Source organism: Phytophthora cinnamomi, assembly GCF_018691715.1.
Source record: "Phytophthora cinnamomi strain GKB4 chromosome Unknown Contig37, whole genome shotgun sequence".
NCBI lineage: Eukaryota > Oomycota > Peronosporomycetes > Peronosporales > Peronosporaceae > Phytophthora > Phytophthora cinnamomi.
In genome coordinates, this window is record NW_027150970.1 from 37161 (window position 1) to 170673 (window position 133513).

General features: G+C 54.3%; 3 protein-coding genes across 3 annotated transcripts; 1 reads left to right on the forward strand and 2 right to left on the reverse strand.

Moving 5' to 3' along the window:
- Positions 1 to 2170: 2170 nt before the first annotated feature.
- Positions 2171 to 2476, forward strand: IUM83_11774 (uncharacterized protein; the record flags this gene model as incomplete). The annotated part of the gene is made up of 1 exon (XM_067936354.1): positions 2171 to 2476. The coding sequence occupies one exon, from the start codon at positions 2171 to 2173 to the stop codon at positions 2474 to 2476; it is 306 nt and encodes a 101-aa protein (XP_067792230.1).
- Positions 2477 to 39328: 36852 nt separating this feature from the next.
- IUM83_11775 (Zinc finger FYVE domain-containing protein 16) lies at positions 39329 to 89925 on the reverse strand (the record flags this gene model as incomplete). The annotated part of the gene is made up of 4 exons (XM_067936355.1): positions 39329 to 39598; positions 76891 to 77058; positions 89682 to 89849; positions 89914 to 89925. The coding sequence occupies 4 exons, from the start codon at positions 89923 to 89925 to the stop codon at positions 39329 to 39331; spliced, it is 618 nt and encodes a 205-aa protein (XP_067792231.1).
- A 10196-nt stretch (positions 89926 to 100121) lies between these two features.
- On the reverse strand, positions 100122 to 100514 carry IUM83_11776 (Phospholipid-transporting ATPase 2; the record flags this gene model as incomplete). The annotated part of the gene is made up of 2 exons (XM_067936356.1): positions 100122 to 100259; positions 100326 to 100514. The coding sequence occupies 2 exons, from the start codon at positions 100512 to 100514 to the stop codon at positions 100122 to 100124; spliced, it is 327 nt and encodes a 108-aa protein (XP_067792115.1).
- Between the last annotated feature and the right edge of the window lie 32999 nt (positions 100515 to 133513).

Here is a 133513-nt window from a genome sequence, read left to right on the forward strand (position 1 = left end):
GTCGTCGGTACCCGAGAGGCATAGCTTGTAGGGTATTCGACTGGCAGCGCCAAAAGATTAGGTCGACCCGGGTTGGACGTTGGGTGCTCGCCAAGTGTGAAGGAAAAGTCTCGCTAACTCAGCGAGCCGGTACGCTGGACAGCCCGGGTGCCGTTACTCATCAAGTCGGGTTGCTTCTGCCCCGGCGACCTGTAAACGCGCTCGCGCGCCGCCGTCCATCCTTTGGTGGAGGGCACAGGAGTTTGTGAACGGGGTCCGCTAGCTCGGCGGATCTCCGGAAGAGTGGACCTTGGTTGGCAGGTGTCGGCGAGAGGCGAGACACCCGCTGTCCCAATTGGGCCGAACCGCGAGGGGACAACCCCTGCGCAGGCCAACAAGCGCCGACCTAACTCGTCGATTGTTGTGGTTTGTGCTGGAGGTCCACATCTGACGATATTTTGTGTTCTGCAACACCACAACTGCTGGTGCGACCCGGGAACAGGGGTGTGCTTGTGTTTCGTAGGTACCAGCTAACCAAAGTTTGAGAAGGGCAAGGAGAGTGAAGATGGTTAAGGGAATTGTAACGCCGAGCCTGGCGACGGCCAGAGCGAACTCGGCGGAGCTAACCAACTCGGCGGACCCGACGACGGCGGCGATGATTATGGACGCGACGGCAGAAGTGACGTGCTCCGTCGCGTTTGACGATGAGGAGGCCCGAGACTATGAAAGTGAGGATGAGGAAGAGTTGGAGATGAAGACCGAGTATGACGCGGTGAAGTCGATGGCGGAGCTACTCGACGAAGTCGAGGAGTTGTCGCTACAAGTTGGGCGCATTGGAAACCCGCGCCCAGTTCAGCGAAACTTAACCGCCGAGCTCGGCGATGATGCGGACGATGACGACGTTGCTCCAGGGGACCGTCCGCCCCTAATACCGCGATCCACGAAGAATGCAGATACACCGAGTGCGAACAAGGTTTTGACTCGACTTGGCGAAGAGATGAAGATGCAGAGTGATTGGATGATTATGTTTGGGCCGATGACGATGGCCCAAGCGAAGTGGCATGACCTGGGGCCGGAGTTGGCCCAGCCAGTGAACAGCACCGACGTCAACCAGTTGGCGGAGGACATCATGCTGCTCCTGACGGTGATGGGGTACGGTGCACGAGTCGACGTAGCAGCTTGACGCTGGACGGATGGACTCCAAGTCGAGCCTCGCTGGAGTTGATGCGGTGGAAACGGCGACTGAGATGGGCGTTCGGGATCGAACACCCGACGGGACCTCGGAAATCGATCGCAAAACGAACCGCCGAGCCCCTGCAACTCGGCGAAGACCCCAGCAGGATTCCGTTGCCGAAGACGCCGGAGACGAAGAAAGGTCGGCGTGAGGTGTTCCGGGTGACGGAAGGGACCCCGTACTTTGAAGACCCCCACATGAAGATCCCTGTGTGAGAGAGGTCGAGTGGGGCACGGTACACCGAGTTCTACGACGCGGCGGACGAAGCAGAACTCGGCGGAGACGACGACGATGAAGAAAGTGACTACCAAGACTCGGCGGAAGACTCGGCGAAGGCGGTAATCAAGCGGCTGAGCTTCGACGACACCGACAGTGACAGGACCCAGTACCTGGAAGTGCGTACCCACGCTTCGCTAGACAAGATCGCCGAGTTCGAGGGGAAGTGTTACCGCTCTGAAGACTCGCTCCAGTGGTTGTAGCGATTCATCTACGATGTGAAAGGCACGAGGATAGCCCAATATGCTTGGTGCGAGCCGTTCTCGTTGAGTTTGGGGCGAGCGGCTAAGGGATGGTACCGCCAGCTGCCGAAGAAGACTCATCGGAAGTAGAATCTTCTCAGTGAGGCATTCCTGGACTATTACTGCTCACAGTTCGACCCGTCAGCGCGTACGCGCTACTACTCAGCTCGACACAAGGAGAACGAACCTGTGTGCGACTTCATGATACGCTTGAACCGATACGGGAAGTCGGTCAAGATCCAGTATGAGTCTAAAGGACCCGACGCCGCTGATCACGTCGAGAACTTCGTTTTGAATTGTGGAGACGACTACATCATGGACCTGCTCTATCCACAGCAACTCGACGACGTCAAGAAAGTAGAGACGATTATCAGCCAGAAGCTCCTGGGGGGAAAGTGTATGAAGCATCGGGACCGGTTCGTGGGAGCATACAGTCGAGATGGGATACGGTCTGAGTCGACTCGGCGGAGGTCACTCTGCCGAGATGACCGGCGTGACGAACGCCGAGTTGACCGAAGTGGAGATCGACATGACGACCGACGTGGAGATCGCCGAGATGATCGGCAACCGCCCCGAGATGATGGCCGGGACCGCCGACTTGCAGCAGCTGCGGCACCGGAGGATGATACGTACGAAGTGGCGGACCGGCGACGCATGGATCGGTACGATTTCGAGAGTGATCGCAGCGAAGACAGCTATTATAGCTACTCGGACTCGGCGGACGACTCGGAAGAAGACTTCCTAGACGCTGGGAACGTGAGCGACCGCGGTCGTTGGTCTGGCGATCGCGGCAACTCGGCGAAGACACCGAGCGGTGATGTTCGCCGAGTTCCGCCCGGGGCAACTGATCGAACTGGGAGCCCGCCGAGCGCCGAGACTGTGATGGGCGTCGTGCCTCCCGTTAGCGCCCACCGTACGGCTCCTGTGCCGCCTGTGGTGGAGCCAACAACTCCGTCCACTTCTGCCGTCGGCGATGCAAGTTCTGCAAGCAAGTCCATGATGCAGGGCAATGCGAACTGTTCCAATGCTACGAGAAGCTGGCCTCATTTGCCAAATCAAATGTCGACAAGTCCAAGGTGCCGGATGATCTACAAGACCTCTATACGCCGGGTGGTTTAAACTCGGCGGCCCGCCAACACTGACTGGGTTGGATACCACCGGGCTGCCACAGTCAGCCGAGTCGGCAGTAGAAGTGAACGTTGTGTTTGCTTTTGTCGGCGAAGCAAAATGGCCCGAGGAAGTGAGGACGGTGATGGTGCAAGTGAAAACGATGGTAATGGCAGTGAGCTCGACGAATCGGACAAAGAACGCCGAGCGATAGTGAATAGTGCAGTGGTGACTCGGCGGACGAGAGAGTCGGTGACGACCACGGAGGTGATGAAGTTGCTCCCTGGAGAAAAATTGGGGTGGCGGTCGTCCCAGAAGTTCGGCCGCCGAATCCGAATGAGAGCACGACTTGTGGATATGGCGCACACGAGACTGGGTTCCCACCGTGATTGTCAACCGGAGTGGCAAAGCCGTGCGCGTGGTGCTCACAAATGTGGGGGCAGTGGCCGTCTGGTGCCCGGCCCACTTCTCCGTGGTTGCGTGGGCCCCGCATGGGGTACTTCCCCCCGAGGGATATGTCCGGTTGGGCTCGGCGAAGTACAGGGACTGGCAGGTCCTGGCCTATGAAGCAGCTATCGACAAAGTTCTATTGATCAAAGAACAGGAGCTGTATGAAGGGTGGCTGGCACGACAGCCGCCAGCTGTGGAACGTAGGCCGTACAAGGAGCCTGAGGCGGTGGTCGCTCGACCCCCCGAATAAGGGGGCGAACCGGGACTCACGTGCTCCCAGCAGTGAGAATTGCTGGCCCGGCGAGAAGAGGAGTCGAGTTCGCTGGACGGACTGACCCGTACAATCTATCAGACGCGAACGGAGGCCACGTTATCAACTCGGCTAACAGCGAATGGGGCCCACTGGATGACTCCGCCGAGTCGGGAGGCGATGAGAGCGACGTCGTAGAAGAAAAAAGCCTCCTCACCCTGACTCATGGCCAGGATACGGCCACGTGCTCGACCAGCCAGAGCGGCCCCTCCTCGCCGAGCGACTTAGCTGAGCCAAGAGTGCAAGGACAACAGTCGACGCACCTTTCGAAGTCAGTCGAGTTGCTCCCGGGGGAGACCGGACCGGGCCCATCCTACGGTCGTCTCAAAAGCGAAGAAGTCGATGCCAGTGATGAATTCCTGCATGAGGACCCGGAAGAGAACCTCCGGCTACGCTACCTCCTCGCTGCACGACTCGGCGAAGAGCGGGAAGCCATGGAAGACCGGCAGTCCGCCGAGTTCAAGCATTCTGCAGCAGATCTGACGTTAGAGGACTACGTTCACGAGTTGGCTTTCCTGCCTGATTTGACAGAAGTCGTCCCGACGCAGCTCGACTACACGGCGAATAACTTGACGTGTGAGGCCCACTCGGCGGAGCAGTCGAAGCGGTTGGTGGACGTATTGAAGTCGCACGAACAATTATGATTTCTAGCGGGAACGCGTTGCCCCCGCCGGCGTATGGGGTGATGTGCGACATCGACATCCAGGGGCATGAGCCCATCCGGCAACGCGCCCGTCGAGTTCCGTTGAAACATCTGGGCAAGTTATATGAGCTGCTCAAGGCGCTGTTGAAATCACGACTCATTGCGTTCTCTGACAGCCCGTGGGCCTCCCCGATAGTGATCGTCCTGAAGAAGAATGGGGTCGACATACGTCTGTGCATCGACTGCAAGACGGTCCATGCCGCCAAGCTGCTTATGGAATACGCCATGCCACTGGTAGATGATTTGCTCACCGAGCTTGAGAGTTATCTGTGGTTCTGCTCGCTCGACGCAGCGAGTGCCTTCTGGGCGGTGATGACGACTCGGCGAGCTCGGTGGATCTCGGCGTTCTTCTGCGCACAGGGTCATTTTGAATGGTTACGAATGCCATTCGGCCTTAAGAACGCACCCATGATATATCAGCGATTGATCGACAACGCACTGTGGGGCTACGTGCAGCCGAAGGGTGGATGGGCCGCCTTCGCCAAGCGCATCCGCGGAGCTGAAGCCGAGTCGGAGGCCCAGCGGAAGACCCACTCGGTCGAGGTCAGACCCGAGTCGAGTCCGATGTTGAAGTTCGAAGCAGATCGCAGAGCTCAAGTTAAGTCCGATCCGCTTGAAGACTTTATCAACAACCGGGATGCAGATATGTTCTCGACTGGAGAACCGGATGAGTCCCAGGTGGCCCCCGTGTTTGAGCGCAGGTTGTTTGTGGACGACATTTGCTTTGGTGGAAGATGTTTCGACGACTGCCTGAATACTTTGGACAGACGGTTGACCCGGTTCGCCGAGTGTCGAATCAGTGTGAGCTTCCCGAAGAGTATTTTCGTCCAGGCCAGGGTCGACTTCCTGTCCCATGGGGTGCCGTCGGAGGGGATTCAAGCCGATCCGAAGAAGGTGTTGGCCATCGCCGAGCTCCCGTTCCCAAAGACGAAGAAAGGAATGCAGGCGTTCCTGGGAGCGTTGAACTATTACGCCCGGTTCATCCAGAACTTGGCAGTGTATGGGGCCGTACTGTACCAACTTAAGGACACCGACTTCGAGCCAGGGGGTGACCTATCCGCAGCCAAGACAGCGTTCGCCGAGTTGAAAAGGAAGGTAGCAGACGCCCCAATACTGCGGCATTTCGACTCGGCGGAAGACGTCCATATTATGCTGTTCGCGAACGACTGGGCGTTGAGTAGCACATTGCTGCGGATGCATGATGGTAAGCTACACCCCGTCCGGTTCTGTGACTGAGTGCTCAAGGACGACGAACTCGGCTATCACGCCGAGAAGGAAGTATTAGCCCTCCTCCAGCTCATCAAAGTGTGCCACACACTCCTCGCTGGGAAGACGATCAATGTTTACACGCGGTTCTCGACGCTCGAATGGGTTTTTAACTCGACGTCTTTCTATGGCCGAGCGGTCAGCTTTGTGATGATCCTGAGAACAAGACGCAGCTTCCGCTCCGTTGCTGCAGGCGTCGATAACCCTGGTAGTAGGACTCGACGAACTCCTCGCCCACGTGGCCCCACCGTCGAAGAACTCGGCGACAATCCGGATGGATCCAGAACTCCTCAAAGCTCGTGTACCAACAGCCTTCAAGGGGCATTTACTGTCATTTGACGGCTCGACGAAGACCGAGAAACACGGCTGCTATGGCAGCTGCACATGGATCTAGTGGCGGTTGCCTGAATGGCACATTGAGATCGCTGCGAGTGCGCAGCTCGAGTTGACCACGGTGAATATAGCCGAATATACCGGCATCAACAATGGGGTGACCGCAGCTTTGGAACAAGGGGTCACCGACCTGGTAATCGTGGGTGACTCTCGGCTTGTAATCCAGCAATCCATGGGGGTGATCGCGTGTGGAAGGAAACACTCCAAGGCGAGTTGGCACGTCACAAGGAGCTAGTCGAACAGCTGGATTCTGTCCGATACCTCCACGTGGTGCGCCGCTACAACTCGGCGGCTGACTCCCTCGCGACAGAAGCGTTAGAAGCCAAGGCTGGGAAGGTGGCGTTGAACGCCGAGCGGAAAGCCGAGTTAAACACGCTGAATCGCATCCAAGAGATGTTGTACCGAGCTGAAGACCCGACGGATGAAGCCGAGTTAGAACCCAAAGTCACAGTAGTGACGCGGAGCCAAGCACGCCGAGTCCGATTCGAGGAAAACCCGGAACCAGTGGAACAAGAAAGGGGTCCACCAGATGAATTCGAGCGAGACAGCAGGCCTCCAGGCGAGAGACAGGCGGTGGAAGGAGAAGCCGAGTTCGGAGGAGGACGTGGAATTCCGGTAAGCCCAGCCGAGCTCCCGGCGGAACTCGGGGAAGCCCGGTAACCAACCGCTACGGATATGGACTCAGTGCTCGTACAAGCAGAACGCCGCCAAAGAATCGCCAAAACACAAGATGAAGAATTGCGGTGGTCCGACCTCAAGGCTTATCTGCGGGGCGACTATGCCCAGTTAACACTCCGCCGAGCTCACAATACCGGAAAGGTCGCCGAAGAGTTCGTACTCAGTGAAGACGGCTTTTTGTATCGACAAGACAAGGCGAGAAGACCGAACGAACTCGGCGAACTGGGCTTGTCACTAAGGTTGGTGGTTCCGACGACTATGATTGCAAAATTACCACAACTCCGTCGAAGAAGGACATCAAGGGATCGTCAGGACTTACCATAGAGTGCGAGCGGATTATTACTGGATCGGGCTATACGCAGATGTGGTCAAGGATGTTCAGGCCTGCGAAGACTGCAGCAACAGCAAGAGCAAGCCTCACCTGAAAGGATACTCGCGGGGTAACGTGGTCTCAGATAGACCGTTCCACGTCGTGTCCATGGATTTCGTGATCCCACTGCCGAAGACTCGGTGGGGAAATACCGCTCTACTACTATTCCAAGACCATTTCACGGAGTTCGTGATCGCGAAGGCTGTGAGCGAGACAGGGGCACTCGAAGTCGCCAAGGCGTTCGAGGAATGCGTGTTCCGGAGGTTCGGAGCTCCGTCACTGATTCGACACGACCGAGACCCAAGGTTCATGAGTGAAGTCTTCTAGAAGTTGTCGGATATGATGCAGTCGAGCTCAAGATCAACGCGGAGCTACAGACTGCAGGCGAACGGCCAGCACGAGCGGTCTGTGAAGCCCATGATACAGACGGTCCGCGACTACGTGGAAGGTCCACTCCAATCCGACTGGGACGACGTAGCTGAGAAGCTGGTCCATGCTATCAACAACTCAAGAGATTCGACTCGGCGAGAAACACCGTTCTACTTGGTACACGGTTGGGACGCTAGGTCTACACTCAAGGCCATGACTGAGTCCGTCCGCCAGAGTGGAGGCAACTCGGCGAACTCGGCGGGAGCTGTGGAGTGGCGCCGAGAAGCCAACCGACAGAGAAAAATAGCATTGCGACTGGCCGCCGAATTCCAACTAAGGGAGAAAGCCCGGCGAGCGAGGGAACACAACGAAGCACTCAGCCGAGTCGAAAGGAGAGCTGTCCCTACTAGTGCTTGAGGCGAAACCCAGCGGTGCGATCCAGAAACCGAATCAGAACAACTCGGCACAGAAGACAACCCAGCCGGGCGGATATAAATAGATGGAGGCATCGAATCCGCCGAGTCAACCGAGTCTGTGGAGAAGCGAGTTCCGGGAAGGGGTGATTGGGAGCGATCGGCAAAAGATGGATTCTGACGGAGTTACAATACCGCGGAAGTGACACCAGAGAAGCCAGATCGAGTGGATCTGGCCGGTACGAGTGTATCCAGGCTATCCGAGGTGTGTGGTGTCAAATGGAGACTACTGGAAATACTAAACGATGCCACAAAAGACGTCTACATACGGCAGAAGGCCAGATCAGCACTATCCGAGGGGGTTGGATCCAGATCACATGTACCCACGTGGATCCAGACCCAGCTTAACTGTACCCAAGAGGATCTGAGCTTCTGAGGGATGACTAGGATACGCAAAGCGGTGGATGGAGCTGACGCCAGCCGAAGGACCCCAGATCAAGACAAATTAACCCAGATCAGGGACGGTGGGGTCCGGATCACATGTACCCATGTGGATCCAGATCCAGACTATATGCACCCATGCGGATCTGGGCCTCTGAGAGGTGGCAATGACAAGTGAAGTTGAGAAAGGAGTTTGCGACGACCGAAGGACTCAAGATCAGCGAGGATCAGCGTGGATCAAGCGGATTTGGGAGAGGTGGATCCAGATCACATGTGCCCATGTGGATCTGGATCCGGAACCTGTACGCCAGGGCGGAACCAAGCCTCGGGGAGACGGCTAAGACGCGGGAAGTGAGGAAAGGCGGTCGCAACAGCACAGGGACCCCAGATCAACGCAGGCCGACCCAGATCAAGGCACTTCGGAGATCAGCGGATCTGGATCTGGGAATCAGGCGGATCCGGATCTGGCGGATCTGGGACTCAGTGGGTGATCTGGCGACTACAGCTCAACGGAGGGAACAAGTGACTGTGCAATGAAGGTAGAGGTGGTCTGTGGAGCCGGTCGGTACGGATGGGAAGATAGTTCGGATTGGGTGATAAGAGTTTGGGATAGGATTGGACATAACCATAAATCAGACTCAAATTTGCCTTGGACAACGCAAGTGCCTTCGCCTTCGCCTGGAATCGGGATCGACATTGGCCCACCATGAAGCAGCAAGGTACTGGGTAGCAGATCTAGTGTCGGTTGAATAATCTGGAAAATATATTGGCCAGATCAATCTTCCTAGTGAACTCCCTACAAGTGCAGATCCCAGATCACCCGGAGTTAACTACTTGGCCGGGTGATCCTTGATTCTCAACTACCCTGATGCCGCTATAGGAAGTGGCAAGTACGACAATGGGCGACCTGCCAAGTCGCAAGAAGGGCCTACAACACACCACAAGGCAACCACTCGGCCGGATCCAAGTCCGGAATCACTTGATCTGGACCGAGAACCGCGAGCAGAGTGAAGATTTCCGCGCTGCTCCACCGGATCCCCGCGTCTCGCCAAGACGTTCCGACTTCAACACTTGAACTCTCCAGAAGTTACCAGAGGCGCAAGATCCAGCCCTACCGACGGGTACACAAGGTGGGGAGTTCAGCACTGATCACGGATCATCGGAGTACCCCCTCTGTTAGTCGGTGTCCGGGCGCTGTTGGGAAGTTGGAGCTAGCAATCTCGCACATTTATCTGATCCCGCTGCACCACAATGGTGCGCGTGCCCGGATCTTCTGGTGACTCGGGATTTCACCGTGAGTCCCAAGAAGAAGTCCAAGTGAAGATGGTACAAGGGGACCAGGTGTCATCGGAGTTGGGATCGACGACGACGCCGCTGAATGAAGCAAGATCCACGGATCGACAGAGTGCTGGGAGGACCTCTGTCGACGGAAGAGAGGCAGATCCGGATCCGGAAGACAAACCTCAACCTCCTCCCCAGGTCCCTTCGGGCACCCCGGTGGATCTAGACGTGAGTGTAGATCCACCAACAATACAAATCAAGGCTGGCACAATTCGGTATATATTTGCTGATTCAGTGGTTAAGCGCAAGCGTGAGCAACTTCCCTACACTCCCCCACTGCCCAAGCCGCTGGATCAAGACCGGCCGAAGACATCGGCGGCGCGGAGGAAGATGAAGGCCCCGGATTTGGACGAAGAATACCCCAAGGATCCCTGATCGTGATGGTCGGAAGCCGCTCTGGAGATCGCGTTCCGCTGTGCGGAGCTGCGTGACTTCATCGTCCTAGATCCGGTGATGCGGATCCTGGATCCGAAGCAGATCGGACACCATCAAGGTCCCATCACAGCTCCTGCGACGGCGGAAAGCAAGCTGGTCGCGGCGAAGAACCTGATGCATCTGCTGAAGGAGACCGGACTTGTGGCGGGACAGTTTGATCCGAACGATCTCTACGATCTGAATCTTGACCAGATCCAAGCCTCGACTCACCTCTTCGACGAGTTGAGGGTCTTGGTGGGTGAGATCCCGGCGACATCGTTGACGATGGTCCCAGATCCCGGATCAGCATCCACCAAGGCCGACTCGACAAGCTACCGGACGTCATCGCCCTTCGAGTCTGCTGGGGAAGCTGGATCCGACACTTCATCGGAACCACGACGTATGTCGCTCGGACCGCCTGGCGCATCGATGCTCCAAGCTCGATCCAAGACCCAGCGCCCAGATCACCCCTGATCTGGATCCAGGAAGCAGACGGCCATTCAGGCAGATCAAGCCACCACGGCGACCGGATCCGGCTCCGACGAAACGACTGGGAGGCTGGAGTCCTGCTTTCAAGCCGCGATGAGCCGCTTCCTGAGGGAGCAACAGACCCTCGCACCGACGCCGGCACCCCAAACGAACCAAAACCCTGGATCACAAGACGTCGACATGGAGTCCACCGAGTCGCCGGATCCAGATCACTCTCATTGGGAGTATGATCCCGATGAACTCGACTTCCTGCCACCGAGCCGCGCCGCTGTCGCGACAACCACAGCCGGATCCACCATGATCCAACGCGTCCGGATCTCGGCGATCTCGGATCTCAAGGAGTTCTCTGGTAAAGACCAAGACGAAGATCGCGCGAGAGCTCGGGTCGGCAAGGTGAAGTCGGCATTCCTACGCGATCAAGCATCCGAGGAAGGAAAGTGCTTGACCTTCGCGGATTTGCTGTCCGGATCAGCGAGGAACTGGTACCGACAGCTACCCCGATCCACACGCAACAAGTGGTCGGAGCTGCTCCGCAGCTTCCAGATCCAGTACTGTGGGTTCGGGATCTCGGTTGCCCGCCAGTATTATCATGCTCGCTAGCGCTCCGATGAGTCTGCGCTGGAGTACCTGCATCGGCTGAATGCCGCTGGATTACGTGCAAGACGCGGGTGCGGGGAGCTCCACGACATGGGCAAGTGCCCAATGGAGGAGTTCTACAACTGGATCCGCCAGTAGTACAACCCGACCAAGCACGCGGGGATGCTACCAGAGAAAGCCGAGAAGATGTTAAACTAGGACGCTCGCCGGGTTGGAATCCGGTACGAGCCGAGCGTTCTAGGTATTGCTTCTATGCATTTGTGAACAAGACATCGGTAGATCAAGTTAGCAAGCGATCAGATATACAAGGCAATACACGTGATCTACATGGGAAACGTACTGCTGTGGTCTCAAGTCTCTATCAAGTCGACGACTTTGCCACATCCGACGCGACGGTGACCGCGGATCTGGATCCGGAGGTGCCGCAGGGGTACTGGAAGCAACAGGATCCGGATCTGTGGTTCCGGCCCGCGGATGGCGAGGATACCACACCCCAGACGCCCAGATCCGGCCGCGTCGAGGCCTATCGACGATCCGGTGATCCGGAGTCGCCAGATCTCCTTCCAGGAGAGTCTCGGGGCTACCGGAAGCAACATTCACCGGGTAAGTGGCTCCGACAAGCCAAGATCACCGGCAAGATCAACAATGAGAAAGCGATCTTACTCCTGGATACAGGTGCCGAGGTGTCCATCGTGGACACCGCCTTTGCTCATAAGGTTGGGTGCTACATCGACAGGAGCCAGAGTCAAGAATGCGTTGGAATCGGTGACAATGTCTACACAACGGAAGGAAGAACTCGGATCAAGATTACCTTAGCAGGATCATTGGTGTATTTCTTCGACATCTGGGTAGGTGATCTATCTGGCCAAGAAGCTATCCTGGGCATGGACTTCATGGTCCCGGCCGGGATCCGGCTGGATCTGGCCGACGGATCGCTCTGCCTGCCCGACGAGATCGGGATCCAGCTCAGCGGAAGGCGGCAGCTCTACAATGACAAGGCTCAGCTCGTGAGGCTGGATCAGCACCTGCAGCTGGGTACCGGAGAGTCCGTCGAGCTGCCGCTGCGCCTGCAGACATCGGATCAAGACAAACGGTGGGTTACAAGCGGAAATCTGTGGGTGCCGACCGTGACCAGAGGACAAGGCAAGACACAGTAACTTCAGATCACCAACATCGGTTAGAAGAAGTTGGTGCTGTGTCGCGACGAGCGGATCGGCATGTGGCTTGCGGGTGACCGGATCCCGCGGCTGCAGGGCTTCGTGACCATCGGATCCCGCCGCTAGTTGGAGTTGCAGAACCTCGCCCTGCAGGCTACCACTGAAGCCGGGTCCCAGAAGGCAGATCCCCCAAGGACCCCGCCGCCGCTGGTGGTTAGCGTCCGAGTACCCTGTGCCGCGCGCGACACTGCGGAGGAAGGATCTGCCACGGGCGCAGCCCGTGGAAGCTAGATCACAGGGCCCGGAGAGCTGTCGTAACAACCCACGGCCAGATCCACATGCGCAGGCGGTCCAGTGTAACGGGGTTACACGCACAAGTGGCTACAAGCCACTTGTGATTTTAACAGATAAAATATCTGACAAAAGTTTTAGATACTTCCTCACCTTGGTGTAAGTCACACCAATCGATACATTGAAGTGGGCCCCCACAATGAGTGGTCCACACCTACCCAAGCAGCGTCTTTCTACCAATCAGAGACATGCATATTAGCGGGGCTCTGACAGCCGGCCGCTGTCAACCCTTTCATAGATGATAAACAGTTTTTAGCAGATATTAGAGGAAGATCAACTTACAAACAATACAGTTCTCATTTTACCTCAAACTAGCTACTTGGAGTCTTGTCTAAAGTTAACTTATATTTGTGTATTCAAATATAATAAACTCAAGTAATTACTAAGTACTTACGCTTCCTCATACACGTAGCGCAACGTGTAAGATAAAGTAGTGAGCCAAGTTAGACCCATTATACCTGGTAGCACTTTGTAGTCCGTCCAACGACCGACTGCTTGACGTTCGTACGAGGTGTACGAACGCGGAGCCGAGAACCACATGAGCACGGAGGTGCCCATGGAGAGCTCCAACACGCCTGCAACGCATGTTGCACGCGCTGACTGCCCCCACCTGTCTGACCCAGAGTGGGAAGCCCTCCAACGACTGTCAACAGTCATTGGAGAAGCGGCGATAGCTACGATGCTGCGTACGCTATCGCCGACGGAGCAACATGGTGTTGCTCTAGGATTCATCATGAAGGAGCAGCGTGACGCTGCTTCCTCAGTGACGGCGTCGTCAGGGACGACACCGCGTGCTCAATCATTAAAATTGAGCGTAAGCAATTACGTGGGAAGAGAGGGCGAGCCTCTCCTCCGATGGCTTGTCGAACTCGACACAGCCATAGCGGCTCGACGCATCGTCGACCCGCTGTCGAAGGTCGCATTCGCCATCTCCTGTCTTGGCCGACGCGCAAGGAGTGGGCACATGGGCGCCGGCTCTATGATCCTACGTGCTTCAGCACGTACGAAGTATTCAAGGAGGAGCTCAAACAAGCGTTTGAGCCCCCGCAAAACGAATTCCGGTCGAGGGCGGAGTTCCTCGACCTTCAGCAGGGTAAGCATGATGTCCATGCTTACGCGCAGCGCGCACGATATTTGGTATCAAATATCGTGACTAACCCGATTGACGAGGCGACCAAGGTCGTCACGTTCATGAAAGGACTTAGAGATGGGCCTGTGAAGACCTATCTCTTTCGAGAGTACCCGAGTACTCTCGAAGCTGCGATCACTCTTGCCATGCAAGAAGAGTTTAGCCTGCGGCAGGCTAAACTGCATGTGAACGTGCCGAGGCCGCAACCACGCCCGGTAGCGAGGACGGGAGGTCCGGAACCAATGGACCTTTCGAACGCAACAACTGCTGGTTACCAGCAGCAGGGAGGTAACGTGCGATGCTTCCGTTGCGGAAGGATCGGTCACTTTGCACGGGAGTGCACAACTCCCATGCCCCCTGGAGGTGGCCGTCGTGGCGACGCTAGGCATCGCCGCGGACCAACAAAAAACGCGAACATCCAGTAGGCGCGGGGCGCCCTACTGGTAATGCAGTCGCGCGTGCCGACATCGGGCACGCGACACTGAGGACTGCAGCCCCCAGTGAGACCAGCTCTCACTGCAAGAAACAAGATGACAGGCCGAACCTAGTCATCTTGAAGATTTACTCGAAGAGAGCGAGTGACTCTCTTCGAGCTTTGGTAGACTCAGGCGCGTCGAACAACTTTGTTCGACTACGAAGCCTGTCGAGACTTGACTTCGAGGAGGTAAATGTACCTCGAAGTCTTCTGGAGGTACGACTGGCAACAGGTGCCATCGTGAAGACCGAGAAACGCGTCGTAAACGTGCGCTTCTCGTACAAACAACGAGTGTTTGTCGAACACTTTATCGTCCTGGACCTGGACGATAAGTTCGACGTGGTAATGGGCATGCCGTGGCTTGCACGGCATGATCCGGTGATAGACTGGAAGAAGCGCATGCTCGAGCGCTTCGGCCGCAACAGCGTAACAGAGAGCGATGGCCCTGTTACCGCAGCGCACGCACTAGCAGGTGCGCGCGGCTCACCGGTCGAGACAGCGCTTAATGCTGCTGTCCCGGAGTGCCCAGGAAGTGCGCGAGGGTGCGCACAAGTGAGATCAACGTCGGCAATGCTGCCGACGTCAGAAGAAAAAGATGTACCGGTTCCGAGATCCAGTACCCACGTTCAAGCGTGTAAGGGACAGTCCCTGACCCGAAGCGGTCAGGTCGACGACGATACGTCGGCTCCCGAGCCGACGCACCCTCGGTCATGAGGGGCTCCGCCAATGATTGGCGTCGAGGTGACGAAGGCGTGTCAACTCCGGGAGTTGACGCTGCAAACAGTGCGGACGGTTGCAAACGTACCGCACTGACGCAATTTGCATGCTGTCGTGCAGCCGGGCTGCACGACGAAGCGCCATGCGATCAAGCCGGGCTTGATATCGCGCGCCCGCAGACAGGGTCTGCCGGCGAAGGGACACATTACCGTGCAGCCGGGCTGCACGAAGGAAAATGCGGTCAAGCCGGGCTTGATACCGCGCACGCGGACAGGGTCCGCCGGCGAACGACTGTCCACGGCCGGGCCTGGACAAGAAGAACAACTGTGCGGAGCCGGGCTCCGCACAACAAGAAGACGGCGCAAGCGGAAAACGCTGCGCAAGTCTCGGTCCGGGACCGAGACGCAACAAGAGCAGTATGCTGGGCAGACTGCGGCGGTGACGCCGAATGTCAAGACGCTAAGCGTCTTGACGCGCACCGATACTGGATTCCAGTATCGTGACATGGAACTCGCTAGTCCTCCGACGACGGCGTCGGAGTTGACTTCACTTCCAGCTCATGGCTGGAAGCGCTTCACGCGCGACTTGCACGATGGACGCATCGAGCAAGTCTGCGTTCTTTCGGACAGCGAAAGAACGGCGAGCGAGAGCGAAGAACTGAGGCAGCTCTTCATGGGAAGCACCACTGAGAGTGAAGACATTCTCAGTGCGAAGACGAAGCGAGAGCGCTTCGAGGAACAAGGTTGGGACTCGCTGAAGTCGAGTCCCTATTACGAATTGCTGAGGGAGTACAAAGACGTACTCCCGGAAGACATTCCTGCGGAGCTTCCGCAGGATAAGGGCATTCAGCACGAGATTGATCTCGTGCCGGGCACGAAGTACTGTGTCACGCGGCAGTGGCCACTGCCGCGAGAGCAAGTGAAAGCGATCGACGACTTCTTTGAAAGTCGTCGTAAAGCAGGACAAGTGCGGGAATCAAAGTCTCCGCACAGTGCTCCGACGTGCTGTGTCAAAAAGCCACAGGGCGGATGGCGCATCGTTCATGCCTACAACAAGCTGAACGATGCGACGGTACCGGCGCAGACGCCGATACCACGAAAAGATGTTATCATCGATTCGATGGCCGGGGGCACCGTTTACAGTGCTCTCGACTTGCGAGATGGATTTTATCAAATCCTAATGCGTGAGAGCGATATCCCTCTCACGGCAGTGAGCACGCCAAGCGGCATGCTCTGGGAATGGCTAGTAATGCCATAGGGGCTTAAGAACGCCCCTGCGACTTTCAACAGGTGCGTGACGCACTTGTTGCGCTCGGTGCGCGACTTCGCACCGAGCTACTTCGATGATGTATTCATCCACAGCCGGGCTGTGGACGGGAAGACCGACGTAGAGATGCACAGGGTGCATCTCCGGCAGCTACTTGAGCTTATGCGAAAGCATAAGCTCTACGCGAACCTGAAGAAGTGTATCTTCAGGGCGAGCGAGATACCCGTCCTCGGGTGTCTCGTAGGGAAGAATGGTGTCCGCCCTGACCCAGAAAAGGTCAGAGTGATTAACGAATGGCCAACGCCTTCAAGTGTCGAGGAACTGAGGCAGTTCCTTGGCTTGGCCACGTACTTGTGCAAGTACGTGGAGGACTATGCGGGCAAGATCCGCCCGCTGTCACAGCTTCTTAAGAAAGAAGCTGTGTGGAATTGGACACCCGATTGCCAAAAGGCTTTCGATGCAGTCAAGCGGGGCTTGACTGAGGCGCCGATCTTGGCAGTGGCTGACCAAGATCGCCCATTTCACGTAGTGTGTGACGCATCCGACTTCGCGATCGGATGCGCGTTGATGCAGCACGATCACGAGGGCCGTGATCGTGTCGTCTACTACCAATCGCGTCAGCTGAAGCCAGCTGAGCGCAACTATCCGGTGCATGACAAGGAACTCCTTGCCATGAAGTATGCACTCGCAAAGTTCCGAGTGTATTTGCTTGGGAGTAGACCATTAGTGGTCTACACCGACCATGCATCACTGCGTACCGCAGTGAAGTCACCACACATATCACAAAGAATGGCGAGATGGCTGTCATGCTTTGCGGAGTATAACTTCCGGGTCGAATACAAACCCGGAAGATTGAATGTAGTGGCCGACGCGTAATTACGTCGGCCGGACTACGCAGAAGCTGCAGACGTCAATGCCATTGACGCCATGCGATCGAGCAAACCCACATCGTCTCTGTTGGACGATGTAAAGGTCGCGTACGCGCACGACGCGGACACGAAGCTCTTGCTGGCCTATGGCACAGCGCCTTCTGACAAGTCCCGTCAGAAGCTGCCCAAGCACCTTCGAGCGCGTGCACACCGCTTTCGAGTGCATGACGGACCACTGCTTTATAATGCAGCCGACGACAACGCGATCCTCGTTGTCGTGCCAAATGACCATGACCTGCGACTCAGGATCATGTACGGATATCATGATGCCCCGACTGCGGGACATCTCGGACGTGAGAAGACATACGTCCTTCTCACGCGCGACTTCTACTGGCACCATCAGTATAAGTGGGTGCGCAACTACATCCGTGCTTGCGAGGTATGCCAACGCGTAAAGTCTGCGCCATTCGCGCAGGCTCCTTTACAATCACTACCGACCCCGTTGGAGTGTTGGAAGTCCATGTCTTTGGACTTCATCTTTGGTCTTCCCCCGGACAACGGAGGGAATACCGGTGTTGTGGTCTTCGTCGACCGCTTCAGCAAGATGGTCCATCTTGCTGCGGTGCCAGCAGAGGTGACCGCGAAGCAGACGGCCCGTCTGCTCGTCGACATGGTATTTGAACACCATGGCATGCCGACCGACATCGTGTCGGACCGAGACCCGCGATTCACAGCGCACCTGTGGCAAGAAGTGTTTACACTTCTTGGGAGCCAGCTTTCCATGTCGACTGCGGATCATCCGCAGACGGACGGTCAAACCGAGCGCGTGAATCGCGTGCTCGTCGATATGTTGAAGAGCTACGCTCACTCGTTCCAATACTGGAGCGAGTGCTTATCGATGGCAGAGTTTGCCATCAATAACTCAGTGCATGCCTCGACCGGGCATACACCGTTCTACGTGAATGTCATGCGACATCCACGCCTACCGAGTTTACTCGGAGTGATGGCTCCCACTTTAAGTGGGGGAGGATCTACGACTGCGATACAGCAGCCGCAGAAAACCGCTGACACTTGCACAGTGTCAGCTGCAACAATGGACAAACCACATGATTCTGCGCAGGACGCAGACTCCTCCACCAACAAGGACAAAGATCACGGGTCTGCGCAGGGCGCAGACGCCGCGACGAACCACGCAGAGGCCGGGCCTCTAGCGGAGAGCGAGCTGAATGACTTCAGCTCGGATGCAACCAACTTCATTACCAAAAGACAAGCCGTAATCCGGTTTGTCCAGGATGCAATAGCGACTTCTGTTGATCAACAGAAGCTGAACGCAGACAATGTGGGCAGAGGCAACACCAATGAATTCAAAGTTAGTTTATTGGTTTTGTCAGCTACTCAAAACCTGCCTAGACATGCCGTTTCGGATTTCGGAGCAAGTAAGCTTGCTCAGCGCTTCATCGGGCCGTTCACTGTGTTGGCACGGCACGGCAACGCTTACACGCTAGACATACCGTCTAGCATGCGCCTCCATCCAACCTTTTACGTCGCACGGCTGAAGCCATACCTGCAGCACGAGCCATCTAGCTCGGCTGACCCGAAGCCTCGGCAGGAGCCGAGGCAGAAGCGGAGGACTTGGCCTCGGCGACGAGCAGCCTCTCCCCCAGCGCGCGGACGCGCTGGAGTAACCCCTTCATCTGGGTCCCCAACTCGACCTGGATATTCGAGGCGGTCTGCGAGACCGTCGCGACTTGGGCCTTCTGGTTCGCCAGCTCCTGCTTCAAGGCGGCGAACTCAGCGCCCTGCAGACGCTCCACGGCGATCACCCCGTCGTGGAGAGACGCATACTATTCAGCCCGGGGCTGATCATACCCGGGGCGTGTTCCCACCCCCGCCACCACCAATCCGTGACGCCCGCGGCTCAACCCGCTGGGTGGTTGAGCGGATTGTTGACCATAGTATCCCGAAAACGAACCCTCAAGGGGCTCGTTTTCGTATTAGTTGGAGAGGATTTCCTCCCCATCGAGATACATGGGAGCCGCGGAACGTCTTGCTGGAGGACGTTCCGGAAATGGCGAGGGCGTACGAGGAGCAGTACGCGCTGGTGCCGCGGAAGTAATACGAGCGCTGCGATCATCGCTAGCGCCCGAACCCTCACGTGCTAAGAACTTAGCACGGAGCTCTTTGAGACTTTCGGGCACACGGAACGACGTGTACCCGTTCAGGTCGCGGTCGCTCAAGCGGACCGCGCCTGGGAAGCACTTCGCGCACTGAAAGCCCTCGGGCACAGCGCACGGCACATTGGCCTCCTCCGCAGCAACGTGGAGTTGCTCCAACTTTCCACGCTTCGAGTACGTCTCGAAGCGATCACGCGCTTGCTTAATCCGATCACGGTAAGCACTCGGCCTCTTGTTGAAGTTTTCAGCAAAGGCATTCCAACTTTGACAAAGTGCCTGCCATTCGGGAACTTTGCTGCGAGAAGAGGTCTTCTTGCTTTGAAACCATCGAAGTTCATAGAAGCGTCCTATGAAATAATCGCGCCTTTGATGCGTCTCCGCATCAAAGTGCAGCTCGGCAGCCACGGCGTCATCTTTGATGGCGCTGCACACATACAGCTGCACCTCATTCGGAGGTACCGAGTTCCCGTACCGGCCCGTGATCTCGGACGCGGACGCCATCAACGGATCGCGCGCTGCAGGCGCAGCGCGCGGAGAGCCCTGAGCTTTGACATCACGCGCTGCAGCAGCAGCGCGCGGAGTACTAAGCGCCCCAGCGGAAGCGAGTGGGGTATCGCTCTCAGTACGCGAACGCTTCGAACTCGAAGCGTCAGATTCGTCCCCTTCACGCGGGCGAACGTTCTTGGCGTGAGGGTCGAGCGATTCGCTCGACACTGAGTCTTTACGCTTTGAGGGTGAGTCCTCCTCGCCCTCCATGTCTTCATCGTCGTCGTCGAAGTCGACGACGTCACCGTACTTCGCCTTCTGGCGTTCGAAGTAGTCGTCGATGGAGGGATGACTCCCCATCGACTTAGAACACTTCTTCTGAGGCGCGCTCATCGTTGAATGAGCGCGGATTTCTTCTCCAAACGCGGAGAATTGACGAATGGTCAATTCCAAAGATTGACGTGCGGAGACCCCGCGCGTCTAACCTTAAGGGGGGGATGGTGTAACGGGGTTACACGTACAAGTGGCTGCAAGCCACTTGTGAATTTAACAGATAGGTTATCTGTTAAACGTTTTGGATACTTCCTCACATTGGTGTAAGACACACCGATGGATACATTGAAGTGGACCACCACAGTGAGTGGTCCACACATACCCAAAAGATCCTATTGGTAGAAAGCAGCATCTTTCTACCAATCAGAGACATGCATATTAGCGGGGCTCTGACAGCCAGCCGCTGCCAACCCTTTCATAGATGATAAACAGTTTTTAGCAGATTTTAGAGGAAGATCAATTTACAAACAATACAGTTCTCATTTTACCTCAAACTAGCTACTTGGAGTCTTGTCTAAAGTTAACTTATATTTGTGTATTCAAATATAATTAACCTAAGTAATTACTAAGTACTTACGCTTCCTCATACACGTTGCGCAACGTGTAAGCTAAAGTAGTGAGTCAAGTTAGACCCACTACAATAGGCCCGTGAAGACCTATCTCTTCCGAGAGTACCCGAGTACTCTCGAAGCTGCGATCATCCTTGCCATGCAAGAAGGGTTTAGCCTGCAGCAGGCTAAACTCCATGTAAATGTACCGAGGCCGCAACTGCGCCTGGTAGCGAGGACGGGAGGTCCAGAACCAATGGGCCTCTCGAACGCAACAACTGTTGGTTACCAGCAGCAGGGAAGTAACGTGCGATGCTTCCGTTGCGGAAGGATCGGTCACTTTGCACGGGAGTGTACAGCTCCCATGCCCCCTGGAGGTGGCCGTCGTGGCGATGCTAGGCATCGCCGCAGACCAACAAAAAACGCGAACATCCAGTAGGCGCGGGGCACCCTACTGGTAATGCAGTCGCGCGTGCCGACATCGGGCACGCGACACTGAGGACTGCAGCCCCCAGTGAGACCAGCTCTCACTGCAAGAAACAAGATGACAGGCCGAACCTAGTCATCTTGAAGGTTTACTCGAAGAGAGTCTCTCGCTCTCTTCGAGCTTTGGTAGATTCAGGCGCGTCGAACAACTTTGTTCGACTGCACAGCCTGCCGAGACTTGACTTCGAGGAGGTAAATGTACCTCGAAGTCTTCTGGAGGTACGACTGGCAACAGGTGCCATCGTGAAGACCGAGAAACGCGTCGTAAACGTGCGCTTCTCGTGCAAACAACGAGTTTTTGTCGAACACTTTATCGTCCTGGACCTGGACGACAAGTTCGACGTGGTAATGGGCATGCAGCGGCTTGCACGGCATGATCCGGTGATAGACTGGAAGAAGCGCATGCTCGAGCGCTTCGGCCGCAACAGCGTAACAGAGAGCGATGGCCCTGTTACCGCAGCGCACGCACTAGCAGGTGCGCGCGGCTCACCGGTCGAGACAGCGCTTAATGCTGCTGTCCCGGAGTGCCCAGGAAGTGCGCGAGGGCGCGCACAAGTGAGATCAACGTCGGCAATGCTGCCGACGTCAGAAGAAAAAGATGTACCGGTTCCGAGATCCAGTACCCACGTTCAAGCGTGTACGGGACAGTCCCTGACTCGAAGAGGTCAGGTCGACGACGATGCGTCGGCTCGGGAGCCGACGCACCCTCGGTCATGAGAGGCTCCGCCAATGAATGGCGTCGAGGTGACGAAGCCGTATCAACTCCGGGAGTTGACGCTGCAATCAGTGCGGACGGTTGCAAACGTACCGCACTGACGCAATTTGCATGCTGTCGTGCAGCCGGGCTGCACGAAGGAAAATGCGGTCAAGCCGGGCTTGATACCGCGCACGCGGACAGGGTCCGCCGGCGAACGACTGTACACGGCCGGGCCTGGACCAGAAGAACAACTGTGCGGAGCCAGGCTCCGCACAACAAGAAGACGGCGCAAGCGGAGAACGCTGCGCAAGTCTCGGTCCGGGACCGAGACGCAACAAGAACTGTCTGCTGGGCAGACTGAGACGGTGACGCCGGATGTCGAGACGCTAAGCGTCTTGAAGCGCACCGATACTGGATTCCAGTATCGCGAAATGGGACTCGCTAATCCTCCGACGACGGCGTCGGAGTTGACTTCACTTCCAGCCATGAGTTGGAAGCGCTTCACACACGACTTGCACGATGGACGCATCGAGCAGGTCTGCGTTCTTTCGGACAGCGAAAGAACGGCGAGCGAGAGCTAAGAGCTGAGGCAGCTCTTCATGGGAAGTACCACTGAGAATGAAGACACTCTCAGTGCGAAGACGAAGCGAGAGCGCTTCGAGGAACAAGGTTGGGACTCGTTGAAGTCGAGTCCCTATTACGAATTGTTGAAGGAGTACAAAGCCGTACTCCCGGAAGACATTCCTGCGGAGCTTCCGCATGATAAGGGCATTCAGCACGAGATTGATCTCGTGCCGGGCACGAAGTACTGTGTCACGCGGCAGTGGTCACTGCCGCGAGAGCAAGTGAAAGCGATCGACGACTTCTTTGAAAGTCGTCGCAAAGCAGGACAAGTGCGGGAATCAAAGTCCGCACACAGTGCTCCGACGTGCTGTGTGAAAAAGCCACAGGGCGGATGGCGCATCGTTCATGCCTACAACAAGCTGAACGATGCGACGGTACCGGCGCAGACGCTGATACCGCGAAAAGATGTTATCATCGATTCGATGGCCGGAGCACCGTGTACAGTGCTCTCGACTTGCGAGATGGATTGTATCAGATCCTAATGAGTGAGAGCGATATCCCTCTCACGGCAGTGTGCACACCAAGCGGCGTGTTATGGGAATGGCTAGTAATGCCATAGGGGCTTAAGAACGCCCCCTGCGACTTTCAACAGGTGCGTGACGCACTTGTTGCGCTCGGTGCGCGACTTCGCACTGAGCTACTTCGATGATGTATTCATCCACAGCCGGGCTGTGGACGGGAAGACCGACGTAGAGATGCACCGGGCGCAACTCCGGAAGCTACTTGAGCTTATGCGAAAACATAAGCTCTACGCGAACCTAAAGAAGTGTATCCTCGGATACCCGTCCTCGGGTGTCTTGTAGGGAAAAATGGTGTTCGCCCTGATCCGGAAAAGGTCAGAGTGATCAATGAATGGCCTACGCCTTCAAGTGTCATGGATTGGCCACGTACTTGTGCAAGTACGTGGAGGATTACGCGGGCAAGATCCGCCCGCTGTCACAACTTCTTAAGAAAGAAGCTGTGTGGAATTGGACAACCGATTGCCAAAAGGCTTTCGATGCAGTCAAGCGGGGCTTGACTGAGGCGCCGATCTTGGCAGTGGCTGACCACGATCGCCCATTTCACGTAGTGTGTGACGCATCCGACTTCGCGATCGGATGCGCGTTGATGCAGCACGATCACGAGGGCTGTGATCGTGTCGTCTACTACCAGTCGCGTCAGCTGAAGCCAGCTGAGCGCAACTATCCGGTGCATGACAAGGAACTCCTCGCCATGAAATACGCACTCGCAAAGTTCCGAGTGTATTTGCTTGGAAGTTGGCCGATTGTGGTCTACACCGACCATGCATCACTGCGCACTGCAGTGAAGTCACCACACATATCACAAAGAATGGCGAGATGGCTGTCATGCTTTGCGGAGTATAACTTCCGGGTCGAATACAAACCCGGAAGATTGAATGTAGTGGCCGACGCGTAATTACGTCGGCCGGACTACGCAGAAGCTGCAGACGTCAATGCCATTGACGCCATGCGATCGAGCAAACCCACATCGTCTCTGTTGGACGATGTAAAGGTCGCGTACGCGCACGACGCGGACACGAAGCTCTTGCTGGCCTATGGCACAGCGCCTTCTGACAAGTCCCGTCAGAAGCTGCCCAAGCACCTTCGAGCGCGTGCACACCGCTTTCGAGTGCATGACGGACCACTGCTTTATAATGCAGCCGACGACAACGCGATCCTCGTTGTCGTGCCAAATGACCATGACCTGCGACTCAGGATCATGTACGGATATCATGATGCCCCGACTGCGGGACATCTCGGACGTGAGAAGACATACGTCCTTCTCACGCGCGACTTCTACTGGCACCATCAGTATAAGTGGGTGCGCAACTACATCCGTGCTTGCGAGGTATGCCAACGCGTAAAGTCTGCGCCATTCGCGCAGGCTCCTTTACAATCACTACCGACCCCGTTGGAGTGTTGGAAGTCCATGTCTTTGGACTTCATCTTTGGTCTTCCCCCGGACAACGGAGGGAATACCGGTGTTGTGGTCTTCGTCGACCGCTTCAGCAAGATGGTCCATCTTGCTGCGGTGCCAGCAGAGGTGACCGCGAAGCAGACGGCCCGTCTGCTCGTCGACATGGTATTTGAACACCATGGCATGCCGACCGACATCGTGTCGGACAGAGACCCGCGATTCACAGCGCACCTGTGGTAAGAAGTGTCTACACTTCTTGGGAGCCAAGTTTCTATGTCGACTGCGGATCATCAACAGACGGACGGTCAAACCGAGCGCGTGAATCGCGTGCTCGTCGATATGTTGAAGAGCTACGCTCACTCGTTCCAATACTGGAGCGAGTGCTTATCGATGGCAGAGTTTGCCATCAATAACTCAGTGCATGCCTCGACCGGGTATACACCGTTCTACGTGAATGCCATGCGGCATCCACGTCAACCGATTATACTCGGAGTGATGGCTCCCACTTTAAGTGGGGGAGGATCTACGACTGCAATACAGCAGCCGCAGAAAACCGCTGACACTTGCACAGTGTCAGCTGCAACAACGAACAAAACGCATGATTCTGCGCAGGACGCAGACTCCTCCACCAACAAGGACAAAGATCACGGGTCTGCGCAGGGCGCAGACGCCGCGACGAACCACGCAGAGGCCGGGCCTCTAGCGGAGAGCGAGCTGAATGACTTCAGCTCGGATGCAACCAACTTCATTACCAAAAGACAAGCCGTAATCCGGTTTGTCCAGGATGCAATAGCGACTTCTGTTGATCAACAGAAGCTGAACGCAGACAATGTGGGCAGAGGCAACACCAATGAATTCAAAGTTAGTTTATTGGTTTTGTCAGCTACTCAAAACCTGCCTAGACATGCCGTTTCGGATTTCGGAGCAAGTAAGCTTGCTCAGCGCTTCATCGGGCCGTTCACTGTGTTGGCACGGCACGGCAACGCTTACACGCTAGACATACCGTCTAGCATGCGCCTCCATCCAACCTTTTACGTCGCACGGCTGAAGCCATACCTGCAGCACGAGCCATCTAGCTCGGCTGACCCGAAGCCTCGGCAGGAGCCGAGGCAGAAGCGGAGGACTTGGCCTCGGCGACGAGCAGCCTCTCCCCCAGCGCGCGGACGCGCTGGAGTAACCCCTTCATCTGGGTCCCCAACTCGACCTGGATATTCGAGGCGGTCTGCGAGACCGTCGCGACTTGGGCCTTCTGGTTCGCCAGCTCCTGCTTCAAGGCGGCGAACTCAGCGCCCTGCAGACGCTCCACGGCGATCACCCCGTCGTGGAGAGACGCATACTATTCAGCCCGGGGCTGATCATACCCGGGGCGTGTTCCCACCCCCGCCACCACCAATCCGTGACGCCCGCGGCTCAACCCGCTGGGTGGTTGAGCGGATTGTTGACCATAGTATCCCGAAAACGAACCCTCAAGGGGCTCGTTTTCGTATTCGTTGGAGAGGATTTCCTCCCCATCGAGATACATGGGAGCCGCGGAACGTCTTGCTGGAGGACGTTCCGGAAATGGCGAGGGCGTACGAGGAGCAGTACGCGCTGGTGCCGCGGAAGTAATACGAGCGCTGCGATCATCGCTAGCGCCCGAACCCTCACGTGCTAAGAACTTAGCACGGAGCTCTTTGAGACTTTCGGGCACACGGAACGACGTGTACCCGTTCAGGTCGCGGTCGCTCAAGCGGACCGCACCTGGGAAGCACTTCGTGCACTGAAAGCCCTCGGGCACAGCGCACGGCACATTGGCCTCCTCAGCAGCAACATGAAGTTGCTCCAGCTTTCCACGCTTCGAGTACGTCTCGAAGCGATCACGCGCTTGCTTAATCCGATCACGGTAAGCACTCGGCCTCTTGTTGAAGTTTTCAGCAAAGGCATTCCAACTTTGACAAAGTGCCTGCCATTCGGGAACTTTGCTGCGAGAAGAGGTCTTCTTGCTTTGAAACCATCGAAGTTCATAGAAGCGTCCTATGAAATAATCGCGCCTTTGATGCGTCTCCGCATCAAAGTGCAGCTCGGCAGCCACGGCGTCATCTTTGATGGCGCTGCACACATACAGCTGCACCTCATTCGGAGGTACCGAGTTCCCGTACCGGCCCGTGATCTCGGACGCGGACGCCATCAACGGATCGCGCGCTGCAGGCGCAGCGCGCGGAGAGCCCTGAGCTTTGACATCACGCGCTGCAGCAGCAGCGCGCGGAGTACTAAGCGCCCCAGCGGAAGCGAGTGGGGTATCGCTCTCAGTACGCGAACGCTTCGAGCTCGAAGCGTCCGATTCGTCCCCTTCACGCGGGCGAATGTTCTTAGCATGAGGGTCCAGCGATTCGCTCGACACTGAGTCCTTGCACTTTGAGGACGAGCCCTTCTCGTCCTCCATATCGTCGTCGTCGTCGAAGTCGACGACGTCGCCATACTTCGCCTTCTGGCGCTCGAAGTAGTCATCGATGGAGAGATGACTCTCCACCGCCTTCAGGCTCTCCTTCTCTTGGGGCGCGCTCATTGTTGAATAAGCGCGGGTTTCTTCTCCAAACACGGAGAATTGACGAATGGTCAATTCAGAGATTGACGTGCGGGGACCCGCGCGTCTAACATTAAGGGGGGGATGGTGTAACGGGGTTACACGCGCAAGTGGCTTCAAGCCACTTGTGATTTTTAACAGATAAAATATCTCTTAAAAGTTTTAGATACTTCCTCACCTTGGTGTAAGTTACACTAATGGATACATTGAAATGGGCCACCATAATGAGTGGTCCACACCTACCCAAAGATCTTGTTGGTAGAAAGCAGCATCTTTCTACCAATTAGAGACGTGCATGTTGGCGGGGCTCTGACAGCCAGCCGCTGTCAACCCCTTTCATAGATGATAAACAGTTTTAGCAGATTTAGGAGGAAGATCAATTTACAAACAATACAGTTCTCATTTTACCTAATCTAAGTCACTTGGAGTCTTATCTGATTTAAATTATATTTATGTACTCAAATATAATTAACCTAATTAATTACTAAGTACTTACGCTTCCTCATACACGTAACGCAACGTGTAAGTAAAAGTAGTGAGTCAAGTTAGACCCACTACATCCAGGGTGATGTGTCCCAGGTGACTGCTGAGACACTGTACCTCCTAGCCTTACAGTCCGTGAAACCTTCAGATCCACAGCCGGCGAGTCTGCCCAATACATGCAAGAGCGCGGATCTCGACACCGAGGACGCGACAGGACCAGACCAGGGTGATCCAAGCCTCGCCATAGGTGGTATTGCACAAGGAGGCCCAACCGCAGCGGCGCCCGGGTGCTCGACGCGCGTCATGCAGTGGGAGGCGGTTCCCGAAACGTCGCAAGCTCAGATCACCCCAGTTGAAGCCAAATCACCCGGTGGTGGGTGTGGCCGGGGCGGTCTGGCAACAAGACGGCCAGATCCGAAGGTGGTGCCAGACAGTGTGTGCGAACCCCGTAGGATTTGGGCGCTGAACGCGACAACGACGTTAGATGACCAAGACCATACGCTAGCGGACATGCCCAGGCCAGATCCGGACCCGCAGCAAGCCACCGAGGACCTGCCATTCCCAGATCCATCGATGGGACCAGGCGAGGTGCCCACCGATCAAGATCCGACGATGGACGCGCAAGGTGCTGAAGATCCAGCTGGCGTGGGACAGGCGGATCAACCCGTTTTCCTATCGGAGATTAATCATGGTGGTAATCACCCAGAGACAGGGGGCGGAACTGCTAATCTGACATATGGTGATAAGGGACAGGACGCGGATCCAGCTGGCCCACACGCAACAAGTGATGTCCAAGCGGGAAAGGGCATGGATCTACGCGGCGGAATGAGACAGGAGGCAAACCAAGCACCGGGCTCGACGGCCGCTACAAACCCGCTTAATGCAGATCACGCTGGTTCGGATCCGGTCGAGGACGAGCAAGTCTGCATAAATGAAAGTGGTGATCTGCATGCAGAAGACGTCGAAGCCGAGATGGCGGTGCTGGCTGAAGTCACGGTGGGGACTGCAGACGTGACGACCGAGGACATAAAAGTGGGCGATCCGGAGATCAATTCACCGGAGGAGATCGAGCGCCTATGCAGATTGATCTGGAAGCCCCGACACCTGCTGATCGGCAAAGGCAATGCGTTGCCCACCGCGGCCCGTGGCGTAGTTTGTGATATTGACGTGGGCGACGCGAGGCCCATTGCCCAGCGTGTGCGTAAGGTTGCGCCTCAGTTTCGCGGGAAGCTGTCAGATCTGATCAAGGGGTTGCTCGGAGCCCAGATCATCAAGGCCTCGATCTCGCCATGGGCCACCCCAATTGTGGTGATCATCAAGAAAAACGGCGTAGATATTCGTTTTGCATTGATTATCGGCTGGTTAACAGTCTAACTAGACTGATGATCTACTCAATGCCCCTGATCAACGATCTGCTCGAAGATCTGGACAAGGTACTTTGGTATTGCTCTCTCGACATGGCAAGCGGATTTTGGGTGGTGACCGTAACAGATCGGGCTCGTGCGATCTCTGCCTTCATTACCCCGTTGGTCTGATCGAGTGGAATCGTATGCCAATTGGCTTGAAGAACGCCCCCCCCCCCCCCCCCCCCCCCCAGATCTACCAGCGGATGCTTGATAGTGCGCTATATGGGTTCACCCGGATCCCGCGATCTGACAAAAGCGGATCCGGATCCCACGACGATCGAGCAGATCGGAGCCTGGTGCATGGTGATCTGGACACGTCTAGTGATCATTCGCCTAGATCAACTGGAGCTGGCTTGGACGGAAGCGAAGTCGACAAGCCCGGATCGGGCGGATCTGGAGCTGTTCGACCTGGTCGACCCGTATCTGACGAACTTCGAGCTTGTCGACGCTGAAAGAGTGGTGATCTCGAGAGTACGATCCCGCATTCCCCCAGATCAAGTGGATTTGGGTCCGACGGACTTGGATCTGGTAAGCCCGGATCCGGCCGATTCGGATCGGGCGATCCCAGATTAGGCCGGTCCGGATCTGATATGAGTAGATCCAGATCTAGCGAATATCGAGCTGATCTGCACCCAGCAAGTAGTGATCGGGAGAGTTCGATCAAGCCTTCGGTGTTGGGACGTAGATCTTATATTAACGACATCTTGGTGACCGCCAGATCGTGGGATCACTTGTGTGAACGGGTGGACGATCTGCTGGAGGCGTGTAACAAATATGGAATATCTCGATTAGCGTGGTGAAGTGCTTCCGGGGCAAAGCCAAAGTGGAATATCTAGGCCATAAGGTATCCAACTCAGGCCTGGAGGCGAATCCCAAGGATCTATCTGCCTTGGTGGACTTGCTGTTCCCAGGATCACTCAGATCAATGCAGTCGTTCCTCGGAAGCTTAAATTATTACATTCGGTTTATCGAGGATTACGCGATTTACGCTGCGATCTTGTATGAACTACGAGGGGTGGACTTCGTCGCGATGTTAATGGCGGAAGCTCGGGCCCAGATCAAGGCACAGCTGAATCAGCCCACCCCAGATCACATCGGATCACCGAGTCAGGATCTGGTGATCTTGGATCCACGATTGGTGAGGCCTCACAACCGAGCGATCTGTACCCCAGCGGCGTTGCGTCGACTCCACATGGAGGCAAAGCCCCCAGATCAGCGCTGGAACACCTAGCACCGGGATATCCGGATCTGGTGATACCGGATCTGAAAGCACGTAATCCGGAAGTACCAGATTTGAGCTCTCACGGTCCGAAAACAGGTGATCTGGGCTTGGGTGACCTGGGCAAGATCGATTCCCGCTGGATCCGAGCACACCGGGCGTTTGCTAAGCTGAAGAGCAAGATTGCTTCGACTCCGATCCTGCGTCATTTCAACTCCGATCTACAACCAGTAGTGGTGGTGTATTCGAATGATTGGCCAATCTCGGCTGCCCTGATGCAGGAATCTACCATCCGGTTACTTTCGTAAGCCGAACGCTGAAGTCCAATGAACTCAATTATGGGATAGTCGATAAGGAGGTGTTAGCGTTGCTGCGGATCGTGGATCTGGGTTATAATATGTTGGTGGGCGGCCCGATCAGGGTCTTGACCAGGTACTCCACACTGGCGTGACTCTTCAGATCACCGGGGTTGCTAGGACGCCTAGGACAGTGGGCCGCCTTGCTCTCTCCGTGGACGCTCGAGATCGTCAAGTGTACGACGGGCGAAGACGAGATCCTGGGGGCGATCGCTGCCAGCATGACACCCAGATCACAAGTGTATCAGGCCCTGATAGCGATTGCGCAGAAGAAGGAACGCAGGCGCCAGACCCAAGCACCGATCCCGACTGTGCGGCTTGATGAGGAGCTTTTTGTGGTCAGCTTCGACGGATCCGCCCACGTCAACCGTGGTGGAGGCGCTTACAGCGCGATGTTATGGAAGCTGCCCGAGTGGAGTGTGGTAAAAGCTAGATCCGGCTATGCTGAAGGGCTGACTGTCAATGAAGCCGCGTACCACGGCCTCCTGCTGTGTATGGACCTACTCGAGGGATAAGATCATGTGATCGTGATCTGTCGCGACTCACACCTGGAGATCCGCCAGGTGAGAGGTGAGATCGACTGCAAAGCACCAGGGCTCACACTGCTAAAGCAAAAGGCCCTGGATCGGCTTCGGATCTGGCCCGATCACATGCTGGTACACGTCAAGCGCGACGGGAACGGTAGCGCTGATAGTCTAGCGAGCGCCGCGCTCCAACGACAAGGCGGGATCCTGGTCGACGACGAGACGGATCTGCAGGATCTGGTCACACTGAATCGACTACACGAAATACTGATGGTTAGGAAGGAGGAGGCCGACTAGGTCGCTTGAGTTTCGCCAATAATCACCAGATCGAAGGCTAGATCCAGATCCACACCTAGCGTCCTACAACAAGAGGTAGTGAGAAAACTGAGGATCGATCGGATCCGGCAAGCCCAGGACGAGGAGGCGTGGATCTCCGGGCTGAAGAAGTATTAGGCCGGGGAGGCGCAAGATCTGACGCAGGATGAGGCCAGATCCTATGGCGGCATTAGCATGGATTACGAAGTGGATCTCAGTGATCTGCTGTTCTACTGCCCTCCTACGAAAAAATCGGCGGTATGCTCGAGATGGACGGATGCGATTGGTGATTCCGGAGACACTCCAACAGGATGTTCTGCATCACTATCACGCGTGTGTCTGGAAGGTGGCCATCAAGGGATCAGACGCACGTATCATAACATCCGAGATCACTTCCACTGGAAAGGTCTCTATCGGAGCGTGCAGCAATATGTCGGAGAGTGCGTGGACTGCTAGACGGGCAAGGGGCGACCCCGGATCCAGGGTGAGTCACCCGGTAACATCCAGGCAACTTACCCGTTCCAGGTCATAGACACCGTCGTTGCCCAAGTCCTACAAAGGTAACACGGAGCTGCTGATGTGGGTGGATCTGTTCACAGGGTATGTAATCGCCAAGGCTAGCGCCTCGAGAACGGCACAAACGATCGCGGAGTCATACGAGTGCGTGTTCAGGTGATTCGGCGCCAGCGAAGTGATCAGCCACGACCGTGAGCCAGGGTTATGTCCGACTTCTTCAGACGTTCAATCGGATCTTAGGACAACGACAGCGCGCCACTATGGCTTACCGCCCCCAGGCCAACGGCACGGCCGAACACATGGTGCAAACAGCGACCAGGGCACTTAAGATGTACGTACAGGATCTGGATCAGCGTGATTGGGATGATTACGCGGAACGGCTTACCTTCGCGATCAACAATGCTCAGGGTCGGACCCGGGGGGAAACCCCGCTCTACCTGGTACATGGGTGGGATCCTAGATCCACATTGGAGGCGACGATCCCGTTAGGCAGCACTCGACGACAGGATCGACATCCTCGGAGGTGGCGATACCAGATCCAGTGCTATTACCAACAGGCACGAGAGCAGGTCGATGAGAGGTTGCGAGAGGCGATCTCGGATCGAGCAGATCATCATAACGAAGGAGTACACCCGCACCAGATCGAGGTCGGATCCCGCGTCTGGTTATACCTGGATCGCGTCAAATAAGGATATGCTCGGAAGTTGGCGCATCTATGGCACGGCCCATTCCGTGTTGTGGAGAAGATCGGCGAGTATGCAGCTCGGATCGAGCTATCGGGCACAGAGTACCGCCGCTTCCCGGTGGTGAATGTCTCCAAGCTCAAGCTGGTGAAGACATTCCCAGATCGTCCCCAGATCCGGCTAACAGTCGAAGACACCGATCGTCTCGATTTCGATGAAGCCCTGCTGCCTGAAGATAGTTGGATCCAAGATCTGGACGAGGACGAATACGAGGTGGAGAAGATTACAGACATGATAACAGGAAAATGAACGCGTTACGGCCGGATCTACAGGGAATTCTTGGTGCATTGGAGAGGGTACGACGAACCGACATGGACCGATGAGGCAGACCTCAATTGCGGTGCGATACTCCACAATTTCTTGCGGGATCGGGCGAATCGGAACCGGTTTGGCGTGATGCAGTCTCATGAGGAGTAGTGAGACAGGGACCCACTGGAGTGAGTTGGTCACTCTAGCGGTGTGTTGGAAGAAGGATCTGCAGGGTGGCTGCAGATTAATGGGATGGGTGATGTATATTGCATGTGAAGATCTGGTGTTGTGTGCGTCAGATATTGGCAAATTGAAGCCTGGTACGGTGGTAATTTCTCGCCTAAGGTCCCAGATCACTCAAGACAACTCAGAGCCGAGACGCCGAAGATCAGGTGGATCTGGCGCATATGGATCTGGGATGAGTGAATCCGGATCAAGCTGATTCAGGTCTTTCGCTACCCGCACTACGTGGATCCGATGCAAGGAGGGACAGATCACGTGACCCCGGATCTGACGTGGAGCTGGATCAGGTGGATCCGGATCAGAAGCAAAATGGAATATGTCTGAATGAGGTGGATCTGGTTCTGAGGTGAGGACAATGGGAAGCAATGCGAGCTAGGAGACCAAGTCGGCGGATGACAGATCTAAGATTGTTAGACGAGGGTGGAACATGTCGATATGGCAAAAGTGATATTGGTGAAAGAGATAAGACATACAAGCTGCATCTGGCCTAGACAAGGAAGACTTCAACAGTTGGGCAGCGGATCTGGCCAAAATCCAGGGCGACTTGGAAGGATCCAGCCTCTACTCAGCGTCGGCAGTGTGGACACCGAAGAACTTGTCGGTGAGGAGCGCGATCTGGCGCGCCGGGTGATCCTGAGGACTGTCGCGGTAGTGGTTGCGCCACGGATCAGCACCGTTGCACTCGTCCAGAGCCTCCAGCAGATCTGTGGGCTCGGGTCGGTTGAGACGACGGTTCTTGATATTGGCCTGACGAGATCCCGGATACCAGATCACGGACTCGTGGCGGCGGGGAAAGTGGAGGGAGAAGGAATTTAACAGGATGTCCAGATCACACCACCCCTCATGCATGGCCACTACCAAGACTTGCAGAAACCCTTTCCAGCGTTTCCCGGCGTGCGATCTGCGATTGCTGCGCTCCATGTGATACACTGTCAACCAGGTATGAGCCTTCGCCGATGCCGAGAAGATCGGGAAAGAGTGCGTGGATTCCCAGTAGGCTTGACGATTGGCCTTTCGTAGCTCTGGTATTACCGGATTGCGAGCCCAAGCCGGCCGCCAACGTCCGTCTCAAACGAGATCGCGCCATCTGAGTTCTCAAGAACCTCCAGGGACGAGTGGCTAGTAGAGCTCGTACGCTGTTCTCCGTGATCAGCTCCCAGCAGAAGTCGGTGTCGGCGACTTGAGGCCGATCTTCTGTCAACTCGAAATAAGGAAAGATCCAACCCAGCTGAATCGGCAAGACAGGGAACAGTGCCCAGATCCGCATTGCAGAGAGGGACTTGTTGTCGAGCTCGTCTGAGATCCAGGGATCTACGTCCGCCTGGATCAAGATCCGAGGTTGCGCTCGTCCAGGGATACATCGCGCCTCAGGTCCGAACGGAGCGACGGGTGCTAGTGGATTACGGGTGGGGCGACGCCGATTAGCCGGTGCTGGGTTTGGCCCACGCCTATCCGGATCCGGGTTAGCACCAGCAGCTTTGTCATCGTCGGGATCATCATCCGGGGGTCCACCGGGTCCACCGATCACAGATCCACGTCGGGGAGACGCGTGCTGACGACGACGTTCTGCGGGTCGGGATTGAGCCATCGCCTTTCAGAGGCTGGGCTTCGAGCAACTCGTTGGTGATCTGGGCGGTTTATTCGTCCTCCTCTTCGTCATTGTTGGTGCCACCAGGGCCGCTGGTATCCTCGCCTTCCTCGTCCTCTTTCTCGTCGTCAGCATCTTCGGCCGCCTGGTTGCCGTGATCTTCTCCGGGTTCGTCCTCGTCGTCATCTACGAAGCCCCCGTCATCGTCGATATCGCCTTCTTCAGCCAGATCGTCCTGATCCGGGTGGTGTGTTGGTTCCGATCCTGCTTGATCTTTAGCCATCTCGACGTCGGAACGCTTGGCCCCCTTGTTAGGCACGGACCGGGGGAGGCGCTCGCTTGGACGTGCTGAATCGCGATTCCCCGCAGTTGAGTCACGGCGAGCACGTTTCGATGGCTCCGGATCCGCGATCTCGCCACTTCGCGTGTGACGCTTCTCTTCTTGATCTGGGTGCTAGGCTGCTTCAGCGGGCAAATGCTCTTGGTCAGGCTGATCTGGGACCTCACCAGCGCTCTGGCGATCTCGTTGAGGCTGAGGCAGCTCGCGAAGTGTACGGAGCAAAGCCGCCGGATCCCCCAACTTGTCGGAGGGGAAAGGCCGTGCACCTACTGCAGTAACCGCGATCACCAGACGCTGGCGAGCGACGTCGTGCTCCAAGTGGAGAGCATCGCGATTCCGTTGTAAAGTGTCATGATCCAGCTGGAGGCGTTCATGTTGCTCCCGGATTTGATGGATCTGGCTCTCGTGCAGACCCACAGTCCGCTCAGCAGTGTCCAAACTCGCTCCAGCGCGGCAGATATGCGTCAGTTCACGGCCAAGTAGTTTCAAGCCAAGACGGAGGAACGTACGGAGATCCCCGAGCTCAGATCGTGCGGTATCCGCGTCCAGTATAGCGTTGTCCCGATCCCCCACGGTGCTTATCAGATCCGCAGTGGCTGCGGCTTGGGTGGATCGAGCGGTGTCGAGATCGGCCTGTGTCTGCCGGAGAAGCCCCCGGATGCCATGTAGCTCGTCGCGGGTGATCCCGAAGCGACGGTCAGCCTCGGTGTACGCAGCTTGGACCCGATCCTGCTCTTGGATGAGGCGATCTCGCTCCTGCACCAGTTGATCTGGGGAGGAAGCAGCGCGGGCCGCCTGATCTCGCTCATGTAAGGCGTCCTCAGCGTGGTAGAGGGTCTCTTGCGCTCGGATTATGACACTCTCGGCTAATCCACGCGCATCTTGGGCGTAGTCGATCTGCCCTCCAAGAACCTCTGCTCATCGTGGAGATTATGGATCTCGGCGCCAGCCAGCTCTACTTCACTCTCGAGGTGGTCATTGTTGTCGCGAAGTCGATCTCGCTCCTGCGTGAGCCTAGCGACCCGACGTCCCAGCTCTTGGATCTCTGCGGTTTGCTGCGTGATCTGCCTTTGCAGGCCCGCGACCTGCTGGGCATGGTCCCCACTCGCGTCGCTGCTGGCGGAACGGAGGCCTGAGACATCAGAGCGGAGACGTTGGAGTTCCTTGCCTTGATTCTTGTAAAGGCGTTCCAACTCGCGCAGTTCGTGAGTCTGCTGAAGCAGCGTTCGGGAGATCTGGGTTCGCTGACGCTCGGCCGTGTCGCGGGCCGCCGTAGCTGCGCGGAGATCCGTGACGAGCTGGACCGAGCGAGTAGAGAGGGCCCTATTCAAGCATCGGAGTTCTTCAGGCGTGGCGCCGGTCGGAGCAGTCAGATCGGGTGGAACTAGATCCGGGCGGTAACGCGGAGTACGATCCGGGCGTTGGTCAGATGACTTACGGTCCGGGCCGGACGTAGGGAATACTTGCGCGCCAATGGACGCAAATCAAATGTGCCCGCAGTGATGCTGTTGTGCGGCAACAACTACGCGCAGGAGGCGATTGTGGAGAAGCGAGTTCCGGGATGGGGTGATTGGGAGCGATCGGCAAAAGATGGATTCTGACGGAGTCACAATACCGCGGAAGTGACACCAGAGAAGCCAGATCGAGTGGATCTGGCCGGTACGAGTGTATCCAGGCTATCCGAGGTGTGTGGTGTCAAATGGAGACTACTGAAAATACTACAAGATGCCACAAAAGACGTCTACATACGGCAGAAGGTCAGATCAGCACTATCCGAGGGGGTTGGATCCAGATCACATGTACCCACGTGGATCCAGACCCAGCTTAACTGTACCCAAGAGGATCTGAGCTTCTGAGGGATGACTAGGATACGCAAAGCGGTGGATGGAGCTGACGCCAGCCGAAGGACCCCAGATCAAGACATATTAACCCAGATCAGGGACGGTGGGGTCCGGATCACATGTACCCATGTGGATCCAGATCCAGACTATATGCACCCATGCGAATCTGGGCCTCTGAGAGGTGGCAATGACAAGTGAAGTTGAGAAAGGGGTTTGCGACGACCGAAGGACTCAAGATCAGCGAGGATCAGCGTGGATCAAGCGGATTTGGGAGAGGTGGATCCAGATCACATGTGCCCATGTGGATCTGGATCCGGAACCTGTACGCCAGGGCGGAACCAAGCCTCGGGGAGACGGCTAAGACGCGGGAAGTGAGGAAAGGCGGTCGCAACAGCACAGGGACCCCAGATCAACGCAGGCCGACCCAGATCAAGGCACTTCGGAGATCAGCGGATCTGGATCTGGGAATCAGGCGGATCCGGATCTGGCGGATCTGGGACTCAGTGGGTGATCAGGCGACTACAGCTCAACGGAGGGAACAAGTGACTGTGCAATGAAGGTAGAGGTGGTCTGTGGAGCCGGTCGGTACGGATGGGAAGATAGTTCGGATTGGGTGATAAGAGTTTGGGATAGGATTGGACATAACCATAAATCAGACTCAAATTTGCCTTGGACAACGCAAGTGCCTTCGCCTTCGCCTGGAATCGGGATCGACATTGGCCCACCATGAAGCAGCAAGGTACTGGGTAGCAGATCTAGTGTCGGTTGAATAATCTGGAAAATATATTGGCCAGATCAATCTTCCTAGTGAACTCCCTACAAGTGCAGATCCCAGATCACCCGGAGTTAACTACTTGGCCGGGTGATCCTTGATTCTCAACTACCCTGATGCCGCTATAGGAAGTGGCAAGTACGACAATGTGCGACCTGCCAAGTCGCAAGAAGGGCCTACAACACACCACAAGGCAACCACTCGGCCGGATCCAAGTCCGGAATCACTCGATCTGGACCGAGAACCGCGAGCAGAGTGAAGATTTCCGCGCTGCTCCACCGGATCCCCGCGTCTCGCCAAGACGTTCCGACTTCAACACTTGGACTCTTCAGAAGTTACCAGAGGAGCAAGATCCAGCCCTACCGACGGGTACACAAGGTGAGGAGTTCAGCACTGATCACGGATCATCAGAGTACCCCCTCCGTTAGTCGGTGTCCGGGCGCTGTTGGGAAGTTGGAGCTAGCCATCTCGCGAATATTGCTGATCCCGCTGCACCACAAGTCCCAGAAAGTCCTTGTTCAAAGAAGGTGACCAAGTGTGGTTGTTCATGGAAAGAGGCAAGCCGGGTCTGACCAAGAAGCTCACCCACCGATGGCATGGGCCGTTCAGAGTAAAGAAGAAGGTTGAAGAGTTCGCTTACGAGCTAGAACCTCCTGACAAAAGCGGATACCGGCTCTATCTTGTCGTCCACGTCTCCAGGCTAAACGCCGTTACTGGACCCGGCGAGAGACCGTCAACTCGGCTGGTAGCCGAGCTCGCCGAGTCAGACCGACTCGACTTCGATGAGGAACTGCTCCCGGAAGACAGCTGGGAGCCGGATGAGGACGCTGGCAAGTACGAAGTCGAGGCCATTTCAGAAGACGAGTTACCGCTATCCACAAGTACGGCCCGGACGCAGAGGATGTTTAGAGTGAAGTGGGTCGGCTACGACGAGCCAACTTGGGAACCACTGTCAAACCTCTCGTGCGGAGGACTTCTCTTTGACTACCTGCAGCAAAAGAAACGTGAAAACCGTCTGCAAACGGTGCATGTTGCAGGTGAGGTTTAAAAGCTATTGCACCAAAAATGATGATCCACTGGCTCGGCGAAGACCAGCAGGCCGAGACGAGTTGAAGAAAGCTACTGCGTCAAACTACATGTACTACATGAATTACGAAATGGAAGTTGTGGAGAAAAGGAAATCACAAGGAGCCGAGCTGGCACATCAAACCTGAATATCACGGTGTGCTGACGAAGTAGTCGAGCCCGCAAGTGAAGCAGCCACGGCCAACAAATTCATGGAACCACTCGCCGAGCTTGCTACGGTAGCCGAGCTAGCAGGAACAGCCCCATCGCCGAGTTCGCTACCCTTGCCGAGCTCGTCGCCATCACTGAACTTGCTGCCGCAGCCGAGCTTGCCGCTGTAGTCGAGCTCACTGGGCCGTCAGAATCGGGAGCGACCGACGCGGAGACACCAGCCGAGCCGGGAGGCAGCACCAACTGACTCGTCGAGTCGAGAGGCCCTTCGGGCGACGCTGGCCCGAAGATGGAATACACCGGTGACGGCCGACACAGGTTGTCTGAACTGAGCAGGGACCCAGAAGGCGGATCGAGGTCCTCCGCCGACCAGCCGAGTTCTCCGGTTTCACACCCTTGCAAAATATGAATGCCTGATCGATTGGATGGAACCCGGGGACTCGACAACATCTGGGGCGGGTCCGCCTCATCCAAGTCCACGTCTTCGCCAACCGAGTCCTCCACCAGACGAGGGTCCACACCCTTCGACGTCAACACCAAGAACTCGACGTTCCGCGATCTGAAGCACGTGTTGAAAGGGTGGACCGCCGGGTCCGTCAACCACCAAGCTCGCCAAGGCTCGCTGCAATCAACTCATTTTGCTGCCAGACACCAACCCTTGTCCGAGTCCACCCAAGAGAGATTCACCAGTGGGTTTAACAGAACGGAAGGCTCAAAGAAAAGCTTGGCGTCCACCTCCGGAGCTGCAAGTCTGCCGAGTTCCTTCATCACCGCCGAGTGTAGCTCGTCGGGCAGGATCGTCATCCAGCTCCGAAGGGCGTCGCTACGGCGCTTCCGAGGAGCCTTGTACAAGATCCAGAGCCCGTACGACTCGGCGATCTCTTCGTAGGTCGAGCCGACATTCTGAGAGGGGTGAAGACCCATCAGGACACTCGACTCGACGATCCAGTGATTCCGCTCATACATCACCACGAATTACCGGGTTGGATTGTCGACCACCGAACGCTTGCTGCCAACCGGAGCCGGAATCTCGCCGCGAATCTTCACCCAAAGGTCACCCAGTCGCTCCATCAAGTTGCTCGGCCTAGCCGAGCTAGCGAGCCGAGACCGCGCCTCCTCAATCACCCGCGGAGAGAAGTGAAAAGGGGTGTCAGGAAGGAGGTGGCATTGCGCCGGGTGGCCCGGATGTCCACGAAAGCTCGGATGCCAGCTAGAAAGCACTTGGTGGGAGGCACCCGGGGTTTGCAGGTCGAAGTATCCACGGCAATCTGCCCAGTTTGGTGACCGAGGATCGCGTTCCGACACCGGGCAGATCCAAAGTGCAGGAACCGCAGCTCTATGAGTTTAGCCAATTGCGGAGAGATCCGAGAGTCCCGCGAGACCGCCTGTGCGGCACGAGTCCGCGACACAGCATACGAAATCCGCAGAGCCAGGGACAACACCAGGTTGGGGTGCACACCAGTGTCCCCCGCTGTGATCCGGGTCCCTGCTGAGCGAACTGGAGACAGCCGGGGACGACTAGCCGAGCTAGCAGACCCAGGAGAACTCGGCGGAGCTGGACGGGAATGACTAGCCGGGCTAGCCGACCCAGGGGAACTCGGCGGAGCCGATTTTTTGCTCCGCTTAGCCGACCGAGAGTCATCCGCCGAGTCGAGAGAAGCTCGGCGTTTTGATTTCTTGGACTTGGATCGGTGCTTCGACTCGTGCTTGTGCCGGTGCCGGTGCCTGTGAGTGCGCTTCTCCTTAGGCCGTTTGCCTTTTCCTTGGGGTGAGCCGAGTCCGAGTCATCCGACTCGGCGGAGGAGCCCCGTAGGGTCGGACGGGCTGCGCGATACGACTGAGCTTGGCGGTAGGAGGAGGCAGGGTCTTGGAAACGAGGGAACGGGGCGGGATGTCGTCGGAGTCCGGTGAATCCTGACTAGGCGCTTCCTTCTATTCTGCATCAGCTTCAGCTTTGTCCCCCCACTCGTCGCCAGCGGCCGAGCTCGACCTAGGAACGGCTCCGCCGAGTCCATCGCTCTCATCTCCACCATCATCTGAATCCGAAGACCCGTCCAAGGTACTCAGCGGGTGAGCCGATGTGCCAGTGGGGTCGACGGAGCCACCGCTGGACGAGTCCTGGGAGTGCAGTCGACCGAGGACGACGTCATCGGGAGTGTCCAGCTCGTGTAGGAGGTGCGCACTGAGGGCCCGAGCTGTGGCCGCCTTAGCTCGGGCTGGCCGACCGGAGGGCGAAGTCAGCGCGGCGGAGCCAGAAGGCACGGCAGACCGATTAGAACTCGACGGAGTACTTGGAGCTTGAGTCAGTACGGTTGACGAAATCGAACTGGATCGGTCGGCCCCACCCACCCGAAGCCGCTACGACGACCGAGGAATCGAACAAGATAATAGCCGACGTGTTGCCGAAGCCGAAGCAGCAGCCGAGCGACCCGTGCTACCAACCACGGAAGAACTCGCCGAGCTGGAAGCTGTCATAGGGAACACCGGTGCCGAGGTGCCGACGCGTGTTGAATTCGCCGAGCTCAGAACTGGAGCGGAGCTCGCCGACGAGGCAGCCGCCATTCCAGGTGGAGCCACCTGTCCAGCCGACGGAGTACCAGCATCGGAACCAACTGCCGGTGAAGGTGATGGAGAACCCGAGTATGGAACGAGAGGAACCACTGGCTCGGCGAGATCCGGCGCGTCGAAGTCGATAGCCGAGTCGTTGGCTGAACCAGTTTCACCAAGGTCGCCGACCCGGACGTCCGCTGAGTTCGAGGAGGAGACATTCGGCAGACCAAGCTCTTGGGTAACTTCGTCGAACAAGGCAACAGCCTCCTCGTACCCACACTCGCGGGGAAGGTGACAGACATAAGGCTGAGGAGGCGGTACGTGCTCTTTCCGCCGGGGCCCCGCAGCAGTCGGCGGCTTGGGATTCGCGAGTCGGCGAAGCCGCTCAGCTGGCGTCAACGTGTCCAGCCGAGCTCGATGAAGGTGATCCACCGATTTACTCCGCCGGAGCCTCGACGAGCGGGTCGGCTGAACTGACCCTGAGGTCGATGTAGATGCAGGCGCCACGGAGGAACTAGGCGGACACACTGGAGAAGACGGACGAGTCGAGACGCCGAGAAACGACGAGCTCGACGAAACCACCGAAGTTGGCGGAGTCGCTGACGACCCATCTTGGCGAGGATGAATGATCAACTCGACCGATCGAGTCTCTCCAGCAGGGATGTCCGTCACCTCCGGGAACCTCGTCGCTAACACCCTACACAAGCGCGCATTCAGCTGCTGCTCGGCGGGGTGGAGCCCTGGCACATCCAAACCGGCACCAGCAGCTGCAGCCATGTGAGGTTCGTACATGGGCAGAAACCCCTGGCGGGCGATGATCCTCTTCTGGTTCAGGATGACATAGCGATGGTCGGCGATGGTGGCCAGAGCGTGGCGGAGAGGCTGAGAGATCCCGGACGAGAGGAGCCGAGCTGACTCGGTGAGCTGCTCGAAGTGCTTGGCCGCCACCCCTTGCAATGCGGCGTAATCAGCGTCCTGCGCCGAGATGGCGTTAACGAGACGCGCGATCTCGGCGTCGCGCTCCCTGACTTGCACCCGGAAGGCCTCGGTGTGATCAAAAGCAGCAGCCACCTACTTTGACTGGTCCTCGCGGGCGGTCTTGGGGGGGGGGCCTCGGTTGCAGCCAGAGACTTCCGGAGGGAAGTAATAAATGGAGCCAGCATCTTGGCTTTCCGCTCCCAAAGAGCACGCTCGCGCTCGGCGACCTCCATCTTGTCCCGGAGCCCGGCGTTCTCCACAGCCAGTGAGTCAAAACGCCGAGACTGTAGTGGGTCTAACTTGACTCACTACTTTTTCTTACACGTTGCGCTACGTGTATGAGGAAGCGTAAGTACTTAGTAATTACTTAGGTTAATTATATTTGAATACACAAATATAATTTAAATCAAATAAAGACTCCAAGTAGCTAGTTTAAGGTAAAATGAGAACTGTATTGTTTGTAAATTGATCTTCCTCCTAAATCTGCTAAAACTGTTTATCATCTATGAAAGGGGTTGACAGCGGCTGGCTGTCAGAGCCCCGCCAACATGCACGTCTCTAATTGGTAGAAAGATGCTGCTTTCTACCAACAAGATCTTTGGGTAGGTGTGGACCACTCATTATGGTGGCCCATTTCAATGTATCCATTAGTGTAACTTACACCAAGGTGAGGAAGTATCTAAAACTTTTAAGATATATTTTATCTGTTAAAAATCACAAGTGGCTTGTAGCCACTTGTGCGTGTAACCCCGTTACACCATCCCCCCCTTAAGGTTATACACGCGGGATCTCCGCACGTCAATCTTCGGAATTGACCATTCGTCAATTCTCCGCGTTTGGAGAAGAAATCCGCGCTCATTCAAGGATGAACGCGCCTCAGAAGGGGAGCCTGAAGGCGGTGGAGAGTCATCTCTCCATCGATGACTACTTCGAGCGCCAGACGGCGAAGTATGGCGACATCGTCGACCTCGACGACGACGACGACATGGAGGACGAGAAGGGTTCGTCCTCAAAGCGCAAGGACTCAGTGTCGAGCGAATCGCTCGACCCTCATGCCAAGAACATTCGCCCGCGTGAAGGGGACGAATCGGACGTTTCGAGTTCGAAGCGTTCGCGAACTGAGAGCGATACCCCACTTGCTTCCGCTGGGGCTCTCAGTACTCCGTGCGCTGCAGCTGCAGCGCGCGATCCGTGGATGCCGTTTGCGTCCGAGATCACGGACCGGTATGGGAACTCGGTACCTCCGAATGAGGTGCCGCTGTACGTATGCAGCGCCATCAAAGATGACGCCGTGGCTGCCGAGCTGCACTTTGATGCGGAGACGCATCAATGGCGCGATTATTTCATAGGACGCTTCTATGAACTTCGATGGTTTCAAAGCAAGAAGACCTCTTCTCGCAGCAAATTACCCGAGTGGCAGGCACTTTGTCAAAGCTGGGACGCTTTTGTTGAGAACTTCAACAAGAAGCCGAGTGCTTACCGTGATCGGATTAAGCAAGCGCGTGATCGCTTCGAGACGTACTCGAAGCGTGGAAAGTTGGAGCAACTCCACGTTGCTGCGGAGGAGGCCAATGTGCCGTGCGCTGTGCCCGAGGGCTTTCAGTGCGCGAAGTGCTTCCCAGGCGCGGTCCGCTTGAGCGACCGCGACCTGAACGGGTACACGTCGTTCCGTGTGCCTGAGAGTCTCAAAGAGCTCCGTGCTAAGTTCTTAGCACGTGAGGGTTCGGGCGCTAGCGATGATCGCAGCGCTCGTATTACTTCCGCGGCACCAGCGCGTACTGCTCCTCGTACGCCCTCGCCATTTCCGGAACGTCCTCCAGCAAGACGTTCCGCGGCTCCCATGTATCTCGATGGGGAGGAAATCCTCTCCAACTAATACGAAAACGAGCCCCTTGAGGGTTCGTTTTCGAGATACTATGGTCAACAATCCGCTCAACCATCCAGCGGGTTGAGCCGCGGGCGTCACGGATTGGTGGTGGCGGGGGTGGGAACACGCCCCGGGTATGATCAGCCCCGGGCTGAATAGTATGCGTCTCTCCACGACGGGGTGACCGCCGTGGAGCGTCTGCAGGGCGCTGAGTTCGCCGCCCTGAAGCAGAAGCTGGTGAACCAGAAGGCCCAAGTCGCGGCGGTCTCGCAGACCGCCTCGAATATCCAGGTCGAGTTGGGGACCCAGATGAAGGGGTTACTCCAGCGCGTCCGCGCGCTGGAGGAGAGACTGCTCGTCGCCGAGGCCAAGTCCTCCGCTTCTGGCTCGTCGCCGAGGCCAAGGCTTCGGGTCAGCCGAGCTAGATGGCTCGTGCTGCAGGTATGGCTTCAGCCGTGCGACGTAAAAGGTTGGATGGAGGCGCATGCTAGACGGTATGTCTAGCGTGTATGCGTTGCCGTGTCGTGCCAACACAGTGAACGGCCCGATGAAGCGCGGAGCAAGCTTGCTTGCCCCCGAAGTCCGAAACTGCCTGTTTAGGCAGATTTTGCGTAGCTAACAAAACCAATGAACTAACTTTGAATTCATTGGTGTTGCCTCTGCCCACATTGCTGCGTTCAGCTTCTGTTGATCAACAGAAGTCGCTATTGCATCCTGGACAAACCGGATTACGGCTTGTCTATTGGTAATGAAGTTGGTTGCATCCGAGCTGAAGTCATTCAGCTCGCTCTCCGCTAGAGGCCCGGCCTCTGCGTGGTTCTTCGCGGTGTCTGCGCCCTGCGCAGACCCGTGGTCGTTGTCCTTGTTGGTGGAGCAGTCTGCGTCCTGCGCAGACTCATGCGTATTGTTTCTTGTTATTGCAGCTGACACTGTGCAAGTGTCAGCGGTTTTCTGCGGCTGCTGTATTGCAGTCGTAGATCCTCCCCCACTTAATGTGGGAGTCATCACTCCGAGTAAACTCGGTAGACGGTGATGCCGCATGGCATTCACGTAGAACGGTGTATGTCCGGTCGAGGCATGCACTGAGTTGTTGATGGCAAACTCTGCCATCGACAAACAATCGCTCCAGTATTGGAACGAGTGAGCGTAGCTCTTCAAAATGTCGACGAGCACGCGATTCACGCGCTCGGTTTGACCGTCCGTCTGTGGATGGTCCGCAGTCGACATGGAAAGCTGGCTCCCAAGAAGTGCAAACACTTCTTGCCACAGGTGCGCTGTGAAGCGCGGGTCTCTGTCCGACACGATGTCGGTCGGCATGCCATGGTGTTTGAACTCCATGTTGACGAACAGACGGGCCGTCTGCTTCGCGGTCACCTCTGCCGTCGCCGCAGCAAGATGGTACATCTTGCTGAAGCGGTCGACGAAGACCACAACACCGGTATTCCCTCCGCTGTCCGGGGGAAGACCAAAGATGAAGTCCAAAGACATGGACTTCCAACACTCCAACGGGGTCGGTAGTGATTGTAACGGAGTGTAGTGGGCCTACTTTGGCTCACTACTTTAGTTTACACGTCGCGCTACGTGTATGAGGAAGCGTAGGAGTTTATTAATAATTTGAATTAATTATACTTGAGTCCACAAGTATAATATAAATCAAATACAACACCAAATAGGTAGTTTAAGGTAAAATGAGAACTGTATTGTTTGTGAATTGATCTTCCTCTAAAATCTGCTAAAAACTGTTTATCATCTATGAAAGGGTTGGCAGCGGCTGGCTGTCAGAGCCCCGCTAATATGCATGTCTCTGATTGGTAGAAAGATGCTGCTTTCTACCAATAGGATCTTTTGGGTATGTGTGGACCACTAATTGTGGTGGCCCACTTCAATGTATCCATTGGTGTGTCTTACACCAATGTGAGGAAGTATCTAAAACCTTTAACAGATATTTATCTGTTAAACCATAAGTGACAAATGTCATGCACAAGTGACAGTTGTCACTTGTGACCGTTATCGTGCACAAGTGATTGTTGTCACTTGTGTGTGTAACCCCGTTACACCATCCCCCCGTTAAGCTTAGACGTGTCGGTCTCGACACGTCAATTAATATTGACTGATTGTCAATTGTTTGTGCTGGGGTTTCCGTGCTCATCCGCAATGAGCACGATCAAGCTGAAGACCACCATTGCAACAGAGTGTAAACTCTCTGTTGCTGTGTACAATGCGCGGTAGCGCGAGGTGCGCCGATACCACGGGGACAGACAACACAGTGTCTGTGTACGATTCTTCGATGTCGACCGCGTCTATGCGTCGACATCTCTAAGCGAATTTCTGTTGCTTACCGTGATCGGGTAAGCAAGCGCCAAAGCACTTCGAGTCCTTCTTGAAGTGGCAAGTATTAGCAACTCCACGCTGTTGCGGTGGAGGCTGGTGTCCGTGCGCCGTGCGCACTGTCCGTCCAGGTGGCGGTGCATATTAGCAACCGCGACCACAACAGGTATACTATATGTATACCTGAGAGCTTCAATGATCTCCGTGCTAATTATCTAGCACGCGAGTTGTCAGGCGTTGTAGATTACTACAGCGCTCGCACTACCTTCTTGCTGGTAGTGCGTGTTGGGTTTCGTACTCCTTCACCATGTCCGGAACGTCTTCCATCAGGACGTTCCGTGGTTCCCACGTGTCGTGTTGGGGAGGGAAACCTCTCCAACGAATGCGAAAACAATCCGGACCTCGGGTTGTTTTCCTATGATCAACAATTCGCTGGACGATCCAGCGAATTTCTCCGCGTGCGTCTCGCAGCGGTGGCGGAGGTGGTGGAAACACGCCCCGATGGTCAACGCCGTGTTGACCTTCATCTCGTGTTGCTCCACGACCAAGTGACGGTCGTGGAGTATTTTCAGAGCGCGGCGGTTGCCGCTCTGTTCCTTCGTGTCCCGGCTCTGGCGGTCTCCCAGACCGCCGTGAACGTGCCGGTCGGGCTGTAGGCCCGACTGTATTAACTGCTCCAGCGCGACTACGCGCTGGAGAGGGTTTCCCCTGTCGAGGCTGTCTCTTCGGGTCAGACGAGCCACTTGGCTCGTGCTGGAGGTATGGCTTTAACCGCCCGACATAAAATGTCGGGTGGAGCCGCATGCTAGACGGTATCTCTAGCGTGTATGCGTTACCGTGGCGTGCCATCACCGTGAATGGCCCGATGAAGCGCGGAGCAAGCAAGCTTGCTCCGAAATCCGAAACTGCATGTTTGGGCAGGTTTTGAGTAGATAACAAAACCAATGAATCCACGTTGAATTCATTTGTGTTGCCCCTGCCAATATTATCGGCGTTCAGCTTCTGTTTATCCACAGAAGCTGCAATCGTGTCCTGGACAAACCAAATTACGGCTTGTCTTTTATTGATAAAGTCAATCGCATCCGAGCTGAACTCGTTCAGCTCGCTCTCCGTAAGAGGCCCGGCCTCTGCGTGGTTCTTCGCGGTGTCTGCGCCCTGCGCAGACCCGTGGTCCTTGTTCCTTGTGGAGTCTGTGCTCTGCACAGACTCGTTTTACTAGGGGTCAGCGCACTGCGCTGACCCTTGGTTCTTCTGCCAAGGTCTGCGCCCCGCGCAGACCTGGTTGTCGTGTTCCTTGTTGTCGCGGCTGACACTGTGCAGGTGTCAGCGGCTTTTTGCGACTGCTGTGTTGCGGTCGCAGATCCTCCCCCACTTAAAGTGGGAGCCACCACTCCGAGTAAACTCGGCAGACAGGGATGCCGCATGGCATTCACATAAAACGGTGTATGCCCGGTCGAGGCATGCACCGAGTTGTTGATGGCGAATTCCGCCATCGACAAACAATCGCTCCAGTATTGGAACGAGTGAGCGTAGCTCTTCAACATATCGACGAGCACGCGATTCACGCGCTCGGTTTGACCGTCCGTCTGTGGATGGTCCGCAGTCGACATGGAAAGCTGGCTCCCAAGAAGTGCAAACACTTCTTGCCACAGGTGCGCTGTGAAGCGCGGGTCTCTGTCCGACACGATGTCGGTCGGCATGCCATGGTGTTTGAACACCATGTCGACGAACAGACGGGCCGTCTGCTTCGCGGTCACCTCTGCCGTCGCCGCAGCAAGATGGTACATCTTGCTGAAGCGGTCGACGAAGACCACAACACCGGTATTCCCTCCGCTGTCCGGGGGAAGACCAAAGATGAAGTCCAATGACATGGACTTCCAACACTCCGACGGAGTCGGTAGTGATTGTAATGGAGCCTGCGCAAACGGCGCAGGCTTTACGCGTTGGCACACCTCGCAAGCACGGACGTAGTTGCGCACCCACTTATACTGGTGGTGCCAGTAGAAGTCGCGCGTGAGAAGGACGTATGTCTTCTCACGTCCGAGATGTCCCGCAGACGGGGCATCATGATATCCGTACATGATCCTGAGTCGCAGGTCATGGTCATTTGGCACGACAACGCGATCCGCGTTGTCGTCGACTGCATTGTAAAGCAGTAGTCCGTCGTGCACACGAAAGCGGTGTGCACGCGCTCGAAGGTGCTTGGGCAGCTTCTGACGGGACTTGTCAGAAGGCGCTGTGCCATAGGCCAGCAAGAGCTTCGCGTCCGCGTCGTGCGCGTACGCGGCCTTCACATCATCCAACAGAGATGATGTGGGTTTGCTCGATCGCATGGCGTCAATGGCATTGACGTCAACAGCTTCTGCATAGTCCGGCCGACGTGATAACGCGTCGGCCAGTACATTCAATCTTCCGGGTTTGTATTCGACCCGGAAGTTATACTCCGCAAAGAATGAGAGCCATCTCGCCATTCTTTGTGATATGTGTGGCGACTTCACTGCGGTACGCAGTGAAGCATGGTCGGTGTAGACCACAAATGGTCTACTCCCAAGCAAATACACTCGGAACTTTGCGGGTGCGTACTTCATGGCAAGGAGTTCCTTGTCATGCACCGGATAGTTGCGCTCAGCTGGCTTCAGCTGACGCGATTGGTAGTAGACGACACGATCACGGCCCTCGTGATCGTGCTGCATCAACGCGCATCCGATCGCGAAATCGGATGCGTCACACACTACGTGAAATGGGCGATCGTGGTCAGCCACTGCCAAGATCGGCGCCTCAGTCAAGCCCCGCTTGACTGCATCGAATACCTTTTGGCAATCGGGTGTCCAATTCCACACAGCTTCTTTCTTAAGAAGCTGTGACAGCGGGCGGATCTTGCCCGCATAGTCCTCCACGTACTTGCACAAGTACGTGGCTGGCCAAGGAACTGCCTCAGTTCCTTGACACTTGATGGCGTTGGCCATTCGTTAATCACTCTGACCTTTTCTGGGTCAGGGCGGACACCATTCTTCCCTACGAGACACCCGAGGACGGGTATCTCGCTCGCCCCGAAGATACACTTCTTCAGGTTCGCGTAGAGCTTATGCTTTCGCATAAGCTCAAGTGAAGCTGCCGGAGATGCACCCTGTGCATCTCTACGTCGGTCTTCCCGTCCACAGCCCGGCTGTGGATGAACACATCATCGAAGTAGCTCGGCGCGAAGTCGCGCACCGAGCGCAACAAGTGCGGCACGCACCTGTTGAAAGTCGCAGGGGCATTCTTAAGCCCTGTGGCATTACTAGCCATTCCCAGAGCATGCCGCTTGGCGTGCTCACTGCCGTGAGAGGGATATCGCTCTCACGCATTAGGATTTGATAAAATCCATCTCGCAAGTCGAGAGCACTGTAAACGGTGCTCCCGGCCATCGAATCGATGATAACATCTTTTCGTGGTATCGGCGTCTGCGCCGGTACCGTCGCATCGTTCAGCTTGTTGTAGGCATGAACGATGCGCCATCCGCCCTGTGGCTTCTTGACACAGAACGTCGGAGCACTGTGCGGGGACTTTGATTCCCGCACTTGTCCTGCTTTGCGACGACTTTCAAAGAAGTCGTCGATTGCTTTTACTTGCTCTCGCGGCAGTGGCCACTGCCGCGTGACACAGTACTTCGTGCCCGGCACGAGATCAATCTCGTGCTGAATGCCCTTATCATGCGGAAGCTCCGCAGGAATGTCTTCCGGGAGTACGTCTTTGTACTCCCTCGGTAATTCGTAATAGGGACTCGACTTCAGCGAATCCCAACCTTGTTCCTCGAAGCGCTCTCGCTTCGTCTTCGCACTGCGAGTGTCTCCACTCTCAGTGGTACTTCCCATGAAGAGCTGCCTCAGCTCTTCGCTCTCGCTCTCCGTTCTTTCGCTGTCCGAAAGAACGCAGACTTGCTCGATGCGTCCATCGTGCAAGTCGCGTGTGAAGCGCTTCCAGCTCATGGCTGGAAGCGAAGTCAACTCCGACGACTAGCGAGTTCCATGTCACGATACTGGAATCCAGTATCGGTGCGCGTCAAGACGCTTAGCGTCTTGACATTCGGCGTCACCGCCTCAGTCTGCCCAGCAGACTGCTCTTGTTGCGTCTCGGTCCCGGACCGAGACTTGCGCAGCGTTCTTCGCATCCGCCGTCTTCTTGTTGTGCGGAGCCCGGCTCCGCACAGTTGTTCTTCTTGTCCAGGCCCGGCCGTGGACAGTCGTTCGCCGGTGGACCCTGTCCGCGGGCGCGCGATATCAAGCCCGGCTTGATCGCATGGCGCTTCGTCGTGCAGCCCGGCTGCACGACAGCATGCAAATTGCGTCAGTGCGGTACGTTTGCAACCGTCCGCACTGTTTGCAGCGTCAACTCCCGGAGTTGACACGCCTTCGTCACCTCGACGCCATTCATTGGCGGAGCCCCTCATGACCGAGGGTGCGTCGGCTCCCGGAGCCGACGCGTCGTCGTCGACCTGACCGCTTCGGGTCAGGGACTGTCCCTTACACGCTTGAACGTGGGTGTTGGTTCCCGGAACCAACACATCTTTTTCTTCCGACGTCGGCAGCATTGCCGACGTGGATTTCTCTTGTGCGCATCCACGCGCACCCCTTGGGCACCCCGGGATAGCGGCATTAAACGCTGTCTCGACTGGCGAGTCGCGCGCACCTGCTGGTGCGTGCGCTGCGGTAACAGGGCCATCGCTCTCTGTTCCGCAGTCGCGACCGAAGCACACGAGCGTGCGCTTCTTCCAGTCAATTACCGGATCATGCCGTGCAAGCCACGGCATGCCCATAACAACGTCGAACTTATCGTCCAGGTCTAGGACGATAAAGTGTTCGACAAACACCCGTTGTTTGTACGAGAAGCGCACGTTCACGACGCGCTTCTCGGTCTTTACGATGGCACCTGTTGCCAGTCGTACCTCCAGAAGACTTCGAGGTGTATCTACCTCCTCGAAGTCAAGTCTCGGCAGGCTCCGTAGTCGAACAAAGTTGTTCGACCCCCTGAATCCACCAAAGCTCGAAGAGAGTCACTCGCTCTCTTCGAGTAAACCTTCAAGATGACTAGGTTTGGCCTGTCATCTTGTTTCTTGCAGTGAGAGCTGGTCTCACTGGGGCTGCAGTCTCAGTGTCGCGTGCCCGATGTCGGCACGCGCGACTGCATTACCAGTAGGGCGCCCCGCGCCTACTGGATGTTCACGTTTTTTGTTTGTTCGCGGCGATGCCCAGCATCGCCACGACGGCCACTATTGTAGTGCACGGGAGCCGTGCACTCTCTGGCAAAGTGACCGATCCTTCCGCAACGGAAGCATCGCACATTATTTCCGTGCTGCTGGTGACCAGCAGCCGTTGCATTCGAGAGGTCCATTGGTTCCGGACCTCCCGTGCTCACTACCGGGCGCGGTTGCGACCTCGGCACGCTCGCATGCAGTTTAGCCTGCCGCAGGCTGAACTCTTCTTGCATTGCGAGAGTAATCGCAGCTTCGAGAGTACTCGGGTACTCTCGGAAGAGATAGGTCTTCACGGGCCCATCTCTAAGTCCCTTCATGAACGTGACGACCTTGGCCGCCTCGTCAATCGGGTTAGTCACGATATTTGATACCAAATATCGTGCGCGCTGCGCGTAAGCATGGACGTCATGCTTACCCTGCTGAAGGTCGAGGAACTCCGCCCTCGACCGGAACTCGTTTTGCGGGGGGCTCAAACGCTTGTTTGAGCTCCTCTTTGAATACCTCGTACGTGCTGAAGCACGTAGGATCGGAGAGTCGGCGTCCGTACGCCCAACTCCTCGCTCGTCCGCCAAGACATGACATGGCGAACGCAACCTTTGACAACGGGTCGACGATGTGTCGAGCCGCAATGGCTGTGTCGAGTTCGACAAGCCATCGGAGGAGAGGCTCGCCCTCTTCCTACATAATTGCTTACGCTCAATTTCAATGATTGAGCACGCGGTGTCGTCCCCGACGACGCCGTTGTTGAGGAAGCAGCATCGCGCTGCTCCTTCATGATGAATCCCAGAGCAACACCATGTTGCTCTGTCGGCGATAGCGTACGCAACATTGTAGCTATCGCCGCCTCCCCAATGACTGTTGACAGTCGTTGGAGGGCCTCCCACTCTGGATCCGACAGGTGGGGGCAGTCCGCGCGTGCAACATGAGTTGCAGGCGTATTGGAGCTCTCCATGGGCACCTCCGTGCTCATGTGGTTCTCGGCTCCGCGTTCGTACACCTCGTACGAACGTCAAGCAGTCGGTCGTTGGACGGACTACAAAGTGCCACCAGGTGTAGTGGGCCTACTTTGGCTCACTACTTTAGCTTACACGTCGCGCTACGTGTATGAGGAAGCGTAGGAGTTTATTAATAATTTGAATTAATTATACTTGAGTCCACAAGTATAATATAAATCAAATACAACACCAAATAGGTAGTTTAAGGTAAAATGAGAACTGTATTGTTTGTGAATTGATCTTCCTCTAAAATCTGCTGAAAACTGTTTATCATCTATGAAAGGGTTGACAGCGGCTGGCTGTCAGAGCCCCGCTAATATGCATGTCTCTGATTGGTAGAAAGATGCTGCTTTCTACCAATAGGATCTTTGGGTATGTGTGGACCACTAATTGTGGTGGCCCACTTCAATGTATGCATTGGTGTGTCTTACACCAATGTGAGGAAGTATCTAAAACCTTTAACAGATATTTATCTGTTAAACCATAAGTGACAAATGTCATGCACAAGTGACAGTTGTCACTTGTGACCGTTATCGTGCACAAGTGACTGTTGTCACTTGTGTGTGTAACCCCGTTACACGGAGCCTGCGCGAATGGTGCAGGCTTTACGCGTTGGCATACCTCGCAAGCACGGACGTACTTGCGCACCCACTTATACTGGTGGTGTCAGTAGAAGTCGCGCGTGAGAAGGACGTATGTCTTCTCACGTCCGAGATGTCCCGCAGTCGGGGCATCATGATATCCGTACATGATCCTGAGTCGCAGGTCATGGTCATTTGGCACGACAACGCGGTCCGCGTTGTCGTCGACTGCATTGTAAAGCAGTAGTCCGTCGTGCACACGAAAGCGGTGTGCACGCGCTCGAAGGTGCTTGGGCAGCTTCTGACGGGACTTGTCAGAAGGCGCTGTGCCATAGGCCAGCAAGAGCTTCGTGTCCGCGTCGTGCGCATACGCGGCCTTCACATCGTCCAACAGAGACGATGTGGGTTTGCTCGATCGCATGGCGTCAATGGCATTGACGTCAGCAGCTTCGGCATAGTCCGGCCGACGTGATAACGCGTCGGCCAGTACATTCAATCTTCCGGGTTTGTATTCGACCCGGAAGTTATACTCCGCAAAGAATGAGAGCCATCTCGCCATTCTTTGTGATATGTGTGGTGACTTCACTGCAGTGCGCAGTGATGCATGGTCGGTGTAGACCACAAACGGCCTACTTCCAAGCAAATACACTCGGAACTTTGCGGGTGCGTACTTCATGGCAAGGAGTTCCTTGTCATGCACCGGATAGTTGCGCTCAGCTGGCTTCAGCTGACGCGATTGGTAGTAGACGACACGATCACGGCCCTCGTGATCGTGCTGCATCAACGCGCATCCGATCGCGAAATCGGATGCGTCACACACTACGTGAAATGGGCGATCGTGGTCAGCCACTGCCAAGATCGGCGCCTCAGTCAAGCCCCGCTTGACTGCATCGAATACCTTTTGGCAATCGGTTGTCCAATTCCACACAGCTTCTTTCTTAAGAAGCTGTGACAGCGGGCGGATCTTGCCCGCATAGTCCTCCACGTACTTGCACAAGTACGTGGCCAAGCCAAGGAACTGCCTCAGTTCCTTGACACTTGATGGCGTTGGCCATTCGTTAATCACTCTGACCTTTTCTGGGTCAGGGCGGACACCATTCTTCCCTACGAGACACCCGAGGACGGGTATCTCGCTCGCCCCGAAGATACACTTCTTCAGGTTCGCGTAGAGCTTATGCTTTCGCATAAGCTCAAGTAGCTGCCGGAGATGCACCCTGTGCATCTCTACGTCGGTCTTCCCGTCCACAGCCCGGCTGTGGATGAACACATCATCGAAGTAGCTCGGCGCGAAGTCGCGCACCGAGCGCAACAAGTGCGGCACGCACCTGTTGAAAGTCGCAGGGGCATTCTTAAGCCCCTGTGGCATTACTAGCCATTCCCAGAGCATGCCGCTTGGCGTGCTCACTGCCGTGAGAGGGATATCGCTCTCACGCATTAGGATTTGATAAAATCCATCTCGCAAGTCGAGAGCACTGTAAACGGTGCTCCCGGCCATCGAATCGATGATAACATCTTTTCGTGGTATCGGCGTCTGCGCCGGTACCGTCGCATCGTTCAGCTTGTTGTAGGCATGAACGATGCGCCATCCGCCCTGTGGCTTCTTGACACAGAACGTCGGAGCACTGTGCGGGGACTTTGATTCCCGCACTTGTCCTGCTTTGCGACGACTTTCAAAGAAGTCGTCGATTGCTTTTACTTTGCTCTCGCGGCAGTGGCCACTGCCGCGTGACACAGTACTTCGTGCCCGGCACGAGATCAATCTCGTGCTGAATGCCCTTATCATGCGGAAGCTCCGCAGGAATGTCTTCCGGGAGTACGTCTTTGTACTCCCTCGGTAATTCGTAATAGGGACTCGACTTCAGCGAATCCCAACCTTGTTCCTCGAAGCGCTCTCGCTTCGTCTTCGCACTGCGAGTGTCTCCACTCTCAGTGGTACTTCCCATGAAGAGCTGCCTCAGCTCTTCGCTCTCGCTCGCCGTTCTTTCGCTGTCCGAAAGAACGCAGACTTGCTCGATGCGTCCATCGTGCAAGTCGCGTGTGAAGCGCTTCCAGCTCATGGCTAGAAGCGAAGTCAACTCCGACGCCGTCGTCGGAGGATTAGCGAGTTCCATTTCGCGATACTGGAATCCAGTATCGGTACGCGTCAAGACGCTTAGCGTCTCGACATTCGGCGTCACCGCCTCAGTCTGCCCGTCAGATAGCTATTGTGGCGTTTCAGTCCCGGAATGAGTCTTGCGCAGCGTTCTTCGCATCCGCCGGCTTCTTGTTGTGCGGAGCCGGGCTCCGCACAGTTGTTCTTCTGGTCCAGGCCCGGCCGTGGACAGTTGTTCGCCGGCGGACCCTGTCCGCGGGCGCGCGGTATCAAGCCCGGCTTGACCGCATTTTCCTTCGTGCAGCCCGGCTGCACGACAGCATGCAAATTGCGTCAGTGCGGTACGTTTGCAACCGTCCGCACTGTTAGCAGCGTCAACTCCCGGAGTTGACACGCCTTCGTCACCTCGACGCCATTCATTGGCGGAGCCCCTCATGACCGAGGGTGCGTCGGCTCCCGGAGCCGACGCGTCGTCGTCGACCTGACCGCTTCGGGTCAGGGACTGTCCCTTACACGCTTGAACGTGGGTACTGGATCCCGGAACCGGTACATTTTTTTCTTCTGACGTCGGCAGCATTGCCGACGTTGGTCTCACTTGTGCGCGCCCTCGCGCACTTCCTGGGCACTCCGGGACAGCAGCATAAAGCGCTGTCTCGACCGGTGAGCCGCGCGCACCTTCTGGTGCGTGCGCTGCGGTAACAGGGCCATCGCTCTCTGTTCCGCAGCCGTAGCTGAAGCGCTCGAGCATGCGCTTCTTCCAGTCTATCACCGGATCATGCCGTGCAAGCCACTGCATGCCCATTACCACGTCGAACTTATCGTCCAGGTCCAGGACGATAAAGTGTTCGACAAACACTCGTTGTTTGTACGAGAAGCGCACGTTTACGACGCGTTTCTCGGTCTTCACGATGGCACCTGTTGCCAGTCATACCTCCAGAAGACTTCGAGGTACATTTACCTCCTCGAAGTCAAGTCTCGGCAGGCTTCGTAGTCGAACAAAGTTGTTCGACGCCCCTGAATCCACCAAAGGTCGAAGAGAGTCACTCGCTCTCTTCGAGTAAACCTTCAGGATGACTACGTTCGGCCTGTCATCTTGTTTCTTGCAGTGAGAGCTGGTCTCACTGGGGGCTGCAGTCCTCAGTGTCGCGTGCCCGATGTCGGCACGCGCGACTGCATTACCAGTAGGGCGCCCCGCGCCTACTGGATGCTCGCGTTTTTTGTTGGTCTGCGGCGATGCCTAGCATCGCCACGACGGCCACCTCCAGGGGGCATGGGAGTTGTACACTCCCGTGCAAAGTGACCGATCCTTCCTCAACGGAAGCATCGCACGTTGCCTCCCTGCTGCTGGTATCCAACAGTTGTTGCGTTCGAGAGGCCCATTGGTTCTGGACCTCCCGTCCTCGCTACCGGGCGCGGTTGCGGCCTCGGTACATTTACATGGAGTTTAGCCTGCTGCAGGCTGAACTCTTCTTGCATGGCGAGGGTAATCGCAGCTTCGAGAGTACTCGGGTACTCTCGGAAGAGATAGGTCTTCACGGGCCCATCTCTAAGTCCCTTCATGAACGTGACGACCTTGGCCGCCTCGTCAATCGGGTTAGTCACGATATTTGATACCAAATATCGTGCGCGCTGCGCGTAAGCATGGACGTCATGCTTACCCTGCTGAAGGTCGAGGAACTCCGCCCTCGACCGGAACTCGTTTTGCGGGGGCTCAAACGCTTGTTTGAGCTCCTCTTTGAACACCTCGTACGTGCTGAAGCACGTAGGATCGGAGAGTCGGCGTCCGTACGCCCAACTCCTCGCTCGTCCGCCAAGACATGACATGGCGAACGCAACCTTTGACAACGGGTCGACGATGTGTCGAGCCGCAATGGCTGTGTCGAGTTCGACAAGCCATCGGAGGAGAGGCTCGCCCTCTCTTCCTACATAATTGCTTACGCTCAATTTCAATGATTGAGCACGCGGTGTCGTCCCCGACGACGCCGTTGTTGAGGAAGCAGCATCGCGCTGCTCCTTCATGATGAATCCCAGAGCAACACCATGTTGCTCTGTCGGCGATAGCGTACGCAACATTGTAGCTATCGCCGCCTCCCCAATGACTGTTGACAGTCGTTGGAGGGCCTCCCACTCTGGATCCGACAGGTGGGGGCAGTCCGCGCGTGCAACATGAGTTGCAGGCGTATTGGAGCTCTCCATGGGCACCTCCGTGCTCATGTGGTTCTCGGCTCCGCGTTCGTACACCTCGTACGAACGTCAAGCAGTCGGTCGTTGGACGGACTACAAAGTGCCACCAGGTGTAGTGGGCCTACTTTGGCTCACTACTTTAGCTTACACGTCGCGCTACGTGTATGAGGAAGCGTAGGAGTTTATTAATAATTTGAATTAATTATACTTGAGTCCACAAGTATAATATAAATCAAATACAACACCAAATAGGTAGTTTAAGGTAAAATGAGAACTGTATTGTTTGTGAATTGATCTTCCTCTAAAATCTGCTGAAAACTGTTTATCATCTATGAAAGGGTTGACAGCGGCTGGCTGTCAGAGCCCCGCTAATATGCATGTCTCTGATTGGTAGAAAGATGCTGCTTTCTACCAATAGGATCTTTGAGTAGGTGTGGCCCACTCATTGTGGTGGCCCACTTCAATGTATCCATTGGTGTGACTTACACCAAGGTGAGGAAGTATCTAAAACTTTTGTCAGGTATTTTATCTGTTAAAATCACAAGTGGCTTGTAGCCACTTGTACGTGTAACCCTGTTACAGATTCAAGTGGGTGTTGTCGGACTCGGCGGTGCTCAGCTCGACCCGGAGAGCAGCGACGTCATTCGAAGAACTCGGCGTAGGCTGCTGGCCGTGAAGAACGTCCGTGACCTCGGCAAGGGAAGAAGCGGAGAGGAGAGGGCATCGCCCCGACGGGTCAATAGCAGGAGGAGGCCAAGTCGAGATGAACGCCAGGAACCGAGCGAGAGCAGCGTTCTCCTCCTGACGGTTAGCCGACTCGGCCAGCACCAGCGCCACAAGGGAGCTTAGGTTCGCTTGCTCCACCCAGTTCGACCGGTCAACGCCGGCGGCGCCCGAAGTGGTGTCGCCATGCGAACTCGGCGGACGAGGGGGGGGGGGGGGGGGGGAGAAGCTGGTCCAGACTCCCGGCCGAACTCCAGGGAGTTGGTCAGATCGATGAGCGAGCCATCTCGCTCACCGCTGACCCGTGAAGCCCGGGACGGCCGACCAAGCGACTCGGCGGACCTCACCATACCTTGAGGCGGTTGCCGATTTGGAACACTTGGTGACGAAGCCTGAAGAAAGAGGGAGCAAGCTGGTCAGTACCTGAGAGCCCCCAAGTACTAAACGAGGAAGCGACTTACCGAGGAGGCAGCGGGCTCGTCGCGACTCGGCATGACAAGTGGAAGAATGACGGGGCCGTTGGGTTTGGAGCCGAAGAGAAAGGTTGACCCAGAGTGATGATCAAGTCCCTCACCACCTCGGCTCGGAACGTGACCGGGGCAGTTGTGGTGTAGGGAACACCAGATTTCGTGGAGGTCTCGAAGTCAAGGCGGAACAAGGTACCAAAACGGCCAGGAAAGCAGCACCGACGGTACGGCTCGGCTGGGTGGTACACTGTGCCAACCGCCGAGCTCGCAGGCTTCACGGGCGCACTGCGACCAACTAACTGGGAATCAAGAGCACCGGAGACCAAAAGCGGGTGGCGCCACTCATGAGGAAGACGCGCGTACGGCGGACCGAGTGCGGGGAGCGCTAGGAGACGCTCAGCCGAGTTCAAGGCTGTTTCCAGGCCCTGAGCTTGGCTAAACAAAGCCGCCGGCCGCCCAGACGACGCGAGGCACGGCCAGAAGGCGCACAAGAGGACCAAGCGTGAGCCCGGCGAGCCCAGCAGCACTCAGCCGAGTCGACAAGACTTCCCCGTCGAGCTCGCCGACTTATCCGTACAACTTATCCGGCTCCGCCAAGTTCGAGGCGCTGTAGCGAGGGTGAAGGGTCGGTCGAGACCTTAAACCACTCCATTTCACTTGATATTTGTATAGGACCTTAGGGATAGTGGAGGCGCCCGTTCAGGGCGCCCAGGACACTTAAGAACAAACAGAGCAGAATTTTCTAGGCCCACAACACGTGCACACTTTCCGGTAAGTCCCTGCACGGGGTCGGATTATGCCTGCCGTCGGTACCCGAGAGGCATGGCTTGTAGGGTACTCGACTGCCAGCGCCAAGAGATTAGGTCGGCCCGGGATTGGGCGTTGGGTGAACACCAAGTGCGAAGGAAAAGTCTCGCTAACTCAGCGAGCCGGTACGCCGGACAGCCCGGGTGCCGTTACACTTCAAGTCGGGTTGCTTCTGCCACGGCGGCCTGTAAAAGCGTAAGCGCACCACCGGCTATCCTTTGGTGGAGGGCACAGGAGTTCGTGAACGGAATCTGCTAGCTCGGCGGATCTCCGGAAGAGTGGACCTTGGTTGGCAGGTGTTGGCGAGAGGCGAGACACCCGCTGTCCCAATTGGGCCGAACCGCGAGGGGACAACCCCTGCGCAGACCAATAAGCGCCGACCTAACTCGGCGATTGTTGTGATTTGTGCTGGAGATCCACATCTGACGATATATGTGTGTTCTGAGCCACCACAGTCTTGAGAGGAGCTCACCCCGTTCTTTGGCCATACCCGACTTCTGAATTGTCTTCCTGAGCTTGCCGCATTAGTCCGCGTGTACACCTCGTAGATTAGTCGTCAGTCGGACGGCGTCACGATAGGAGATTCCACGGCCTGCTCGCCCTCCTCTTTTTGTTGGTACTATTACTATTTTAAAAACTTCAACAGCATTTATTATACAGTAATTGTATTAATAACACTGGAACAATCCTCACAATACCAAAAATCATCACCCCTTAAGCGGCAGGACACTCGCGCGTTGCCTCTCGACTGTAGAATTCACGACGGGCGGGGCTCTCTCGCTTCGTTGCGTGGCCTGCCCCGCCCCCATATGCACAGACCTCGCGGTTTCAAGGAAGAGAAAAATATCGGGTTGCAGCGCTCGCTCTCGCAGATACGCCCCCGCCTAATCAGCGAGTGTTGGAACTGGTGAACGCACTGTATGACGCATCCGCTCGCCCTTCCCCGAAGCATGACTAAGAGCAACATCAACGGAAATCCCATTTCTATTCTAAATACGGAAGCGGTTTAGCAGGAAATCTCAATTTAAAAATCGGCTGGGAGTCTGCAAACCGTAACGGCACTTTCTATTCTGCTTTCTATATCGTAGCATAATTGCGGAGATCGAGGTGTTCATAGCTCCGAAAGATGGAGAAGGGGCAGCAAGAGCGCGCCGGCTGGGTGCTGGAGCTGCTAAAAGATGACGATGAAGACTGTACTCTCCTCACTACCATCTTACCAGTCCAGCCACACTTGAAAGAGCGCTCGAAGCCTGATGGTTCCCGTATTGTACGTGCGGCAAACAAACCCCGCGACCCCCACGGTCAAACAGCGCGCCTGATTACTCAATGTTTTGCCGACCAACCAGTTTATGACACCGCCGTTTCAGCGTTTTCAGGGTGAGTGAAGAGCTGTTAATCAAGATTCATGACGCTGTAGTTAGTTATGATGATTTCTTTGTAGCAAAGCCTGATGCTACTGTGAAGCCCAGTATTCCCGGTCTGTTCAAGGTTACCGCAGCTTTACGCGTGCTTGCATACCCTTCCTCAGCTGACTCCGTCGATGAAAACTTGGCGATATTCCGTCCAAGCATCCTTACATCCTTGCAACACTTTTGCGAAGCTGTAATAGACATATTCGGAGCAGAGAATTTGCGTTCGCCAACGGAGGAGGACGTTCAGCGCCTACTAGGGAACAATGCAAAGCGGGTGTTGGTAGTAATGCTCGGCACAGTCGATTGCATGCATATCGAGTGGAAAACTGCCCTAGACGCCCGCCCATTGGCGATTCGGTCCTTCACATAGTCTTTCGTGTTCTCTGACATGGCTTCGTCAAAGATTTGGTGAACCTCCTTCCAGAATGTGTCACCAGTCTGATTGGTTCCAACACTGGCATCTCTCGAGGCAAGCAGTCAGCTTTGGCATAATACTTGTAGTTCGCTCCGCGTTTGCCAGATATGAGCAAATGGTGATGCTCGATAAAGAAGCCGCTGCTCGAGAAATGACACCCCATATGGAAGCCAGATAGCGGCGGCTATTCTCGCTGCCAAACATAGCCAGGAATATAGGATCGGAAGGCAATCCTATTTTTTAGCCGTGAATTTAGGACACCGTTGGCAAACACGATTCTAGTTTCGGGGCCAAATATGGCTTTAGAAGCGAATTTAGCGCCACCGTTGGCGTTGCTCTAAATGCTCACATACTTTACTACGACAAGTGCAAGATTCAAGATAAAACAAACTACAATGTCCTAATTCTGGACTGTGTTGACCTAAAAATCGCAGTTTAGTTACCGATAGTGACCGTAAATTACGGACGATTTTACGGCAAATAAGACGTTTTTGGATACCTGTTAGGACGTGCCAACACACCGGTAACGTCAATAATAATATCATTTTGCATGGGGGATCGCAAACATAGTGGTCATAAATTCTCTGTTAAGCAATCCACGGATTGGGGAGAAATTGCTACTACACCTTTGCCAATCCAAGTTCGTGGCAGTGTAAAGCAAAACCAAGTGACCGAATGTAGTGGGTCTAACTTGACTCACTACTTTTGTCTACACATTGCGCTACGTGTATGAGGAAGCGTAAGTACTTAGTAATTACTTAGGTTAATTATATTTGAGTACACAAATATAATTTAAATCAAATAAAGACTCCAAGTAGCTAGTTTAAGGTAAAATGAGAACTGTATTATTTGTGAATTGATCTTCCTCCTAAATTTGCTAAAACTGTTTATCATCTATGAAAGGAATTGTCGTCGACTTCGACGACGACAATGAAGATATGGAGGGCGAGAAGGACTCGCCCTCAAAGCGCAAAGACTCAGTGTCGAGCGAATCGCTCGACCCTCATGCCAAGAACATTCGCCCGCGTGAAGGGGACGAATCGGATGTTTCGAGTTCGAAGCGTTCGCGAACTGAGAGCGATACCCCACTTGCTTCCGCTGGGGCTCTCAGTACTCCGTGCGCTGCAGCTGCAGCGCGCGATCCGTGGATGCCGTCTGCGTCCGAGATCACGGACCGGTATGGGATCTCGGTACCTCCGAATGAGGTGCCGCTGTACGTATGCAGCGCCATCAAAGATGACGCCGTGGCTGCCGAGCTGCACTTTGATGCGGAGACGCATCAATGGCGCGATTATTTCATCGGACGCTTCCATGACCTCCGATGGTTTCAAAGCAAGAAGACATCTTCTAGCAGCAAATTACCCGAGTGGCAGGCACTTTGTCAAAGCTGGGACGCTTTTGTTGAGAACTTCAACAAGAAGCCGAGTGCTTACCGTGATCGGATTAAGCAAGCGCGTGATCGCTTCGAGACGTACTCGAAGCGTGGAAAGTTGGAGCAACTCCACGTTGCTGCGGAGGAGGCTAATGTGCCGTGCGCTGTGCCCGAGGGCTTTCAGTGCGCGAAGTGCTTCCCAGGCACGGTCCGCTTGAGCGACCGCGACCTGAACGGGTACACGACGTTCCGTGTGCCCGAGAGTCTCAAAGAGCTCCGTGCTAAGTTCTTAGCACGTGAGGGTTCGGGCGCTAGTGATGTCCGCAGCGCTCGCGCTACTTCCGCTGCGCCAGCGCGTACTGCTCCTCGTACGCCCTCACCATTTCCGGAACGTCCTCCAGCAACGCATTCCACGGCTCCCATGTATCTTGATGGGGAGGAAATCCTCTCCACCGAATACGAAAACGAGCCCCTTGAGGGTTCATTTTCGGGATACTATGGTCAACAATCCGCTCAACAATCCAGCGGGTTGAGCCGCGGGCGTCACGGATCGGCGGTGGCGGGGGTGGGAACACGCCCCGGGTATGATCAGCCCCGTGCTGATCAGTATGCGCCTCTCCACGCCCGGGTGACCGCCGTGGAGCGTCTGCAGGGCGCTGAGTTCGCCGCCCTGAAGCAGAAGCTGGTGAACCAGAAGGCCCAAGTCGCGGCGGTCTCGCAGACCGCCTCGAATATCCAGGTCGAGTTGGGGACCCAGATGAAGGGGTTACTCCAGCGCGTCCGCGCGCTGGAGGAGAGACTGCTCGTCGCCGAGGCCAAGTCCTCCGCTTCTGGCTCGTCGCCGAGGCCAAGGCTTCGGGTCAGCCGAGCTAGATGGCTCGTGCTGCAGGTATGGCTTCAGCCGTGCGACGTAAAAGGTTGGATGGAGGCGCATGCTAGACGGTATGTCTAGCGTGTATGCGTTGCCGTGTCGTGCCAACACAGTGAACGGCCCGATGAAGCGCGGAGCAAGCTTGCTTGCCCCCGAAGTCCGAAACTGCCTGTTTAGGCAGATTTTGCGTAGCTAACAAAACCAATGAACTAACTTTGAATTCATTGGTGTTGCCTCTGCCCACATTGCTGCGTTCAGCTTCTGTAGGTCAACAGAAGCTGCTATTGCGTCTTGGGCAAACCGAATTACGGCTTGTCTTTTGGTGATGAAATTGATTGCATCCGATCTGAAGTCATTCAGCTCGCTCTCCGCTAGAGGCCCGGCCTCTGCGCGGTTCTTTGCGGTGTCTGCACCCTGCGCAGACCCGTGGTCGTTGGCCTTGTTGTTGGGGGAGTCTGCACCCTGCACAGACTCATGTGGTTTGCTCATTTTTGCAGCTGACACTGTGCAAGTGTCAGCGGTTTTCTGCGGCTGCTGTATTGCAGTCGTAGATCCTCCCCCACTTAAAGTGGGAGCCATCACTCCGAGTAAACTCGGTAGACGTGGATGTCGCATGGCATTCACGTAGAACGTGTATGCCCTGTCGAGGCATGCACTGAGTTATAGATGGCAAACTCTGCCATCGATAGGCACTCGCTCCAGTATTGGAACGAGTGAGCGTAGCTCTTCAAAATGTCGACGAGCACGCGATTCACGCGCTCGGTTTGACCGTCCGTCTGTTGATGATCCGCAGTCGACATAGAAACTTGGCTCCCAAGAAGTGTAGACACTTCTTGCCACAGGTGCGCTGTGAAGCGCGGGTCTCTGTCCGACACGATGTCGGTCGGCATGCCATGGTGTTTGAACACCATGTCGACGAACAGACGGGCCGTCTGCTTCGCGGTCACTTCTGCCGGTACCACAGCAAGATGGTACATCTTGCTGAAGCGGTCGACGAAGGCCACAACACCGGTATTCCCTCCGCTGTCCGGGGGAAGACCAAAGATGAAGTCCAAAGACATGGACTTCCAACACTCCGACGGGGTCGGTAGTGATTGTAACGGAGCCTGCGCGAATGGTGCAGGCTTTACGCGTTGGCATACCTCGCCAGCACGGATGTAGTTGCGCACCCACTTATACTGGTGGTGCCAGTAGAAGTCGCGCGTGAGAAGGACGTATGTCTTCTCACGTCCGAGATGTCCCGCAGTCGGGGCATCGTGATACTCGTACATGATCCTGAGTCGCAGGTCATGGTCATTTGGCACGACAACGCGATCCGCGTTGTCGTCGACTGCGTTGTAAAGTAGCAGTCCTTCGTACACACGAAAGCGGTGTGCACGCGCTCGAAGGTGCTTGGGCAGCTTCTGACGGGACTTGTCAGAAGGCGCTGTGCCATAGGCCAGCAAGAGCTTCGTGTCCGCGTCGTGCGCATACGCGGCCTTCACATCGTCCAACAGAGACGATGTGGGTTTGCTCGATCGCATGGCGTCAATGGCATTGACGTCAGCAGCTTCGGCATAGTCCGGCCGACGTGATAACGCGTCGGCCAGTACATTCAATCTTCCGGGTTTGTATTCGACCCGGAAGTTATACTCCGCAAAGAATGAGAGCCATCTCGCCATTCTTTGTGATATGTGTGGCGACTTCACTGCGGTACGCAGTGAAGCATGGTCGGTGTAGACCACAAATGGTCTACTCCCAAGCAAATACACTCGGAACTTTGCGGGTGCGTACTTCATGGCAAGGAGTTCCTTGTCATGCACCGGATAGTTGCGCTCAGCTGGCTTCAGCTGACGCGATTGGTAGTAGACGACACGATCACGGCCCTCGTGATCGTGCTGCATCAACGCGCATCCGATCGCGAAATCGGATGCGTCACACACTACGTGAAATGGGCGATCTTGGTCAGCCACTGCCAAGATCGGCGCCTCAGTCAAGCCCCGCTTGACTGCATCGAATACCTTTTGGCAATCGGTTGTCCAATTCCACACAGCTTCCTCCTTAAGAAGCTGTGACAGCGGGCGGATCTTGCCCGCGTAATCCTCCACGTACTTGCACAAGTACGTGGCCAAGCCAAGGAACTGCCTCAGTTCCTTGACACTTGAAGGCGTTGGCCATTTATTGATCACTCTGACCTTTTCCGGATTAGGGCGAACGCCATTTTTCCCTACGAGACACCCGAGGACGGGTATCTCGCTCGCCCCGAAGATACACTTCTTCAGGTTCGCGTAGAGCTTATGCTTTCGCATAAGCTCAAGTAGCTCGGAGATGCACCCTGTACATCTCTACGTCGAGTCTTCCCGTCCACAGCTCGGCTGTGGATGAACACATCATCGAAGTAGCTCGGTGCGAAGTCGCCCACCGAGCGCAACAAGTGCGGCACGCACCTGTTGAAGGTCGCAGGGGCGTTCTTAAGCCCTTGCAGCATTACTAGCAATTAGCAGAGCATGCCGCTTGGCGTGCTCCCTGTCGTGAGAGGGGTATCGCTCTCACGCTTTAGGATCTGATAGAATCTATCTCGTAAGTCGAGAGCACTGTAAACGGTGCTCCCGGTGGCCATCGCATCGATGATAACATCTTTTCGCGGTATCGGCGTCTGCGCCGGTACCGTCGCATCGTTCAGCTTGTTATACGCATGAACGATGCGCCAGCCGCCCTGTGGCTTCTTGACACAGAACGTCGGAGCACTGTGCGGGGACTTTGATTCCCGCACTTGTCCTGCTTTGCGACGACTTTCAAAGAAGTCGTCGATTGCTTTTACTTGTTCTCGCGGCAGTGGCCGCTGTCGCGTGACACAGTACTTCGTGCCCGGCACGAGATCAATCTCGTGCTGAATGCCCGTATCCTGCGGAAGCTCCGCAGGATTCTATTCCGGGAGTACGTCTTTGTACTCCCTCAACAATTCGTAATAGGGGCTCGACTTTAACGAGTCCCAGCCTTGTTCCTCGAAGCGCTCTCGCTTCGTCTTCGCACTGAGAGTATTTTTACTATCAGTGGTACTTCCCATGAAGAGCTGTCTCAGCTCTTCGCTCTCGCTCTCCGTTCTTTCGCTGTTCGGAAGAACGCAGACCTGCTCGATGCGTCCATCGTGCAAGTCGCGTGTGAAGCTCTTCCAGCTCATGGCTGGAAGCGAAGTCAACTCCGACGCCGTTGTCGGAGGATTAGCGAGTTCCATGTCACGATGCTGGAATCCAGTATCGGTGCGCGTCAAGACGCTTAGCGTCTCGACATCCGGCGTCACCGCCTCAGTCTGCCCAGCAGACGGTTCTCGTGGCGTCTCGGTCCCGGACCGAGACTTGGGCAGCGTTCTCCGCTTGCGCCGTCTTCTCGCTGCGCGGAACCAGGCTCCGCACAGTTGTTCTTCTGGTCCAGGCCCGGCCGTGGACAGTTGTTCGCCGGCGGACCCTGTCCGCGGGCGCGCGGTATCAAGCCCGGCTTGACCGCATTTTCCTTCGTGCAGCCCGGCTGCACGACAGCATGCAAATTGCGTCAGTGCGGTACGTTTGCAACCGTCCGCACTGTTTGCAGCGTCAACTCCCGGAGTTGACACGCCTTCGTCACCTCGACGCCATTCATTGGCGAATCCCCTCATAACCGAAGGTGCGTCGGCTCCCGGAGCCGACGCGTCGTCGTCGACCTGATCTCTTCGAGTCAGGGACTGTCCCGTACACGCTTGAACGTGGGTACTGGATCCCGGAACCGGTACATTTTTTTCTTCTGACGTCGGCAGCATTGCCGACGTTGGTCTCACTTGTGCGCGCCCTCGCGCACTTCCTGGGCACTCCGGGACAGCAGCATAAAGCGCTGTCTCGACCGGTGAGCCGCGCGCACCTTCTGGTGCGTGCGCTGCGGTAACAGGGCCATCGCTCTCTGTTCCGCAGCCGTGGCCGAAGCGCTCGAGCATGCGCTTCTTCCAGTCTATCACCGGATCATGCCGTGCAAGCCACTGCATGCCCATTACCACGTCGAACTTATTGTCCAGGTCCAGGACGATAAAGTGTTCGACAAACACTCGTTGTTTGTACGAGAAGCGCACGTTCACGACGCGTTTCTCGGTCTTCACGATAGCACCTGTTGCTAGTCGAATCTCCTGAAGACTTCGAGGTACATTTACCTCCTCTGTAACGGGGTTACACGAACAAGTGGCTACAAGTCACTTGTGATTTTAACAGATAAAATATCTGTTAAAAGTTTTAGATACTTCCTCACCTTGGTGTAAGTCAAACCAATGGATACATTGAAGTGGGCCACCACAATGAGTGGACCACACATACCCAAAAGATCCTATTGGTAGAAAGCAGCATCTTTCTACCAATTAGAGACGTGCATGTTGGCGGGGCTCTGACAGCCAGCCACTGTCAATTCCTTTCATAGATGGTAAACAGTTTTAGCAAATTTAGGAGGAAGATCAATTCACAAACAATACAGTTCTCATTTTACCTTAAACTAGCTACTTGGAGTCTTTATTTGATTTAAATTATATTTGTGTACTCAAATATAATTAACCTAAGTAATTACTACGTACTTACGCTTCCTCATACACGTAGCGCAACGTGTAAGAAAAAGTAGTGAGTCAAGTTAGACCCACTACACCTGGTAGCACTTTGTAGTCCGTCCAACGACCGACTGCTTGACGTTCGTACGAGGTGTACGAACGCGGAGCCGAAAACCACATGAGCACGGATGTGCCCATGCAGAGCCCCAACACGCCTGCAACGCATGTTGCACGCGCTGACCGCTCCCACCTGTCTGACCCGAGTGGGAAGCCCTCCAACGACTATCAACAGTCATTGGAGAAGCGGCGATAGCTACGATGCTGCGTACGCTATCGCCAACGGAGCAACATGGTGTTGCTCTGGGGTTCATCATGAAGGAGCAACGTGATGCTGCTTCCTCAGTGACGGCGTCGTCAAGGACGACACCGCGTGCTCAATCATTGAAATTGAGCGTAAGCAATTATGTAGGAAGAGAGGGCGAGCCTCTCCTCCGGTGGCTTGTCGAGCTCGACACAGCCATAGCGGCTCGACGCATCGTCGACCCGCTATCGAAGGTCGCGTTCGCCATGTCCTACCTTGGCGGACGCGCAAGGAGTTGGGCGTATGGACGCCGACTCTCCGATCCTACGTGCTTCAGCACGTACGAAGTGTTCAAAGAGGAGCTCAAACAAGCGTTTGAGCCCCCGCAAAACGAGTTCCGGTCGAGGGCGGAGTTCCTCGACCTTCAGCAGGGTAAGCATGACGTCCATGCTTACGCGCAGCGCGCACGATATTTGGTATCAAATATCGTGACTAACCCGATTGACGAGGCGGCCAAGGTCGTCACGTTCATGAAAGGACTTAGAGATGGGCCCGTGAAGACCTATCTCTTCCGAGAGTACCCGAGTACTCTCGAAGCTGCGATTACCCTCGCCATGCAAGAAGAGTTCAGCCTGCAGCAGGCTAAACTCCATGTAAATGTACCGAGGCCGCAACCGCGCCCGGTAGCGAGGACGGGAGGTCCAGAACCAATGGGCCTCTCGAACGCAACAACTGTTGGATACCAGCAGCAGGGAGGCAACGTGCGATGCTTCCGTTGAGGAAGGATCGGTCACTTTGCACGGGAGTGTACAACTCCCATGCCCCCTGGAGGTGGCCGTCGTGGCGATGCTAGGCATCGCCGCAGACCAACAAAAAACGCGAGCATCCAGTAGGCGCGGGGCACCCTACTGGTAATGCAGTCGCGCGTGCCGACATCGGGCACGCGACACTGAGGACTGCAGCCCCCAGTGAGACCAGCTCTCACTGCAAGAAACAAGATGACAGGCCGAACCTAGTCATCCTGAAGGTTTACTCGAAGAGAGCGAGTGACTCTCTTCGAGCTTTGGTAGATTCAGGGGCGTCGAACAACTTTGTTCGACTACGAAGCCTGTCGAGACTTGACTTCGAGGAGGTAAATGTACCTCGAAGTCTTCTGGAGGTATGACTGGCAACAGGTGCTATCGTGAAGACCGAGAAACGCATCGTAAACGTGCGCTTCTCGTACAAACAACGAGTGTTTGTCGAACACTTTATCGTCCTGGACCTGGACAATAAGTTCAACGTGGTAATGGGCATGCAGTGGCTTGCACGGCATGATCCGGTGATAGACTGGAAGAAGCGCATGCTCGAGCGCTTCGGCCACGGCTGCGGAACAGAGAGCGATGACCCTGTTACCGCAGCGCACGCACCAGAAGGTGCGCGCGGCTCACCGGTCGAGACAGCGCTTTATGCTGCTGTCCCGGAGTGCCCAGGAAGTGCGCGAGGGCGCGCACAAGTGAGACCAACGTCGGCAATGCTGCCGACGTCAGAAGAAAAAAATGTACCGGTTCCGGGATCCAGTACCCACGTTCAAGCGTGTACGGGACAGTCCCTGACTCGAAGAGATCAGGTCGACGACGACGCGTCGGCTCCGGGAGCCGACGCACCTTCGGTTATGAGGGGATTCGCCAATGAATGGCGTCGAGGTGACGAAGGCGTGTCAACTCCGGGAGTTGACGCTGCAAACAGTGCGGACGGTTGCAAACGTACCGCACTGACGCAATTGGCATGCTGTCGTGCAGCCGGGCTGCACGAAGGAAAATGCGGTCAAGCCGGGCTTGATACCGCGCGCCCGCGGACAGGGTCCGCCGGCGAACAACTGTCCACGGCCGGGCCTGGACCAGAAGAACAACTGTGCGGAGCCTGGTTCCGCGCAGCGAGAAGACGGCGCAAGCGGAGAACGCTGCCCAAGTCTCGGTCCGGGACCGAGACGCCACGAGAACCGTCTGCTGGGCAGACTGAGGCGGTGACGCCGGATGTCGAGACGCTAAGCGTCTTGACGCGCACCGATACTGGATTCCAGCATCGTGACATGGAACTCGCTAATCCTCCGACAACGGCGTCGGAGTTGACTTCGCTTCCAGCCATGAGCTGGAAGAGCTTCACACGCGACTTGCACGATGGACGCATCGAGCAGGTCTGCGTTCTTCCGAACAGCGAAAGAACGGAGAGCGAGAGCGAAGAGCTGAGACAGCTCTTCATGGGAAGTACCACTGATAGTAAAAATACTCTCAGTGCGAAGACGAAGCGAGAGCGCTTCGAGGAACAAGGCTGGGACTCGTTAAAGTCGAGCCCCTATTACGAATTGTTGAGGGAGTACAAAGACGTACTCCTGAATAGAATCCTGCGGAGCTTCCGCAGGATACGGGCATTCAGCACGAGATTGATCTCGTGCCGGGCACGAAGTACTGTGTCACGCGACAGCGGCCACTGCCGCGAGAACAAGTAAAAGCAATCGACGACTTCTTTGAAAGTCGTCGCAAAGCAGGACAAGTGCGGGAATCAAAGTCCCCGCACAGTGCTCCGACGTTCTGTGTCAAGAAGCCACAGGGCGGCTGGCGCATCGTTCATGCGTATAACAAGCTGAACGATGCGACGGTACCGGCGCAGACGCCGATACCGCGAAAAGATGTTATCATCGATGCGATGGCCACCGGGAGCACCGTTTACAGTGCTCTCGACTTACGAGATAGATTCTATCAGATCCTAAAGCGTGAGAGCGATACCCCTCTCACGACAGGGAGCACGCCAAGCGGCATGCTCTGCTAATTGCTAGTAATGCTGCAAGGGCTTAAGAACGCCCCTGGGACCTTCAACAGGTGCGTGCCGCACTTGTTGCGCTCGGTGGGCGACTTCGCACCGAGCTACTTCGATGATGTGTTCATCCACAGCCGAGCTGTGGACGGGAAGACCGACGTAGAGATGTACAGGGTGCATCTCCGGAAGCTACTTGAGCTTATGCGAAAGCATAAGCTCTACGCGAACCTGAAGAAGTGTATCTTCGGGGCGAGCGAGATACCCGTCCTCGGGTGTCTCGTAGGGAAAAATGGCGTTCGCCCTAATCCGGAAAAGGTCAGAGTGATCAATAAATGGCCAACGCCTTCAAGTGTCAAGGAACTGAGGCAGTTCCTTGGCTTGGCCACGTACTTGTGCAAGTACGTGGAGGATTACGCGGGCAAGATCCGCCCGCTGTCACAGCTTCTTAAGGAGGAAGCTGTGTGGAATTGGACAACCGATTGCCAAAAGGTATTGGATGCAGTCAAGCGGGGCTTGACTGAGGCGCCGATCTTGGCAGTGGCTGACCACGATCGCCCATTTCACGTAGTGTGTGACGCATCCGACTTCGCGATCGGATGCGCGTTGATGCAGCACGATCACGAGGGCTGTGATCGTGTCGTCTACTACCAATCGCGTCAGCTGAAGCCAGCTGAGCGCAACTATCCGGTGCATGACAAGGAACTCCTTGCCATGAAGTATGCACTCGCAAAGTTCCGAGTGTATTTGCTTGGAAGTAGGCCGTTTGTGGTCTACACCGACCATGCATCACTGCGCACTGCAGTGAAGTCACCACACATATCACAAAGAATGGCGAGATGGCTCTCATTCTTTGCGGAGTATAACTTCCGGGTCGAATACAAACCCGGAAGATTGAATGTACTGGCCGACGCGTTATCACGTCGGCCGGACTATGCCGAAGCTGCTGACGTCAATGCCATTGACGCCATGCGATCGAGCAAACCCACATCGTCTCTGTTGGACGATGTGAAGGCCGCGTATGCGCACGACGCGGACACGAAGCTCTTGCTGGCCTATGGCACAGCGCCTTCTGACAAGTCCCGTCAGAAGCTGCCCAAGCACCTTCGTGCGCGTGCACACCGCTTTCGAGTGCATGACGGATTACTACTTTATAATGCAGTCGACGACAACGCGGACCGCGTTGTCGTGCCAAATGACCATGACCTGCGACTCAGGATCATGTACGGATATCATGATGCCCCGACTGCGGGACATCTCGGACGTGAGAAGACATACGTCCTTCTCACGCGCGACTTCTACTGGCACCACCAGTATAAGTGAGTGCGCAACTACATCCGTGCTTGCGAGGTATGCCAACGCGTAAAGCCTGCACCATTCGCGCAGGCTCCGTTACAATCACTACCGACCCCGTCGGAGTGTTGGAAGTCCATGTCTTTGGACTTCATCTTTGGTCTTCCCCCGGACAGCGGAGGGAATACCGGTGTTGTGGCCTTCGTCGACCGCTTCAGCAAGATGTACCATCTTGCTGTGGTACCGGCAGAAGTGACCGCGAAGCAGACGGCCCGTCTGTTCGTCGACATGGTGTTCAAACACCATGGCATGCCGACCGACATCGTGTCGGACAGAGACCCGCGCTTCACAGCGCACCTGTGGCAAGAAGTGTCTACACTTCTTGGGAGCCAAGTTTCTATGTCGACTGCGGATCATCAACAGACGGACGGTCAAACCGAGCGCGTGAATCGCGTGCTCGTCGACATTTTGAAGAGCTACGCTCACTCGTTCCAATACTGGAGCGAGTGCCTATCGATGGCAGAGTTTGCCATCTATAACTCAGTGCATGCCTCGACAGGGCATACACCGTTCTACGTGAATGTCATGCGACATCCACGTCTACCGAGTTTACTCGGAGTGATGGCTCCCACTTTAAGTGGGGGAGGATCTACGACTGCAATACAGCAGCCGCAGAAAACCGCTGACACTTGCACAGTGTCAGCTGCAAAAATGAGCAAACCACATGAGTCTGTGCAGGGTGCAGACTCCCCCAACAACAAGGCCAACGACCACGGGTCTGCGCAGGGTGCAGACACCGCAAAGAACCGCGCAGAGGCCGGGCCTCTAGCGGAGAGCGAGCTGAATGACTTCAGATCGGATGCAATCAATTTCATCACCAAAAGACAAGCCGTAATTCGGTTTGCCCAAGACGCAATAGCAGCTTCTGTTGACCTACAGAAGCTGAACGCAGCAATGTGGGCAGAGGCAACACCAATGAATTCAAAGTTAGTTCATTGGTTTTGTTAGCTACGCAAAATCTGCCTAAACAGGCAGTTTCGGACTTCGGGGGCAAGCAAGCTTGCTCCGCGCTTCATCGGGCCGTTCACTGTGTTGGCACGACACGGCAACGCATACACGCTAGACATACCGTCTAGCATGCGCCTCCATCCAACCTTTTACGTCGCACGGCTGAAGCCATACCTGCAGCACGAGCCATCTAGCTCGGCTGACCCGAAGCCTTGGCCTCGGCGACGAGCCAGAAGCGGAGGACTTGGCCTCGGCGACGAGCAGTCTCTCCTCCAGCGCGCGGACGCGCTGGAGTAACCCCTTCATCTGGGTCCCCAACTCGACCTGGATATTCGAGGCGGTCTGCGAGACCGCCGCGACTTGGGCCTTCTGGTTCACCAGCTTCTGCTTCAGGGCGGCGAACTCAGCGCCCTGCAGACGCTCCACGGCGGTCACCCGGGCGTGGAGAGGCGCATACTGATCAGCACGGGGCTGATCATACCCGGGGCGTGTTCCCACCCCCGCCACCGCCGATCCGTGACGCCCGCGGCTCAACCCGCTGGATTGTTGAGCGGATTGTTGACCATAGTATCCCGAAAATGAACCCTCAAGGGGCTCGTTTTCGTATTCGGTGGAGAGGATTTCCTCCCCATCAAGATACATGGGAGCCGTGGAATGCGTTGCTGGAGGACGTTCCGGAAATGGTGAGGGCGTACGAGGAGCAGTACGCGCTGGCGCAGCGGAAGTAGCGCGAGCGCTGCGGACATCACTAGCGCCCGAACCCTCACGTGCTAAGAACTTAGCACGGAGCTCTTTGAGACTCTCGGGCACACGGAACGTCGTGTACCCGTTCAGGTCGCGGTCGCTCAAGCGGACCGTGCCTGGGAAGCACTTCGCGCACTGAAAGCCCTCGGGCACAGAGCACGGCACATTAGCCTCCTCCGCAGCAACGTGGAGTTGCTCCAACTTTCCACGCTTCGAGTACGTCTCGAAGCGATCACGCGCTTGCTTAATCCGATCACGGTAAGCACTCGGCTTCTTGTTGAAGTTCTCAACAAAAGCGTCCCAACTTTGACAAAGTGCCTGCCACTCGGGTAATTTGCTGCTAGAAGATGTCTTCTTGCTTTGAAACCATCGGAGGTCATGGAAGCGTCCGATGAAATAATCGCGCCATTGATGCGTCTCCGCATCAAAGTGCAGCTCGGCAGCCACAGCGTCATCTTTGATGGCGCTGCATACGTACAGCGGCACCTCATTCGGAGGTACCGAGATCCCATACCGGTCCGTGATCTCGGACGCAGACGGCATCCACGGATCGCGCGCTGCAGCTGCAGCGCACGGAGTACTGAGAGCCCCAGCGGAAGCAAGTGGGGTATAGCTCTCAGTTCGCGAACGCTTCGAACTCGAAACGTCCGTTTCGTCCCCTTCACGCGGGCGAATGTTCTTGGCATGAGGGTCGAGCGATTCGCTCGACACTGAGTCTTTGCGCTTTGAGGGCGAGTCCTCCTCGCCCTCCATATCTTCATCGTCGTCGTCGAAGTCGACGACAATTCCTTTCATAGATGATAAACAGTTTTAGCAAATTTAGGAGGAAGATCAATTCACAAACAATACAGTTCTCATTTTACCTAATCTAAGTCACTTGGAGTCTTTATTTGATTTAAATTATATTTGCGTACTCAAATATAATTAACCTAAGTAATTACTAAGTACTTACGCTTCCTCATACACGTAGCGCAACGTGTAGGCAAAAGTAGTGAGTCAAGTTAGACCCACTACAGTGCAAATGGAAGAGATTCCTGACGTTTTGATTCCAGCAAAATGGTACGACATGAAGGTTATGAATTTCCATAAGGATCCCACAAAAGCGATGACGTACCGTTCCCACTATGACGCTACTGTGAAAGCCTTTGCCGCGCTCGGTATGCATTCGAAGGCGAAGACACATGCTGCCCGTGGGTCAGGGGCCAGAATGGCTGAGCTTGCAGGGGCTACAGAGTCATAGATCCGGCGGTTAGGACGGTGAGAATGCTTCAGCAATGGAGGGGTGTTACGTCAGTGCGTTGCCGAGGGAGGCTATGCGGTCGCTGGATCGGTATCCACCTGACCGTCGCACGTTCTACCTTGAACGTGCATCGCTAACACTACCCGGTAGCCTCCAGCGGGCCGTTTTTCCGTTTGCCGAAAACTATATGGCGGCATACACGCAGTTGTCAGCACCTCATATATCAACTGGGGGCTTTTTATATTTATTACTGTAGCTGCGGGTGGTTGTTCTTCAAGATGCCGCGCTGCTCCGCGATCTGCATCCGGCACACAAGTTGTGGACTTGCTCTCCTTTCGACGATGAGTTCGATGCATTTGCAGTCAAGTTGAAAACCAAATGAAAACAGAGAAGTCACCTCAAACAATGCATTTACACGAGGTGGTTCCTGACTTAATGGAGCACCTAAGTCAACAGCACCAACAAATACTTGCACACATCGACAACAAAATCAGCGAAGTTGGATCGTCGGTATTAAATATGAAACAAGCATTCACACAACTTACCTCAGGATCAACAGCCCTCCGTCTCAGCGTTGACTGGGGTGCTTCAGTCCCTGCGACGCGTCCTCCAGAAGCCCATCTCATCCAGCGCAGGCGCCCCCGACGTACAAGCTGCTGCGGTCGCTGAAGACCGTACATCAAGTTTGGCAAGAATGGTCGGCGAGGATACACGGTGGTCCTGCAGTAAGAGACCTGGAAGAAAGACATGGCGCAGCTTGGCGCAGCAATCCTTAAAAAAAAACGCTTCTTTTTCCGTTGAAAACGTACTACTGATCGCATAATTATCCTAACAGAGCAGCAGAATATAAGTCCAGAACAAGCGGTATACACGTTGGAGAGTCAACGCACACAAACACAACTTACACTGAAAGCATTGAGCGACAGCATGAGAACGAAGCAGTAGCAGCAGCTACAGAGCAAGCATTAATTAGATACCGCACACACGAATACTAATATTATATATACCAATTGCCCACTTACATCACACGTCCTGGCTACAGCAGTGCACGCAACACGTTTCCATGACCATGTCATACGTTATAGTAGCTGCAGTATCACTCCGACACCGAAACACATCGTCATGTCAGCTGCCCCGCAACACGCTATCATGGCTGCAGCTACAACGCAAGCGGCAATTAGCTGTCAGAAGCACTACTAGCAATATTACACAGTACATACCCATCGCGGTGTCGAGGCCGCAGGCCAGCATGAGCAGCAACACCGGTGTGGACGAGAGCGTCCGATGCCGTCCATCGCAGCCGCATACTTCAGCCCTGCAGCACGCGACCGCCAGGCATGCACGCCATGGCAACTGCCACCACGGCTCAGCCAAGTGTCGCCTCCAGGCCTCGCCTCCAAGCCTCACCTCTCTGTTCACCAGGATACCACCTCCCGGCACAAAGCTGGCCACCGCCACCGCCACGCCCTCGCCGAAGCGCCGACTCACACCGAACGCCAGCATCTCATCGATCACGCGGCTGCAGGCGTCGCACACGCGGCAGTCCTCCTCTACCAGCTTGCTCGGCGTGATCTCCTGCGCTCGAGATCGCAACAGTCAGTACATTACAATACCCCTCCAGGCCTCTGTGCAGTCTAAGGACCTGCCTTGTAGATGAACTTGGTGCTGCTGCCAGAGCAGCCGTCGCAGACCACAGCCTCGCAGCGTCAGTAGTGGTGGCGGCGCGGCCGAGTGCCGTGTCTGGCCGCACCGCCAGCGCCTGTCCGCCATTTCTTGCTGGCCTTCTCGACCTCTTTTCTCTTTGGCGACTGAGAGCAAATATTAACCAATGAGTTACAGTGACTATAACTGCAGTTATCATGCAATGGAACTTCAGACAACTACTGTTATCCGAGGGACGGGTCGGGGACGAGGCAGGGACGAGACGAAGACGGTGCCCCCATTCGACTTCCGATAATAACAATTACCGCCATGTACATTGTAGCCGCGGCGGTGGATTTTATGGTGGGTCCCAGTTGAGTGACACGGTACCGCTGCGCTCCGGCCAACGCTAAACACAAAAAAGGTGCAGCTAGTTGGAATTGAACCCGCGACCATATCATTGTGGGTTGGCCACCATCGGTAGCCATGCACAGGTCGCATTAGACCATTGTTCAAGTGCCAGCACACGTTCTGAGCTATTCGCACCATTAAATTTGATTGGCTCAACGAAACAGGTACACCGTACCATTTTGGCTGGTTGGAGTTCCGGAGCGCCAGTTTTTCAGAACACCAAAATTTGCCGTGCCAGCCGTATTTGTGCCAGAGTGCTATGGACGACGAAAACGCAGCACTCATTGCTGCGGTGACTGGCGCATGTGCGAGCACCGCCATGATTGTCGCAGTAGACAAGCGCAGCATGCGCGCCCCGCCGTCACGAACCTCGACATTTCGGAACACACATTTAGAGGAAGCCATGAACGCAACAAGTACAAACTGGCTTCATAAGAAGCTAAGGATGGATAAGGTGTCCTTCATTCGCATTTACAAGGTTCTACGTGATACTTGGCCCCACAAACCCGCTGCAAACAGCCGTACAAAACTGATTAAGAGGGCAGCCTTGACAATTAATTACTTAGCTCAAGGATGTACAATGGACGCCACCGCATCGATGCTTGGAATCTCGAGACCGCGGGCTGTGGTGTATATCAACGACACATTAGACGTGTTGAACGAATTAGCTTCTTGCTATGTTGTTATGGGACTGCCGAGCGATAGACCTGAAATCGAAAAGGGTTTCGAGGTTATTTGAGCGGTCGACGGAACGCCGGTGAGAATCCTGCGGTCCCGCGACCTTGAGGGCTGGTATTGCAGGTTTTTGTTTCTGCAGTCAATGTGCAAGCCGTTATGGACCATCGCGGTTACTTTCGGTCAATATCAATTCGAGCGGGGTCTACTAATGATCTGTCGCTGTGGAATGGTTCCGATGTGAGAAAGCGGTAAGTTCTTTTTGTTAATTGAAACGCTGTGATTCTAAAATATTCACATACTCTCTAGATTGTCGTCTTACATGCAACCAGATAAACACTTGCTGGCGGAGGCAGGTTATAAAATCTAGGCACATTTGTTAACCCCGTTTCCAGCGTCGGAGGCGGTGGATAACCGTTGCAAGCGGATATACAATCGAGTACAATCTCGTACCAGAATTGTGGTTGAATGCGCTTTCGGGCGCTTAAAATATCGATTCAGGGTGTTGTTAGGCAAGCTGGAGCAGAAATCCTCATCACGTATTTGCGAGGTGGTAATTGGTTGTGCTGTTCTGCACAACCTTCTTGTTCGTGACTCAGTCGTTATGGATATCAAACATACAACATACTACTCGCAGGGATTTCACATATTGAACTCCATGTATTAATCTTCTACTTGCATCGCGTAGATTCGGACCTTTTGCCTACGATCAACAATCTACAGTGGATAAGCACTACTTTTCTTTCTCCAGCAACCGTTGCAGCAGCTACAGTTGCAGTTCTGGAAACGGCGCGTATCTTGCTGCTGGGCTTGTAAAGCGCGGGTTTGGTGCTCCATCGCTGCGACGAGAGCCTGGAAATTCTCATCGCTTGTAGAGCGACTGCCCACAGTCGTAGCAATAGCCGTCATACCCGTTTCCATCGCATGGGCTAGCTTTGCAACAGGTACAACCTTACCATGAGCTCTCGCGTTGTCGGTGGTATCGCTACTCTCCTCTAAGTTCTTCTCGTCCGAGCTTTTCGCTTCCATGTCGCCGTTCGTGTCCGCGAGGACATCACCGCTTAACCCTTCTTTAGATGAAAAATCATCAATGAGAATAGCCCAAAGCTGATCGTCAACCTCTTTTCATACGGAGTGATTGTATCCTGTCTTCTTCATTTCGCGTTTCTCCTTCTGGTAGAGGCACTTCCGCTTCTTGTACCTGATTAAAAACAAAGTCCATAATCGACTAGCTTAGATTAAATTATGAGTACACTGTCAGCATTCCGTTACCTGGTCTTGCGTTATGACCACTCCCAATGTCTGCGAGAGAACGCTGGCGAAGAACTGCCATGCCAAGGCTGTCTTGATCTTTGTATCTGCCGAGTCAATTTGGAGGAATCTCATTGTGATCATATACAGAACTGATCAGATCTATGAATAGTTTTTTTTTGCATAATGCAAATGGGAGGGCACTTGAGCATAGCTAGCGACGGCAAGAATTACAGTGAATGCACAGGTACCGCACGAATAGATGGCAGGCAAAAGGCAGATATATGATTGAGGTTAGCTGGTCTACAGGCTTATATCCGTGCTAACAGTGGTTACATTTACTATCTGCAGCAGCAGATGACGAAGCAACAGGGCCCGACTCCGTAGTGTTTTCCAACTCCTCCGGCAGATCAACCCGCGTTGGGCAGCACGATAGTCTCGCGCGTTAAGCGGCGAGCGCGTCCCGCAAAATGTCGACCAGTTGCTGAACATAGTCAGCCGAAATCTGCTTGATGACTGTCACAAATGTAGCCATTGAAGGGTGTGGGGTAGGGAAGCGAGTATTGAGAACGCGATTAAAGCGTTCTAGCGGATTGTTTGTTCGCGCTAATAGCTCGTTATCCATCCCATGAGCATTCCAAAGCTCGGCAGAATAGCCATCAACTCACGTTCGTTGAAAGTACTCCCAAACCTCGTGCCACTTAGGCAACGAATACTGAATTCCTTGCTCAGCCCAACGGCGTTTCATTTCCAGCTGAACCCACGCAATACCAAGCAACTTGACGTGATCAGGGTTGGCCACAGTCAACATATCGATGAATCCTCGAGTCATCGCAACATTGCACTCGTCATCAGGAATAGCGTTTCATCGCACGTCGCAGGGCTTGCTTCACGTGAAACAAGCAGCCTAACACGATGGCATCGCGGAACTGTTTTTGCCCTGCGTCAACCAACGCAGATTCGATGTCGCAGATAATCTCAGCTGGGCTCAGCTGCTGGTCAGTAGCTTGCACGACAAAATGTATCATATCCCAATACGCGTTGCCGGTGCGCGATGTACTTAGAATGTAGAACACCGGAACAAAGAGGTCGGACGCACGGTCATGAACCATGAACTCCACACATTGTTGGGATTTGGTTCGAACACACCTAAATGTGTCATCAATAAAAAGAGACACATTATTGTAGCGCAGCAGGTTCAGCAACACGGGGGGCACCCAGCCGAGCAAGCGTGTTGGGCGATTCACGGCTTGAGGGTTGGCGGAAACGAAATGGAATTGGAAAAAGGAGACCGATTCGTTAAGAGCTAGTGATAGGGGTGGAATTTCCACTGAACCATGAACGTCACCACTGTGGTGGTGAGACTTTGCTCGAAAAACACGTGTAATAACCTGAGCCTCAGAAAGTCCGGTCGTCACCTTCTTGTTATCATTCCCGTAAAAAATACTGCACAACTCCTGCCATATTTGACGTTCCAACTGGGCAACATCGCTAATAGCCAGTGTACCCACCATCTCCTTCATGTCTTCCTGGACATCAACCAGACCGCTAGCGACGCGCTCGTTTCGGCAGGTGCGCGAGCGCACACTGGAATAGCCCATGCAGTCAATGCGAAACTCCACAGTCCCCTTTCACCCAGAACGAACTTAGAGCAACGGAACGAGATGTTACGTGACGATGCCGACGCGCGCGTGTATTTGTAGCCTTGGTAGAAACACGTCGTGCGCTCCTGGCGGGGCTCCGATGTAGTGGGTCTAACTTGACTCCCTACTTTAGCTTACACGTTGCGCAACGTGTATGAGGAAGCGTAAGTACTTAGTAATTACTTAGGTTAATTATATTTGAATACACAAATATAAGTTAAGTAACAAAAGGATTCCAAGTGACTTAGATTAGGTAAAATGAAAACTGTATTGTTTGTAAATTGATCTTCCTCTAAAAGCTGCTAAAACTGTTTATCATCTATGAAAGGGTTGGCAGCGGCTGGCTGTCAGAGCCCCGCTAATATGCATAATCTCTGATTGGTAGAAAGATGCTGCTTTCTACCAATAGGATCTTTGGTATGTGTGGACCACTCACTGTGGTGGTCCACTTCAATGTATCCATCGGTGTGTCTTACACCAATGTGAGGAAGTATCCAAAACGTTTAACAGATAACCTATCTGTTAAATTCACAAGTGGCTTGCAGCCACTTGTACGTGTAACCCCGTTACACCATCCCCCCTATAGGTTAGACGCGCGGGGTCCCCGCACGTCAATATTTGGAATTGACCATTCGTCAATTCTCCGCGTTTGGAGAAGAAATCCGCGCTCATTCAACGATGAGCGCGCCTCAGAAGAAGTCCGCAAAGTCGATGGGGAGTCATCTCTCCATCGACGACTACTTCGAACGCCAGAAGGCGAAGTACGGTGACGTCGTCGACTTCGACGACGACGATGAAGACATGGAGGGCGAGGAGGACTCGCTCTCAAAGCGCAAAGACTCAGTGTCGAGCGAATCGCTCGACCCTCACGCCAAGAACGTTCGCCCGCGTGAAGGGGACGAATCGGACGCTTCGAGTTCGAAGCGTTCGCGTACTGAGAGTGATACCCCACTCACTTCAGCTGGTGCTCTCAGTACTCCGCGCGCTGCTGCTGCAGCGCGTGATGTTAAAGCTCAAGGCTCTCCGCGCGCTGCGCCTGTAGCGCGCGATCCATGGATGCCGTCCGCGTCCGAGATCGCGGACCGGTTTGGGAACTCGGTACCTCCGAATGAGGTGCCGCTGTACGTATGCAGCGCCATCAAAGATGACGCTGTGGCTTCCGAGCTGCACTTTGATGCGGAAACGCATCAATGGCGCGATTACTACATCGGACTCTTTCATGAGCTCCGATGGTTTCAAAGCAAGAAGACCTCTTCTCGCAGCAAAGTGCCCGAATGGCAGGCACTTTGTCAAGCTGGAACGCCTTTGTTGAGAACTTCAACAAGAGGCCGAGTGCTTACCGTGATCGGATTAAGAAGCGCGTGATCGCTTCGAGACGTACTCGAAGCGTGGAAAGCTGGAGCAACTTCATGTTGCTGCTGAGGAGGCAAATGTGCCGTGCGCTGTGCCCGAGGGCTTTCAGTGCACGAAGTGCTTTCCAGGCGCGGTCCGCTTGAGCGACTGCGACCTGAACGGGTACACGTCGTTCCGTGTGCCCGAGAGTCTCAGAAGAGCTCCGTGCTAAGTTCTTAGCACGTGAGGGTTCGGGCGCTAGCGATGATCGCAGCGCTCGTGTTACTTCCGCTGCGCCAGCGCGTACTGTTCTTCGTACGCCCTCACCATTTCCGGAACGTCCTCCAGCAAGACGTTCCGCGGCTCCCATGTATCTCGATGGGGAGGAAATCCTCTCCAACGAATACGAAAACGAGCCCCATTGAGGGTTCGTTTTCGGGATACTATGGTCAACAATCCGCTCAACAATCCAGCGGGTTGAGCCGCGGGCGTCACGGATCGGCGGTGGCGGGGGTGGGAACACGCCCCGGGTATGATCAGCCCCGGGCTGATCAGTATGCGCCTCTCCACGCCCGGGTGACCGCCGTGGAGCGTCTGCAGGGCGCTGAGTTCGCCGCCCTGAAGCAGAAGCTGGTGAACCAGAAGGCCCAAGTCGCGGCGGTCTCGCAGACCGCCTCGAATATCCAGGTCGAGCTGGGGACCCAGATGAAGGGGTTGATCCAGCGCGTCCGCGCGCTGGAGGAGAGGTTGCTCGTCGCCAAGGCCAAGTCCTCCGCTTCTGCCTCGGCTCCTGCCGAGGCTTCGGGTCAGCCGAGCTAGATGGCTCGTGCTGCCGGTATGGCTTCAGCCGTCCGACGTAAAAGGTCGGATGGAGGCGCATGCTAGACGGTATGTCTAGCGTGTATGCGTTGCCGTGTCGTGCCAACACAGTGAACGGCCCGATGAAGCGCGGAGCAAGCTTGCTTGCCCCCGAAGTCCGAAACTGCCTGTTTAGGCAGATTTTGCGTAGCTAACAAAACCAATGAACTAACTTTGAATTCATTGGTGTTGCCTCTGCCCACATTGCTGCGTTCAGCTTCTGTAGGTCAACAGAAGCTGCTATTGCGTCTTGGGCAAACCGAATTACGGCTTGTCTTTTGGTGATGAAATTGATTGCATCCGATCTGAAGTCATTCAGTTGCTCTCCGCTAGAGGCCCGGCCTCTGCGCGGTTCTTTGCGGTGTCTGCACCCTGCGCAGACCCGTGGTCGTTGGCCTTGTTGTTGGGGGAGTCTGCACCCTGCACAGACTCATGTGGTTTGCTCATTTTTGCAGCTGACACTGTGCAAGTGTCAGCGGTTTCTGCGGCTGCTGTATTGCAGTCGTAGATCCTCCCCCACTTAAAGTGGGAGCCATCACTCCGAGTAAACTCGGTAGACGTGGATGTCGCATGACATTCACGTAGAACGGTGTATGCCCTGTCGAGGCATGCACTGAGTTATAGATGGCAAACTCTGCCATCGATAAGCACTCGCTCCAGTATTGGAACGAGTGAGCGTAGCTCTTCAAAATGTCGACGAGCACGCGATTCACGCGCTCGGTTTGACCGTCCGTCTGTTGATGATCCGCAGTCGACATAGAAACTTGGCTCCCAAGAAGTGTAGACACTTCTTGCCACAGGTGCGCTGTGAAGCGCGGGTCTCTGTCCTACACGATGTCGGACGGCATGCCATGGTGTTTGAACACCATGTCGACGAGCAGACGGGCCGTCTGCTTCGCGGTCACCTCTGCTGGCACCGCAGCAAGATGTACCATCTTGCTGAAACGGTCTACAAAGACCACAACACCGGTGTTCCCTCCGCTGTCCGGGGGAAGACCAAAGATGAAGTCCAAAGACATGGACTTCCAACACTCCGACGGAGTCGGTAGTGATTGCAGTGGAGCCTGCGCGAATGGCGCAGGCTTTACGCGTTGGCATACCTCGCCAGCACGGATGTATTTGTGCACCCACTTATACTGGTGGTGCCAGTAGAAGTCGCGCGTGAGAAGGACGTATGTCTTCTCACGTCCGAGATGTCCCGCAGTCGGGGCATCGTGATACTCGTACATGATCCTGAGTCGCAGGTCATGGTCATTTGGCACGACAACGCGATCCGCGTTGTCGTCGACTGCGTTGTAAAGTAGCAGTCCTTCGTACACACGAAAGCGGTGTGCACGCGCTCGAAGGTGCTTGGGCAGCTTCTGACGGGACTTGTCAGAAGGCGCTGTGCCATAGGCCAGCAAGAGCTTCGCGTCCGCGTCGTGCGCGTACGCAGCCTTCACATCATCCAACAGAGATGATGTGGGTTTGCTCGATCGTATGGCGTCAATGGCATTGACGTCAACAGCTTCTGCGTAGTCCGGCCGACGTGATTACGCGTCGGCCACTACATTCAATCTTCCGGGTTTGTATTCGACCCGGAAGTTATACTCCGCAAAGAATGAGAGCCATCTCGCCATTCTTTGTGAAATGTGTGGCGACTTCACTGCGGTGCGCAGTGAAGCATGGTCGGTGTAGACCACAAATGGTCTACTCCCAAGCAAGTACACTCGGAACTTTGCGAGTGCGTACTTCATGGCAAGGAGTTCCTTGTCATGCACCGGATAGTTGCGCTCAGCTGGCTTCAGCTGACGCGATTGGTAGACGACACGATCACGGCCCTCGTGATCGTGCTGTATCAACGCGCATCCGATCGCGAAATCGGATGCGTCACACACTACGTGAAATGGGCGATCTTGGTCAGCCACTGCCAAGATCGGCGCCTCAGTCAAGCCCCGCTTGACTGCATCGAATACCTTTTGGCAATCGGTTGTCCAATTCCACACAGCTTCCTCCTTAAGAAGGCTGTGACAGCGGGCGGATCTTGCCCGCGTAATCCTCCACGTACTTGCACAAGTACGTGGCTGCCAAGGAACTGCCTCAGTTCCTTGACACTTGAAGGCGTTGGCCATTTATTGATCACTCTGACCTTTTCCGGATTAGGGCGAACGCCATTTTTCCCTACGAGACACCCGAGGACGGGTATCTCGCTCGCCCCGAAGATACACTTCTTCAGGTTCGCGTAGAGCTTATGCTTTCGCATAAGCTCGCGAAGCTCGGAGATGCACCCTGTACATCTCTACGTCGAGTCTTCCCGTCCACAGCTCGGCTGTGGATGAACACATCATCGAAGTAGCTCGGTGCGAAGTCGCCCACCGAGCGCAACAAGTGCGGCACGCACCTGTTGAAGGTCGCAGGGGCGTTCTTAAGCCCTGTGGCATTACTAGCAATTAGCAGAGCATGCCGCTTGGCGTGCTCCCTGTCGTGAGAGGGGTATCGCTCTCACGCTTTAGGATCTGATAGAATCTATCTCGTAAGTCGAGAGCACTGTAAACGGTGCTCCCTGCCATCGAATCGATGATAACATCTTTTCGCGGTATCGGCGTCTGCGCCGGTACCGTCGCATCGTTCAGCTTGTTATACGCATGAACGATGCGCCAGCCGCCCTGTGGCTTCTTGACACAGAACGTCGGAGCACTGTGCGGGGACTTTGATTCCCGCACTTGTCTCTGTTTTACGACGACTTTCAAAGAAGTCGTCGATCGCTTTCACTTGCTCTCGCGGCAGTGGCCACTGCCGCGTGACACAGTACTTCGTGCCCGGCACGAGATCAATCTCGTGCTGAATGCCCTTATCCTGCGGAAGCTCCGCAGGAATCTCTTCCGGGAGTACGTCTTTGTACTCCCTCAACAATTTGTAATAGGGACTCGACTTTAACGAGTCCCAACCTTGTTCCTCGAAGCGCTCTCGCTTCGTCTTCGCACTGAGAGTGTCTTCACTCTCAGTGGTACTTCCCATGAAGAGCTGCCTCAGCTCTTCGCTCTCGCTCGCCGTTCTTTCGCTGCCTGAAAGGACGCAGACCTGCTCGATGCGTCCATCGTGCAAGTTACGCGTGAAGCGCTTCCAGTTCATGACAGGAAGCGAAGTCAACTCAGGCGCCATCGTCGGAGGACTAGCGAGTTCCATGTCACGATACTGGAATCCAGTATCGGTGCGCGTCAAGACGCTTAGCGTCTTGACATTCGGCGTCACCGCCGCAGTCTGCCCAGCAGACTGCTCTTGTTGCGTCTCGGTCCCGGACCGAGACTTGCGCAGCGTTTTCCGCTTGCGCCGTCTTCTTGTTGTGCGGAGCCCGGCTCCGCACAGTTGTTCTTCTTGTCCAGGCCCGGCCGTGGACAGTCGTTCGCCGGCGGACCCTGTCCGCGGGCGCGCGGTATCAAGCCCGGCTTGACCGCATTTTCCTTCGTGCAGCCCGGCTGCACGGTAATGCGTCCTTCGCCGGCAGACCCTGTCTGCGGGCGCGCGATATCAAGCCCGGCTTGATCGCATGAGCGCTTCGTCGTGCAGCCCGGCTGCACGACAGCATGCAAATTGCGTCAGTGCGGTACGTTTGCAACCGCCCGCACTGTTTGCAGCGTCAACTCCCGGAGTTGACACGCCTTCGTCACCTCGACGCCAATCATTGGCGGAGCCCCTCATGACCGAGGGTGCGTCGGCTCCCGGAGCCGACGCGTCGTTGTCGACCTGACCGCTTCGGGTCAGGGACTGTCCCTTACACGCTTGAACGTGGGTGTTGGTTCCCGGAACCAACATATCTTTTTCTTCTGACGTCGGCAGCATTGCCGACGTGGGTCTCACTTGTGCGCGCCCTCGCGCACTTCCTGGGCACTCCGGGACAGCAGCATAAAGCGCTGTCTCGACTGGTGAGCCGCGCGCACCAGCAGGTGCGCGCGCTGCGGTAACAGGGCCATCGCTCTCTGTTCCGCTGTCGCGTCCGAAGCGCACGAGCGTGCGCTTCTTCCAGTCTATCACTGGATCATGCCGTGCAAGCCACGGCATGCCCATTACCACGTCGAACTTATCGTCCAGGTCCAGGACGATAAAGTGTTCGACAAACACTCGTTGTTTGTACGAGAAGCGCACGTTCACGACGCGCTTCTCGGTCTTCACGATGGCACCTGTTGCCAGTCGTACCTCCAGAAGACTTCGAGGTGTATCTACCTCCTCGAAGTCAAGTCTCGACAGGCTTCGTAGTCGAACAAAGTTGTTCGACGCGCCTGAGTCTACCAATGCTCGAAGAGAGTCACTCGCTCTCTTCGAGTAAACCTTCAAGATGACTAGGTTTGGCCTGTCATCTTGTTTCTTGCAGTGAGATCTGGTCTCACTGGGGGCTGCAGTCCTCAGTGTCGCGTGCCCGATGTCGGCACGCGCGACTGCATTACCAGTAGGGCGCCCCGCGCCTACTGGATGTTCGCGTTTTTGTTGGTCCGCGGCGATGCCTAGCATCGCCACGACGGCCATCTCCAGGGGCATGGGAGCTGTACACTCCCGTGCAAAGTGACCGATCCTTCCGCAGCGGAAGCATCGCACGTTACCTCCCTGCTGCTGGTAACCAGCAGTTGTTGCGCTCGAGAGGTCCATTGGTTCTGGACCTCCCGTCCTCGCTACCGGGCGCGGTTGCGGCCTCGGTACGTTTACATGGAGTTTAGCCTGCTGCAGGCTGAACTCTTCTTGCATGGCAAGAGTGATTGCAGCTTCGAGAGTACTCGGGTACTCTCGGAAGAGATAGGTCTTCACAGGCCCATCTCTAAGCCCCTTCATGAACGTGACGACCTTGGTCGCCTCGTCAATCGGGTTAGTCACGATATTTGATACCAAATATCGTGCGCGCTGCGCGTAAGCATGGGCGTCATGCTTACCCTGCTGAAGGTCGAGGAACTCCGCCCTCGACCGGAACTCGTTTTGCGGGGGCTCAAACGCTTGTTTGAGCTCCTCTTTGAACACTTCGTACGTGCTGAAGCACGTAGGATCGGAGAGTCGGCGTCCATACGCCCAACTCCTTGCGCGTCCGCCAAGGCAGGACATGGCGAACGCGACCTTCGACAGCGGGTCGACGATGCGTCGAGCCGCTATGGCTGTGTCGAGTTCGACAAGCCATCGGAGGAGAGGCTCGCTCTCTCTTCCTACATAATTGCTTACGCTCAACTTTAACGGTTGAGCACGCGGTGTCGTCCCTGACGACGCCGTCACTGAGGAAGCAGCATCACGCTGCTCCTTCATGATGAACCCCAGAGCAACACCATGTTGCTCCGTCGGCGATAGCGTACGCAGCATTGTAGCTATCGCCGCTTCTCCAATGACTGTTGACAGTCGTTGGAGGGCCTCCCACTCTGGGTCAGACAGGTGGGGCAGTCAGCGCGTGCAACATGGGTTGCAGGCGTGTTGAGCTCTCCATGGGCACCTCCGTGCTCATGTGGTTCTCGGCTCCGCGTTCGTACACCGCGTACGAACGTCAAGCAGTCGGTCGTTGGACGGACTACAAAGTGCTACCAGGTGTAGTGGGTCTAACTTGACTCACTACTTTAGCTTACACGTTGCGCAACGTGTATGAGGAAGCGTAAGTACTTAGTAATTACTTAGGTTAATTATATTTGAATACACAAATATAAGTTAAGTAACAAAAGGATTCCAAGTGACTTAGATTAGGTAAAATGAGAACTGTATTGTTTGTAAATTGATCTTCCTCTAAAAGCTGCTAAAACTGTTTATCATCTATGAAAGGGTTGGCAGCGGCTGGCTGTCAGAGCCCCGCTAATATGCATGTCTTTGATTGGTAGAAAGATGCTGCTTTCTACCAATAGGATCTTTTGGGTATGTGTGGACCACTCACTGTGGTGGTCCACTTCAATGTATCCATCGGTGTGTCTTACACCAATGTGAGGAAGTATCCAAAACGTTTAACAGATAACCTATCTGTTAAATTCACAAGTGGCTTGCAGCCACTTGTACGTGTAACCCCGTTACATCCGACGCCACAGCGCCTGCAGCCGCCAGCGGTGACTGCTCACCGAAGATGGTCACGCTGGGTCAGCCATCGCGCCCTCCACGCCGAAGCTGCCTGCACCTCAGTCTGCCTACTCCTGTTGCCAACTGAACACCAAGCCAGCGGCCGCTGGCGCTACGTGTCACTTCTACCGGTCATTTCCCGATTTTAAACTAGATCCTGCTAAAATGTCTACGTCTGTTCCTAAACCCGATCTGTTCTGTATATGATCAAAATGAGAGTTAACCATCAATTCGGTTCTTAACTTCGTCATTCTTAAAACGAAGTCGTAGGAGCTCTGCAATCATTGCATTACTCCATTTCATTCTCTTGCCTGTTTTTCTTTTGCCCTTCACGGGGCGCACCTTTGGCTGGCTCTTACCTGCAGCATGACCCTCCTGCGCTGCCATCTTCATGGACACAGAGTCTAACGACTTCACCTCCTTCTTCTTAAGTGTCGTGCTTTCGTTCTCGATAGTGCCAACCTCCTCACCGACAACCGAGGTCGGCGCCTTCTCTTCGATCGGCTCACTCTTAGCAACTCATCCGTGCACTGCAGCACCTAAATTCACAGCACGTGCACCTGTAAGAACGCACAAGACAGAACATTCGGGCGGAGAGCTCGTCGATAGCTGCATTTTGCCGTAGTACACCGTACCTGTCGTTGCCGATAAGATATTGCCCGAACGCAGAGTGCTGGTCCCCACAGTGGTTGAGAAAGTTTTGTATGGTAGCTCAGCTTCGCCGTAATAGTTCACATGATGGAGCAAATGCTGGGCTTCCATCCGCTCTGCGGGAGTGAAGGGTTTCGAGAGCAGCGAGATGCCCGGCAAGTAGTTTGTGTTGTCCATCGAGAAGTGGAATGACAGAGAATGGAGCCGCCTGTCTGCAGACCAGTGATTATACCGCCGACTATCTGATTGGCTGGTACTCATTTGGACCAGGCAAGGCATTACAAGCTCACTAGTGCAGCACGGGACGCGAAGACCCCAGCAAACCTACCCGCAGTGTGAACAAGTACACGTGCTGACACTTCAACAAGGACCTTAACAGAGAGTCTCGCTCAGAACTGGACACGCCTAGAGGGCTTTTACAAAGGGTATGGCCTTTTACAGCGTGTGATTTTATTGTTTATCGCGTGTGATTAGTTTGGTCGTGGTTTTCAGCGTGTGGCTGGGTTTTGCGCGTGCGGCATGGTGTCCGCAGGCACAGGTTCCTCGCGTGTGGTTAGGACATGCTGTATTCCAAGCCATAGTATCAGCGTTAAGAGGGTGGGGATATTTATACATGGAGGGGTTGCATTCTCCGCAACGATGGTACACTTTTAGCCACTTTAGGTTCTTGCGCTAATACTCTTCACAACCTGGTCGAGCTCCAGTACACTATCTGCGCTGTTAACTTGCTGTGTGCTCAACGACTCATCCAATTCTTGTCGTCGGCCGAAAGGGAAGACGAGTACGTGGCCGACAGCGATTCGTCGTACGACTTCGACGTAGTGCCGTAGCCACCCTGGGGGGGGGGGGTGTGATGGTGAGAGCATGCGTTTCCAGGAGACCAATACAGATACGGCCCCGTCATTTGACACAGCACCAAACGACTGACGTGTTTGGGGATATTCTCATCGCGAAAGGAGGCAAGAATTCAACTTGATACCGCGGAGCGGGTTTGATTTATTCAGAAACACAATTACACGACTCTTACCAAAGTTGTCACGCATCTTTATTGCAGCTCTCATGATGAATGCGATCGCAAGGCTCAAATATTGGTTCCAAACAATGAACCCCGAATATTTGAGGTGGTCGTGGTCGGTTTTCACAGAATCGCCGCTGCAGACAAACCTCGTACAGGAATTGACAAGAGATTCCAAGTGGCGGGAATCAGGCTACTTACCTACTGGCATCATCTCAGCACCAATCTGACGATAAAACGGCTTTGCTAAAGAACAAGGAGAACAACGAGAGCAACGTGCGAGAACAGGTGAACTATCTCAAGAAAGCTCGTTGCCCCAGTCAATTTCGTGCTCTGTCTGTTCTCGTTCTTAAGAACTGGACCAAACTCAAAGAAAATAACATCGCTGCCTGGTTCAAAGAGCAGTATTTAGCTAGAGACTGGAAGCATTGGTACTATTCGGCAAGTAAATTCCCTGGAGTTCGAGCCTGCGCGGGTCGACGAAGACAGAGCTACAACGTTCAAAGCGTATCTAGGTGAAGTTCTAGAGAGACAGGAGATTTTTCAGGACGTTTACTTTATCCGTTGCGCGGAGGACTTTGGGGGAGGGCGGCTGAAAGAGAAGTGCCGTCCCCCGCAGTTCAGGCAGATGGAGGCCACGTGGCCTCCACAACTGCCCTACATCTGCCTTTATATTAGATTAACTATTTGCATACAATATCCTAGTCTGATACTATACCTTCTCGTATCCGGTCATCCGGATACACTCATACCCCTTCCAAGTAGACATTCTCGAATCTTAATCGCGGGTCGTCGTCGCTGGCTGTCCGCGCCGTTGCTGCCGCCTGGACCTCCACTGCTGGTCCTCGCTGCTTGACTGTCAACCCGTCACTGATTGGCCGTCTACCCGTTGCTGCTGTGACCTGGAGTTCGTTGCTGCTGTGCTGGAGTTCGTCCCTGCCGTGGCTTGGAATTCGTCGGGGGTGGGTCGTCCTCTGGTGCTGAGAGTGCTGTGGCCGGCTCCGCGTCTGATGGAGACCTCCGCTACTGCTGCTCGGTCCACGCATTCGGCCTCGAGCTCCTCGTCGTGCGCTTCTCCGCCGCTGCGTCGCCTGCCGTGGCGTTCGCTGAGTCGACCGCCGAGCCAAGCGCCATCGCTCTGGCGTCGTCCGTTCCTGATAATACAGCGCGCCCCGTGACCACTGTTTCTGACATTGCTGAACGTCTCGACGTTGTTGAACGCCACGATCTCCCAGCCTCGGATACTATTGAGCGCCTTGCTCTGACCATACCCGATGATGTCACTCTCGCCATGGACGAGTTGGTGCGTGCTGTGGAGTCCTCAGTGGTGCCGTTGCTAGGTGCGCATGCATCTTCACCAAGTTCGCAGGAAACATCGCTAAGTTCGCATGAATCGCCACAAACTGTCGGGATGGTTGATCCCACAAGTGTTGATGCCGACTCCTGTTCGGGTTTGATTGATGCGTCGTCTGGTCGGCGCAGATTGAAGAGGCTCTGTCGTGCTGGAAAGCCTCCGTTGCGGTACCCGCCGCTACCACCGGTTCCCGCAACGAATCCTCATCTTGGGTGGAAGAACTATTACAAGCCAGGAGTGTCTTCGATCGCAATAAGACGTACCTGCTTCACCACCTTCACGACGTATGGGGGGATCCCCCTCATCGCTGCTACCTCGTGCAATGGAGTGGCAAGCCCCACCAGTTATCCTGGGTGTGGATGGAAAATCTGGTGGACTACCCAGAGCTTACCAGACAAGTCGATGAGTGGAAAGAATCCGGGTCCTCCGTGTGCTTCATGAAGTATCACCGGGTTGCGTTCTCCGGAGCAACAGCTTCCGAGTTTGGCCTCTGCTTCTTGGATGCTGTGCGTATGGCCTTGGCCTATTTGGGACGACCATCTCTCGTGACCTTGGAGATGTGGGACGACTTCGAAAAACACCCCCCCCCCCCGCAGTATGGAGTACGGCGTTCGTCGTGGTGATGCCGTTGCGTTCTACGAATATCTTCAAGGCCTGGATATACCTCTTGATTACGATCTTCTCTTTCGCAAGCGTCTCAAAGGCTCCATTCCAGACATCAATCACTTCAAGAATTTCGTGCAGACTCTTCCACTTGGAGTGTACGTGACTTGCGCAGGTGACGACATTCTCCAACATTGTATCGTCATTGCGATTTCGTCGCCGACTGAAATCCAAGTCCTTGACGGATATGATGAAGCCAAAAGTCCGCCTTACTCAGTACAAAAGTTCATGGACCAGGAGTGGATCGACAGCGTGCGCCTTATGCACTTGCTATATCTTGCCCCGCAAGCAACATCACGCCATGGCAGCGCCCGAATCGCAGTGAGAAGAATGCGTCCAAGCGCTTGAAGTTGGAGCAGTTTTTCCAGCAGTTTTGATGTAATGCTTGATTCGTGGTTTCAAGTTCGCTTCTTTCGTTTTCGACGGTTGTTTCTCCTCTCGTTCTCAAATGCTGAAATTAAGTCTGGGATCTGCCCCAAATTTTCAATGGGCTCCCATGTTGGTTCATCTTCACCCACCCACTCCACAAGAAATTGGGTGCGTCGTTTCCGCGTTCTTTTCCCAAGTAACCGGTTTACGAGCTGCCCGATGCTGCCATCCGCGAGTACCACGTCCTTGGGTCTGGAGAGTCGAGTTGGTATGTGGTAAGGCTTCAATGCCGACGTGTTGAAGACCGGATGGAGCTTGTTACCGGACTGGATGTTCAGCTCGTAGGCATGGTTGTGGATGCGGCGGACAACGCTGTAAGATCCAATCCACTTCGGCCCCAACTTCGATGAATTTGGCAACCCTGTGTGTTTCGGGTCCAAATTCTGCGTGCTCAGGTACACACGATCGCTGACTTGGAATTCTTGCTCGTGCCGGTTGTGGTCGTATACGTCTTTCATCCGTTCTTGGGCTTGTGCCAGAGCTTCACGACATCGCGAGAGTATTGCAGCCTGTTTCTCTCAGCATTCGGCTCCACGTTTGCTGGTGGGTATCCCCTTCAGTTTCTCCGCGGACAATTGGAGAGGGTTCAAGGGAATATACCCCAGGTCGGCTTCGAAGGGAGACATCTTCGTGCTCGCATTCACGGTCGAGTTAACCGCAAACTCTGCGTTAGCGAGGTGAAGATCCCAGTCGTCCAGCTGAGGCCCGACAAAACTGCGAAGGTATTCCTCCGGCGTCCGATTCATTCGTTCGGTCTGGCCGTCACCTTGCGCGCGATGAGCTACGGTCATGTTCAGCGTCGTTCCGATGGACTTGAAAACGTGCTGCCAGAAGGCAGACACGAACTTGCGATCTCGATCGGATACGATGCTTGTTGGCATTCCGTGATGTCGCCAGATGTGGTCGATGAACAAGCGAGCTACACCTTCTGCTGTTACCGCTTTCGTGGTCGGCACGAAGTGACATCTCTTGGTCAAGCGGTCGACAACTACCCAGATCGAGTCTACTTTGCTCATCGTGAGTGGTAGATCTGTGATGAAGTCCATGGAGATGGAACCCCATCTTTCATCTGGGATGCGGAGTGGTTCTAGCAGTCCTGGTGGTTTCGTCAACCGCGGCTTGTTTCGTCGACACGGCTCACAGTCTTCAATGTACTTTTGGATCGACTTGAACATCTTGGACCAGTACCAATTTCGCGCTAGCGTTAAATACGTACGCTCTGCATCGGTGTGGCCGCCGTAGTTGGACTCGTGGCATTCGCCGATGATACGTTGACGAAGCTTCAGCGAGTTCGGGACTACGAGCCGAGGAACATCATCCAGTGGAGATTGATACCACAACAGGTCCTTTGCTTTGGTGTAATGCCTGTACTTCTTCCGCTGCTGCTTGAATTTCCGGTGGTTCTCCGATTCTGCACGATTGTTGATTGCTGCCAAGATCGCTCGGATCTCGCGGTCTTTCGCTTACTCTGCTTTGATATCCTTGACCAGATCGCCATCTGTTGTTACTTCCGTTATCTCCAGCTGAAAGGAGGTGTCGTCGAAGCTGGTGACGCTTAAGACATGGAAGAACTTCGTATCTGGCTGCAAGTCTGGTCGTCTGCTCAAGGCATCTGCAATACCGTTCTTCGCGCCTGGTAGATAGGAGAACGTGGGCTGGTACTTGGCGAGGATGTCATATCATCGCGCAAGACGACGATTTGCCATCTTTTGGGTAAAGAGTCCTTCGAGACTCTTGTGACCCGTCTCGACGATCGGTGGTTTGTCCAAGCAGTATATCCGGAAAGCAGCAAGAGCATGAACAATGGCTAAGAGTTCCTGCTGCTGCGTCGGATAGTTCAGCTCTGCTGACTTCATCTTCCTGCTGGTGTAAGTGATCGGCCGCTCTACACCGTCGACGACTTGAAACAAAACTCCTCCGACAGCAAACTTGCTAGTGTCTGTGTGAATATGCATGGGCAAGGTGAAGTCTGGTAGATGCAATACCGGTGGATTGCAAAGCCGTCGCTTCAGCTCCTTGAAATTCCTCAACTGCTCGTCGTCGAAGTGAATCTTCGCATTTCGCTTGGTTTTCTTCTTGAGGAGATTGAACATGCTTGCTGTCAGCGTAGCGAAGGCAGGGCAGAAGCGCTGAACATAACCAGTTAAGCCAAGGAAGCTGTGAAGCTCCTCTTGCGTTCTCGGTACGGGCCAGTCCTTGATGGTCTGTACCTTGTCGGGATCCATGCGTACACCATTCCGTCCGACGAAATCTCCAAGGCAAGGAATCTCGTCTGTGCAGAAGACACACTCGGAGGGCTTGACGTACAGCTTATTGTCGCGTAAGATGTCCAACGTCTTTCGGAGCGCTTCCAAGTGCTCTTCGATCCGCGGCGACTTCGTGAAGATGTAAATGTCGTCGTAGAACGACTTCGTGTTCTCCATCCCACGAAACATCTTTGAAGTCAAGCGATGCATTGTTGCTGACGCATTACAGACTCCCGTGGGTAGCACAAGATCCGTTTGGCGCTTGAAATGCCGTGAACTTGATGTTTTCCTCTCGCATGCGGACTTGGTAATACGCTGACATCAAATCCATCGTCAAAAACCAGTACGCTCCCGCCATTGCGTCCAGGATGTCTTCTTTCCTTGTCATCGGGATACTTTGGCGAATTGTGTTGGAATTCAAGTACCGATAGTCGTGAAAAATCCGCCATCCGACTGGCTTCCGGACACAGAACTTTGACGCGGCATGTGGGCTGATGCTTGGCCTGATCAGTTTCTTCTTCACCATGTCCTCAACCCAGAGCACGATCTCGCGTTGTTGCTCAGGCGACTGCCGCCACTGTTGTCGATACATAGCAAGATTTGGGTCTTTCACGTCAATCCGGTGCTCGATTTCTCGCTTCTCTGGAAGACCCTCAGGGAGTTCGGGACGGAACACCGTGTCCTTATACTCCGTCAACAGGTCAAAAGCTGTGTTTGACCGGAAACGCTCCCAATCTGTTTCCAGATAACGTTGCGCCTTCGCTGTTCCGACATTGTCGGGTTGGTCACGCCGTTCCAGCGAGCGCGCGACATTCTTGAACATGTCGTTCGTCAGAACCAACATGAAGTCTGGTTCCTCTGGAGGCTTCGTCTTGATCCTCAAAACCTTCCGAAGTTTTTTTCGCGTGATGAATTTGGTCTGAACACCGCTTTCATCTACAACACCCATCGTGAACATCTTGTCTACGATGGTGTCTTTGCCCCGGACGTTGCTGCTTTCTGGAAGCACTCCGTCCTTATTTGAAGACAGCCTCTCGCCATCGTCTAGCGTCGGACCTCCGCCGACTGAAGCTTCTTCTTGTTGTTCGCAAACCACACGTGGGGCGCTACTCAACGCAGCTTCACGAACAAGGTTGGCTGGTGACTTCACATCCGTTTCCAGCGCGGCGCCTCGACAGGAATCGGGTCTTTTCGCCGACAGGCCGTTCGCCTCGATAGATCTCCGAAGCCCGGAGGCATTCACCGGTCCGCTTTCTTCGATCGGTACGCCGACCTCACTTGCTCGCTTGGCTCGCTGAGTCTCAACTGCGGTTACTTGGATCTTGTGATTTCGCCAGTTCACGTTTGGCTGCATATCCTCGAAGTATGGAATTCCTAGGATGCAGTCAAACTCGTCGGGGATATCATAGACGACGGCGACGCACTCGTACGCCTTGTCTAATCCCGCTATTACGGTGTTTAGTAGCAACACTTCCAGTGCAGCTTCGATGATTTGATTATCTCCAAGTTTGACACGGATGTTCTTGTCTTTGAACTTGGTGGTCTTGAGCCGATGCTCGTTGACCCATCTTCTCGACACGTAGATGGTGGTAGCACCACTATCGAGCAACATGCTATGTGTCTTGATGCGCATGTTGTTCACGGTGATTTCTCCCGATACGATGAACAGTGGACGCGACTTGCACACCATAGGGTTTTCGCACAGAAGGTTAAGGCTGATATTATCAAGCTTGACTGTTCCGGCTACCTTCTCGACCACGCCAGGACCCTCATTCACTGACGCGGTTTGTCGTTTCCCTGCTTGGATCGTTCCCTCTTCCAAGCGAAACAATCGGCCTTGAAGTGGCCGGGCTTCTTGCAGAAGACACACGTCTTGTCATCCGAGCGTCTGGGTTTCGATCTCGGCTTGAGGCGGCCTTTCCCGCGGAAAGGCTTCCTTTTCGAGCGCTTGTCTTGGCGTGTATCGTTGTCGCTCCGCTCCTTCGTCTTGGCTGGGTGAACTTGACGGTCGCGCACCTCTTCCACGAAGTGGGTTACCTCGTACTTGACCGCCAGATCCATGGCGTCGCTCAGCGTCTCGGGGTTCTCGAGCTTGACGTAGCTGCGCGTCCGGGGCTTGAGCCCGTTCGCGTAGTTCAAGACTTGGTCAAGCACGCTCATACATTCCACGTGGAAGATGAGTGCTGAGTAATCGCCGTTGTACGTCTCGATGTCCGCTGTTTGCTTGAGGCGTTGAAGCCTCTCGCGGAGTACCGACTGGTAGTTCGACGCCTCGAAATGTTAGAGCACATGCTCACAGAAAATCCCCCACGTGTGCTCCTCGTTTCGGGTCGTCGACGACCAGTGGAGAAACCAGCCGGATGCCGGCTTCTCCATCGTTGATCCAGCGATGCCTGGAAGGCGTGTGCTCGCGTCTTCGATCGCGACGCCGTTGATTCGGCACGCGTTCTCCACTTGAAAGACCCACTCCCTCACGTCTTCCCCTCGCTTCCCCGTGAGCTTAGGCAGATGGCTGGGGACCTTCGAGCGGTCCGCCATCGCTTGGGTGAGTCTATCGATCTCCGCCCGAAGTTGGGCGTTCGTCAGAGGCATGGGCTTCAAAGGGGCTGGGACCAACAAGTGCTACTAGTTTATCCGTTGCGCGGAGGACTTTGGGGGAGGGTGGCTGAAAGAGAAGTGCCGTCCCCCGCAGTTCAGGCAGATGGAGGCCACGTGGCCTCCACAACTGCCCTACATCTGCCTTTATATTAGATTAGCTATTTGCATACAATATCCTAGTCTGATACTATACCTTCTCGTATCCGGTCATCCAGATACATTTACCCTCACTATTTATCTCTACACCTTGTTCGTGTAGAAGCAAACTTGCCTGTATGCACAGTTGGGATTCACCATATTGGCCCGAATCGGAGGTATGCTCTGCCGCCGTTGTATTTTGCGGAAACTCATGACGTAATGACTAATTTGTCGTTTGTCAACTGTATTTGTAGATTTTACGCATCAGACAGAAGTATCGGTGCGACTGTAAGGCGTTTCATGTGTCTGGGTGGCAGTGCTCTCACATATTAGCTACTTTGAGTATTCTCTGACGGCTTCAATTTGCACGGAGGCCTCTTGGCCAACCTCGCAAACAATCAAGGGTTGGAGAGCAAGATTCGACGTACACAGGCCAGAACTCAATTCCTAAGCTCCTGCCAAAACTGGCAGCCACACCAGGATTTCCTACAAACTGGAAGGTTCTTGTACCGCTGGTGATCGAGGACGAGAGTGGCACATCGACGAGAAACTTTGATGGAATTGTGTGACCTGGTTTACTAAAGACGGCAACTACTACTGGGGGATTGATGTCGTTGAGCCATACGACAATTAATGGCTCGCACATGTTCTGAATTTCACCGCTCGGTCTGGCTACTCGTTTGTCTGATCCGATGTGGTGCGGTTTTTTTCTAGTTTCTGACCTATCAATCGCAATAGACTTTTGTACTTGACTTTAGTAGTGATACCACATGTCTGCAATAACATATTATTACACCTAAACAATCTCATCACACGCGGAAAACTCGGTACACGCCCAAAACAGCGGTCACACGGGGAATACCCAGGAACGGTTACCAACTCACACGCTGAAAACCCGCGATCCTCACGCGAAAAAAAGCGCTACTCTTTTACAAAATGAGAAAATCCTGAAAAATGCCCAATCGATAACAAACGTTTGCCACACACTTTCATACCTTTTAATAAATTAAGCATCTTCGGAAAACAAATTCTACCAAACATGTTTCGTTTATCTTCATATCGCCTTCCATATAAACTATATTGACATTTTCCTAACTATTACGCCCTACAACTATTTTTATATCGAACTTCATCATGCAATGACGCTCAATATGCGGCTAAGCATTTTTTCTGAGCTACGGTAAATGTATTCGGTATGATACAGAATTAATGACGACCCTGAGGGCCGTAAATTCGCCAAAATTATGGCAGCCTTAGGAGTGATTGTTCTTCCAGCTGAAGGCTTCCAGCCGGCATCATCGACGAGGGCCTTTTTCACGCGCTTGGGGGGGGGGGGGGTCTCGCCCTTGACGGGTTTCTGTTTCACGTTATCGCTCTCCAAGTCCGCCTGCTGTAGTAGAACAATAGTCTGCGTATGATAATCATGGTCTCAGAAAACTGATGAAATGCAAGTACAGGCGTTTTTTAACAATGCAAGATTTTTCAGATAGTAGACGAAGCTATATCGCAATACAACCGTTATTTCTAATAGATTTGAATCTCGCAAAAAATATCACAGCAACGGGTTAGTGCCCGGAATAAGTACGATCCTATGAAAGTGAGTAGTGGCTCCAAATTTTATTTTTAGGGGTTCTGGTATCGTAACCACAAAACGCAGGTCGCTCAGGTTGTGCCCCCCTGGATCGATCTCACAGCACGGCGTTCTCCACTGCTCGGTCGTGGTACGACTTGGCTGCCTCGTCCTGCTGCACGAGCGCCTGGAGCTTGATCTTCTCGAGTCTGGCCTGCAGCACCTCGAACTCCTTCTCCAGCGCCGCCTTCTGCTCCTTGCGGATCGTTTGCGTCGCTTTTCGCTTCTAGAAGACGCGCTCCTTCTTCCGCTGGGGATCGACCTGCTCCTGCACTGGGGACGGCGAGGCCGAAGCAGACGACGCGGGCGAGTGAGTCGCCGGCGTCTCCTCTCCAATTGCAGCCTTGATCTCCATCAACGCTGGATCGCCGTGGTGCTGAGGGTCCTTCGGCGGCTGCGGTGGTTTGGCTGGTGGTTGCACCACGATGAAGGCTTGCATGAGCGAATCCATCGTGCGCGTCAGTATGATATAGAGGAGGACGTTAGGAGAGTTTAGTGTAAATATCTGCTGCTAAGCATCAAGTAGCCAAGAGCCGACGCACTGCCGCCGCGAGCAGGTTGGCAACCTCGTCAGCCCACTGGCGAGTAAGACGGCCGAGGGCTTGGGCGGCGGTGGTCGGCATCTTGCTGGTGGAGTGCGGCATGCACTGCGGGGTATCTGGTCGTCGCTAGAGTCGCCCGAGTCCTCGTCGCCGAACATCACGTTGATGCTTCTTGCGCTTGGTCTCTGCGGTGAGCGGCCGTGGCTGGTTGCAGTGAGAGGGAGAGCGCACGAGAGGGCGGTTAGGAGGCGGTGAGGCCGCGCACAGAGCGACAAGAGGGCAAGGAAGTCCTATCGTCGGAGCTGCCCATGACTGCCGCTTGCTTCGGTCTGGTACACAATGTCGAAGGTTTGTGTGCGGAACACGGATGTAACGAAAGAATGGTACAGAGAGGTGTGACTCACACTGTGAGGGGCGGCTTCAACGGCAACTACAGTACTCCCAAAACAACCCCAAACGAAGGTTGACGCGTGGAATGCTGACCCAGCAATATTAATATGGTTGGCCACCTCAAATGTTATACCAGTGAGGCGTTCGAAAGGAAGTGCGAGAAATGCCAGCAGCAACACAGAATACATAATACCGGTACTTTTCTGGCCCACTTAAGAATCGACACTTCACTCTAGCTTCCCTAACAATCTTCGTAACACCGCCCCAACTATCACGTGTATTTTGCGAGCACGTAAAGTGCGAATAAGCTTTTTTTTGCGAAGCATCGCTAATATTCAGCGATATTAAACAAAAGTGGTATCACCATAATCGCTGGATTCTGGTGCAGTAGGCACATACAGCCAAAAGGTGATAAACCGAAGTATGAACGCTGTATCGACAAGATAATATACGAGTTTTTTTACGCCTTTAAGCTGAAAACTCAACTACCGATCTGACCAATCAAAAATAATTCGTACTTATATGAGTTAGTGTTAAATCCGACTCGGTGCTATTCCTCGCCTGGCTCTCTGACTCTGAGAGCCAGGCGGGGTCTGACGATTACGTTCACCGTCACGATTACGCTCGCCGAACATAATCGCATAATTTTGCATAATCGTCGACAAAGCCAGGTGCGGAATACCAGTAACATGCATGTATAGGACCCAGGCTTGAGGTATCACGAGGTACAGGGGGTATAATATGAACCTCGTGAAACTGTTCCGAGTTCACAGTATCACGGAGGCAAAGTACACATGGTCTCTTGAACACAAGGAGAGAAATTTGGTTGAATAAAGGTACGGTGGAAAGTAGTGCACTTGTGGTACTCGCCTACATTCCTTGCACAAATGAATCTAGGTACAGTATCACAGTGTTAGTGATCTACTATAGTACAGTAGATCAGTAGATACTGTCTGTACCTGTGTTAACCCTTAATAACGCTGCAGTGAGGGGAGCAGCTAGAGCATCCGACAGTGAAACTGGCTCTCGGGGATGGATATCACGGCCCTCAAATCCCCAAAACAACCGCTAAGAAAATGACCCACTAAGGCCGGTTCTCAACCGAGGCGGACGCATGCGTTTTCGGACACTTTGTGATCTGATTGGTTAACAGGACGTTACAAAAACGAAACTGCACAACGCATGCGTAGACAAGCATATACTACTTTTGGCCAATCAATGCACTGCAGCATTTGCATACTCCCAGCATTTGCACTCTCCCTCACAGCACTCCCCCCTCACAACACTCCCCCCTCCTCTGACATGGCGCCGGTCCAGCTTCGACGTGCTTCTCCCCCGCGCTGCTCCCCAGCGACCTGGACGATGGCAGGCGCACTGGGTGCTCCGACGTTCAATAAAACTTGTTGTGGTGGGGGAGAAGCCTGCACGATCTCTGGCGTAAGGTTACGCGCCACTGGGGCTTGGTGGGTTGGGCCAGCTTCGCTCCCCATTGCTGGACGGGGGATTCTTGATCAGTGCTTCAGATATTGTTGAGTCGTGAACCACACGTAGATCACACAGAGTAACAGTACAATGATTGGATAATATTGATCTAACACTGGGCCAATCAAATTTAGTCAGTTTCATTCTCAACCGAGCATACGGGGTAGGGTACCATATAACGCACGAGTCGAGAAAAACGCTTCGGGCCGTATTACGTGCGCCAACATCAGCTAAACCAAACACCTGGCTTGGACGCACTATGCGCCACGCGTGCGCGAGCGACGTGATACCAAAGATTAGGAGGAATCTAAGCAGATGTGATTTTACAGGGAGATGGGAGATGACATGATAGATGTTGAGATTGGCACATGTATTTGTAGTGTATTTGTAGTTAAGTATGTACTTAATGCGGTGGGTTCACACAAGCGTCTACTATCTGATTCAGTAGGTGGGCTACCGCGAGTTCACATGGGAGCCTTCGCAAAACATCCCATGGCAAGAAACATTGAGTTTCGAGCGAGAAGCTGTTGACTTCATCTGGGTGCACCAGTCAACGAGAGGAAGGCGCGGGCGACACGCCACGGCTAAATGCATTTGCTTTGATGAACGAACTTAGCAACTACTGGATCAGTACTGCATTTGTCCGCACTCGCTGGGAAACAAAACAGTACTTTTCAACTGTATTATGGAAATTCCTCATTGAGACACTGTAGTCGATTCGTGTTTGAAGTTGCCTCCAGATGGCAATCTAGTCCGCAAACAATTGAGGGGTCATCCTCTGCAATTGGCATTGCTGCACAGTGTTCGTGTAATCGTACCGAACTTCCTCGTAGCGCTCGGAAGAATAATAACCGACGCGGGGTCGACCAGCCAGGATCATTTTCGAACACTCCACCTGCGTCAACATTCGACTCTACACACTCAAGATGAAGTTCCAGATCGTTATTGCTGCCCTCGTCACTCTGCTGTTGCCCGTGTAAGTACTGGTCGATACCTACGCGTACATACCATTTTACTGACCTCTGCCATCAGTAACGGTGCTGGCCCAGCACGCTTACAGTGTGCTGGAGGAGTCCGTGACACCAGAGGTGAAGGCTCTGGCATCATCTATGAGAACTCTGGTTTCCTGACCGCCAACTTCACCCAAAACGCCTGCACCACGGCAGGCGGCTCGATCGATCGTAACAAGAAGGGCAATGAGAAGTGCTGCATCGTCCCCGAATTTCCCGATACTGGCATAAGAGCTTTTAACGGCGCTTGCGGCGATCAACAGGCTGGAAGCAACTACCCGAAATTCCGTCCCTTTGCCCGTGGTTGCTAGGTGGAAACAAATGAGAGGCTTTGCTGGCTGTACCAAGAGATGACTCGGTGTTTATATGCTCCCATCACGTAGCGGATAATATAATGCACTACGTTTTTGCTTATCCCCATTACACTTGCGCTATTTACTAGCCAAAACATAGCGTCCGCATATCTCGATTCGTGGTAATGTGGCGGCAATTGGCTAGGTCGTCTGTGACTTGGCTGGGAACACCTGCATCGTAAGCACTGGTACAGGCAGTGCTCTCACTTCCGAGACAAGGCTACACGCAGCATTTTCTACAGTTGAATGTATTAAGGCAGGTGATCAAACTTGAGGGTCCTACACCGACGTCGCGTCCGTAGGTGCAGCTCGCCGCATTGTCTGACGTGTCCTTGGGGCCCAGATAGCATATTCCGGCATGACGGAAACCCTCTTGATCGTCTCCTTGCCTGTTACATCACGCCAGATAGCAGTGCTCAAGCGCATAGCTTGGAGCTGGTCGATCGCGTGCAGGTTACTTGATGGTAGCCGGCTAGCGCAGCTTGTAGACCCAGTGGAGTTGCTTCTTCTTGTATGCCACCTTGAATAACGCTGTAATATCCGCGTCCCAGAGTTCGAAAAAAAAAAAGAGTGCAATACAATAAGTAATCATTTTTTCAATATATTTTTTATTACTGGACCTTACGACTACAATTTAATATTGACCCATTTATTGACAATAACTAGCGTAAAAGTGCCACTGGCTGAACCCCGCAATTGTGTCATCGATGGCATCGCGAGATGACGTCAAAACTCAAGTTAACGTCACCAACCTCACCACACTAGTGTCAGCAACAAACGACTGGCTTCGGGACACGTTTGGTCGATTTGTTGGTATTGTGCGCCGCGAGTGTAGACAGTACTGATGGTATTGTGTACCGCCAGTGTAGACAGGACGGACCCAGCAAAGACTCATCCGGAGACGGGACGGACCCAGCGAAGACTCGTCCGGAGATGACTCCGCGGTGAACGAGTTGACGGTGGGCACGGCACGTGCCTAGCCGTGATGTGGTTGGATAGGCACCGAGTCCTCGGTAGGGTAAACAACATGATGAGAGGCATCAAGGAGCACAAGGGGAACAACAGGAAGAGGAGGACAGTAAGGTAGATTTAGGCTTAACGATAACTCTCACTTTGGCATTTGCCCTCTTCCACACAAGCTCCAAAAACAACAGGTTAGCAGCCGCACAAACTCAAGCCCTCGACGACGGACATGACGACGTCCAGCAAGACGGCCGAAGTCATCCCGGGAAGCGAAAACTACTTCCACTGGGAGTTCGCTATGCGGATGACGCTGGCGAGGAAGGGGCTGCTGGCGCACATGCAAGTGGTAAAGGACCCGAGTGAGGTCACCGAGGCCTGGTTGCTCAACGACATGAAGGCGCTCGGACTCATCGCCCAAGGGGTGGCGGTGGAGCACCACACGAAGATTCGGTCGGCCACCTCTGCCAGTCAAGCGTGGAATACTCTGGGAGAGTTTTACAACCGGACGACGATGCATAACCGCGTAGCGATGACTCGTCGCCTCCATGAGTTCAAGATGGAGGAAGGCTCGACGATGGCGAAGCATCTGGACAAGTTCGACGAGCTCATCGTGGGCCTGCAAACGCTGGGCGAGCCGCTGGACGATGGCCGACAACTCGTTATTGTGCTGAGCAGTCTGCCTGCTGAGTACGAGTTGATCTCATCGATCGTCGAGAACTCCAAGGACGTGACGCTCATCGAGGTCAAGGAGAAGTTGCTCAAGGAGTACGAGCGACAGGAGAAGAAAGAGTCTTCGGAGCGTGCGCTGAAGGCTACCTCGTTCGGAGGTAAGGGAAAGAACCAAAGGTTCAACAAGGTCGGAAAGGGGTTCGACCGGAAGAGCAATGGCGGACGAAAGCTCGGCAGGTTCCAGGGCAAGTGCTTCAACTGCGACAAATTTGGTCACATGAAGCGGGACTGCCCGGAGCAAGGCAATGGTGACACCAACGAAGACTCAGTCTTCGCTGTTGGTGGGGATCGGTCGGCAGGGTGGCTGATCGATAGCGGTGCGACGGTACACATGACGCCACACCGCGACAACTTGTTCGAGTTCGCGGACATGTCGGCGGACATGTTTGTGACAATCGCGGATGGAAAGAAGATTCGCGTGGCTGGGGCGGGGTCAGTAGGCTTGACGGGCATCGACGGCAAGCGGATCGGAATGGTGGAGGTACTCCACATATCCGGCCTCGACCGACGACTGCTCTCGGTTGGAAAGTTGGCTGAGCGCGGCATGAGCGTGGAGTTCCAGCGCAAGTCATGTGTCATTTGGAACAAGTCGACGGCGATCACTTCGGGGATGAAGATTGGCAAGGCGTACGTGTTGGAATGCCAGCAAGACACGGCGTACTACACGGAGTACTCGGGGGTCGAAAGCGGGTGGGATTTTTTGCACGCTCGCATGGGACACCTCAACGATGACTCGTTGGCGACGACTCGGCAAGCCACGACTGGGATGCCGATGACCCAGAAAACGGTTAAGCCCCTGTGCGGCGGATGCATGAAGGGCAAGCAGACGGTCGCGCACTTTCTGTCGCGATCGTTGACGAAAACGACACGTCCGCTAGAGCTCGTTCATACGGACGTGATGGGCCCCATCAAGACGAAGTCTAAGGGCGGGGCCAGGTATGTGCTCCCCTTCGTGGACGACTACTCGCGTCACGTCGTGGTGTACTTCTTGACTAAGAAGAGCGAGGTCGCGGTCAAGTTCAAGTCGTTCATGAAGCTGTACCAGAATCAGTGGGGCGAGCGCATCAAGTGTCTGCGCTCGGACAATGGCAGCGAGTTCGTGAACAAGTCGATGGACAAGATCTGCCGGCAGAACGGAATCATGCACCAGAAGACCGTCCCGTACAGCCCTCAGCAGAAAGGAGTGGCAGAGCGGATGAATCGTATGATCATGGAGAAAGATCGGAGCATGCTGCATTACAAGGGTGTGACCACGTTGTGGTGGGCAGAGGCAGTCAGCACGGCAGTGTACTTAACCAACCGGTCGACCAACAGTATGCACCCAACGTAGACTCCGTACGAGTTGTCGTTCAAGGCGAAACCTCGGCTGGACCACTTACGTGTGTTTGGATCGATCGGGTATGCACACATTGACAAGGCAAAAGCGCACGAAGTTGGAAGCAAAGAGCTTCAAGTGCATGTTCCTGGGGTACACCGAAGACTCGAAGGGTTACCGAGTGTACGACTTGGAGTCAAACAAGATGAAGGTGACCAGATCAGTGAAGCTCGACGAGCGAGAAGTGAATAGCATGTACGACATGGCGTCCGCCGAAGACTCGGTGACCATCCAAGTGACGAAGGATGGCGAGGATGATGCATTACCGGAACCTGCGCAGCGACCTGTGGCTGATAACTCAATGGAGTCAGTGGGAGAGACTGCCGAAGACTCGGAGATGCGGGAGGCGGAGCACAACGAGTCATCGGTGCGGGATCTCACGAACTTCCAAAGGGTGGGGAATCCAGCGATGACTAAGGAAATGGTGTTCCACCCAGAACCGGAACGAATCCGGCGTGTACGTGAATCTGCGATTCTTGGAGATGGATTAGCAGACGCCGTAGACTCGAGGATGCACAGCAGCGAAGACTCGGACAACGACGATCACTTCTGGCCTCCATCACCTAAGCGACCGAGGTATGACGAGGATAACCTACTTGCAGAAGCTGTGTTGGCGTACGCTGCAGATGTCGATGAAGCGGACGACACGCCAAGCACGTATCAACAGGCGATGCGTAGCAACGAGTCTTCGGAGTGGATCAAGGCGATGAACGCGGAGCTAAAAGCACACGCCGACAATGGGTCCTGGACGATGGTGCAAAGGACTGCGAATGCTCGGCCGATCGGATGTCGATGGGTGTTCGCGAAGAAGCGCAACGAGCACGGCCAAGTAATCAGGTACAAGGCTCGCCTGGTGGCGAAAGGGTTCAAGCAGAAGTTTGGCGTAGACATCTTCGAGACATACTCGCCAGTGGCCAACATGAACTCAATCCGAGTTGTGTTGTCGGTGGTGGTGGCGAAGGCGTACGTGGCCGAGCAGTTGGATGCGGACACTGCGTTCCTCAACAGCGGACTCACGGAGCGCGTGTACATGGAGGTGCCCTATGGCATCGCGAACGCGAGGAACATGATGTGCAGACTCGAGAAGGCGATCTACGGTCTGAAGCAAGCAGCGTATGCTTGGCACAAGACTATCCACCGAGTCTTCGTGAACATCGGATTTCGGAGTTGCGGTGCCGACCAGTGCGTCTACGTCAAGGGCAAGGATGATAAGTACGTGTACATCTGCCTATACGTGGACGGCATGATCATTGCGGCCAGGACAACTGCCGAGATCCAGGAGGTCAAGGTGGCGCTCAAGAACTCGTTCAAGATGAAGGAGTTGGGCAAGGCCAAGTTCATCCTTGGTACGGAGATCAACCACGACTACGTGTCCAAGACGCTCATGATAAAGCAGACGCGTTACATTGATGACGTGGTGAAGAGGTTCAACCAGCAGGACGCCGAGGTGGTGGTGAACCCGTGCGAGTCGGGCCTGAAGCTGACGAAGACTCAGTCACCGACGACTCACGCCAAACGTGAGACAATGCAGGTAAAGCCATACCGAGCACTCATTGGATGTCTGTTGCACATCACAACGTGCACTCGCCCGGATGTGGCATACATAGTCACGCAGTTGTCAAGATTCTTGGAGAATCCTGGGCAACAGCATTGGAAGGCTGCGGACCGAGTGCTCCGGTACCTGAAGAGCACCCGAGACGTCGGCATCGTCTACAACGGCAACGAGGAGAAGATCGTGGTCGAGGCGTACACGGACGCGGACTGGGGCAGCAATCTGGACGACCGCCGCTCGGTGTCCGGAACGATGGTGATGATCAGCGGGGCGCCGGTGGTCTTCAAGTCGAAGTACCAGCGCACAGTGGCGCTAAGCTCGGCGAAGGCCGAGTACATGGCACTCGGACTGTGCACCCAGGAGGTGCTGTGGACCCGAGCCATGCTGAAGGACCTGGGCCACGAGCAAGTGGGAGCTACGCGAGTGTGGGAGGATAACCACTCAAAGGCTCGCCTCCTCTGTGACAAAGCCGAACCCCTGAAAGGGTGGATCCGAGCTTGACTGGATCGAAACGTGTGTTGCCTCGTAGCCAGTATGTTTCAATGCCAGAAGCGCCACCGGATTGGAGTAACCAGATCCAGACAACTGTTTGCGCTCGCTCACAGATTGCAGCGGAGCAATCCTTGGCCATGCAGAGTATAGAATTAAGCAGCAAGTTGCGTGTTGGAGACCATCGTTGCCAACCGAAATGAAGTTGTGAACGACAAGGGGCTCGTAGTTTGTGTCAGCGAAATCGTGTTGTTTTGGTTGCTTGTGTAGAAGAGGGCAAATGCCAAAGTGAGAGTTATCGTTAAACCTAAATCTACCTTACTGTCCTCCTCTTCCTGTTGTTCCCCTTGTGCTCCTTGATGCCTCTCATCATGTTGTTTACCCTACCGAGGACTCGGCGCCTATCCAACCACATCACGGCTAGGCACGTGCCGTGCCCACCGTCAACTCGTTCACCGCGGAGTCATCTCCGGACGAGTCTTCGCTGGGTCCGTCCCGTCTCCGGATGAGTCTTCGCTGGGTCCGTCCTGTCTACACTGGCGGTACACAATACCATCAGTCCTGTCTACACTCGCGGCACACAATACCAACACTCCCACTCTCCGCTAGTGTTGAGCAGCCTTGGTGATGACTCGACTCGCCTGGAGCAGGTACTGCAGGCGCTTGGTTCCCACAGCCTTCGTTAACATGTCGGCGAGCTGATCCTTCGTCGCCACGTAGTCGACCGCTATGATGCCCCGCGCCACGTTCTCACGGATGAAGTTATGCTTGATGTCGACATGCTTGGTCCGAGCGTTGTAGCCTGCGTTGCTTGCCAGCGCGATGACACCTTGGTTATCCTCCCACACTCGCGTAGCTCCCACTTGCTCGTGGCCCAGGTCCTTCAGCATGGCTCGGGTCCACAGCACCTCCTGGGTGCACAGTCCGAGTGCCATGTACTCGGCCTTCGCCGAGCTTAGCGCCACTGTGCGCTGGTACTTCGACTTGAAGACCACCGGCGCCCCGCTGATCATCACCATCGTTCCGGACACCGAGCGGCGGTCGTCCAGATTGCTGCCCCAGTCCGCGTCCGTGTACGCCTCGACCACGATCTTCTCCTCGTTGCCGTTGTAGACGATGCCGACGTCTCGGGTGCTCTTCAGGTACCGGAGCACTCGGTCCGCAGCCTTCCAATGCTGTTGCCCAGGATTCTCCAAGAATCTTGACAACTGCGTGACTATGTATGCCACATCCGGGCGAGTGCACGTTGTGATGTGCAACAGACATCCAATGAGTGCTCGGTATGGCTTTACCTGCATTGTCTCACGTTTGGCGTGAGTCGTCGGTGACTGAGTCTTCGTCAGCTTCAGGCCCGACTCGCACGGGTTCACCACCACCTCGGCGTCCTGCTGGTTGAACCTCTTCACCACGTCATCAATGTAACGCGTCTGCTTTATCATGAGCGTCTTGGACACGTAGTCGTGGTTGATCTCCGTACCAAGGATGAACTTGGCCTTGCCCAACTCCTTCATCTTGAACGAGTTCTTGAGCGCCACCTTGACCTCCTGGATCTCGGCAGTTGTCCTGGCCGCAATGATCATGCCGTCCACGTATAGGCAGATGTACACGTACTTATCATCCTTGCCCTTGACGTAGACGCACTGGTCGGCACCGCAACTCCGAAATCCGATGTTCACGAAGACTCGGTGGATAGTCTTGTGCCAAGCATACGCTGCTTGCTTCAGACCGTAGATCGCCTTCTCGAGTCTGCACATCATGTTCCTCGCGTTCGCGATGCCATAGGGCACCTCCATGTACACGCGCTCCGTGAGTCCGCTGTTGAGGAACGCAGTGTCCGCATCCAACTGCTCGGCCACGTACGCCTTCGCCACCACCACCGACAACACAACTCGGATTGAGTTCATGTTGGCCACTGGCGAGTATGTCTCGAAGATGTCTACGCCAAACTTCTGCTTGAACCCTTTCGCCACCAGGCGAGCCTTGTACCTGATTACTTGGCCGTGCTCGTTGCGCTTCTTCGCGAACACCCATCGACATCCGATCGGCCGAGCATTCGCAGTCCTTTGCACCATCGTCCAGGACCCATTGTCGGCGTGTGCTTTTAGCTCCGCGTTCATCGCCTTGATCCACTCCGAAGACTCGTTGCTACGCATCGCCTGTTGATACGTGCTTGGCGTGTCGTCCGCTTCATCGACATCTGCAGCGTACGCCAACACAGCTTCTGCAAGTAGGTTATCCTCGTCATACCTCGGTCGCTTAGGTGATGGAGGCCAGAAGTGATCGTCGTTGTCCGAGTCTTCGCTGCTGTGCATCCTCGAGTCTACGGCGTCTGCTAATCCATCTCCAAGAATCGCAGATTCACGTACACGCCGGATTCGTTCCGGTTCTGGGTGGAACACCATTTCCTTAGTCATCGCTGGATTCCCCACCCTTTGGAAGTTCGTGAGATCCCGCACCGATGACTCGTTGTGCTCCGCCTCCCGCATCTCCGAGTCTTCGGCAGTCTCTCCCACTGACTCCATTGAGTTATCAGCCACAGGTCGCTGCGCAGGTTCCGGTAATGCATCATCCTCGCCATCCTTCGTCACTTGGATGGTCACCGAGTCTTCGGCGGACGCCATGTCGTACATGCTATTCACTTCTCGCTCGTCGAGCTTCACTGATCTGGTCACCTTCATCTTGTTTGACTCCAAGTCGTACACTCGGTAACCCTTCGAGTCTTCGGTGTACCCCAGGAACATGCACTTGAAGCTCTTTGCTTCCAACTTCGTGCGCTTTTGCCTTGTCAATGTGTGCATACCCGATCGATCCAAACACACGTAAGTGGTCCAGCCGAGGTTTCGCCTTGAACGACAACTCGTACGGAGTCTACGTTGGGTGCATACTGTTGGTCGACCGGTTGGTTAAGTACACTGCCGTGCTGACTGCCTCTGCCCACCACAACGTGGTCACACCCTTGTAATGCAGCATGCTCCGATCTTTCTCCATGATCATACGATTCATCCGCTCTGCCACTCCTTTCTGCTGAGGGCTGTACGGGACGGTCTTCTGGTGCATGATTCCGTTCTGCCGGCAGATCTTGTCCATCGACTTGTTCACGAACTCGCTGCCATTGTCCGAGCGCAGACACTTGATGCGCTCGCCCCACTGATTCTGGTACAGCTTCATGAACGACTTGAACTTGACCGCGACCTCGCTCTTCTTAGTCAAGAAGTACACCACGACGTGCCGCGAGTAGTCGTCCACGAAGGTGAGCACATACCTGGCCCCGCCCTTAGACTTCGTCTTCATGGGGCCCATCACGTCCGTATGAACGAGCTCTAGCGGACGTGTCGTTTTCGTCAACGATCGCGACAGAAAGTGCGCGACCGTCTGCTTGCCCTTCATGCATCCGCCGCACAGGGGCTTAACCGTTTTCTGGGTCATCGGCATCCCAGTCGTGGCTTGCCGAGTCGTCGCCAACGAGTCATCGTTGAGGTGTCCCATGCGAGCGTGCAAAAAATCCCACCCGCTTTCGACCCCCGAGTACTCCGTGTAGTACGCCGTGTCCTGCTGGCATTCCAACACGTACGCCTTGCCAATCTTCATCCCCGAAGCGATCGCCGTCGACTTGTTCCAAATGACACACGACTTGCGCTGGAACTCCACGCTCATGCCGCGCTCAGCCAACTTTCCAACCGAGAGCAGTCGTCGGTCGAGGCCGGATATGTGGAGTACCTCCACCATTCCGATCCGCTTGCCGTCGATGCCCGTCAAGCCTACTGACCCCGCCCCAGCCACGCGAATCTTCTTTCCATCCGCGATTGTCACAAACATGTCCGCCGACATGTCCGCGAACTCGAACAAGTTGTCGCGGTGTGGCGTCATGTGTACCGTCGCACCGCTATCGATCAGCCACCCTGCCGACCGATCCCCACCAACAGCGAAGACTGAGTCTTCGTTGGTGTCACCATTGCCTTGCTCCGGGCAGTCCCGCTTCATGTGACCAAATTTGTCGCAGTTGAAGCACTTGCCCTGGAACCTGCCGAGCTTTCGTCCGCCATTGCTCTTCCGGTCGAACCCCTTTCCGACCTTGTTGAACCTTTGGTTCTTTCCCTTACCTCCGAACGAGGTAGCCTTCAGCGCACGCTCCGAAGACTCTTTCTTCTCCTGTCGCTCGTACTCCTTGAGCAACTTCTCCTTGACCTCGATGAGCGTCACGTCCTTGGAGTTCTCGACGATCGATGAGATCAACTCGTACTCAGCAGGCAGACTGCTCAGCACAATAACGAGTTGTCGGCCATCGTCCAGCGGCTCGCCCAGCGTTTGCAGGCCCACGATGAGCTCGTCGAACTTGTCCAGATGCTTCGCCATCGTCGAGCCTTCCTCCATCTTGAACTCATGGAGGCGACGAGTCATCGCTACGCGGTTATGCATCGTCGTCCGGTTGTAAAACTCTCCCAGAGTATTCCACGCTTGACTGGCAGAGGTGGCCGACCGAATCTTCGTGTGGTGCTCCACCGCCACCCCTTGGGCGATGAGTCCGAGCGCCTTCATGTCGTTGAGCAACCAGGCCTCGGTGACCTCACTCGGGTCCTTTACCACTTGCATGTGCGCCAGCAGCCCCTTCCTCGCCAGCGTCATCCGCATAGCGAACTCCCAGTGGAAGTAGTTTTCGCTTCCCGGGATGACTTCGGCCGTCTTGCTGGACGTCGTCATGTCCGTCGTCGAGGGCTTGAGTTTGTGCGGCTGCTAACCTGTTGTTTTTGGAGCTTGTGTGGAAGAGGGCAAATGCCAAAGTGAGAGTTATCGTTAAGCCTAAATCTACCTTACTGTCCTCCTCTTCCTGTTGTTCCCCTTGTGCTCCTTGATGCCTCTCATCATGTTGTTTACCCTACCGAGGACTCGGTGCCTATCCAACCACATCACGGCTAGGCACGTGCCGTGCCCACCGTCAACTCGTTCACCGCGGAGTCATCTCCGGACGAGTCTTCGCTGGGTCCGTCCCGTCTCCGGATGAGTCTTTGCTGGGTCCGTCCTGTCTACACTGGCGGTACACAATACCATCAGTACTGTCTACACTCGCGGCGCACAATACCAACAGTACGTGGTTAACTGAGCATGGTTTCCTAATATTTCTATGATAATATCAATACTTGCAATATTTTTGATACAAAAATGTATTTGTGGTTGTTGAACTTTGCCGACAATGACTTATTTGGCGCTGCCACCTCTGCGAAATACCTATATCACGTTTGAAGACCCAGCCTAATATCAACCAATCGCTAACAAGCCTTATATCTTTTAATCAATGCCATAGTAGTCGCGCGCATACCTGATTTCAGCATTCTGCATTATGCAATAATAGGGGTAGTCAATGTCCGCAGCAGCAGCTCCGTTTTTTTTTTTCGATTCTGCAGGTCGGATTTTTTTTCGGGGCTGTGATTGGCCAGAAAAAATCCGCTAACGGAACGAAGAGTCGTTCCGGTCGATCGGCAGCAGCAGCTCACTTTTTTTTCTAGCAGCCCAAAAGCCCAACAGTTGGAATATGTCACCACAAAGCTCACACGCACAAATACAACTTGTTCTTGGCAGTAAGTTGGGGAATGGCCGCAGCCAAACTCCTTCTCTCTCTCTCCTAGTCATGCATGCAACCGTTAGACTACACTGCCTGGACTGCCTCGTCCCTTATCTGCTCCTGCAGCACTTCACTGCAACTTCAACAGCAGCAACTTGCAATGTTTTCCAACACCAACAGAGTCACAATGGCCACGTGCAAAGTGAAGACATGCCCCCGCGTGGAGGAGACCACCTCTGAAGACACCTGTGATGTCAGGAGTTGCGAGCAGAGCGTTCATAAGGCCTATCTATCTATACATTCTACTCGTGTCATTCGACGCGAGGGGTCGTTTAATCGGGTTGCGTGCAGATAGCGTTGCTACAACGCGATTCTAAAGGCACACCGCAAGGCCTCAGCGCAAGCACTCGGAAAGAGTCCTCTGGCACAATGACTAAAGCTGCACGCAGCTCTCGAAGCGCCTCCTGGCGCGCTATCGGGCGTGGCATCCGAAATCATGATCTGTGGCTGCGCAGATCAAAAAGGGGGTGGTCAAAGCTCTCTGCTCGCGATTGGTCAATAAACATTTTGACAAAAAAACTTAGATGCTGCTACGGACATTGACAACCCCTAATGTATTTATCTCCTTCTTCGGACATTTTTCATTATCTATTTCATGTTACGTCTAACATATAATGGCAATAGTAATTTAGGAAACCTTCAAGCTGGTCATCTTGGGATTTTTTCCTCTCGTTGACACTACGTGCAGGAAAGAGTTTTGAGGAGCAACGTCCATCACAGAATCGATGAAGACACTCATCCAAATTGGACACTAAGTATGATAGAGCTATCAGTTCCAAGACGATTAACACCGATGCACGACAGCTTTTGAAAGTTTGCTATAAGGGAATCTGCCACTTTAGTGCACTAGAAGCATATTAGTGCACTAATAGAAACGACCAATCACGCCAAAAACCTACGAGCTCTGGTATATTACTGGATGAAATATTCGAACCGTAAAACCTGCCATTATGTATACAGCTCCTGTTGGCTAACTCTCGACCACCCGATTTGTCTCGTCTGCTTTTGCAGTTACATGTAGTACTAGTGGCATGAGCTTAACTATTTGACTATCACTACCAAATTGACCTCGCCCCGAGAATCATGACCAAGAAGCGCGGAGACTACACCAAAAGCAAGCTAAACTCTACCGCACGCTAATTAAGTGGGCAGGCAAGCGCAAGAAAGGCGAATCGATGGAGTCTCAGTGACGTGGCCCTCAACCACGCCTGACAGCTGAGCCAAGCGTGGGGAAATCATTGCCAAGGCCAGCACGATCGCTGAGATGACTACGGGCACTGGCGTTGGTAGCGGCTGGTACAGGCGCTTTATGAAGCGGCGCCGGCGTCGATTAAGCAAGCCGCTTGGCTTCACGTGAAGAAAACCGTCCAACAACAGCTTCTCGTCCTCCCACCACCACGCACGAAAGGCAGGAAGCGGAAGACAGCGACAGTTGGTAGGCGATTGCTAACCCGTGAACTACTAGAGAACCTACAAGCAAAGCCTCGAAAGGCACGGCAAAAAGGTTCCCGACTGACACCGGTTCATACGGAGGTTGAAAATGAAAAATCTCCAGGCGCTCCCGATCAATCGCTGTTTGAAGCAATAGTTTAGTCAAGAGATAAGACAGACAGGCAAATCAATGTTATTTACTGTAAGTCAATTGCACACACAGATGAGCAGATAATCGTACCTTTATAACAGTGCGGAGAAGTAACGTGTCCGAGGGGACTCGAACCCGCGACAACCCTGCTCCCCGTAGGGCCCTCATTAAGCCAGCGGCGTTAACCGACTGAGCTGTCAGCACTGTCGAAATGACAAATTATTTCCAAGATACATATCCTTTCAATACTGATGTGTTTGCATTTTTATCGTGTATTATAGGTTACCTAACCACTGAACGAAAGAAACACTGTCCCAGTTTGAGAATTGCTGGTTCATACAAATACTAAGATAAAAAGGAGCACTAAACTGGCAATCAGCAGGAAATAGGCCATTCACTACAATCCATCCAAACTACCCAATAAGAGCCTCTCCATACCAGAATTAACCTGTGAAAGAGAGTAAACAAACACCTGTCTGGGCATGCATATTGCACACTGAAACTCACAGTAGACTTTCGGCTACCGCGCCTTGACTGATGCCCTTTGAAAAATGCACTAAATTGGCAAATTCCCTTACATTACATTTAGTAGGCCCTATCGGAACCATCGCTCATATTGTCTAAATATTATTAAGAATGGAATATGACTTAAAAGGCGTGAAAGGGCTATATGGCGTCGGGATGAGTTACCATACATCTAGCTACGCATATGCACCTACCTATCATCAACGCATTAATGTTATCCAGTACATGGTATCTGTCATTTATATAATAGGCGTGCAGGATGTGACGACGCGGCTGCCGGGAGAGATGCAAGATTCTTTGCAGCGAGGAGTATTATTGGTGGTGCGGTTATGGGCGGATGCCGAGCGTCGGTAAAACTGGCGGTAAGTCAGCGCTCTCGGATCCCGTGGATGTGTATGGCTTGAGCCGGCCGGGTGGCATCATGTCCTAAATCGTTCAGGTAGAGCTGTATTATACGAGTCACTAGGCTACTTACATATCAGGAGCGGCGATGCAAGCCGCAGAAAGAAGCTTACCTTATATGAATTTGTGGTTTCGACTTTTTACGTAAGTTGTGAGGTTGAGGCGAAGACCGGGACGCGGAGGCCGCGAGGAAGGGTTGACCGGGATGCCCGAAGCGTGTGGACAGTTGGAGATAAAATGCGAAGTGTGATTATTTGGTTAACCACGTGGTTCCCAGGATTCGCACCCCCAAACCGCTAAGCGAAAGTCGTAACTTACGACATTGTTAATATCACGACGTTTGTATAGTCGCAGACTATTCACATCGGGGTAGGTATATATAATTTCACAAGTATTATATTGGCTTAGTCGAAAGTTATACGACTTATGATGTTGGATGAAGCAAAGTCGAAACTTCACGGATTGAAAAAAACAGTGCCAAAGACAGTTGAATTGGGAATCCAATCATTTCAGAAATTGGAAGACAAAAAAAGTACATCGATACAAGAAGGCTTGTTTTATAATCACACATAAAGCAACTAATCATTGCGTTTCTAGAGATCAAAGTCACTGTCATCTTCACTACGTTCATCACTATCACCACGTAGCTCCTCGCTCGCCTTACACGCTTCCTCGCGAAGCAGGTCCTGTCGTGTCTTCTTGGGCACTCCTGTCTTTTTTTTCAGCGCGCCTGAGAACAATGCGCTTGCCTAACGACGCCGGTATGGCGATTCTACACTCGAAGTCCTCGTGCCATAACGGAAAACAGATTTCCATCACCCCTCTGTACCCATGTCTTGCTTTTGGACACAGATATCATCGATGGAGCAGTTCTCGCAGTAAAATGTAGTCTGGAACGATTTCTTGCGTTCGCCGCGAAGCAAAGCACACACATTGCAACCGCGTTGGTGACGTTTCTGGACTCCAAAGACGATCACCCAGTCGTCGAACTGACTGAGAGAGTGGCGATGGCGTTTGCGTCTGCGTTTCCGGCTTCCAGGTGAAGGCGTAGATGCCACTCCAGCAAAATCGTGCTCCTTCAGCTGCAGTAGTTGGTTGTGGAGTATGGCGTACTATTCTCCACGCTTCATTGCTGGTGTGTTTGCGAGCTTGCACGCCTCTTTGTGTGAAAGAAGGCAATCATGGTAGGCACAGTCACTGACCGTTAAAACGTGAACGCGCCCTGTAGAATCGTTCGTGGACGGGTCTTGCGCCGCTCCAAAACATTGACATCATACCCGAGCCTATCGATCATGATGGTACCCACGACATTCAGACATAGATAGCAGCTCGATCGCTAATGGGACAGAAGAATAGAAACGGTCGACTGTGATTGCGTGAAACGCTTGGCGGCCTCTGGCAAGCACAACCTTGAGGTTGCGAACAACCGCTGCTGCCTCCGTCTTATGTTCGAATGTATGTTCTTGATCTTCGCGAGTCTTCACCTTACCAACGTATATCTCGAATCTCCGAAGTTACGACAAAACACAGCGAGGTCAATTTCAAAGTCGGAACTTACATCATTGCAATTTCAAGAAAAATCAACGCCTCACTTGTGGCAATATGCTGTCCTGGCATCACACGTCATAAACAGTTTTGAACCGTACCGATGCGGTTTGTTCGGCATAAACATCCGGGTAGTATTTCGTTTGGTGTGGCTGGGAGGACACCCACATCAAACGAAAAAAAGTAGGTAGGGTCGAACCGGCAAGAAAGCGCTTTTGCAACTTGTCAACCACTGGGCGGAGCTTTCTTAACTTGTCGCATGCAGGCTCATTTTCATTATCTACAAAATGCAAGTCTCTCAATATGTCTTGGCAGCGATTGCGGGGCATGAACTTGCCAAATGTACCGGCGGGAACAGCGCCATCTTCAGTCAATGATCAGTGTTGAGCAAACCGCCGTCGCGGTGGGCACAGAATATGTGCTACCAGAAGGCACATCGCATGGAGAAGCTTATGCATCTCATAACCCGTCTTCATTCGAAGACGACGTATCTGTTTCAGTGTTTCCTTTGGGGTGCCTCGTCGTTCTGTCCGCTTAGCACGTATTGGCTCAACTCTTGAGACAAGATAATTTGCTGAGAGTTGTAGCGGTTCGTTTCTTTGCAGATATCGACCCGCAATGATTTCGGAGCAAAGTAGAAGAATGTCTCGATAGGTGAATGATATAGGTCCCGGAGGTCAACATCGGGCCAGGCTTCGTCAGCGATGAGGCCAGGATATGGGTCCAGCGATTCGAAGTCTGAGGAAGTCCAACGCATTTTTCGAAGTGTTTCTTGTCGTCTTTTTAGTGATTCTTTTCTCAGTTGTTTGTCAGCCCCAATACAAAGTGAATTTAGAAACGGTTCGTCCATTTGAACTGCATCAGTGTATGATATGACATCGTCGTCGCCATCCAAGTGTCGGCGCCCCACAAGATCCTCCTCGTTGTCTTCTAGCGCACCACCGTCGCTCTCCCCCGAGCTCAGCTGCTCATAGTCTCTTGGGTTCTCATCGCCGTCCACAAAGGTTACATCTGGCTTGAATTCATGTCGAGGGCAATGCGTATGGCAATGGGAGCATCCGAATCCGAACTATCGACACACGAAGGCTTTGACAGCCATTGCAACTGAGCCGCACCTTCGATTACATCTTGCAGTAACGCGGCGCCTTGCAGGCCACTTTACGGTAGGTCAAATGCACGAAGTACGATTCCTTGCGATAGCTCCACTTCACTAGGCGTTGGAAAGGCAAAAATCACTTCCAATGTGGTCTGCGACAAATGTACAATGGTGTCAATCTGTGGCGGGCGCACAATACTCTCCGCATCGCCGCCATCTTCACCACATTGCACGTGAAGGCGACCCTCGTCTTGGTCCTCAGTTTTGTGTTCCGCTTGGTCTTCGATCGCATCAGCCTGTGTAGAACCGTCAGCTCTAGTTACAGCGTCATGCTCAGCAAGGCGAACGACATCACTTGCCTCGTTGTCGGCCTTCAGCAAGCCGGAATCGATACAATATGCCACCACTGCTACCTCTCCGACAAATATGTCAATACCGACAGCGGCGTTAGCTGAAGCGCCTGGCTTCAAATACGTCCAGTCGTTCTCGAGGCCCTTTGGGCACCTGGATTTCCAGCCTGCCTCTCGTAGCTGGTGCCGAAGGTGCCTGAAGGCAACGTCCTGTGGTGCAAGAGAGCGAGGCTTCTCACGTTCAGTCAATCGAATGCGCGCCATCGGGAAGGTTCGCAAATGAGGGATCTTCACAGTTTAGCAACGGACGCCATGCCTTTACATAGCCTAACATTGTCCAGTTTCTGTAACTTCCCTTGTGACCTCCACCAGCTTATACTTTTTCGAAGGGAAATATCACTTGATTAAAGTATTGCGATCTGGATTTTGAGCAATATCCTATTGTTCGAAGTTTTTTTTTGTCGTTACTTACGACTTACGATGTCTTAACGTCGTAAGTTACGACGTTGGGAACCAAGGGGTTAAGACCCTGTGGTCGGCCGTCTGGGTAGTGCCCAAGGCAGAGCTGGAAAAATGAGTTGTATTGGCCATTTCACTTCAAGTTGAAGTGGATTGATCTGCAGCATACTTGAGGTCAATATGATCAACAGCGGCGACGCGCCACTTGTGTGTGTTGAACTAATCGGCTTTGGTTAACATGAATGAATGAACCATAGCGTGATAGAGGGTGAGCGGTATGTACGCCCTCCATCTTGCTCTTGACATTAACGGGACGAGATGTGCTCGGTGACGAGCACATCTCGGCTGTTACATCCTCCCGGTTTCGACTTCGCGTTGACGGCGTTTGAAGTCGTCAGCGACACCTTTCCAGTAATACACGGGTGTAACGACGCCCCAGCCAATTCTAGGCAACGACTCGTCAGTCAGAACCCCAAACCCTACCACATGCTAGCCATATGGCATCTCAACCACGCATATTTGTCAATCCAAGTCTGGTCTTTGTACAGTCTTCAAGTTGAACTGGCTCGAACTGGAAACTCGGCTCTGTGAATGTCAAGAAGTAGCGACCCCGGACCCCAGGTCTGAGATTTGAATACAGTTTGGGACCTGACGCCGGTTCGTAACGGTATACCCTCAGGTCATGATCCTGAATGCTGCGTTCTGATTGATTTTTATATATTCATATGGTGCCCTTCGAATGATCCGCTGATCCTGGACTGAGATCATCAGTTATGGAGGCAATATGCGCTGACCCACGTTATCGAATTGCTGCGCTGGTACACGACAAAGACTCAATTAGACGTGTAGCTTCTGAGTTTGTTGACATCAGCAAGAATACTATTCTGATTGGGTGCGTTGGTTGTGTCGATGGATGGCTTTACAGAATCAAGGCACCTATGCTAGCGAAGTTCCGGACGTATCGGCGTACTTTTTCGGACATTACCTTTGCCACCGAATCAACGTACAACCTATGTGTGATGCAGCGTGTAGATTTAGTGGCTACTGTTTTAATTCTTCTGGAAAAGTCCCGGATAGTGTTGCATTTAGGAAGTGGCCTCTGAGCACGGCGATCTCAACATTACCACTTGCCTATTACTTTATCGGGGATAACGCGTATCCGCTATCTCAGTCTATCTAGTTCCTTTTACGAAACCAGAGATTAAGTCGAGTGGCTACTATGACTACAACTTCTGTATTTCTCAACTACGAATTCGAATCAAAATGACATTTGGTCTGCTTGTGAATAAATGACAAACTTTCATGCGACATCTAGCTGTGGACTACGTTAACGCGGGTCTAGTCATAAAAAATGCATGAAATTCCATAACTACTGCATTAACGAACGAATCCAGCCGCCAGGAAGCGGGGGGGGGGGGGGGGGCAATACGACAAAAACTCCAAAAGTCATCGTGGGATCCCGACAACTTGCATTTTGCTTCTGCAGAGGCACAGCGGAGATTGCATCCTTCCACATGCTCTGAAGTTTTGCGCCTGTAGTGGTCGTAATCTGATCCGGCTTAATCCCCACGAACAACGAACGTTCGGACAGGAGTTGATCATAATCGTCGTTCACTGTATTAAATGCTTCCGCTACTTCCTCTCAAAAGCGCCAACCACCTTCATCAACCTCTTGTCTAGTGAACTTGTCGCCTGAAGTGATGAACCGCTCAACCAATGTTTCAGTGAACAGGACATTGAGAAGCCGATACATGCAGTGACGCGACATTCGTTCAGCTTGCTCTCCTCAGAGGGACGGCCTCGTTTGGCGATACGCTGGCGCTCAAGAAGCAACTCGACCGCATCTCGGGATTCGTCATAACCGCGAAAATTAGTTACTCTATCGGCTTTGTTTGTTTGTTTTGCCACCGCAAATTTCCGGGCCGTCCACTCCAGTTTGAGTTGATCAACAGTCCACGTGGTGTAGTAGTCCGAGGAAGGAGCGGGGACTGCACGCTTACTACCAGGCTTCTGTCCCGCAGTCCACTTGCTGCTAATAACCACATCACGCCCTGCAGGCGTCGCCATCTACGCAAAAGCTCCAATACTATCTAACACATGCAACACTAGAGTGGTTTCATGGCAATCGCTTATGATCCCATGATCTCGTTAGGACTAGAAATAGATGATCCGAATGTACATCAAACCCCTAATTGGACCATGCTCCCATGTGATCCTGTCAGGAACCGGCCTACAGTCTGGGATTCGATCTAAAACCCACCGATATGGGGTTTCGGACCTTGAATCTGGCCCTGGTCAGAGATCCGAGCTTTGACCTTTTGGGTTTGTGCCTTGGAGTCACTTGGTTTCTTCAGTCTGATATCTCAGATCGAAACGTTTGGAGTGCCGATGGTTCTGGAACCTGAGGGTAGTGTCGAGAGTCTTAGACATTGTGATTTGGAGCTCCGTCTGGTGTTTGTTTGTGCATCAGACTCTGAGATGTTCAGTCTGGGGTCTAGGAAGAGAGCCTGACACTCGGTGTCCTGTCTGAAATGGGAGCTAGTGTGCTGGCGAAGGCTGGGAAGCTTAGCTGAGGCCGAGCGAAAGTCAGCTGCTACTCCGAGTCCAGGACGTGACTAAGAGATTGAGGCGTACCTCCAGAACCTGGGATCCGACTTCGTGGTCAGAGATATGAAGTGGCGCCATGATGATGGCAACAGTGACGGTCTGGGACCTTTGGTGGTTGCTCTTTGAAGGTCGCGCTGAAGGGTCGCTCTGTTGTGCCTTCTCGGTGCCTGGTGTCTGGCACACAAGATTCGGCTTGACCAATCGCCTTTGGATACCGGCCCGTCAGAGGCCTAGGGTTTTGGCGTAATCGGATTACGCCTGATTTATACCCCGAGTAATCAGTACAATCAAGTGATAACTGACCAACCCACGCCAATCCAGGCCACAATATCCTGGCGTAATACGATTACGCCTGATTTGCACCCAAGCGTAATCAGTGTAATCAAGCGATGACTGACCAAGATCGGCAAATGGAACGACGCCATAATGACGACGCGAATTAACGGGCGTCGCCAAGCCAGTAGCTTAGTGGGTATTTCACCCTTGTTCAAAGTGTACCCAGGAGATGTTTATACTGATAGGCCCTATGTATGTACACGTGCATGGTATTCGATCAGTGTTTGTTTAACCCCGAAGACCGCACGCTGCGGAATTCGTTCTGCGCCGACGGGCATGTTGCTGCATAGGGACCAAGTCCCTGCCCCCGGCGGCGCATACACGGCCGCGTGGAGTCGCAACGAGTGTTCTACGATCAAGCTCAGCTAACCTCAAATAAACACAAGTTCAACAACCAAACCTTTTCGTTTTTTCGGCCCGGTTTGCCTTCGTTGTTGTATACTCCACACCCGGGACATTGGTTTGCTGGTTTTGCTTGGTGGTTGGTTGTTTTTCTGGTGGTGCTTCGTATTTTCGGGCGGACGTCGCTCCGCTCTGAGGTTTTGGCAGAACAACAACGGGGATTGTGGTTTCGGAGGTTGCTGAAGGTTTTCGTGTGGCGCGAGTAATCTGGGAGAATGGTTCCCAGCTTAGATGTGACGCCTACATCAAGGCGTACTGCGCGGAAGTCCCAGGTTGCAGAGCGAGAACCGCGGATCAATACAGGCTGAAGCCGAGCCAACGCTCGGAGTCACTCTTAGGTTTGAGGGGCGAGTGAAGACCTGCTGTGCTGCACTCAGTACAACTGGGGACGTCCGAGTTCGGGAGCAGCTGGTGTGGCCGACGCAAGTTTGGACCCACAGCATAGCCTTAGGAAGAAGCAAGACAAGCGATTTCAAGAATGAGGAACACACGCCTTGCCCAGCCTGGGATCTGAGATCTGATATCAGATTCTGGGTTGAGTGATCTGAAACCAAGGTCTAGCCTCACGGCTATTCTCTGATTTTGGAGCCCGCATCGCCACACGTGCTTGACGTCGTTTTCGGGTTCCCGTGAAGTTTCATGATCTAGAAGACCATACCACTTGACATGCCATTCAGTGTTCCGGTTGAACTGGTGCTTGCGTAGAAGTTCCCACCAATGTGGATGTTATCTCCAGTTTCTTGATCCGTGCACCTCCCGCTCGATCTTCAAGCACAACGGACCTTCAAACACCGAGCACCGAGCGCAGAGTACGATGACATGGTAGCCCAATGGTACGCAGTGCAAGACCGTAGGCAACGACGTACACAATGATACTTTGGGACTGGGAGTCAAGTAGTGGAACGAGCTGGAACAGCGAGCATAACGGTTTTGGACGAATTGTACACCCGCCGGAGAGAAGCGGGAGGTATGTCAAATAGTGGAGCGAGCTGAAACATCGAGCGGTCTGGGACTTACCACACACACACACCGCCGCGAAGCGGCGCCGGTCGGCTAGTCCTAAACAACAAACCGAGTATCCTGTGTGTTTGTGTGTAAATCCGTGTGTTCTCTGTCTTGAAGTATCAGCCTGTCGTTGAGCTTCCTCATACCGCCCTGCACTAGCGCATTAGTAAGCTGCTCTGTGGCATCTCACCATCTTCCGGACAGGCTTATTGTTCCATTACATTTATAGCGCGCTATAATTGACCGGCGGATTTGCATCAGCTTTTACACTTCCTTTTTCAATTTCGCGCGCGGTGGAGCGAGGAAGCGCTCGGACATCGTGAGCCGCAGCGATCCCTATATGACGTGAGCGCTGCACGGGGACCGCGGTAGGCTTAGCTACATATTTTCCAAAGCATAACATAAGTGTCGGTTTCGGGAGTTCCGCATGTTGGGATAACTGGCATCTTCAGGGCAGTCGAAGTATTGTAGTTTGTAATTAAAGGCAGCCTGGTGCCTACTTCGGTGGGGCCATGGGGGAGATGCAGTGGGTTCCGCGACACAGCCATGTAGTCGAGACTCCCCCGTTGGTGCACAATTGCCAGGCAGGCCGTCCCAAATCTGAAACATTGCTCACTTACCTGCACCTGGGTTTTAATTACCTTGGGAAATGGCGCAGCTCTCCACCGTAGTGACCATTACTTGCTCTAAAGTGGGTCATAATAGGGTTTAGGATTTAGGGTTTAAGATGAAAAGAAATACTGCAGCTGGCACCCGCCGCCGACGTAAAATTGCGCGTGCCCTTGCTGCAGCGACCACGCTTGGGAGTGGCAACCCTGAGGCGCCCACGTCCGCCCGCCAGCGGCGTGGGAAATCTCATACCGATCCGGGGGAAATGGAGTTGATGTCAGCGAAGCCGGGTGACCTGCCTTATCTATAGGCCAGTGGCCTTGTAATGGACCGGTGCTTTAGGCGGACGCAGCTATTTGCGCTGCTCTGTCCGCGGCGGGGCGCGCGTGTAGGACCCTGGAAATGGCGACAGTGTTCTTAGACTTTATGTCTAACGCATCGTGTGACTCTGTTACATGTGCGCAGGCCGCAATGGCTCGAACGAAACGAAAGGACGTCCGAGGAGATCGAGCAGGCCATACCGGACAACGAGCGCATCAACGCAACTCCGGCTGGCCCGGAGGAGCCTACCGCTAAAACGCGCCGCCAGGGACGTCGAATGGCTAAACGATACAACTTGAACAAGGCATTTCAAGCGCTTAACGTGACAATCACTGCCGCAACGGTCACGATGGTTGAGAGTCACGTTGCGACCGGAAACACGTCTGATGAGCCTCCACCAGTCCGCAGAGAAGAGCCCCTCCGGTCAAGGTAACGGCGCCTGTTGTTTGAACTGTTGCAGCGGGATATGCTGGCAATATCGAGCAGCAATGACAGTCCCAACGCGGACGAAATCGTGCACGCGAAAAGAGAGAGAGAGAGCCCGAGTTAGAAGAGCTAATATGACGGGATCCCATCGCGAGCGTTAAAGACGCAGAGATGCAGAACGCATGCGGGCACGTAGGGCTTTACTAATAGAGTCCGATCGTGAGCGTACGTGTAATGAAGAGTTGGCGAGGCGTGAGGGTCAGTCAGAGAATGAACGGCAGGCTGCACAGGGGGTTGATCGGCTTAGACAGCAACAACGTCGGCGACAAGAAACCCCTGATGAACGTGATTAACGACAGGAACGCGAGCGCGTTCGCCAGGACGATCGTTGGGCTGCGCTAAGCCGGGAAGTCGTCGAAGCGGAGCAGGCCGCCCGCCGCGAGCATCAACTGTTGATACGAGATGCTCTAGAGGAGAGAGAGAGAGGAGCGGCGGCAACAAAAGCGTATACGGCGCAGCGGCTTTCGCAGGGGTCATGCACTCGCAAACGAGGATGATTATAGAGTCTCCATGCTGAGCGGTCCCAACACCGTCAATGGGCGCCACAGACTGCCTCTGGCTACGGTCTGTCATCATTGCAACACGTGGAAAGAGCCTACGGAGGCCAAGAAAGGCGGCTGTTTAGAGGGAGCGGTGCAACTACCTCCACTACCTGCTGCATCATCGCGACTACACCAGTTGTACACGGACGCCGAGTTTCTGCGCCGTATCCGTGCCAACAATCAAGTGTTTGTCTTCACGTCCATCGGCGCTACCTGGAGCAACCGTTTCAACTACGGAGCCGTGAACCAAGACGAGAGCATTGCGAGACAACACGGCGTATGCACGTATCGCATTCAAGGCGGCATGGGGCACTACTTGGGCTCCGTGCTTCCGCGTATCGATACGTTCACAAACGAGCCCATGCCTCCCCAAGTTTGCCCAGATCTACATCGTCGATCTAGCCATGCAACAGCGAGCGGAGCGACGCCGAAGTATCGTTGCTGACCTTCATCGCAGAACGCTTCTAGAGATCGAGCAAATGATGGAAGAGTCCAATCTGTTTGCGCAACAATTGCTCAACTTCGCGGAGAAGCTGCGAGCCGACCCCAGGGAAAGGAGGTGGTTGATGTGGTGTTCCGGCCACACGAAAAGAGGTCGAATCCACGAACCCAGTACCTACCCACGATCTCAGAAGTTGGGGCGACTCATATTGGGGACGGGAACTTGGACAATCCGCGCAACATCCTTGTGCTTACTAATATCACTCGCTGCTGCAGCTCTTCATGACACACTCTGTGTATGACCCGTTGCAGTACCCCCCCCCCCCCCTATTCTCTCGCATGGGGAACTGCACCAAGGCGGACGATTACTGAAACAGTACTGCGTAGACCAACGAGCCAAGTGCGAGCAAGAGCAACTGCGTTGGGTGGCATCCCATCAAGCTGAACTTCGCGCCGATCAGTACAGCGGGGTTCGAGACGCGCTTCTAAGTGAAAACACGCCGGTTCTGCGCGAGGGAGAAGCTCTACTGACGGAATACAACCACGAAACGGGGGCGTTACAGCACCCAGACGAACCGCAACGCCGCTCGGGACACTTCCTGAACAAAATCGGCAAGTGCATCGTTCCAACAGCTACGCATTCAGTTATTCCGCGGGCCATGTACAAGGCTTACCAGGATTCCATGGTATCGTGCGGGAGTACGGAAACCGGACGCCTTTGTTACTACGACGTGTAACCTTACGTGGCAGGAGATCCAGGAGAAGATGCCGGAGCAAACCCGAAGCGGTCAAGACTGCCCGGACATCGTAGCCTGCGTTTGGCAGCAGAAACTCGCGGCTGTGCTGAAAGACTTGGATGAAGGCGTACTGGGACGAGTTCAGGCGAGGATTCACGTGGTGGAGTTCCAGAAGCGGGGCCTCCCACACACACGCTCGCACACACACACACACACACACACACACACACACACACACACACGTTTTAATCATTCTTGCCGACGAAGGCAAGCCGTGTACAAGACAAATCATCGATATATTGTTCTCCGCGGAGCTTTCGGACGCCGAGATCAACCCCCGGCTGTACGAGACCATCCTCACATGCATGATGTATGGGCCATGTGGCGCAGCGAACCACTCCAGCCCCTGCATGAAGGACCGAAAGTGCACGAAGAGATACCCGAAGCCGTTGGTAGAGATTACACAAGGGAACGTGAACGGATTTCCTCTCTGCAGGCGTTGCTGCCGACCTCCAGAAGTACTCAAGTTCAAGGTAAGGGAGTACAACAACACCTTCATTAACAAGTGGGTGGTTCCGTACAACCCCTACCTTTCGCAGAAATACAACTGCCATATCAACGTGGAGGTCTGTACGATCCTCACGGCAGTCAAATACATGTACAAGTATGTCTACAAGGGGTCCGACATAGCTGTAACTACTGTGAAAACGCGGACGGGGAGTCAAACGGCGCAAGGGTGGATCCCAACGAAATGCTTCAGTATATTACCGCTAGGTATATATCTCCGATAGAGGTATGTATGCGGCTTCTCAGCTACTCTGTTTAAGGCAAGACGCACTCCATCGTACTGCTGACTATCCACCTGGAGAACAAGCAACTCGTGACCTTGCGTTCGAGTGGCAACCCGGATCGAGTTCTCACGCGCGGTCGCCACACGATGTTGACGCGCTTTTTCGAACTGTGTGTGAGTGAGGACCCGGAGAACCAAGTGGCAAAGACCACCGTGTACCAAGAGATTCCGAAGCTTTTCCGTTGGGATGACAAGCCAAAGAGATGGGTTCATCGCAATCAATACCAAGCAGTGCTTAAGCGGATGGTGCATGCGACCCCTAGGGACATGACGCGGTTCTACAAACGTGTACTGCTATGCCACCGCAAGGGACCACACAGTCCTTCGTCAAGCTTCGGACAGAGGATGGTGTTACGTATGCGTCGTACCACCAGGCCGCACTCAAACTGGCTGCCTTGAATACAAACGCAGAGTGCATTGAGTGTATGGAAGAAGCCGCAGCCTCCAAGATGCCGAATCAACCCCGCCAGCACTTCGCGACGTTCATTGTTTATTCACAAGTTTCGGAGGTTCGCCAACTGTGGAATCGATTCTACGAGTTACTTTTACAAGACTTCGCGCTCATATACAAGGGCTTGGGAGGACATGAGAAGGAAGTCACGATCAGGTTCCACACATTCAAGGACTTTAACGACCTGCTCCAAATCAGTGGCTACGTAGAGGCGGACTTTGACCTCCCTCAGCTACATGAATTCCCGTGTCTGGTGTTGGATTCGCTGTTGCGGAACAACCCCTCATTAGCCGCGAATTGGAGGGGTACCAGCACTCTACCCTTCAAGCCATTGTGGACCAAGAAGGACAGCTGAACGGCAGTCAACGAGCTATTTACGACGAAATCATCCAAGCGGGCGAAGCACCAGTTCAAGGCAACAAGCTGTTCTTTATTGACGGCCCGGGAGGTACAGGAAAGTCAACTCTGTTGCGGCATATCCTGGCGAAGGTGCGACTGTCCGGGAATAACGCGATTGCTGTGGCTTCGAGTGGAATTGCTTCGCTGTTGCTCATGGGTGGGCGCACAGCCCATTCAACGTTCAAAATACGTCTCAAATCCACATGTGCAATGTACAAGCAATCCCGCCTTAAGATGTTGATCGAGAGGGCCAGTTTGGTTATCTGGGACAAATCTCCAATGACGCACAGACACGCCTTCCAAGCGGTCAACAGGTCTTTGCGTGACATCATGGGTAACGACCAGGAGCCTTTTGGAGAGAAAGTATAGGTACTTCTGGTGACTTCCACCAGATTTTGCTAGTAGTAGTGCGCTGCATACCAGCGGAGATCATCGGCGCGTGTTTTAAGTCATCTACACGGAAAGCATGTACAATCGAAAAAAAACGAAAGCACCGCGGCAGAGCTCGCGGCTTTCTTGGAGTTTCCCCTACAAGCCGGAGAGGATAGGCACGAGGTCAACAGGTTCCCGGACAGGGCCTATGTGAAGATTCCGCGCGATATGCCGATTGACGATAGAAGGGGACGTCATGGAAGACGGAGAAATCGTGCCCGGAGCTGTTCCATGTGGTTTGAATAACATAATTGATAAGAGGTACGTCGACATTAGCGATCCCGAGGTTGCGACGGACTAGTACTTCGCCACCAGGAGTTTCAGGACGACTACCAACACCGTGGTGCACCACATCAACCAAGCTGTTTCGGAACGACTCACCAGGGAGGCCCACGAATATCTGTCGGTAGATTCAGTGGATGGCGACAACGAGGGAAATTTATTTGAGCCGGAAGTGTTCAATTCGGTGACTATCAACGATATTCCTTACATTGAAGGAAGGCGCCCCAATTATCATGATGAGAAACCTGAACCCCGACTTGGGCTTCTGCAACGGAACGCGACTACGGGTTGTCCAGCTCAAGCCTCACGTCATTCATGCCACCATCATCACAGGCGAGCGCGTAGGCCAAAAGATTCTAATTCCAAGGATCGTCTTCGTCAGCGATGGGGACGCGCGCGAGTTCCCCTTCCGTTTGCGACGTAAGCAGTTTCCAGTTGTACCAGCTTTCGCCATGGCCATCAACAACGCCCAAGGCCAAACTGTCCAGATCCTGGGTTTGTATCTGGCGACACCCTGCTTCTCCAACGGACAACTCTACGTGGCGCTGTCGCGAGTTACATCCAGATCCAAGTTTGAAGCTTTGATCGAGTACCCAGAGCTGAAGGAAGACGACGGTACATACACTGACAAGTGTACAACAGCGCAAATCTCTTAATTGGGTTTCTGTGCACGCGGAAGAGCTATCAGTAGAGCTCGGGACAACACTTTCACGACGACCGTGATGCCCAATATGTCGTACCCGGTATTGGGAAGACTTGTTTTTTACTCGAACAGATTCACCTTAACTCGAACGAATTCACCTTAACTCGAACAGGTTCACCTTAACTCGAACGGATTCACCTTAACTCGAACGGATTCGCCTTAACTCGAACGGATTCGCCTTAACTCGAACGGATTCGCCTTAACTCGAACGATGCAAAAACCTCTAACTCGTCATACGTCAAATAGTCGGTTGATCTCCTCTCATCCATCACTTCGGATTCCCCCCTCCAGCCGACAGATCCCTCCAAGGCCGACGATGGTGCGCTCCTGCAATAACCTCACGCTGGAGGAGAAGATAGCCAAGCTACAGCGGTGGAAACAACACCCTGAATGGAGTCTCAAAGTGGCATCTGAGGAGTTGAATGTCCCCAAAGGATCACTGCACGGATGGAAAAAAAGTTCTGGCATCTGCTGGACCAAGAAATTCCTGCTGACGTTGCTCAAAGAAAGCGCAAAGAAGAGAGCGGGGCGTCCACACCGATCAGCCCCTTACGAACTACGCGTGCTGGAGTACTATGAGAACTGTATATATCATGACGAAAAGTGCAGCAACATCGACTTGCAGAAGTACTACCGTGGAATTGAGGAGTTTGTGAGAGCCAAGTCTGACAGCGGCCAAAAGACATGGGTTCAACGATTTGTTGTGAGATACAAGGCTATTGTTGCAGCGCGGGTCAAGGAAACAAAAACACCTGAAAAGGCTGCTGCAGACGCAACGGCTGCTGAGAATGCAGAGGATGTGGAGGCTGCAGAGACCAGAACACGTACACTGACAGGCAGTAGTGACAATGGAGCGGGTGGTGACAGTGCTGAGGGTAGTAGTGACGCTGCTAACGGTGGTGGTGACATTGTTTGCAGTGGTGATAGTGGTGACAGTGACAGCAGTGGTGACAGTGATGATAGTGATAGCAGTGAATGTGAACCTGACGAAACTAGTGGTAGCAGGAAAATTGATCAAGTTGATGAGCCTGAAAGTCGGCCGCCAGCGGCCGACAGTGAGAGTGACGTGGAGATGCTGGACAGTGATGTGGGTATTCAAAAGGGTGATATTGCGGCTACTATCGCAAAACAAAATACGCAAAGTGCTACAATGCAACGTTTTTTTTGGAACGCGTTATCCGAGCTACGTCCCACTTGTTGTGTGGACAGATCCACAGACAAAGCATACGCTACATGTATTCATGGACGAGTCCGGTAGTCTTCTAAATAGTACGTCGACTACTGGAAACGCAATTGACTATTTCATCTACAGGTATATGATGAATAAACCAGGCATTGTTTGCGCGCTTGGAACTGCTGTATTCGCTGAAATGGAACTGGCATTTACTTTTCGGGGACGCGGCAAGAAAAAAGCAACTGTGCTCAAGTCGTTGATGGAGGGTTTTGATTGGTCTGCATATCGATATGTTCTCATCCCGCTTTCAGGCAGAAATCACTGGATTTTTCTAATTGTTGAGAATGCAGCAGAAAATGGGCATTGCAAGATGTATCATGTTGATTCTCTGAAAGGCACACACAATTCTGATTACGTTTTTCAGGTATTCAAGTGGTTTCTCAGTCGCCGCTTGGCTTATAATACAAACCTCCCTGTTGCAGGATTTGAAGCTACAAACTACGCGTACAAGACAAAGCCGCAGCAAACTAATTCGCTTGATTGCGGTATCTATCTCTTGCACTACATGGACACTATTGCAAGTTTGGTTTCTGAGCTTGTGCCTGCATCCATTGTGGATGACATCACGTCCTGGACAACCCGCGGTAGGTTTAATGCGACGAAGGCCGAGCAGTATCGCGCTCTTCTCCACCAGCGACTTCACGAGGACATGAAACCACGGTAGTTTACTTTCTTTTTCCTCTGTTCGAGTTAATATGAACCTGTTCGAGTTAATATGAATCTGTTCGAGTTAAGGTGAATCTGTTCGACTTACTATGAATCTGTTCGACTTACTATGAATCTGTTCGACTTACTATGAATCTCCCCTCGATTGGATAAAATCTCTGAAAAACGATATTTGCCCCGCGTCTTTTCCGCCTTACAAATCATCTTAGGTCCGGGACCGAGACCCACACTAAGCCAGGGTAGATAACCCCTCAATATTTGTTGTTGTTGCGCTTTTTCATTATACCTGTATGCGCACGGATTTCACATGGCGTTTGTATTAGAAGCCGGACGATACTCGGAACGCTGGAGCTTCGTGGGCCTTAGCCACAGGGACGCTCGGAGCCCCACCAACCGTAATTAGTGAGAAATTGACACAAGTTGCACAATATTTAGCGCTACTTACTGACTTGTACTCATATTATTATGTGCACTCATTTCATGTTG